Source organism: Aulonocara stuartgranti (assembly GCF_965226115.1).
Source record: "Aulonocara stuartgranti genome assembly, chromosome: 3".
NCBI lineage: Eukaryota > Metazoa > Chordata > Actinopteri > Cichliformes > Cichlidae > Aulonocara > Aulonocara stuartgranti.
The window spans coordinates 44,189,353-44,332,220 of NC_138941.1; the positions used below are offsets into that span (position 1 = coordinate 44,189,353).

At 40.1% G+C, this 142,868-nt stretch overlaps 9 protein-coding genes and 1 long non-coding RNA gene across 19 annotated transcripts in view; 7 read left to right on the top strand and 3 right to left on the bottom strand.

Annotated features, from left to right (window-relative positions):
* Nucleotides 1-11,312: 11,312 nt before the first annotated feature.
* LOC309702791 (uncharacterized protein) lies at nucleotides 11,313-20,606 on the top strand. Its single transcript, XM_082527419.1, has 7 exons — nucleotides 11,313-11,421; nucleotides 12,863-13,168; nucleotides 14,098-14,364; nucleotides 17,030-17,131; nucleotides 17,233-17,291; nucleotides 17,397-17,471; nucleotides 19,072-20,606. Exons 1-7 carry the CDS (start codon nucleotides 11,346-11,348, stop codon nucleotides 19,147-19,149), a joined length of 963 nt encoding a protein of 320 aa, XP_082383545.1. The 5' UTR covers nucleotides 11,313-11,345; the 3' UTR covers nucleotides 19,150-20,606.
* A 1,178-nt stretch (nucleotides 20,607-21,784) lies between these two features.
* Nucleotides 21,785-30,293, bottom strand: LOC309702780 (uncharacterized protein). 2 transcript variants are annotated; one of them, XM_082527405.1, is made up of 13 exons: nucleotides 29,946-30,293; nucleotides 29,070-29,300; nucleotides 28,860-28,985; nucleotides 27,388-27,618; nucleotides 27,193-27,303; nucleotides 26,631-26,921; nucleotides 26,294-26,422; nucleotides 25,980-26,057; nucleotides 25,760-25,813; nucleotides 24,460-24,525; nucleotides 24,281-24,367; nucleotides 24,107-24,157; nucleotides 21,785-22,974 (listed from the first exon to the last, which is right to left on the bottom strand). In XM_082527405.1, the coding sequence occupies exons 1-13, from the start codon at nucleotides 29,980-29,982 to the stop codon at nucleotides 22,880-22,882; spliced, it is 1,587 nt and encodes a 528-aa protein (XP_082383531.1). In that variant the 5' UTR covers nucleotides 29,983-30,293; the 3' UTR covers nucleotides 21,785-22,879. The 2 variants fall into 2 exon arrangements, with proteins under 2 accessions (XP_082383531.1, XP_082383532.1); XM_082527406.1 differs by lacking the exons at nucleotides 28,860-28,985; nucleotides 29,070-29,300; nucleotides 29,946-30,293 and adding an exon at nucleotides 28,667-28,745.
* A 761-nt stretch (nucleotides 30,294-31,054) lies between these two features.
* Nucleotides 31,055-43,514, bottom strand: LOC309701987 (vang-like protein 2). 2 transcript variants are annotated; one of them, XM_082526345.1, is made up of 8 exons: nucleotides 43,181-43,514; nucleotides 39,335-39,572; nucleotides 36,667-36,790; nucleotides 35,975-36,582; nucleotides 34,117-34,253; nucleotides 33,731-33,866; nucleotides 33,141-33,387; nucleotides 31,055-32,782 (listed from the first exon to the last, which is right to left on the bottom strand). In XM_082526345.1, exons 2-8 carry the CDS (start codon nucleotides 39,403-39,405, stop codon nucleotides 32,525-32,527), a joined length of 1,581 nt encoding a protein of 526 aa, XP_082382471.1. In that variant the 5' UTR covers nucleotides 39,406-39,572; nucleotides 43,181-43,514; the 3' UTR covers nucleotides 31,055-32,524. The 2 variants fall into 2 exon arrangements, with proteins under 2 accessions (XP_082382471.1, XP_082382472.1); XM_082526346.1 differs by having other exon boundaries at nucleotides 43,152-43,514.
* A 581-nt stretch (nucleotides 43,515-44,095) lies between these two features.
* On the bottom strand, nucleotides 44,096-68,853 carry arhgef11 (Rho guanine nucleotide exchange factor (GEF) 11). Of its 8 annotated transcripts, none has more exons than XM_082527669.1 (44): nucleotides 68,211-68,853; nucleotides 67,068-67,265; nucleotides 66,599-66,631; nucleotides 64,911-64,925; nucleotides 64,515-64,606; nucleotides 64,309-64,413; nucleotides 63,226-63,275; nucleotides 63,072-63,129; nucleotides 62,788-62,987; nucleotides 62,607-62,678; nucleotides 62,277-62,384; nucleotides 61,773-61,821; nucleotides 61,136-61,173; nucleotides 60,928-61,020; nucleotides 60,217-60,285; nucleotides 60,001-60,105; nucleotides 59,554-59,652; nucleotides 59,357-59,399; nucleotides 58,080-58,176; nucleotides 57,843-57,965; nucleotides 57,317-57,340; nucleotides 57,075-57,201; nucleotides 56,090-56,183; nucleotides 55,734-55,763; nucleotides 55,379-55,505; nucleotides 55,038-55,241; nucleotides 54,777-54,824; nucleotides 54,330-54,478; nucleotides 54,055-54,195; nucleotides 53,507-53,583; nucleotides 53,291-53,416; nucleotides 51,822-51,939; nucleotides 51,586-51,734; nucleotides 51,410-51,485; nucleotides 51,147-51,329; nucleotides 50,964-51,045; nucleotides 50,780-50,860; nucleotides 50,369-50,424; nucleotides 50,139-50,279; nucleotides 49,772-49,999; nucleotides 49,320-49,433; nucleotides 48,870-49,177; nucleotides 47,610-47,742; nucleotides 44,096-47,500 (listed from the first exon to the last, which is right to left on the bottom strand). In XM_082527669.1, the coding sequence occupies exons 2-44, from the start codon at nucleotides 67,100-67,102 to the stop codon at nucleotides 47,451-47,453; spliced, it is 4,350 nt and encodes a 1,449-aa protein (XP_082383795.1). In that variant the 5' UTR covers nucleotides 67,103-67,265; nucleotides 68,211-68,853; the 3' UTR covers nucleotides 44,096-47,450. The 8 variants fall into 8 exon arrangements, with proteins under 8 accessions (XP_082383795.1, XP_082383796.1, XP_082383798.1 ...); XM_082527670.1 differs by having other exon boundaries at nucleotides 68,140-68,853; XM_082527672.1 differs by lacking the exon at nucleotides 66,599-66,631 and having other exon boundaries at nucleotides 67,068-68,853.
* Nucleotides 68,854-71,043: 2,190 nt separating this feature from the next.
* LOC309696870 (myeloid-associated differentiation marker homolog) lies at nucleotides 71,044-77,646 on the top strand. The gene is made up of 2 exons (XM_082518350.1): nucleotides 71,044-71,160; nucleotides 76,571-77,646. The coding sequence occupies exon 2, from the start codon at nucleotides 76,696-76,698 to the stop codon at nucleotides 77,593-77,595; it is 900 nt and encodes a 299-aa protein (XP_082374476.1). The 5' UTR covers nucleotides 71,044-71,160; nucleotides 76,571-76,695; the 3' UTR covers nucleotides 77,596-77,646.
* On the top strand, nucleotides 73,771-76,593 carry LOC309703081 (uncharacterized protein; the record flags this gene model as incomplete). Its single annotated transcript, XM_082527785.1, has 4 exons — nucleotides 73,771-73,807; nucleotides 75,090-75,248; nucleotides 75,339-75,425; nucleotides 76,571-76,593. 4 exons carry the CDS (start codon nucleotides 73,771-73,773, stop codon nucleotides 76,591-76,593), a joined length of 306 nt encoding a protein of 101 aa, XP_082383911.1.
* Nucleotides 77,647-81,256: 3,610 nt separating the features above from the next.
* LOC309702016 (uncharacterized protein) lies at nucleotides 81,257-86,025 on the top strand. Its single transcript, XM_082526398.1, has 4 exons — nucleotides 81,257-81,350; nucleotides 82,962-83,150; nucleotides 83,356-83,415; nucleotides 83,810-86,025. Exons 1-4 carry the CDS (start codon nucleotides 81,344-81,346, stop codon nucleotides 85,768-85,770), a joined length of 2,217 nt encoding a protein of 738 aa, XP_082382524.1. The 5' UTR covers nucleotides 81,257-81,343; the 3' UTR covers nucleotides 85,771-86,025.
* Nucleotides 86,026-87,470: 1,445 nt separating this feature from the next.
* On the top strand, nucleotides 87,471-91,151 carry LOC309702017 (myeloid-associated differentiation marker homolog). Its single transcript, XM_082526399.1, has 2 exons — nucleotides 87,471-87,624; nucleotides 89,713-91,151. Exon 2 carries the CDS (start codon nucleotides 89,838-89,840, stop codon nucleotides 90,681-90,683), a length of 846 nt encoding a protein of 281 aa, XP_082382525.1. The 5' UTR covers nucleotides 87,471-87,624; nucleotides 89,713-89,837; the 3' UTR covers nucleotides 90,684-91,151.
* A 4,751-nt stretch (nucleotides 91,152-95,902) lies between these two features.
* On the top strand, nucleotides 95,903-100,380 carry LOC309701959 (uncharacterized protein). The gene is made up of 4 exons (XM_082526313.1): nucleotides 95,903-96,422; nucleotides 97,281-97,475; nucleotides 97,658-97,717; nucleotides 98,085-100,380. The coding sequence occupies exons 1-4, from the start codon at nucleotides 96,416-96,418 to the stop codon at nucleotides 99,488-99,490; spliced, it is 1,668 nt and encodes a 555-aa protein (XP_082382439.1). The 5' UTR covers nucleotides 95,903-96,415; the 3' UTR covers nucleotides 99,491-100,380.
* A 42,222-nt stretch (nucleotides 100,381-142,602) lies between these two features.
* The window catches only part of LOC309696897, a 1,361-nt gene continuing 1,095 nt past the window's right edge, over nucleotides 142,603-142,868 (top strand). The window contains exon 1 of the long non-coding RNA XR_014273693.1: nucleotides 142,603-142,681. This is a non-coding gene — a long non-coding RNA (uncharacterized lncRNA). The remainder of the gene's footprint in view (nucleotides 142,682-142,868) is intronic.

The following is a 142,868-nucleotide window of genomic DNA, read 5'->3' on the forward strand; positions in this document are numbered from 1 at the left end:
TAATTCAATATTTAATAATATATAGTTGCTAAAAGTGCATTAAACTGAACATTTATTTTGTCATTTCAGCTTCAACCTGAAATTGAAGTGAAATTGTTTTTTAGAATGAAACATGAAAGTAGGATGATGCTGCTCAAAACCATCAAACATGTGGTCCTCAAACAGAAAATCATTTCAGATAAAAATACATAGATCAGCACACTAAAAGAGTGAGACTGACATTTCTGAAAGTTGGCATTAAAACATAAAAACAGTCTGGAAGCGAGACATTCTTCAGCATATTTATGGTCACCACATAACTTTTAAACCTAAGATCTACACAGATTCTTGGAGATTAGGCAGTCCATTAAAGTAACAAATGAGCTCTGACAGTCTCGGTCATTGTGTCCTTGGGCAAGACACTTCACCCGTTGCCTACTGGTGGTGGTCAGAGGGCCCGGTGGCACCAGTGTCCGGCAGCCTCGCCTCTGTCAGTGCGCCCCAGGGTGGCTGTGGCTACAATATAGCTTGCCATCACCAGTGTGTTAATGTGTGCATTATACCCTCATCATACCCTGAGATTACATAGAATAAAAGTGATGAAGGACAACATGTGCTGGAAATGTAAATTAGAATTATGAACCTTCCTGCATTGTACATGGGTGTGAAAATGTGTTCATCGTAACTGAGTAATTTCTTAGACACAACAACCCCCCTGACTCCTGATGTATGTTTGTAGGAAAAGGGGGGACCCCAATACTGAATGTATCTAAAAGATGGTAAAAAATGATAGAATTTTAAAACCTCTGTTTTTGTCTTATATACACTATTACTTTGTATGTTTGAACATGTTTAAGTGAATCACTGCACCTATTTTCTTATCACGATATACACAAATGAGAGGTGGTTCAAGACTTTTACACTAAATAACTTATTTTCCCTCTACCAGTCTTAATGTAATTAACATTGTCAATCAAGCATGACACAAAGTGTGTACTGACATTTGTTGCTTTCAAACAGATGGGTTTTCTTTTTATGCATTCTTATGTGATCATTACTGACCCAGCAGAGGGCGCTGAAGACAATAACTACTGCATTTACAGCTCTTCTTCGCTTTCTTCTTTTTTTCTTCTTCTTCTGCAATTAAAGCTAAAATAAGTTGGTGTCACTGCCACTTACTGAGCTGAGTTGATGGTGCAAGACACCAGAATGCAATCTGCATGGTGAAGGATCATGATCATCAGGTTCAACTCTATTAACTTCCCAGCTGTAAATTACTGCTATGCTATGTTAAATCCAGAGTCTTTTCCTGAGTTAATATTGACCTGGGTCCGCTATCATCATTCAGGCTAACTGGGTTTTGTTTTTTTGATCTTTAGGAAAAAGTCTTGGATTTTCCAACATGTGATGGGGAACCATTTTTCAGATCACTATTTGAAGCAACAAAGTGTGCAGTTGTAACAATTTTATGTTATTATTCCAGTAGCACTTTTTTAAATAAATGCATTAATTAATTGATTAATCTATTTAATTTTCATATAAGCACAGTGATATAAATAATGTTGTTTTATTGAGTTTTACTTTGAAATATGTGATTTTGGTGTACACAGCAGTGTAGTATTACTGCACCTTTCCTTGAGACTTGATACTTCCACAACACTGAGTACTACTTATAATAATAATAATAATAATAATAATAATAATAATAATAATAATAATAATAATAATAATAAATTTTTATTTATGAGTGCCTTTCAGGTCACCCAAGGACACTTTACAATAGGATACTTGACTGTTGCTTGCCTGGGAATAAGGTGGACCAGGTATATACCAAGAATTTAGAAAAGTTTTTGCCACTTTGGAAAATATACTTTTTTTCCCATCATGTTCAAACTTTATTAGTTTTTTGAAATACCTACACATGTAACTGAATAAGTATAAATACAAATATTTACCACTTTTATTTCAATCTATTTGCGTAAATTGGTTTGGTTCTGATGGTTTCTTTGTTGTGTCGTTGTTGAAAGCTGAACAGCAGCTGAACCAAATTGAGTGGCAATAGCACAACTGTTCCAGGAGGGGGCAGAGTGACCCTGCCCTGCTCTGTGACTCCATCGTTGTTTGGGTACAACTGGTTACTGAGTACAATTTGTGACTTTGCTGGATTTAGTTTTCCAATTAAACAAATAAATCAGCATCAATGTCTGCATGTCACTAATCACATCTATTTAAAAAGTACTGATCTAGGACCACGTACAGTGGTTTTTACATGTAAGATCTTCATAATCTGTGTAATTTATTCTTATTAGCCTTGTGCTTTGCGCTGGGCAGAGGGGGAGGGGCGGTAGTTACACTCAGTAGCACAGGAACAGAGTGGGAGGGAGAGAGAGAGAGAGAGAGCCAGGGACAACAACGTCACATTAGAAAGGTATAGTAATCATCCACAACTATTTTCAGTTGCGGATGACAAAGGATTCAGAAAGTTTATTCATGCAGATCCATATGACAGAGAATGTGCATGTTCTTTTTTTATTTCAATTTATATTTAATTGTGTTGTGGTTTGCAGTGTTTTGTGTTGTTTCATTTTAAATTTGTTTAAAAGGTGAAAATTTAAATAGTTAAAAGTTGAAATGTAAATTTTTGGTTTTTGTATTATATGATTTATTTATTACATTTTATGTGGAGTGAATAAATAAAAGTATATTTACGGTGGCCCCTAGAGACAAAGCACGTACGAACTCCAAAACATGTACAAAAGACAACAGAAGTGCTCCAGGATGCTGAGCGCAGTGTTGAGCTTTTGTTACCAAGTGGCTACACAAGCCAGCAAGTACCAACGACCGGATTTGGTGTGTGGTAGTAACAGGTAAATGAACATTCTTTTAAATTATTTGAATATATATGAGTGCCTGTGTATAAATACACAAACAATACACACATGCTTTCAATTGTGTAATTTAAGTGATCTAGGTAGCTCTGTTTTGGAAGTTCAGTTAACACTAGAAATGTGTTTTGGAGTTTGTACATGCTTTGTCTCTAGGGGCCACCACATATATTTATAAAAAAAAATGGTAAATGGCCTGTATTTGTATAGCACTTTTCTAGTCCCTAAGGACCCCAAAGCACTTTACACAACCTGTCATCCACCCATTCACACACTGGTGATGGCAAGCTACATTGTAGCCACAGCCACCCTGGGGCACACTGACAGAGGTTTATATTTATATATAAACATATATAAATAAAACCACTTTTTTAACATTAGTAATTCCTTTTGTGCATAATTTTATATTATTGTTAATAATAAATTAATTAAAGCAACAAAACAACCAGAAGAGCCGGTTCTCTAAAAAGAGCCGGAAATCCCATCACTACTGTTTCAAGGGTAACTTGTCACAGGCTGCAGGTAGACTCCTGCCTCTGTGAATATGCTGCTTAGGGCCTTTTCCTTTAGTGGGATGATCAGAGCATCAGTGCCTCTGGTACACTTGTTGTCAGCCCCTTCCTCTAGCCAGTAGCGGTTTTTGATACAGGCGACATGGGCGGTTGCCCGGGGCAGCATCACGGGCATCGGGCATCACGGTACTCATGCTGCCCCGACATCAGCCAGCGTATATTGGGGATGTCATAGGCACCGATCGGTTTTCTATCGCCCATTTGCTGGGAGTAAGGGCGCCCTCCGTTTGCGAGGTGCGCCTGCTGCTTGCGGCACAGGAAGGAGAGGGCGGGCGGCGGGGGAGTCTCAGGGTGGCTGGAGCAGCATCTAATAACCAACTCGCAAAATAAAACAAAATAAAAACAAAACAACAAACACGAACAAACACGGGGGAGGGGGGGGGAGTATTCGCCCAGGGCGCCAAACAGGCTAGGACCGCCACTGGCTCTAGCTGTCAATGATGCATGCTATAGACGGATACCATCTTCTTCCTCCTGATCACCATTTGTTATCAGCAGCTTGCGTAGTATGCAAGGCAAGCTGTATGTGAGTAGAGTGATTTAAAAACAAAAAAAAAAACCAGAGTCTGAGAGGACAATTACAAAAACATTTTAGTAAGCATGAAAATGTAATAGGTTTTTGTGTTCGACAATATAATCACATATATTCAAATCTAACTGGGCAAATATAATTGCAATAATGTGGAAACACAAATGGCAGGAGAAAAGGTGTTGCTTTTTCTGTTATACTTTTGGTGTCACAGTATGTTTGTGAGAAACTGACATGAACAAAAGCCCCACGTCTAATTTTACATTGTTGGTGTGACCTCAAATATAGCTGGCACACAAAAATAACAGTTGCAAAGTGTTTGTCCAGTTTGCAGACTCAAAGTGTGTGTCTATCACAGCAGCACATCTCTTATAGAGGAACCATGAAAACAATCCTGTTCACACAATGTTGACCAGAAACACACCAATTTAGTGTTGGGAAGAAAAGAAGAAGAAGTGACTGCACTTTAGTGTCAGTGAAAATTCTGCAACCATGTGCACAAAGGCTAATTTGTACACCGGATAGGCTGTTGCAATGTCTAACACCACCACGTCTCGACCCTTTAATTAGACTCAGCGTTGGCATCGATGAAATCAATCAATAATAGATGCAGTAGAGGGGCAACAATGAGACAAGTCCCAAAACAGCTGGAAAGTGTAGTGGTAACATGACACATCTTTGGAGCAGGAGTCGCAAGTTCAGTCCCACCCAGTAAGGGTCCTGTCTAGACCCTTCATGCTTAAAAAAAGGCAGTGGAACGCCGCAGCTACATCTCCAGCATGGACACAAGAACATTTCACTACATATGATACTGTATGTAACAAAATAAAAGCTTGTTTGTTTGTTAAACAGGTATGGTTTTACAGTGGAGGCCATTTTTCCCTCCTCACCTTTTCTGGCTGTTTTTCACTATTTTTGAATTTGACTGTGGTCAGTCTCAGTACTGGTAGTATGTGGCAATATCTGGATACTACAGAGGCTGCACAAATAGTCCAACTCATCAAGGATAGCACATCAATATGTGCCATTGCTAGAAAGTTTGCTGTGTCTGCCAGCACAGTCTCAAGGGCCTGGAGGAGATTCCAGGAGACAGGGAGCTACTCTAGGAGAGCTGGACTGGGCTGTACGAGATCCTTAACCCATCAGCAGGACTATCTGCATCTTTGTGCAAGGAAGAACAGGATGAGCACCGTCAGATTCTTACAGAATGACATCCAGCAGCCCACTGTGTGGATTTGAAACAGACTTCACAACAGTGGCCTAATTATCATTAAACCATGTGGCCTTTCATTCCTAACACATTACCTTGTCCATGTCAATATAGATACTAAGCATGACTTATTCTCCCTATTGAGTTCTGAGTATAGAGTATAATAACAAAGAAATCATTATGCCAAAATCTTAATTTTGTATTAAATATTTCACAGACAAAAAGACTATTTTATATGATCCTTTTTAAAGAACAGTAGGTGACGGCTGTGGTGACAGTTCTGAACTAATGAGTGGCCCTGAAGATGCTGAATAATGTATGGCAAGAGATTGTAAGGGTTAATAACTCAGTATTCATTAGTGATTGAATGATGGATTTAAAGTAATTCAATTTGGATTAAAAACATTACTTTTTAAGGCAGACCTAAAGCCATGCTCATCTTATTCTTTTGTATTCTCTGGTGCACTTTCTGATATTGATAGTTTTTCCATCACACATATAGAAAGCAAGATTTCTGACATGCTAAATTATGGTGGCACAAATTTTTCCAGACAAAAATGTATTAACAGACTCTTTAAACAGTGTTGCTTAAAGTATGTAAGTGGTGCTGCTGTGGGAAGATGTCTCTGCAAGAGGAAATATTAGCATGAAATGCACCCGCTAACGCTGACCAACAGTGTCCTAGTTGGTTTCCTGTGTATCTGCAAACAGCTAGCGGCTATCTTAAGTAAACATAATTATGATTCAAACTTGATTTGAAAATATAAAACAGAAGAAGCTAAACATTAAAACTATCACACGATTTACCTGGTATCACAGAGACTTTGTTTCCCATGAGCTTGAGCTACCAATGACCTCATGTGTCTGTTAATGCAGGTAAGTATTTTTAACTGCGGTTGAAATGTCTGAAGGTTTGAATGAACTACAGTCAGCATCTGAGTTGATATGTGATAAACTTTGTTAGTTAACAGTTTGTAACAGGTCTATGTACACTAATCACAAACACACACACAGGCATGCTCAACTCAGCGTTTGTGTGTGTGTGTGTGTGTGTGTGTGTGTGTGTGTGTGTGTGTGTGTGTGTGTGTGTGTGTGTGAAGAAGAGTGTATTGCCAAAGGTTAAAGGCACTGGTATCACTTTTGCTGGTTACCATTTTTAGCCACGTGGTGGGGCTCTGTGGTTTTGCTTTCTGCTCCATTTTTATGGTGGTTTGCAAGAGTCAAGTGTACAACTTCACTGCGTTTAAATATGTAATATTAGAGGACAAATGTGCTTTGTATTGTAATATCTATGTCATTATTTGTAGCAGTGTTCATGCACCTCTGAATTCTAACTTGGTGGAAACTTTATTGTAACATTGTTACAAACTTTTGAACTCATCGGGTTTGTGCTGAAGATCTTTCCAGTAAATATTTCAGGGAGTGCCCTTAAGGGTGTCCTGTGTTGGTTCTGTTTCTTGAATGAGTCATTGTTCGGCCTCACTTTACCAGTACTGTATCACTTCTTGTTTCGAAATGTCACTAACCACACATCTGTTACACTTCAGGTTTTCACCAGTTATTTTCCTCAAAGGCTGACCAGCTCAGTTGATCCTATACACAAACTAGTGGGAAATGCTTGAAATAAATAGAAAATGACGTGATGGAGAAGGGAAAGGGAGTGTTTATGGTATGATCACTTCTTTAAAAAGCAACTGTGTCATCCAATTCCCCTCACCATATCTCAGAAAACAGGAAACTGTGTAATATCTCAAAGCGGCTAAGAGGCCTCAGTACATTTAGACGTGGTCAGACTCATCTGAGCGTACACAGTAACTGTCTTTGAACAAACATGTCTGAACTACTTGATGCTACAGTTGACATCAGAAGTTTCATCATAGTGAACAATGTCATGGTAATTTGGGGTTTTGAATAATTCCTTTGAATTGTCCTTTTTCCTGGGTAAAATGATTTTACAGCAGACATCTTCGACGATTTATAAAAAGCTCCTCTGTTTTTCATAAGGGGTCACAGCCCCGCGTAGCTCTACAACTCCAAAGGAAAACATGTCTTCTCCCAGGATCATTCCAAGTCAGTTCAGCCTATGAGGCTGTCAGCCATCTAAAGACATATTATTAAAAATTAAAATCTTAAACATAATGGTGGTAATGGTGATAAACTCCAGCCTAATCTTAACTGACTATGCAGTCAGTGCAGCTACAAAATTCTACTTGGTACAAAGTTATACCGGTAAACCACCAGTGAAATATCTGTCTGCGGATCTGTTAACATCATCAAACCAGACTATTTGTAGTTTCAAAAAAAATTAATGATGCTAGTTTTATTTTTTTCTGATTTTATTTTCTTACAAGAGAAAGATATGCGAGGTCTGACACAAGTAACCTAAACACTGGATTTATTTAAAAGTATGAAACTGAAGCTCAGATGTTTTTTTGTGATTACATGTGAAAACAATGTCGCTCACAACTCATAAAGATGTTGATCTACAGAGAAGTAACATCAGTGGCTGATCGTCAGTAGCATAGATGTGGGAGGTGTTACACACAGTTTGTGTTGCTACGCTTTAAACAGGAAACATCAAAACTTTTTTTGTTTCATCAGCAGTGTGTTTACAGAGAGATCATTTTCCTTGAAGTAAACAAGAAAAAATTTAAATTAAAAGACGTTCAACTTCATGGCGTGCACATACGTGAAGAGACCACTGTGAACACCGCACTGTGAGTTTCAGTCATTGTCGGTAAGCTCTCTCTGCTTCACATGAACACGTGACACCAGGAAAACCACAGTGGTGCTGGCCAAAGAGACACTGCAGCAGCTACACAGTTTCAGGTTCTTAATAAAGACCCCCCTCATGACAATATTAGTCCATCTTATTTCTGATTATAGTACAAAAATTGTAAAATGTCTTAAAACTATGTTTATTGTATTGATATATACATAAGGTTTAGCAAAAGCCTTCATACAGAATCATAAAGAGTAACTTTCTATACACGTATAATAATGTATGTGGCTTTCTGTTGGGTGTCGATTAATATTTGAGTTTCTCTCCAGGTCTGTTTCACTGATTTCCTCCCTTGTATTTATTTTGTTCCGTTCTTCTGTTTCCACAACTTTTTCTTTCCTTTTTCTGAGTTTTTGGCTTCTTGTTTTATTTTGGTAATTACCTTTCCTTGTGCATTTTCTGTCATTTAACTTCCTATCTTTGTCTTTACACTTACTTAACTAACGCCTTGCACAGAGGAGATTGGGCCTTTGCTGTAACTGCTCCTAAATTGTTCCACTTCACTTCAAATCAGGACCTCCCCAACATTGGACACTTTTAAAACCCGTCTGAAAACCCACTTTTACTCCATAACTTTTAAATCAGAATGAGTTTGTATTACTTTCATTTATCTTACTTCTTACTCAAATCTTCTAATTTTATTATTCTTTCTCCTAACTTGTATCATGTCTCCCTACGTTTGTATTTCTTTTATTGTACAACACCTTGGTCAACATGTGTTGTTTTAAATGTGCTATTTAAATCAAATTGACTTTGACTCTTGCTTCCACTTCTGTTTTGTTTTCACATTTCTTGCCCTTGCCCCTGTCTTTGTGTTTGGTTCTGCTGAAGTTTTCTCTCTTATATTGTTAAGGTTTTTGCTTTGCAGTTTAAAGCACATGGAGGTGACTGCTGTTATGCACTAACACTATATAAAAATAATCCAACTGATCCGAATCATAATACGAGAAAAGCACTGTAGCTGTCTGTGCAATCAGCCCTAAGTCATCACTGCTACATAGTTGCAATCTTACAGTTGCCAAGTATTTTAGCGTTTTCATAATTATACTCATTTAAAGACGCAATCTTATTAGCTCACTATTACTTTAAGTTTAGAGGACCCGAGTTCACAGATATGACTGAGCTGTGACATTTTTCTGTAGTTGTGTAACCACAGTTATGGTGGCAAGTTTCCACACATTAGTCAAATAACAACATAAACTAATGTCAGACTGAATCAAATATAGGGGGGATTTACTGAAAGGCTTCTGGAAACTTTTAAGGTGGATTGCTCTGTTTCATGAACGGCCATTATGTCAAACGGACAGCTAAATGACAGATTTTGTTGCAATCATTGCATTAGCTGTGATCGCTTCTGGGCTTTTTTATCACACTCACACAGGCTCTTTCTTTGAGTGCTTATGTTTTACCGCAAAGCTGACACTAAAGTAGAAAATTGTCCAAAGGCAGCAATTCTCCTTTATGGGTTGTGATACAACCCTAACTGCTTACCAGTGCTTTTGTTGCCTGTGGGAGATCAGGCTTTGGCTGCTTAGCTGCAGTTAAGATGCACTCACCTTTAACGTACACTCATCTGAAGCTAAAAATACAATAGATCAACCTTATTATGTAAAGTGCAAGTGTGATATTTGACTTTCTCTCATTAAGGCTTTGTGAAAAGCGCTATATAAATGCAATCCATTATTATTATTGTTGTTGTTGTTGTTGTTGTTGTTGTTATATAATGATATGTATTGGGTGTTAAAATTAAAAACCTTTATCATTGCAAGAGTGACATTAAAAGCAGCAACACTGACCAAGAGAGCTGTTCTCTATATTGTGAAAGTGTTGGCTATACTGGTTGTGGGGTTTGCACATATAGACGCGGATAAGAAAAAAACAGCCCAAGAGGAGATTTCTAGATAAAAAGTAACCAATGGGAGATTCTCCTGATAGAGACAGAGTTGGCCACTTGGCAACAGCATACAGACAGCAGTGATGTGCACAGTTTCCACAGGCAGTAATAAGACGTAAACCGCAATGATAGACAGTGTCGAACCTCTTTAGGCACTTGTCTGGGGAATTCATAAAGATGGTGTCCATACACCTACATCTTAGTCCATCGAGACACTTACTTCACTCCATCTGTCTCTGGGTGTGTTTAAAAATATATATGTGTCTGAAAAGTGTTTTGTTTTGTTGGCTGCAGCGAATCAGATCAGTCAGGACAGACCAGGCAGGTCAGCATGGTCATATATCCTCTTTACATGTAATTTCTCTGAGCAGGCTGCATAGAAATGAGCTTTATCTTGATGATGGGTAGTTCACTTCCTCCTGTGTTAAGTCCCCACAGAACCCTAACTTCTGCTTAAGGCATATACTATTATAGGCCTCATCGTGCAAGCACAGACTGAAGCCCTGCAGAGGAAATAAGAAAATAAGCATATTTTCATCTACACAGTGTGCAGAGGAAAACAGCACTTAGCAGCAGTGTTGAAATATTTCACAACTTATTGGACAAAGCTCCACCAGTGTTACTCCAGACCAAAATCATTTCCTTATTGTAAAGAAATCTCCAGCTCAGCAAGGATAAGACTTGTTCAGGAGAGGGGAACTCAAACACATTTGTCTTTAATTAATTGTTTATTCATTTTGTCCAATATAATTTTTGTATGTGTATGTATGTATGTCTACATACAGTATATACAGACAGGGTGCTGCAGTGGTAATAAGAAACTGAGTCATAACAGAGATGGTGGTTTATTTAAATGTTTAAACTGCAGTTCATTATCTGGATCCATGTTCTCCTCTATTCTGGGGTGAATAAAGTTTAGGACAACACTCTGTAAAGTGTAACATATCTGAGGCAGGATGTGGTTATGTTCTTCTTGCAGAAATCTTATTAGAAAAGGACTCTAATCTCTCATCTTATCTTCACATCTAGCTTAGATACAGTTGTTTGTAGCAGTAAATGCAGGGTTTGTACTGTTAATGCAAAGTAGGACTGACTACCAATAATAAGGGCCCAGGATTTTTAATGTTTAATGTAAGTAGGAATTTGTATTTATTTAGGCTGCTTTCTGTGACCTAAAAATGTTGTTATAGCAAAAATAGGCAATGCTGTTGTCCATCTTAACTGTTCCCAACAGTGTCTTAGAAAATCCTCTCAAATATCTTTTTTTTTAACTAAGTTTAATTTAGTTTTAATGTGTTTTAATGGATTTTAAATAGCGTGCCTACATTAATCTTGCTGCATATCATGCAAGTTTAAGACCGCTTGTTCTGCTTCTGTGTTGATTGAAACCTCCCCCCACTCTCCACCCTCTCAGTTTTTTCTCTGCACTTACTTGTGAAGCCACAGTTTGACAGACAAGAAGAGGAAACAGACGTTGTTCCTCTCCCCACAGCGATGTTTGGTGGTCGACTTTGTTATCGTAGCTACTTCGTTAAGAGCATTGTGCTACTTCTCTGGGTCTGCTTCTACTGTAAGTACACCTGTGCTTTCAGATCTTTCTCAGATGTGTGTCACAAATACAATACTAATGTGTTGTATTTGTTTGCTTCATAAACTCTGATACATGCTTAGTTAGTACATCAGAAGTGCTTCAACTCTTGAGAAGTGACATGTCTTCCTTGGAAGAGGCTTGCAGTGTATTTTTCTTGTGAGTTTCTAAACCTGGTGTTACAAAATGTAGCGGTGACTTTAAAGCTATAATATCATGCGAACTTGTGAACTTTATATAAAAAATAAATAACTAAAAATTTAAATGTTTTTCAACACCTAAATATTCTAAGAGCAGTAGTTTCTCCCGATTAAGTCTCATGTTCTTGTGTTATGTTAAAAATTTGTTCTCCCTACTTGAGGATTTATAACTTAATCAACATTGACCATGTTACATCTTGTATTTCTAAATTGGCAGTTTGGTTTGCATCTTTGCTACTTCAGATTTCCTCTTGCATCTGTTTAGAAATCTAAATGTAGAAACTCAAGGACTGATCATCATTTCTGTTTCTGTTGCTTCCTGATTTTTTTATTTTGTATTTTTTAGGTATTTTCAAGTATAAAATGCAAGTTTTATTTTTCTATTGTATACTTCTTATGCTTATGCATAACATCTCATACAGTACAGTTCTACGCAGTAATTGATCTGACTGAAATGGGGGTGTGGACACATTTCAGAAGTCTTTTGTACAGACATAAATTGATCTATGTGTTGATTCTCTTCTATTTAGAAACAAAAACAAAAGAAAAGAAAAATACATAAAAAACATGTAGTGACTAGAAAGGACAAATAAACTCAGTATAGCAAAATGGAAAAACCTGTGAGTCAGACATGACACTAGCAACAGCAGCATTTCCTGAGTGCTCTCCACCAGTTGCAGCACTGGCCGAAAGTGATGAGCTCACAACACAGAGGGCAGTTGTAACCTTTGCCCACAAATTTGCAGCATTTTCTTTTTTATCAAAATGCAGCATTTTTTGTAATCACACAGACTATTGTTGAGTTAAAGTATTGATTATTGCTATAAATAATAATAATAATAATACTAATGAACAACTGCCTTTAGATTCCTTCAGTTGGTTTTTTCGTTGAGTATTTATTTTTGTTTTTTATTCATTTTTTATTCATGCACTGCTCTAGTTATCCTAAAATTACAAAATAAATACTTTTTGTTTGTCCATAGAGAAAGTACAACCTAGAAACATCTATGTAATTATTTTTACCATATTTAAATTTTAGCTTTGCAAGGTCACTTATATCATAAATGTCAATTGTCTTCAGTCTTATATTTGCATTAGCAATCACAGTTTTCATACAAAAACTAGAGGATATGGTTGCAGGCAATTTGGTCTTTTTTTCTCACTAACTGAATGAACTTTGAACTTTCATGAAGATCATACTCAGTTGTTTGTATGTTTTTCAGATGTGGAGACTTCCAGTGGAAAACGCGTCATTCATAAAAACGTTGGCGATACTGTGGAGCTTTCGTCAGGCTTACCAACTGAAGGAGTGACTGCAGCAACATGGAGATATGGAGGAATACCAGTTGCAGACAAAGATGTGGGTGTTTCTAAAGACTCTCCATTTAAGGACAGATCAGAGCTGAACCTCACAGACTTTACTTTAACAGTGAGACAACTGACTCTTCAAGATTCTGGTGATTTCACTTTTGTCTCAGAGGTGAATGATAGGCAAAGGCCTTCAGTCACCATCACTCTGCAAGTTCATGGTAAGAGACATTTTTTTTTTTTTTTGCTTGTTTGTTTTAATTCTAAAAGCATCCTAATGAAAAGAAACCCCAGTAGCTCTTTTTTAAATTTTCTTTCCTCTTGATTACTTTATTGATTAACTTGGGTTTTCTGTGCTTTCACAGTCACCTTAATGTGTTAATGTTGAATACGTATTGTGTAAAATACTAATTAAATGATTTTATTTTATATTTTGAACTTTATATCTACATATCTGTTTATTGATACTAATCTGTGTGAAATACAATGCAACAGTTTGTAATGGTTAATCAACCTCAGTTTTTTGTTGTTGTTCTTTTTACTGCACATCTGTTATTGTGTCTTTCCCAGATTTTTTAGTAACTTGAAAATTAAGATGAAGATGAAATCATTTAGATATTTGCTCAAATAGCAAATCCTACTTGTTTTTGCTCATCATAACCCTCACCCATCATTGTTCTTGATTTGACTTTAATCTTGTCAATGTCCTTTATTGTGATGCTAGTGATGCGTCCATTAGGCATCTGAAGGTTGTGCAAAATGCTCCAGTGCGTCTTTTAACTGGAAGAAAAAAGTCTGAGCTTATTAATGCCATTTAATTTCACTCCACTGGCTACCTGTACATTTTAGGATCTTAATGTTAAAGTGCTTTATAAATAAAGCTGGTATGGTAATTAACTTGGAATAGAATATATCTTTAAAGCATTTAGTTTATACAATTTGGTTTGTTTTTGAGCTTTTTTTTTTTGCATTTTTTTAGACCAGATGTGACCAACTGGCAAAGCAGTACTTATCTGAATTTGTTGTTGTAATGTTAGTTATATATATTATTAGTTTTATATAATACATTTTCAGAACTCCACATATACTTTAAGCTCTGAAGCAAAAAGTGAACTGACACAGACTCTCTCTCCTTCTGTTTTCTCATTAGAGCCCATAGCTAAGCCTGACATAAAAATCAGTTCTACCTGGATTCCCTTAAATGAATCATGTAAAGTTCTGCTGGAGTGCAGCACAACTGGTGATGTCAGCTACAACTGGACTGTAGGAAAACAAACACTAACTGGTCCCAGGCAACAATACATCATCAGGGAGCAGGATGGAGAGACCAATGTCACCTGCACAGTTTCCAATCATGTCAGTGAGAAGTCTGCATTTAAAACAGTGAAGTGCAGCAAAGACACACAACAAGAACCAGGTAGTGTCCAACAGGTGTAGGACATATAACAAGTCGTTATAAAGTCTATCTACAATACAGGGAGTGCAGAATTATTAGGCAAGTTGTATTTTTGAGGAATAATTTTATTATTGAACAACAACCATGTTCTCAATGAACCCAAAAAACTCATTAATATCAAAGCTGAATGTTTGTGGAAGTAGTTTTTAGTTTGTTTTTAGTTTTAGCTATTTTAGGGGGATATCTGTGTGTGCAGGTGACTATTACTGTGCATAATTATTAGGCAACTTAACAAAAAACAAATATATACCCATTTCAATTATTTATTTTTACCAGTGAAACCAATATAACATCTCCACATTCACAAATATACATTTCTGACATTCAAAAACAAAACAAAAACAAATCAGCGACCAATATAGCCACCTTTCTCTGCAAGGACACTCAAAAGCCTGCCATCCATGGATTCTGTCAGTGTTTTGATCTGTTCACCATCAACATTGCGTGCAGCAGCAACCACAGCCTCCCAGACACTGTTCAGAGAGGTGTACTGTTTTCCCTCCTTGTAAATCTCACATTTGATGATGGACCACAGGTTCTCAATGGGATTCAGATCAGGTGAACAAGGAGGCCATGTCATTAGTTTTTCTTCTTTTATACCCTTTCTTGCCAGCCACGCTGTGGAGTACTTGGACGTGTGTGATGGAGCATTGTCCTGCATGGAAATCATGTTTTTCTTGAAGGATGCAGACTTCTTCCTGTACCACTGCTTGAAGAAGGTGTCTTCCAGAAACTGGCAGTAGGACTGGGAGTTGAGCTTGACTCCATCCTCAACCCGAAAAGGCCCCACAAGCTCACCTTTGATGATACCAGCCCAAACCAGTACTCCACCTCCACCTTGCTGGCGTCTGAGTCGGACTGGAGCTCTCTGCCCTTTACCAATCCAGCCACGGGCCCATCCATCTGGCCCATCAAGACTCACTCTCATTTCATCAGTCCATAAAACCTTAGAAAAACCAGTCTTGAGATATTTCTTGGCCCAGTCTTGGTTTCAGCTTGTGTGTCTTGTTCAGTGGTGGTCGTCTTTCAGCCTTTCTTACCTTGGCCATGTCTCTGAGTATTGCACACCTTGTGCTTTTGGGCACTCCAGTGATGTTGCAGCTCTGAAATATGGCCAAACTGGTGGCAAGTGGCATCTTGGCAGCTGCACGCTTGACTTTTCTCAGTTCATGGGCAGTTATTTTGCGCCTTGGTTTTTCCACACGCTTCGTGCGACCCTGTTGACTATTTTGAATGAGACGCTTGATTGTTCGATGATCACGCTTCAGAAGCTTTGCAATTTTGAGACTGCTGCATCCCTCTGCAAGATATCTCACTATTTTTGACTTTTCTGAGCCTGTCAAGTCCTTCTTTTGACCCATTTTGCCAAAGGAAAGAACGTTGCCTAATAATTATGCACACCTGATATAGGGTGTTGATGTCATTAGACCACACTCCTTCTCATTACAGAGATGTACATCACCTAATATGCTTAATTGGTAGTAGGCTTTCGAGCCTATACAGCTTGGAGTAAGACAACATGCATGAAGAGGATGATGTGGACAAAATACTCATTTGCCTAATAATTCTGCACTCCCTGTATATTGATGCAATCCTCAGATCAAACATGACCATGGATATTGTAAATCTGTGAAATGATATAGCAGGATAAATAGTTTACATACGATTGTGCAAATGTCTTGACTCACCCCTCATTTCTGTATATTTTGCAAAGAAAATAGGAAACGTGCAGTAACTTTTTGAAGCATTTCTAAACATAAATATTTAATACATAAATGCACTATATAAGGCAAAAACAGAGTTAACATCAACATTGGGTATCAGCACCTGTATTTTTCTACACAGCCTGATTTCTCCTAGGCAAGCTACCTTGTATTTCTTTAATTGGGCTTCATCACTAGTTCTCTAGACTTTTCTGTGTTCTTAATTCTATCAATTGCAGCTCCGAACCATGATAGAGACTAATCAGTCCTGTGTCCTCCACTTGTCCAGTTTCCTCAGTTTTTTAAGGACACATTGCACACCATGCTGAGATATAAACAACTGTTCAGCTAATAGCTCTTTGAAAATGACCTTGTTGGTGCAAAAATACTTTTTTGTTTGTCAAAACGTGTCATTCTTTGGATTTTTTTTTTTCATGTATTAAACCAAAGAAATGTGAACAAATAGTATATTTTTCAACAGGTTGCTGGCCCAAAGACTCTAAAGGTGCAATGTAAAATCGGCTGTTGTCGTTATGTATTTTTAGTTATGTGTTGACACAACACAGGGTTATCGCCTTGAGTTAGGTATCTTGGACTTAAAAACGCAGCCAGTGTCCAAAGTAAAACTTCAAAAGACCTTTTTGTCTTTACCAGAAACTCGTAGTAATTGTTGCTCAAGTCCAATTTAAAAAATGCTGGAAAGTCTGGTTCCTTGGAAGCAAAATATAAAGAAATGAGAGACGGTTCTGGACCTTTGCACATCGCTGTAGGTGTTGATGTTGCATATAGGGTTAAATTTTGAAGTTAAAATTTTCATTCAACTTGTAAAAACTACATATCTGCATATGTTTTCTTGGCATTATTTTGGTTATGTTCATTTAATCCTAGCATGTTCCTAATGTAAACAATGTCATAATTTGCAGGAAAATACATTTTCCTTTTCGTGGGCATAGCTGGTGGATGTTTGATTCTTGTCACTATAGCCATTATAGTGGGAGTTTGTTGCTGCAGAAAAAAACAAGTTGGTAAGAAACTCTTGATTGTGTCCATTTTTTAGCTAACATTAAAATAACATCAATAGTGCCATATTTTAATAGTTTATCTGAGGTTTTCCATTTGTAACCAGGAAGTGACACAAATGACCTCACTGTGTATGCTGATATTGGTGAGCTTACAAATGATGACGTAAGTATGCTCATACACTTTGCAGACATAAGTTTTGTTAGGAAAATTATGTGTTTCCTAAAAGTTTTACTTTCAATGATTTTACTTGTCTCTGTCCACTCTCAGGGGACTTCATCTACCATGCAGCCTTGCTCGGTGTACGAAACCATCGATAACAGAGTCCCAGCAGTTAAACCTGGGGTAAGAGCAAAACTTTGTTTGAGATTCTTGTAAGACTAAATTGATATCTTTTGGAGAAATAATGTCAGGTCGCTACTAGAGATGGACCGATCCGATATTACGTATCAGTATCGGTCCGATACTGACCTAAATTACTGGATCGGATATCGGAGAAAAATAAAAAATGTAATCCGATCCATTAAATATCACGAAAGCACCTCACAAAACTTGCAACACGCCGTAACTCACCTCAGAACGTTAGCACGTCGGAGCAGTATGCATCACGTGATAGAGCGGCTGTGGCATGCGGGACCTGTCGGTGGTCTGGATAGCATTTGGAGCTTCGCTAGCAACCCGGCATTTCATCTCCGACAAAGTTATCCCCGAGAGAAGTAAAGTAAAGTAAAGCAAGTGTGTAAGTCCAGCTCTGAATGTTTGTAAAGCATTCCCACGTTAAGCTTAACGAGTGACTGCCTCTCGCTCTCCGGCTGCTACTTCAATCGTGAAACTGATCAGCTGATCGGCTTTTCTGTCGTGAGTCCATCTCTCTTGTTTGTTTTTGGTCCACTTTGCACCAGAAAGAGGAAACCAGCGGCTGAACAACAGCAGCACGTTTAAGCTTGATAAGCTGTTGTTAGAATTTATTTAATATTACTTTCTACACCAGGATCTTTTTCTACGTAGCTGACGCTGGTAACTGTGCAGGGGCGGATCTAGCAAAGTTTAGCCAGGGGGGCCGATAGGGCATTAACAGGGAAAAGGGGGCACAAAGACATACTTTTCTTTCTTATTCTCATTTAAAATGTCGAGCTTTTAATAAATAATTATCTGACACCCAAAGTTTTAATTTGATGTAAAATGAATAGAAGTCAATTACTGTATATAGTGACTATTAAGTCTAATATATATACCCTAGTAAGCTATAGTACTTTTTCCTTTGGGAAGGTACCATCTGTGCAGTCTGCAATTTTGTTGAAGAAAGATGTTGAATCTATTTAATATTTCTTGAAAAATAATTGATTTCTGTGCATTTTTTTTCACACTGCATCAAATTAAGGTTGATTACGTCGATTAAGCATCATGAGGTGGAGCGTGAGGGGTGGTTCCCTATTTTTTATTTATTTATGTTGTTGCTGGGAGTTGGAACCCTATTAGTTAGGTTGCTTAATATTTACGCTAAGTACTCTTTAAAATACCAGAATAGGGAGGATGGTGTAGGTCTAAGTTTATTAGATTGATCAGTATTGCTGAACTATGAAATATTTTTTTTGTATACAGGTATAACAGAATAGCTTTAGTGTAGTTGTTGTTTTAAACTTGAGTATGAACTTGCAGACTTGCAAAATGCAGCAAGATATTTTAAAAAACAGTTTTGTTGATTAAAAAACACTATATCGGATTCATATCGGTATCGGCAGATATCCAAATTTATGATATCGGTATCGGTATCGGACATAAAAAAGTGGTATCGTGCCATCTCTAGTCGCTACAGTATACTTTTCCCTACCTTGTGCTCAATATTTAGTACTCCACTTTTTATACTTCACTTTTTGTAAATCCTGGTTAATGTTAAAACAGACCAAGTAACTGTGGATTTGATGTCTTTTTTTCACACTTACAGCCTCAGACCATCTACGACAAGATCCAGCTTAATCGTGTGAGGAAGGTTTCAGTGTCCCCCTACCAAGATGTTTCCTAGTTGGTGTACAGTTTCCTTTGTCCATTTTTTGTGTAAACATAAAAAAGGTGAAGTTTAACATTTTGCTTTTAACAACAATTTATAAAATGAGCAGAATGAGAAAATACAAGGTTAATATGAAAACAAAAGAGGAAACATTTGTTTACTACATTTAGTCTGTGACTTTTATAATATTATTATTATAATACTGGAGAAAGTGTCTCTTTTTTTTATTGACGTTGTAAGCTATATGAGGAAATTCATTAACGTGTAAATTATGTAAATTACAGAGTATATTATGATTTTTTTTCTTCTGATACACTTAATTGCATTAATGTGACTGTAAATTATTTTGTTAATAATTATTTTGTTGACAATAGTTCTACCAGTATTTTTTTTTTATTGTTATAAAAACTACCTGCACAGTCATAGTATGCAGTGCTCATTCTACTACAATTATTGTCAGTCCCAAACACTGAATCAACAGACAGCTTAACCAACAAAGTGATAGTTAACACAGAATTAGAGTTTTTGAACCATGACAATCCTCATTAACTCAGGGTTAAAGCCCCTTCATAGCATAGTCCTTAATTCTGCTGCCTGTCCCAGACTCTCCATCAGCCAATCACAACAAACTGTTATATTCTGTTTGTCAAAGCCGTTGGATGGAAGAGTCGCATCATCTCCAATCACTCCAATGGACCATTTATTTAGAACAGTGGTGGATGATGGAGCCTCACAATAGTTCCAAAAGTTAGCAATACATACTAGCCACACCGCAGAGATATAACAGCACAAAAGACTGAGATGCACTTTTTAAAGGGAAGATGTTTAAAAATAAAACTCCATGCTATCAGTACACCAAGAAAAAATTAAGTTGTGCCATACAATGCAAGCCTAATGTTTTGTTAGTGTCTACATTAGGAGATTTAGGTGCTGTAAAAAAAAAAAAAAAAAAAGCAAGTTAAAGACAATGTTAGCAGAGCAACATGGGCTCAAATTGTGGTCATAAATATTTTGTACTTGTAAATCAGTTTTGTACTTGTAAATCAGGATTTGTATGTATAAAAAGAATTTGTGTGTGGACTTAGCCAAAAAAAAAACATGTGAAACTCTTCAAGTTACAAGTACGGATTTTGACCCTATTTTTCTTCCTTTCATCTGATTGGCCAATGTCATGTCAATCACAAATTTAACTATCCAATCAGAGGACAGATGGGTTTGGCTGTCGAAGGGGCGCTTTTTTGAACTGCAGGTCCTTAGTTTAGGTGGAGTTTATTTTCGTTGTGCTGACTCGTACTGTGTACTAGCTAGCATGATGGAGTTTCTATACAGTTGGGTGGGTGATATGATGTTACTGGTGAACTTTATTTTATTCATATGGTTAGTTAGTAGAGTTGCCATCCGTCCAGTAAAAAACGGAATCCTCTGGTATTCAGAGTTAATATTACGTGTTTCGTATTGAGCTGAAAATAAACGGGATTTGTCCCGTACTTCAGAAACAATAAAAAAAAAAGACAAAAAGCTGGAGTTATTCTGTGTCTTTACGCTGTCAGCTGCCTCTTCTTCTCTCATTCTCCCCCCTCCCTCTCCTGCTGCTACTTCAATCATGAAACTGATCAATGATCAGCTGATCAGCATTTCTGCCGCAAGTCCCGTCTCTCTTGCTTGTTTATCTCCCGCTTTGCGCCAGAAAGAGGAAACTAGCGGAGGTCGCATTAAACAGCAGAAGCGCCTTTAAACTTGATAAGCTGTTGTTAGAATTTATTTAATATTGCTTTCTAGTATCAGCTGATGTTTGTTGGAGCCACAGCCATAAAAGCTGCTGGTCATGATATCGGTTTGGTTATCTGGTGAGAGGGAAACATGAAGATGAAACCAGGAGATGTTTTTACTGAATCATCAGAGCTGAACAGGTGATGGAGAAACAGGTTTGCCTTTTAGGTGACATGAATGAGTTGAAGGAAAGCTATGAACTGTTTCTGAGAGACAACTTACACCAGGATCCTTTTTTATGTAGCTGACAGCTGGTAACTGTGCAGGGGCGGGTCTAGCAAAGTTTTGCCATGGGGCCAGGTAGGACATTAACAGGGAAAGGGGGGCACAAAGAAATACTTTTCTTTCTTATTCTCATTTAAAATTTCTAGCTTTTAACAAATAATTATCCGAATCTTACAACCAAAGTTTTCATCTGATGTCAAATGTATAGAAATCCATTATTGTACATAGCAAGTTTTTTTCAGGGTCCTAACATAATTTCTTCAGAAGAAATTACTGTACATGATGCCAGTATTTTCCCACATTTTCTAGATACTGTACTAGTACTTTGTGTAAAATGCCATCAAAAAGTCAGTTAAGTTTTATTCTTGCTCACCTGTCTTTCTGTCTCCTTTCACTTTTAAAAGGTTGCCATGTTAGAAAAAATATTTTGCCCTGCCATGCTGTTTATTGATGTGGTAAATAAATAGTTTATGAAAATATCACTAAATCTGTCATTTATTATTTTTAATATTCAGTAATGGTCATGTCTCACCTCTAGTCCTCTCTGTCTTAATTTCAGGTTTCCACCATATGTTGTAGATAGTTCAGGAGGTTAACTCAACCAAGCAGTCTTTGGGTTTCGGCTAAGTACTGTTTAGAATACCAGAATAGGGAGGATGGTGTAGGTTTAAGTTTATTAGATTGATACATATGTACCAACAAGACAGTGTACATCACTGTCACAACAAAGTTTGTTTTCATTCAAAGGCTTTATGGTTTTTCCTATAATACCTGGTGGGCCGGTCTCTAGGCAAAATGCCCGGGCTGATTTTTTTGTCCCAGTCCAGCCCTGGTGACAACCTGAATTCTGAACACCCACTGACATGACTCTTGCTTACTCAAGGGCTCTGCTACTAGTCTTCCTCCCACTGTCACTTGGTGATCCAACTTAGTGTAAGAGTCAACATTGTAGTGCCATGGAGTGAAGCACACAATATACACACAACTCTATTTTGCAGAATTAAAGGATTAAAGTAATAAAACTGGAAGTAGTAAGGCATTGTGACCAATTTGCAACTGACTTTCGGGGATCGGTTACCATCATATGTACAACTTCAAAGTAAAGAAAATCCAACAGAATCAAATAGAAATTAATACATGATTTTGACCGTCCTGACACTGGTCCAACACGACAAACCTATAAATAGAGGGATGTTTCTCATTTACGGTATTTAAGGTTGTGCATTTATTTACAAATGTATTATATTATATGATCCAAAACAAATATACCTGAGTTTATGTGAACTCATTTAAAATTAACATATAAGAATGCAAATTTTCATGTGGTAAAATTATTTTGATTTGGAAAATAATTCAGAAAGAACATTCAATTTGATTTTGCACCAAGCACCAGTAAACACAACTGAACACAGCACAAAAAGAAAAACAAAAAAAAAAACATTGTAAGCTGAAATAATCTGGACAGTACTGGATTGCTGTAATTATAGCTTACATCTGTACATGTAATAGCAAAAAATAGAGAGGGAGAGATTTACATTTGAGATAATGAAATATTTTAAAAAGGCAGAAAAAACACATAATTACCTTCAAACCTATATTTGAGATAATTTAAGAATCCTGAACACCTATACAATAGTGAGTAACGATCAGCATGTCTAAGTTATGACACTTCATTTTTAACTTTATCAGTTAAATAACTGATGTATTCATTATACTGAGTCCATCACCTGAAGATTATGTCAGAATGCATTCAATCGAATACGATGGTTGTCTGCCGTTTGTCTTCAGTCATGTCTTCGCACTCATTCAGGAATTCTTGTTGAGGCTGTTGTGACATTCTTGAAACTATTATGACATATAATAAAGTAGAAAGGAACTTGGTTATTTGGGCAGTGTATAAAAAATGTGTAATGAATGCTAGCAACTACACAAAATTGAAATAGAAACTTACCTTTAAACTTTTATCACCTAAATATAATACAGGCCATCTAGACTTATTTTATCATCATTTATTTTATCATTTTCAATTCTGTGAAATTGCATCATAATTCTCGTCATTCACGAACTATTTGAATTTTATTTCTAGACCAAACTGGTTGAGGAGTTACTGTAATGCTAAGCGCACGTGGTAAAATCTTGGCAAAGCTGATTTTTCTGTCTGTGTTCAGGCACAAGTACCTTTTGAATGCTTCGTGCTATACATAAAATATCCCTCAAAGCTCATCTTCTTTTCTTTCCAGAACCTTTTGTCTGTAGCCCAAATGGTAACTGAGTCATTTAAAGAGTGCTTGAAATATGGGCCCACCCCTGGGCAAATTGTAAAAGGGTAATTCACGTATGAGGGACCATGTGACTGAGCATTGCTAAATTAGGTACATAATTTAATTTTTCACATCCAGATTTAATTTGTTCTATGCTAAACCGCAAACAATATTAGGATTTACCATTCACTGCTTCAATTATAGGAAAGTATTCTTGTATATATACATATTATTATTATTATGTACATATTCATAAGCTGCTTTTACTGTTTTTGAATTCAAGAAATAATTAAACCGGAAAAAAGTGCTGTGAATGGATATTTATTTTAACACAACGAGTGGAATTAACATGCATAATATGCTGCTTGCAAATGTAGTCAACTCTTTCCACATTTGTACATTTCTAACTTGTAAATTATTGATTTCAATAGCATGAGGCAGAGGCTTAATCATGTTGACCAACATTTTCCAAAGTAAGTTAAACAATTTGCAACAAAGCAGGTAAGAGGAGAAACTTGCACACATTATTGCAGTTTCTTAACGACAAAGAAGGAGTCAAGCAGTTAAAGTGGCACTATTCAATACAGACACTAAAACATCACCCTACGAATAGCATTTTGAGTAGAATGTCCACTAGTATTTTTAAGTCTTCATGTAATACTGGCATGGTACAAAGCATCCATGAATGCATGTTTTCCATCTGCCCATTTGCTCACCTTGTTCTTCATGCTCTTGTTCAAGCTCTCTGTTCTCCTCCTTGTGTTGAACTAGAACATGATGAACATATAATCTTATATAAATATTTATAACAGCAGGTTGGAGATCCATATTTATATATAGTATAACACTCTGCTTAATGATTTCGCATACTTGTGCATGTCAAATCTTACTTGTTTCTTTTTGCTCACTTGCTCTTTTGTTGCTGTCTTCATTCTGATTTCTTTTCTGCTCTTCCTCTGTCTGTCTTTGAACTGCCACTAAAAATGTAAATGTAACAGAAATAGAATTTACAACCTAATAAATTGTCTAAACTGATTCATATTAATTTATAGCAATTTCAGTTGAATACCAGCTGATGCTGGACATCGAGAGCTAACATCATTTTCACTTGTTGCCTCCTGGATCTGGAGGTGTACTGTAAACAAACAATGAAGCACAATTCGAACAGTATTGAAATAGAAATCTTTAACAAACTAAATTAATAAAGTACATCTGCTCCTTGACTGGGAACTAGCAATATACCAGCAAACTAGTGGTTCTGAAAATTAGCTAATAATCTCTATCTGGCCTATATGAGCTAACGTTTGCAATGCTGCTTGGGGAACAAGTAAGTAAAAGCTCACATTGTCAGAACAGTTTGCACTTTTGCTATATTTCAGGTAAAGTGTCTATAAAGTAAATTCGCTCTACGATTCGATTCAATTCGATTTGAATCAGGGAAATTTTGCCTCAGAAATATTATAATTCAGATCATGCATCAGTACATTTCCATATTTTTATATCTATAAAATGAAAGCTGACAGTTGCGAGACTTTATCAAAGGTGTGTAAGCATCACAGCAGATGCCTTTGTGTCAAAATAGCTGAGGATAAAACACAGAAAAACATGAAGGTCATTTTCCTGGCCTGGGATTTTATAAAAATAATCTGCAGTAGATCACAAACGAAAGAAAACCATTAATCAACATATGAACATTACCTGATGCTGCTAAAGTGAAGCAGAGCAAAGTTACAGAGGTTTTATTAGAGACATAGCCAAGCATTTTGCAATTTTGCATAATTTTAAAAAGTTTAAGTTTGTTCAGTATTGAACTGCAGAAATGAGGCTTTCTTTTTAGAAGTAACAGCCACCAACAGCGCTGTAAACAACGGTAGACTTGTGCATAACAAGCAAGCGAATAATTCACAAAACAGATTTTTAGACGGGAAACTGTTCTTGAAGTGTACTGTGAGAGAGAGAGAGAGAGAGGGAGAGAGAGAGAGAGAGCTGTGCATGAAGTGTGATTTTATCGTGGTGGAAGCAAAACAGCACAAGTAAGACGGAATTCATGAAGTTTGGATCTTCTTTTGCTGCTGGTTCAGTCAAATAGTTTGTAGAGAGATAAAACCTGCAGCTTCAGAATCAAGCGCAAAAAGGGCTTAATCACAAAGCGCGGACCCGCCGAAACATCAGAATCAGTGAGCTATTCAAGCTGTTTAGAGTGATATGAATCATGTAAACTGCTCCTCTTCATATCAAAATGTTTAGAGTTTCAAATGGCATTTTTAAGTGTGTTATTGGAAAGTATTGATGAAATGTATGTAAAATTATTTTATGAAAAAATAAGCATTGTTTTCCCACCTAACTTCACTATTTGCCCATTTGCTCACCTTGGTCTTCCTGGTTTTGTAAAGCCTCTCCAGGATTGTCAGTTCTTCTTTGCGCTGGAAAACACACACTCTCATTAAATTCAACTAAAAAATAACAAGAAATATAATCTACTATTGTATTAGTCAGCAATGATCTCACAGTATCAGAACAGTTTGCATTTTTGCCATATTTCTGGTAATGTGTGTTTTAAATCTGCTGTAAAGTGTATTATGAAATTACCTCCTTGTCTTCGTTGTACCAGAGTAACAACAGTCTGAGTTATACATGACAAGTCACCCTGCGGGCTGTATGATTGCACTGTAACATCAAGAAAGATGGACATTAAAACCTGTTTTCCTTCTACCCTGTCTCCAGTCTTCAGTTGGCAGAATATAACATTAAAAGACAATGTCAGAAAATTATACTAAAATACATGACAGTTGCCAAAAGAGGGTCTAACCTCATATTATCTTCAATGCTCTCTACTGCTCTGCACACAGAGGAGGAAACTGAATAAACATTTTCTTCTGGAGGTGATTTATTTTTCCACTTACCTCGATAACGATAAATCATATAAAATATGATGCCACATATTCCAAAAGTGGCAAAGACCCAAATAACAATTTTTCCAGCACAGTACTGTGTCTCTGTTGTGGGTGAAGGTGGAGTCGTACAATTTGAATCTATACAGAGGAAGCAAAAACATAATCATCAGATATGTGAATTATCTGTGTCAACTGGTTTGTCCGTTTTAGTTTCAGTTTAGAGTCCTTCCAGCAAAGGATGCATTGACACCACTACTAGTTACTGATACAGGATCTTTTGTTTAATCTTCATCTCAGCCTATGTTGTACTTATATGTTAAAGAATGTGTCCCATTCAACAACTTACCACAGATCTTACTCTCACACTTTGGTGTGACAGGTTTGGATGAAACACTCTCTGTGTCTCTGCTGGAGATGCAGGTAAAACTGGCAAAGTTCTCTTTGGTGTTGACAAATGCAAAAAGCTGTGCAGAGCTGTCACTGGGATGACTCTTGTTGATGGTGAGCACACTGACTGGTTCAACACTCCAGGAGAGGTTAACACCCTCATCCAGAGAAGAGCAGTTCACCACCATTAAACAGCCACTTTCTACAGATGTACTCGTGACTATCTGGATGGATGGCTGCTGGAGCTTTTCTGCAAGGATGGAGAGTAAAAATGAGAAATTCACAAAAAGTAAAAACAAGCCTGCATAGCTTAATTTAAACCAAGCAGTATATTTGATTGTAGACGGCTAAATTTTATATTTATGCAGCATGGGTGCATTCAAAATAGTCTGTAATAGTCCATAAATGCTGCAAATCTTTAAATAAGATAAATAAGAGATGGTTGATTGAGATGATACAACAAAAAGGTCAAAATATAAAGGATTTCATTATTAATACAGTTTTATTTATACATCACTTACGTTTTGCCGTAATTTTGATCTGATTCGTTTTGCGTTTACGCTCACTGTTGAGGACTTCTACAGTGTATTCAATGGCATCACGTTCCTTCAGTTTGTGAATTGTTAGGTCACCTATAGAATAAAATACATTGAAACCAAATCAAGAAAGAAATAAAACTGCAATTCCTTTGCAATAAAAAAGCTGATAAATGTCACCTGATGTTGTGTTAAGACTGAGTCTCCCTGTGTACTGAGGGACACGTTCAGTGTTTATTTTCCCGTTGCGATAAGTGGCAATCAAAGTGATGTTGGTGAATATTGACCACTCAATTCTGGTGAGATTCCACGATGAGTCGACTGCTGAGGGCAATGTGATGCTCTCTCCAAGGTACCCAGAGACTTTTGGAGGTGATTTATCTACTGCTTCTGTCTGTACAACTTGTAATGCTGTCAAATAAATACAAAAACACATTTAGCAACACTGTACATATTCTCTCAGATTTAAACACTCAAAGAAGGAAGGAAAAGAACTTCTATAAATACTCGTGACTTTAAGCTTCAAAAACTCCGCTACTCTGATATCTTTAGACATTTTTACATTTTATTTTGTTGGAATTTTTAAATACAGAAATTGTAAAATTTTGTTTGCTTTTCAAGCCTAAATATGACAGTTTCATAAAATGGCTAACGACAGCTATCTGTCACATAATTACACGATGATCAATCATTCAGGTAAGGAAATCCCAAAAGGTTGATTCAGTTCATCTAACGTTTTCTCCCACTGAAAACAATCAAATTCTTGGAATATTCTGGTGGTTTTTTGTGCAGCATTAGCAGTAGTTTCAACAATAAGTAGGCAATATCGAACACCTACTTCAAGATATTTTTCTTTTTGGTTCAAACGGATAATCCCAATGACTCTATCAGTCTAGAATGATAATTCCTTCTGACATTTTATATTAATTAATTATTTTTTAAAGTGTAAGCTAAGGTAGATATCAATACAGATTGAAAATATATAATCTTTCAGGATAAAGATCAAAGCATTTCCAAAATCACACAAAAATGGTCAAGCTAATAGATTGTACAATAGGAATGTATGTTAATGAACACTAAACACATGGATATATGGTCTCATTTTCAGAAGAGTTAACAACAAGTTGTATGAGAAACGGAAATGAAGCCATGTGACAGCAGCCAAGTTTATACACCAGCTAACCATCCTCCTTTTTTATAATACGTACAACAGTAAATCATTTCACTATACACACTTTTCTTGGAACAAATCTAAAATTTAAAGGGTAACATTTACATCATTTATGTCTAGCATGTGAGGCGATTAATTCAAAAGTTAAGTTTTGCACTACTACCTAAGAAACCAGGAAGTTACTCATTTTTAAAGCAAAATGTAAAAATATTTCAAAACGTATTTAATCTCCAGGTCTGGCAAATCTGTGTCTGATAAATAGCTTCAGATAATGTACACAGGACATACCTTTAAAGAAAAGAATAAATAGGGTCGGTAGTCTCATGGTGGTTGACGTGAAACACAGTCAAAGTGCTTTGACTTCCTGATTTTTTTTGTATTTGCTACATCACTTCTTCCTCTTTTTCTGCATCCGCATCTGCGCATCTCATATGTGTGTGTGTTGTTATTATTAATACATTTTTATTTATACATCACTTACGTTTTGCTGTGACTTGATGTACTTTGTCTTCACCCTCGCTGTAGAAGTCTTCACCCTCGCTGTTGAAGACTTCTACAGTGTATTCACTGGCATCGCTTTGCTTCAAGTTGTGAATTGTTAGGTCACCTATACAATAAAATGCATTGAAACCAAATCAAGAAAGAAATAAAACTGCAATTCCTTTGCAATAAAAAAGCTGATAAATGACACCTGATGTTGTGTTAAGAGTGAGTCTCCCTGTGTACTGAGGGACACGTTCAGTGTTTATTTTCCTGTTGCGATAAGTGGCAATCAAAGTGATGTTGGGGAATATTGACCACTCAATTTTGATGAGCCTCCATGATGGGTCGACTCCTGAGGGCAATGTGATGCTCTCTCCAAGGTACCCAGAGACTTCTCGATGTGATTTAGCTACTGCTGCTGGTTGAACACCTTGCACTGCTGTTAAATAAATATATAAACACATTTAGCAACAATGTACATTGTCTCTTAGGTCTAAACACTAAAAAAGAAAGGAAAAGCACTAGTCTACATACTTTTGACCTACAACTAAAAGTTTAAACATTTCAGCTCCACTGCATGAGTCAACAAATTTAGTTTGCTTTCATTTGACCCATCTCTAAATACGATATTGTCATAAAATGGCTAATGACAGCTATCTGTCACATAATTATGTGGTGATCTTGATTAGAAATAATTGGAAATTATCAACAATAAATGACGTTTAAGAGTGGTTTTAATAGTTAAATCAACACATGAAGACAGTGGATGTCCAAGTTGTTTTTTTAGCAGTATTTACAGTAGTTTCAACGATAAGCAGGCCATACTGAACATCTGTTGTCAATATATTTTTCTTTTTGGGTCAAACTGATAATCCCAATGACTCCATCTGTCTAGACATCCAACATTCTCCTTTTCAGTATAAGACAGGGTAGATATCAATACAAATTTTAAATATATAATCTTTGACCATAAACATCAATATATATAATATAATATGTTTTAAAAATATAAATATTTAAAACATTTTTTTATCTCCAGGTCTGACACATCTTTGGATGATACATAGCTTCAGATACGACGTACCTTTAGAGAAAAGAATAAAAAGGGTTGGTAGTCTCATGGTAGCTGGCGTCAACACAGTCAAAGTGCTTTGACTTTCTGTAATTTTTGTATTTCATACATCACTTCTTCCTCTTTCCGCATCTGCCTCCATCACACTAACCCTCTGGATGTCATCCTGCACTACAACCATGAATATTTTTCCTTTTCTCCTCCTTCCTGACAGCTCCACACTCAGCATCGTTTGTCTAATATATACACATTCCCTCCTTTGAACATGCACAAAGCATCTTTGTCTTGACTCTTTGTCAAAACGCTCCACCTGAGCTGTCCTCTGATCTACTCTTAATGCTGTCTATCCTAGTCATGAGTCACAACCAATGAAAACCTTAACATTTTCATCTCAATGACCTGTCTTCACATCACTCTTGTTCTTGAAAATCAGTCAAAGTACTCTTTGTGTCAATCACCAAACTGTGTTAATGAGTTTGGTTAAAAAGCCTACTGCCCTGCCAGGTGTGTCATCCAGATTAGCTATCCTCTGCACTTCCTGATTCCCTACCCGTCTTCCATCTGGAAAGTGTTCACCACACCCATTCCCACCCTTTTTGCAAATCTACTACTATCTGTCTTTCTGTGTTTCTCTCCATTAAAGCATACCTGCCCAACACCTCATCACCTACATGTCCATTAAAGTCAGCTCCAATCACCACTCTCTCTCTACTGAGGACACTCTTTACCACATCATACAATTTACTACAGAAATACTACCCTACTTTTTCCTTAAATAACATATTCTTCTTATAATATGTTCATCACTTATTTCAAAATATTGTCCGTTATCAAAGTTACCATCCTCTTTTATTTGGTACATTTTGAATTTCTTTCTTTCCGTTTTTTAAAATGTATTTTATGGTTTCATTTTCAATTATATAGCATTTGTATTTTGTATTATTGTAGGTTATTTTTTCTGTAGTGTGGAAAATTCCAGTCAACTTTAGCTACATGGAATATCATGACTGTGGAAATTTGTCACCTCGTGTTAGGGCGCACACACTCCTATGTATGTCAGCCTCACTTCCTTTTTTCAGACCAAAAAACGAATACACAACTCAACTATCTGGTGACACATATGAGGTTTGACTGACATCATTTAATACTTTTTGTTTTCCAAGAGTCTTTTCTTAAGAGACAGTGACCTGCAGAGACAAGTGGTAATTTCAGGACATTAAGACATTAGTTTCAGTACAACAAAGTGAGAGCAAAATACACCCAATAAAAAATACAATTACATTTTAAAAAAGGAAAACACTCCAAATGTACATATAAACTGGTCGTCAGTGATGTGACTATCTGTAATGTAAAAAAAAAGACATCTTTGAATGACAAAAGACACATAAATATATCCATCATTAAAATCAATACCTTTGTTATTACTCCAGACAACCAGCTCTAGCTAGTGTTATAGATTCATCTACTCATAATCGATGAAAGTTGACCCCCATACACAGACATAGCAGGGCTAGATAAGCTCCAGGTGCCCATGGTGTAATGTCTGCGCCAACTAAGCATAGGTGCATTTCTACTGCTTCAGTTTAAGTGTAACAATACAATCATCTTCCTTTTAACACTGTGTTTTATTGTCATCCTTTAATCTTGTCCAGCCGTTTGTACATATAGTATGTGTAAATGCTTGGACAGGTTTCATAATAAAAAAAACCCTGCAGTAATGAAGGCCACCTATGCACTGAAACTCTTTTAGGATCTTAATTTGAAATACGTTTTTAGGTTAAGAGTGGTGCTCACAGTGAGTGACCAAATCACATAAACAATACAAAACATGTTTTAGAAACAGTGAAATTGTCCTTCCAGACTCACTTAAAATTTCTTATTTACTACAAAGTTAGCATTTCACCTTCTTCATGTGGAATAAAAAATATAAGAAGAAATAGTTCAAAGATGGTTTCATGTCTCCGCATTTAGGCTATGAAAGCTGTCTATAAATGTCAGGCAAACTTTTAGTAAAGTTCTCTGTTCATTCTTTGCCTTTTAAGGTCAGTCTTGCAGGAACTAAAAAAGTAAAAAAAAGAAGATGCTAAAGATAGAAAAGAGAACTGAGATATAGTCTGAGAAAAATAAAGTGAAGCCTTTCAGGTCTGATTGCATATGAAAAAGTCATTGTGAACAATAAAAATGCTTGAATATTTCCCATAGATCTGTCATGGGTGGATCTTAGGTAAACAGTGCAGGAATATCATATTTATTAAGAATCTAATTTAAAGAGCAAACAAAATGCAACAATGGGAACTAGAACCACAGAGCAAAGTTAACAGTCAGCAGTTTTTCAAGCAAGTAAATGGAAGATCGTCAGTAACGTGCTATTTTTGTGGCCTTGGTGTTTTTCCTACAAGTTCTATATTTATGTCAGTAAAGACCTTTCTGTGCCACACGTTTCTCTAATAAACAGTCATAACAATCAGGTTTTTAATACCACAAAGTAAATAAAGAACAAACAAAAGATACATTAAAAATAGACCTCAGTTATTAGTACATATGATGCGACATCCTGCCCCTCCTCTGCCTTGCCCGGTGCCTCTCCCCTCCTACACAGATGTCTCTGACTGAAGCTTCATGACAAACTTGTGGCTTTTAGGGTCAATAAACTCTTCGGCTATGTGCAAGAAAGGAAGCGGCGTTACTGTCACAATCAGAGAAAGGTCGAGGCGCCTCAGGCTGAAGACGTGGCCTTGACGTAAAGAGGCGGTCACTGGCTCCTCGCTCACTAGTGTCCACTGGCGCCCCCTGTTGCTGTCCAGGTACTGCAGGGTGGGGCCTGGGACGAGGTAACGCTCTAGGAAAGCCTTTAATGACAGCAGAAAATGCGCAGAACGGTTTGTGAACAAACTCCATCACACTGTTTAATGTGGCTGGATGTGATGTCAAAATAAAATGCTGCCACTACTTTAATGCTGGACAATTTTGATCACAATTCATAATCAAATGCAAAACATTTATAAAAGAAATTCACACTGTTTTCATACTTTGTCTACTTACACAAGAGCAGAATTCATTTATTTGAACCTTTAGCTGGAAATAGTGCATTTCTGCTTATTGTATCATATTGTTATTTCTACGTTCCTGACACAACGCTGAAGGGATGTGTGTCTCCTCCCAGGACTGAACTGGGGAAAATCACGCACACAAACTGACCCTCCTTACCTTTGGTGTCATGTTGTGGGTAATGCAGAACTGCAGGTGGCTGATGATGCTCTCCATGCTGTGGTAAGTCTGCTGCCTGGTTGCACGAAGGTACTTCTGCATGGCCCGCGCCATGGGGGCAAATATGGCTTGAGCTGCCTCCCTGGGGTCCATCACCTCCCGCGGGTGTTTGGGAGACGAAGTGACTGCATCTTCCTGCTGATGACGTTTGATGTGGGTAAAAGCTTCTTCTACTGCCACCACCAGCCTGTGAGGATTAAGGAGACCATGACTCCACTAAACCGATGTCATGTACATTACAAACTACAAATTCTATACTTCTATGTTTATTACCCCAGGGGGGGAAAAAAGGGCATAATTTTAGGACTTTCAGGTAAAAACGTAATAATATGAATTCCACAAATTTAGTTACCGTAGTTCATGACAACAAACATCTTAACATCATTTATTGTGTTTGTGCTTCCTTCTTATCTTTGAGTATGTTTATATGATTATATTTTAGTAGGAAAACAACCTTTTAAGTTTAACCAAGTCTGCAACTTCTGCATCTTTGTCAGTGAATGCTTCTGTATTCACACACCCGTTAGTACCTGGCTTTGCGTTTGCGGACCTTTCGCTCCACCTCGGCCTCTTCATAGTAGTACTCGTTGTGGGAGTTGTCTCTTCTCCGAGCGGCCGCTGCAATCATGGCTCTGGACTGGCCTGTGGAGTTATTGGTGCTGTTGTCTGTGAACAGAAATGTGACATTTAATTTGTGAGCAGAGTAACACGGGTGGCTCTGATACTTCTGATGAGCTTATCAGCTATTATTCCATGTAGAATTTGGAAGAAATAAATTAATAGACTCGTGCTTGTGTGAAATTCACTATGCAATCTGAAGCTATGGCTTTACATGTGGAGGTGAAAACTGCTTTTTCATTCAGCGTCATTTATTTCACTCGGACTGATAAGGTTTTTTGCTCAGCTGAATTGTTACCTTCCCCCAGGTTGTAGACTTTGAAAGCAGACATTTTCTTGGTGAGGATGGACTTGGGGAGGTTAAGCAACGCAGGGTTATAAACCGGAAAGTCGCTGTAGTACTGATCGAGAACCCACGCTGCGGCCCTCTGAATGCTGCATTGCACAACAAAGAGGAAGAAAGTTTGTTAAAACGGACGCAGAGTTGTTATCAGCGTCGGCAACCTTAACATCCTCGCTGCTTTACTGCCCCTGAAACAGGAAGAAACAGCAACAGTCACTCAGATGGAGCGCCGCTCAAAAAACGGTTGCTGTGGACTAACAACGTACATCAATTATAACAGTGTGAAACAAGAAAAAGTGCACAGCACTGCAAGAATTATAAATCACATGCAGCAACAATCCTCTGCTATGAAGTACGCTGCATTGGCCACCTCTTTAGGAACACCTGTTCAACTCATATGAACACAAATATCTGATCAGCCAATCACAGGGCTCTGCATTTAGGCATGTAGACATGATTGAGACAACCTGCTGGTGCAGATGGTAAGTGTAGTGGCACAAAGAAGATGAAAGCATGGCTCCGTCGTGCCTTCATCAACAGTTCAGGCTGCTGCTGGTGGTTTGGTGGTGTGGGGGATGTTTCCTCTGCACAGATTGGGTCCCTTCATAGCAGCTGATCTTTATTTAAACACCACAGGCTGCATGAGTATCGTTGCTGATCATGTCCATCCCTTTATGACCACAGTGTTTACAGCTCCATGGCAACACGCAAAGTCACAATATTCTTGGTTTCTTTAGCGTGACAATGACTTCACTGCACTCAAATGACCTCCACAGTCACCAGGGCCGTATTACAGGAAGCAGGTTCAACAAACTCTGAGTTTCAAAAGAAACTGTGGCTTGAATAACTGTGAGATCGACAATTTTGGAGTCTCCTGTTCCAGAAAGGTTGATCAGAGTTCAGTCCACTCTGAGGATGTTCAACCTGAGTTAAGTGCAAAATGATCAGAGCTGAACAGGATCTGGGCCTGATCCCGTCTGAATCTGTGATCCTTATCAGCTCTCACCCATCCTGCTGTGCAATTGGACATTTGTAGCAGACGTCTGCCCTCCTGAGCTGTCTGGTCCATCCAGAGCTTATTTTTTTTCTCCCCTTCTCGAGTGTTGCTGGGCTGTTCCTTTTTCTATCTATAACGTCTTTAACTTGAAGATGGCTGTTATTGTGATTTGCAATCCTCTAAATAAAATCATCACCTAATTATGGCCACATATTTTGCAGTTGTGTTGAGTTTTTAGTCCGATCGCTCTGCTTGCACCACCAGCACATGCTTGCAGCTTCACAGCAGAGCCAAAGGTTAAGAGGGGTCTAACACACATAGCACAGGCGTGACTTCCTAACCACCCACAGAAAATGAAAGCAACACCATCCACACGATCTTTGCATATTTTAAAAACCACTCACTGCGGTTTGGTTGGTAACTGCAGGAAAACTAGAGCAATGACTAAAACTGAGAATTAGTGCAATGCATTGAGGTCAAGAGTCAAAGTTGTAGGACTGAACAGTTCCACCGACACTGTGGGGAAAACTTCGTAACAAAATCTGGACTTTTTTTTGTGGGTTGATCCACATGCGGTTTGGAGAAAATAATGCATGTGCGAAACAAAGTGGGCTTTTTTTGGACATCTTAGCAGTGGGTTGAAACGAACATGACCCAGACAGATCAAACAGTGATGAAATGCTGCCCCCTACTACAGCGTGGCCAAACTCTGCAGCAAGTGTCACTGAAATTTAAAAAGCATTATTTCAGAGAACTCGAGAAAAAAAAGAGACACAAAAAATAGACAAATACTCCTGATTTTCCACAGTTACTAACCTGAGATGTCCCACATTGTAGAAGCGGCTGACTCCATCTGTGCTCCTCACAACCTTCAGAGAGAAAGCCGGCTGCAGGTGTCTGACCTCCAGCAGCACGAGGGCTAGGTACTGAATGAACAACAACGCGTCCACCAGAGATGCCGCATAGCCCACAATCCCCCTGTAGTCTGTCTCTCTGGGCTCCAGCACCCGCACCCCATAGAAGAGCCAATAGGACGCCACGAAGAGAAAGACCAGCGCAAGCAGCAGACAGCGAAACACAAAGAAGCGTGGCAGAGCGGCTCTGGGCGGGCGGAGAAACAGCGCCCACGTGGAGATGAGGAGGATCAGGAGCTTGAAGGCGAGTGAAATGTAAAGGCCTTCGCACGGCGTGCCGCAAGGGTCCAGTGAGTCCCGCCACAAGAACTGTGGGAGGGCCAAGAAGGCCAGTGGAGTGATCAGAGAGACGAAGCCCAGAATGGCTCCCAGCGCTGGGCTGATGTAACGCCGGCACTCCAGCGCTGAAGAGTCGTCTGAGTCCTTAGATAGCTGCGTCAGGTCCTCGTTTGAGATGCTGTCCACGGAGGTGCCGGTGACCACCGTGGTCGTTTCACCCCAGTTGTCATCCTGAAGGAAGAGGTCAGTGTCAGAAATGCTGCGGCTATGAAGAACATTTGTTACAAGACTAAAAATGAAAAATGAATCTCTCACCCTGTCGTCCTCTCTGGGGGAATCTGCGTCCAGCAGCGACTCCCCCGGAGCCTGGATGACCACAGATTTCTCTCCACGGATGCTGCCATCGCGATTCTTAGAGCGATGCCTGTCCCTTCTCTCCCTGCACACCCACAAGAAAAAAGTAGTTATCGTCTACAAACGCACAACACTTAATTCATGTCAGCAGATTTTGATCTGATTCTTCAGAAGCGGTTGTGGTGAAACTCTGCTATTTAACAAAAAAACATCATTTTATATTTTTCCATAATCTACTGCACTGTTATTATGAACATATAATGTAATTATACACTACTGTTTCATGTAACCAGCGTGTTGACTTTATCTAGTGTCTTTAAAGACATGTGTTACTGTTTATTTACTAGTAAATGCCCGCGCTCTAGAGTTGTTTGTTTGATTTTAGTCAGATGATTTATATGTCAATTAACCGACTGTCCATTGATGACATAGCAATACAATGTGGTGAAAAAATAGTTGCTCCCCTCCAGATTTCTTAGTTTTTGGCATATTTGTCACACTTACATGTTCCAGAATATCAAACAAATTCTAATATTAGACAAAGATAACTAAAGTAAAGACAAAATGCAGTTTTTAGACAATGTCTTGATGCGTGCTCAGTCATCCAGGTAAGTAAATCTCCAAAAGTTGATTCTGTTCATCTGGACGTAGCGTTCTCAGTGGGAGAGTTTGTGCTCCAGTGGATGATGAGAGTCAAACCTTAAATACTGATCCGTATGTGTAGGTTTACAGTACACGTCAGCTTTTAGATGTCCCCCATTACTGATGGAACTCTCACAGTCTAAGAAGGCTAACCTGTCACTTTTCATATCCTCCCTGGTGAATTTGATGTGTCAGTCCACCGAGTTAATGTGATCCGTGAATTGTGGCACATCCTGAGATTTTATTTTCACCCAGGTGTCATCCACATATCTGAACCAATGGCTTGGTGGTGTTCCAGGGTAGGATAGCAAAGCCCTTTTTTCCACTTCTTCCATGTACAAATTAGCCACATTGAGTGAAACTGGGGAGCCCATGGCACACCCATGTTTCTGCCTGTAGAACTGACCCTTGTTTGTGAAGTAGGTGGAATGAAGACACAGTTCTAAAAGCAAACACACTTGGTCGATGCTGAGAGTGGTCCTGTTGCTGAGGTTGAGGTCATCCTGTAATCTCTTACAAACTACCTCCAACGCTTCCGTGACTGGGATGCAAGTGAACAGAGATGTAACATGGTACGAGACCACGGTTTCATCTGCCTCCATAATGACATCTCTCACCTTCTTAACAAAATCCAACGTGTTCTGGACGTGTTCTCCCACTGAAAACGCTACGTCCAGATGAACAGAATCAACTTTTGGAGTTTTTAGACAATGATTTCATTATTAAGGGGAAAACAGTTCTCCAAACCTACAGCCTGCATTAAAATGCAAGTGCCCCTAAAACTGGCAGTGCCAAAAAACTAAAAAACTGAGGCTTTCACATGTGGAAGACTTTTTGTTCCGCTCTTGAGCATGAGCTGATGGTTGGATATTCTCCTTCAGGATTATCTGGTAGGGATCAGAATTCATGTCCTGAAGCAACACCATCACACTAACACCACCATGTCTGACTGTTAGTATGATGGTGTTTTTCTGAAATGCTGTGCCAGTTTAATGCAGATCTAACAGGACTCAAATCTTCCAGAAAGTTCAGCTTTTTCCCCCCAAAAGTCTTGGGAGTCAAAGATGTTTTTTGGTAAATGTGAGACGAGCCTTTGTGTTCTTCTGGCTCAGCAGTGGTTTTCTCCTTGAACTCTCGCATGGATGGCATTTTTGCCGTCTCTTTCTTATTGTTGAATCATAACCTCTGACCTTATCTGAGACACGTGAGGCCTGCAGTTCTTTACATGTTGTTCTAGGTTCTTTTACGACTTCCTAGATGAGTCGTCAGTGTGCTCTTTGAGTCATTTTGGTAGGCAGGACACTCTTCGCCACTTTTCAAAGTTTTATCCATTTGTGGATAATGGCTCTCACTGCGGTTCATGGAATCACAAAGCCTTAGAAATGGCTTAGACATAACTGGATGTTTGTCAGCCGTTTCTTTAAGTCATGGCATGATGTGTTGCTTTTTGCGATCTTTTGTGATTTCTTGATTTGACAGGTCTAGCAGTAATAAAGCCCGAGTGCAATTAATCAAAGTTAATTCATGATTTAACAAACAGGGCAATTCTTTTTTCACAGAGGACCGGGGAGGTGTGGATAAATCACACCTGCATTTCGCATATTTGTCTAATATTAAAAGTTTTGTGGATACAAATTAGATGTTACTGTTGTGAAATTAAAATGATTCAGTGGGTTTCTAAGATGTCAGAAGTGTCATTTTCGCTTGTTGTCATGTGGTTGTTATGCACCGTGATGATATGTGATCACAGTACTTGATAGCGATAGTTTCGCTGCTCACGTCCTAATCACAGATTTGGTTTATTACTGTAAGAGTTGTGACATCCAGCTGTAATATGACTGAAAAGTTCATCGATCATTAGAATTTAGATTTAATGACCTCAGCTTGGCCTTTCAGAAATGCTCTGCTATTTTAAAACAGGATGAGGACAATGACAGACACGAACACAAACACTGGACAGCATTGCTGCTCAGCTTGCTTCTTCTACCTGTGTTTGCGGGAACTCCTCGAGTGGGATGACTTGTAAGAGTATCCCGAGTACGTTGACTCGTTGTCCATGTCAGTGATCGGCGGTGGGCGGAGTTTCCGGGCCACTCCTGTCCCCAAACCGCCCTTGTCCCAGACCACTCCCAACTGGCTCTTGCAGTTGCTGATGGACTTGGTAGAGAGGGCCAGAGGGAGGCGCAGCAGATCCACTTTACTCCTGAGGGAATCTATCTTGGAGCCTTGGGAGAAGACGGAAAGATGGGGGAGGAAGACAGAGTGAGAGATTAATTATAGATAGGGTGAGTGTTTGGAAAAGGCATGGAGACCATTTGGGAGAGAGCGAAAGCTGAGAGAGAAGAGAGAGGGGAGAGCGGGGAGAGGAGGCAGAGAGATGAATGAAGAGAAGGAGGGATAGGAAAAAGATAATTTGTCATGTGAGACAGAAGTAAAACAGTCTCAGAGGGACACATACCGAGGAATGGCAACAAGAAGAGAGACAGCTTTGTTGAAACGTTGGCACTCTAAAGTGTATGGAAGAACATAACTGAGCCCATTATTCTGCCTTTTTTTTTTTTTAAATGAGCAAACTGAGTGATTTGGCTCCAAGTGTGTTCTCAGCCAATGAAGGGCAACCACATCACCTTCTATTCTTAGGCTGCAAGTCTCCAGTGTGCAGGACACACAGGAACAGATGCCCAACATGGCAGCCGCTTGAAAATATTCCTGCTGTCTTATACGTGAAAAACTTGGAAACATGCAGTTTTAAAAAGAATAAAGAACCTGCACTTTGTTGCTTTTTAAAGTGAGCTTCATTTATTTCGGTATATTTAACCTTCCGCAGTGTTTTGTTGTGGGTCGGTCTGCGATCTGCATTCTCGCCCACATTCCCCAACTGTCCCCCGTGGTCTCCTGGGGCAACGGAGCTTAGCTACTACAATGGGGATGAATGGGAGGCTAGCGGTGAGAAAAGACAGGAGGGGGAGCAGTTGTCGTGGCGACCAAAACATCAACTCAGCAGCACCCCATCCTGTTCTCTTATCCCTCAACTGCACACCTCAAGACTTTTTTTAAACTAAGCAAATCTGGCATCATTGTAAGGACATTCCTCTGAATCCACAGACCTGTAATCTGTTTTTGTTTTCATGCAGATAGAGCCGGGTTGTTTTCTCATGGGTACTTTCCAAACTGCCTGCAGAAAAAGCGGACACTTAATCTAATAACAAGCCACCTCGTGCTCTCAGTTTGTGCCGTGACCTGAAGCATCACATCTCCACATTAGAGACTTCAGGTTTTACTTAACGGCTTTCATGTGATTCAAACATGGACTTCTCAAGACGGACATTTTCCAAGAAGGCGCATGAGTAGGTTTAAATTTTAGGAGATCGGACCTTCATGTGGAGTTGTCTGACATCCACAGAGGGTCACTGAAAATTTCTGACACTTAAATATCAATATTTCTCTGACACACTGATTTATTTACTTTGTAGAAGCTGTTATTATTTTAATAATGCAGAAATGAGGACCACCGCTTTAAAAGGGAACATGTTATATTCAACTTCCATATATTTATTAGACTTCACTCATGCAGTTTTGCATAACTCACAGTTAAATATAACCCTTATTCGTTTTATACTCGGGCTCTGTGCACCCCCTCTCTTCACTGTCAAAAACAAGCAGTTTTAGTTCCCTTCCCCCTCCTTGTTAGACAAGTTTATTCTGATTGGCTGCTCCTAGCAAACAAAATATTTAAACAGCAGATGGGTGGGGCTTCTTTGTTCTCAGCTGGAGATGTGTGCCTTATCAGGGAACATATTAGGATATCTGCTTGCACTGACATAATGAAGAAACACAGGTTGAAAGAAAACTGTGAATCCTGAGCTTCTGGTTCACAGCGGACAAACTGTTTCACACCTTCCTTTTTAAGACAGCTTTCTTCTGATTAACAGCCCCTTATAAACAGAAGACTTAAAAAGTAAGTTGGAGTTAGTTCTGTGTTTAAAGCTAGAGCTATGTGTGTGAGATGATGATATTAGTGATACTGGCCTCTTGATACTGATACTGAAAAAGATATCCATGTACGTGTGGATGTGGCCTAGAGCTTGTGGCTCACATATAATTGACTGTACATACACTGACCTGATTATTTAGAAATCTGGCCATGTTTTAGAACAAACAGTTAAACAGAGCCTTCAGCTTTCAGGCCCCTCCTCTGTGGAACCAGGTTTGGATTCATGAGAGAGACACTATCTCTACTTAAAAAGTGAGGACTTTTATCCCAATAAAAGTCAAATGTCTCCTCAGTTTTCATGTAAAACCTTCTTTGAATGTATATGAGCTAAAAGAGGGAACACATAAATGAAGTGAAGAGTTTAGCAATGAATTGCTAAGCATAGTTCTTGTCTGTTGTGTCCACAGGGCATAAAACGGCATTCTTGCCTCCTTAGAGAGAGACATGGCTGTATGGACTACCTGTCACAGCACCATGCTGGGCAGAGCGCTCTGCCAACTTTCTGGATAAAAATGTAAATCACTTTGACCTAAGAACTCATATTCCCTGTTGACACGATGAAAAATTATCTTCAGAGCTGCTGCAGTTTGAGCATGATTCCTCTCATCAAGACAAAGGGTTTTTTTTGGGGTTTTTTTCAAATACTGTCTCAAACAGAAAAAGGAGCATGAGAGAGTGGTGGTTACAAACCATCAGGACTGAGTGAAAAACAGCCCCACAGTTACCTCTGTGTGTCTAGAGAGTGCAAACCTCCATGGATGTCCTTGACTATGGGAGGCATACTGACACATGCTCAAGTAGAATATTTTATCTCTGCAGACAAACACAAACTTAATGCAAAATGTCAGAATTTACAGTAAATGTTTCTCACAGATTGGAAACTATTTTGTGCCATGAATGTGAACAAAACCAGCCCCTCATCTCTCTCTCTCACGCTGACAGGACACAGTTAATCACATCGATCACACTGATCAGATAAGGCTATCCCACTGTAATCGATTCACTAGTTGATTTACACTGCAGTCCACTGTCATGTGAGATTTTCCACGTGCAGTGTGGAAAGGGGACTGCCAGCACTTAAACTAAATTTGAATTTAAGAGGCCTGCCTCAAAGTCCTAAGTTGTTGTTGTCGTCAGTGTTTACTAGCGTCCACTTCTGCTGATGCTGAGAGATAACTATCTGTGGATTTGCATTTTTAAAAAGCTTTCATTGCCTTCATATCACTATGTGTCCTTCCACTCGTGTTTAAATAAAATGCATTTGTCAGCAGGTGAAACTTTGTATTTTTTAAATCAGTTTAGGATGTTTTTAACTCTCTGTCGCTGTTTAGCCTCATGTCTAATTCTGTGACTCACAGGGGTCTCCTGTCCTCCGGGTGGCAGTGAGCCAGCGAGGTGTGGGTTGCCTCCTGTCCTCACTCCAAGAGTCAACCCTAAACAGAGTAGTTGAATAATCCAGGACTCTACAAACACTCAAACAGCTGACATGATAGATGTGAAGGCGCTTCCAGGGAAGGTTTGCACGTAACGCGATTTTACTTTAAGCGTCAAAGAGAATCGGTGTTAAAACAAAGCAGAGCATGCAGGCTGAAGTGATGCTGCTGTGAGCAGCAGACTGGTGACCAACAGCAAATAAGTTGGTCACCAGTCTTTTATTTCACGATAGTGAAATAGTTTACCCACACGCGTGGCGCAAAGTGCGTCCTTAAGCACACTGTGCGTAAAAGTCCACGGATGAGAGGCTGAGCACCAGCTTCTATCAAGTGTTGTGGTGCTGGAGAAATTCATGTATAATAAACTACTGTAATACCTGCAGGAAGGTTTTTCCAGAGGTCCTACCTTTCTCCCTGAAGGAAAAAGCGGCAGCCTGCAGCACAAAGAGCCGCTGTTAGCAGCAGCAGCGGTGCCAGAGGGCAGAGTGTCCAACAAAAGCGACTCCAAACGCTTCCAATTCACTTTCTCTCATCTGTCCACAGTTTCCTCGCTCGTTAACAGCAGGAGTGAATGTTGAATCTCCGCTGTGCGCACACTTTGTTTTACTTTTCTCTTTAATAAAATCCTCCCAGCGAACATCAACAACAGGCTGCGGGTCAGACCTCATCCCCGATCTACTTCTGCGGTGTCCCGCTGTGAGGGGGGTCTCGTACGCACGTACTGAACCGGCACAGTTGGAGTGTATTCTCGGCTTCCGGTAGGGATTTTCATAATAAGACTGAACTTTCAAACTCAAAGACAATGCGAAAATATTCGCAAAAACCTTAAAAACTTCCCTGGATGTATTTCCACAGCCACCTGATTATTTATTTACAACCTCTTAACATGGAAACTGCATTTTTATATCGTTTCCATATAATACAGAAAAGCAGATTTACCAAGAAAGCCTTAGAAACTCTCATTCATGCTTTTATTTTGAAACTATGTTTCCTGTCTTGTCCATGAATCTTTTAATAATCTGGTTTCTAAGCCAAAAAAAACGCACTAATCAGACTTTTCTAACTTTTTCAGTTACAATCTATCACAATCAAAGGGGGGGGGGGGGGGGGGGGGGGGCAGGAAACGAGGGCTCTCCTACATCGTCTCTTCCTACTTTCTGTTCCATGAAAGATAGACAGAAATGCCAGGAAAATATTTATAACTGATGACTAAGGTGGCTGATGTGCAGATACAGGAGAGGTCGAAGTTTAGAGAGAAGAAAAACAAAACAAGGCGGCACAACAAAATATATTTGAATCAAAGAGTCACAATGCACGCCAGTCCTCTTTAACCAGTTTCTTTTTTTAATCTCACAAAACACATGAATCTGAGACATGAGCTCTTTTTTCCTTCTGTGCAGCTAACAATCTCACCAATTTTAAAAACAAAGGAGAAGAAAATAATTTATACATCATTTTTTTATATCTACAAAAATAAAATCAAATACAATGACTAACGCTTTACAGAAAAAAAAATTAACGTATATAAAACAAGTGGGTTGATCTCTATATTACATGTGAACAAGATTTCTTCTTTTTAAAAAAAGACACAAAAATAAAGAATGAGATGATAGTTATTGATGTGTTTATGCATACAGTAGTTTGCACTGTGCAGGGAAGTTTTGTCTGTGCAAGTTTTTTTTTTTTCTTCTTTTTAAACAATGGAATCAATTCTAGCTTCTTTCCAGCCATTAGGGCTGCGGCGCTGACGTAAAAATGATAAGGAAATCACTAAAAGGAAAGTGTAGAGGTAGGAATTAGAAAACGCTGTGGAGGAACAAAGAGGACAGTACACCGAAAGATGTGCAGAAAAGAAAAGATTAGCATTCAACCAGCTCAGACCATTTGGTGCTTTGTGTTTGTTTTTTAATTATAAATAAAATGTAGAGTGTGAAAACTGTGTGCTGACAGCTCGATGTGAAAAGGTGTTAAAAATAGTGATTTTAAAGTTTAATAGTAATAATGTCAGTCTCTTGGTCTGAAGTGCTTGAAACTCAGCTGCCAAAATGTGAATAAAGAAAACAAAAAAACGTGTTCCCTTAAACACCTCTGGAGTTAAAAAAAAAAAAATCACTTTGGTGAAACATTTTTACATTTTAGCACAAATTTCATACAGCTGTGAAAAGAAAAATCAGCCATCCTGGCATTAAGTAGCGCTGCTTTAATCATCTCTCTTCTTTTTTTTTAAATTTGCATTTAATGTTTTGTACACGTGTGATTTGACAGTCACACGTTCTCCTACACAGTGTTGGTGGCTGAAGAGCAAAAACCTTCCACTGGGCAGTGAAACATCCGTTCAAATGGCAGAATCTGACAGTGCGAACGACTGAATCTGCTCCTGGTTTTGATCAGTTTAGTGTTAGGATTAGTTATGGAGCTTGTAATCAGGGTTACTCACTCCTCAGTTAGTATTTGAAACCAGCTCAAATCAAATTCAGCGCAGTGTGTTTCTGCCCAGCGCGATGAGCATTAAAGAGGCAAAAAACAAAAAAACAAACAAACAAAAAAAAAAAACACTTAAACTGCTATTTAGTTGCAGTTTAAAATACACATTTTGTCCTGCCGTGTATTAGAATTAGTACCAGACAGATGTAGTTTGAGAGAAAAAGGACAGAATAGAGAAAAATCACTTGGCTTTAGTGTCAGTCATTGCTGGTTAGATGTGCCTCAAACAAGGCGTTCAACAAAAAATTTGAATGTCAGTAGCAATAAAACAATCCTAAATATGTTCCCAAAAATAGTTAAAGGAACGGCCTGACTTCTGGGAAACACACCTCGATGTGTAGACCATCACCAGTCTCACGTATGTGCTTTGAATACAGAACTTAAGCTAACAGCTAGCCAGCTTAGCTTAGCATGAGGACTTGAAAGAGCCAGTCTGGCTCCTCCCAGAAGCAACAAACCCACCTGCTAAGCTCAGTGAGAACAGAGTAGGTAATAATCCAAATAGTTCACAGTGTGCTAACTAGAGAGCACCACATATCCCATTTACTATATCTGCAAACCAGGTAGCGCCCACTAAGTCCAGACTGAGTGTTTCCAGTTGTGAAAATATCCCGTTGTGCGCTACATGTGAGAAAAGGCAAACTAATTTGGACAACGATCCTGACTTGATTCTCCCAATGCTGTGCTGAGTTCAGATGTGAAAATTGGCTCTTGGAGGTGCTAGCAGGTGGGTTTGCTTACTTTTGGTCAAGCCCAGCTTCCAGTTTTGATGCTAAGCTCCGCTAACCACCTGCTAAGGCAACGAAACTGAGTGTTTTCCCATAAAATGTCAGAAGGTTCTTACAAAGCTTTTAATCTTCCACAATTTCAAAGTGGATGTGTGCTTGGAGTGGGGGTGGAGCGCAGTCGTTTTCATGGCTTAGTGTAGGCCTGGGAGGATATAAACACTACTTATGGGTTTAATATTAAATGGGTAGAAGTTGCTGGTTCGCAGTATTCACCGTGGTGGGTCACTACACATATACACAAAACACTAGAGAGGGATGCACAGTTAAACCCTAAAGTGTAGACAGGCGACGCCAGTCTGGTTATTTGGCAACAGGTTCTTGGTGAAAATTCAAGTTTCTTAAGTTTGAATCATCCCAGGTTTGAGTCTCACCTCAACATACTGTAAATCTCCCCAAAACGTTCCAACAGCTGTACACGGTCGAGCAACTGCATGAATCCGCTGAGCACGTAAGAACCGCTGAGATCCCTGTGCGCCCCTGAAGCGGCGCTGAAAATAAATCCTGCCAGCATTTTCAGTAGTAAACAGCGTAGTACTGTTTCCAAAATACAAAAATGTGAAACATGTTGCACTGATGAAAGCCTTCCTGTTGCTTCAAAGAAGGCGTGTGAACGAAATGAATTAAGAGTTTCTTCCACAGTCGGTGTAGGAGATGAATGAGAGTTCGGCTATGCTCGTGTGTGTGTTTCCTTACCCAGTGCAAATAACCTGAATTATATAGACACAGTCCTTCGGCCGAGGTGGCAGGTGAAGTCGGTGTAAAGCAAACAGCGAAGGGGGAGGGGGAGGGAGACCCCATCAGGAGGCAGTCTCAGCCCTCCACCCCACCCTCCCTAAATGAAGCCTGAATCCTTCAGTCCCTGATCTGTCCGCTGTAGAGGACGTACATGACAGACAGGTGCGTTGTGGGTAAAGTGCTGGGGTGACGGGTCCCTCTGATTTTTTTTTTTCTTCTTCTTTAAATTAACATTTAAACATTTTTGCTGCTCTGTTCCTTCAACCAGTTCTCCAAAAGCATTACATGAACACTTCTTTCCTTCACAAATATCCAAACTTGCTCACATTTCCACTTTCAATTTTTCCAACTTCTCTCTTCCACAGTCAACTTGTCTTCTGCTTTTTTCTTCCTTTCCTTCGTATTTATTCCTCAACTTCCGTGGACTCCGTTCATTCTGCGCTTACTGAGCTCAGAAACCTCGATGAGTCAGTTCACCTTCCTGTTATATCAGGGCAACAGAAACAAAGAAATGGTGACGGGCTTTTTGATGTTCTGCGCCACAGGCTGGTGCACACGGGGCTGATGGGTGAGTGGAACCGGGTCTAAGGGGAAGCCCCAAAGTGGATAGCTACGTCAGACTGCCAATCAAGATTGAGCGACTGCAAATGGATTTACCATGCAGCCGCATCAGAATCCAGTCGACAGGATTTTGGGCTCCGCAGGTCTGCTCTCTTTGCCTGGTGTGATTGAAGGATGAAAGCATTAATTAGTAGCACAAGAGGAGAAGTTGCTATCATCGGCCAACAATATGTAAGAGTTCAAGCTGCAAATTCAGTGCGTGCTCACCATCTCCTGAGCTACGATCCAGAGACGGCGTCCTGGAGACGGTTGCCGAGCGACACTGCTGGTCCTCAGACTCCTGACTGATGGAGGACTCTCTGAGAGTTTCCAGAAGCTTATAGTGGGCCTTCTCTATCTCCTGCAAAGGAGTTAACAGTTTTAGGAAACACACTTATTTCTGGTATGTGAACGCTGGCTAGCAAGGGAAAGTCTGTGAGCATCCAAGGGTAGACCAAACTGTTCTCCACGGGGTCTCCTGACTCTTTCACGTCTGTCACGTGTTCAGGGTGAACCTGCTCTCATCTGTGAGGAGAACAGGCCACCAAATGCTAACTGGCACACGGCTGTGAGCACAGGTCCTACTAATGGTGCTTTTATGCTTTCTGTTCTCTCCCTATTGCATGGCTGTGTGTGACAAAACTGACACCAGTGTACGATCATGTCGGTTTTTAACCACCGTTTAAATGACGGCTCAGTAAAGCAGCTCAGAGATCGTCAGATTGCGCAGCGGGATATGCTGCAACAGTTTCAAAAATATGAGACTTCTCTTCCACTTTCAGTGCTTATGTGGTGATGCTGTGTGAGTGGCGACACCTATCTTTCAGGAGAATACTGCAGCTGCTTACTGCGCCTTAACGGTGAGCAAAAATAGAAGTAACTGTGTGATGACACCGTCTGTTTACAACAATCAAAGCGACAGACTCGGTGGGTATCCTGGGACGTTGAAGGACGTTGGGCCCTTGAGTCTCTGCAATACAGTCTGACTAAAGTTTGGTCACAAACCTCCACCTGAGTGACCTACTAGAGGTCATTATGCAGGAGTCCTTTCACCCTAACCAGCCGTCCTCATGTAACAGCGTACCTCCTGCCATCTCCTCCACACCTTCAGACTGTGCTGGGAGACACAGTTAACGATCTTTGAGGAGCTACACTATCTGTGCACCGGACACAATCTAAGGCTATAACAGGTGTCCTGTCATCACCTTCATTCGCACCAAAGCTAATGAAACCTATTCACAATGATGTATGTTTCTTTACTGGACAGACTGAAGATTAACTGTGATGATTATGCACATTTTTCCCTCTCTTCAGATTCTTGTTTCTCAAAAGTTTCTTAAAGCATTTAATATCTAATCTTCTGCTGTTACTCAGGTCTAATAACCACACACTGAACATGGTCGGGGGTGTGGAGTTGCCAGTTGGCACAGACAGAAAACCAGCTTGCGCCGGCGGCTCTTTTGTTGCCATCTTTTCCACAAAACTCACCTTCAGGTGGCGCAACTTGGTCATCAGCTCCTCAATCGTGTGAAAAATCTCATCCACGTTTCTGATTACGTGAGTGTGTTGCGCAGCCTGCAAATGGCCTGTTTCTTTTTCCTGTTCTAGTTGCATAGTCTCTGATTGGTTGGCCTCCGGGCAGCGGGCTGCCGGCTCTTCTTCCATCTGCGTCTGTGGCAACGTCATTTCCTCTACAGGTGGAGGGAAGTGGCTGGCGGTGGGTGTAGGGGGGTCGTTGAGATCTTCAGTCACGCTCTCGCCCTGTTCTATGGGCATGACCAGGTAGAAGGTATTTCCTGAATCGCAGAGGTGTAACAAAACAAGAAGTGTTTTAGTGAATGAACAGAGAGTAAAATCAACACCGCTAACATCAGATGTTATATTCTTTATTACACCTATAAAAAAACTAGAGCTGTGGACCAGGTCGGTCAGCATTACCCTGCTTTTTGGCCTCGCTTCTTGACTTGGATGACTGATTGGAGGGGAGGGTGACATCATCAGTGATGTCTTCAGCGACAGAAGAAGAAGAAGGAGGAGGACCCGCAACCACAGCTACGCACACAGAGGATAGACTTGTGACAAAAGAGGAGTGCACTGAAAGGTGTAAAGGAGTGAAGAGTTGAACTAAAGCAACCAGTGTGCCGTCACGTTCTCAACAGCGAGAAGATAAAGTGCGTGAGAGAGAAGACATGCAAAGGACGGCGGCCATTATTCACACCCAGATGTCATATAAGCAGATGACAGTGACCACGTGTCACCTCATTGGGGGAAAAAGGTGCAAATTATAGCTTAAGATGTTTAATTATCTGAGAATTTAGTGCAATCGTGAGTGAGCGGCTGCTGAAAAAAATCATGAAAAAACGGGTGCTCGGCAGCCAGGCTGTGTTTACCTTTCCTCACAACCTGAGGTTTGGGTGCTTTTGCAAGCAGCAGCTCTTCTGGCTCCGCCTCCCATTCATCGGTGCAGCAGCTGAGGACCGTCTCCAGAGACTCCGGTCGCTGCCTCTCTGTGAATGAGTTGCTTTCAGCGGCCGTCTCATTGGTGGGTGTATCATCTGAATCGTGGCTCCAACAGTCCTCTCCGAAATCTTGTAATATGAGCTGCCGCAGGGTTTCAACTGTAAATTTTTTTTAAAAGGGATGAATTTTGGATTAGCGATGATTCAGGTTTAAAGGTTTGATTTCTTTCTTTTCTACTTTTTATGTTCCACAATCAGAAGAAACAGAATCCAACGTAAAATACTCGGAGGCTCTCACCATCTTGCAGAGCGGCCTCCGCCACGCCTTGTCCTTTGAGCAAAGCTTCCGATTGGTCCACAGGCGTACTGTGGGAGATCGCGGGCTCGTCGCTGTTGGAATGAGTCTCCGTGGAGTCTGACTGCTCCGTCATCGAGTTATCTGGGAGAAAGCGAAGTTGGAGAAAGCTTTTTAAAACATCTGCAGAATGTTTACAGATCTGAGGCCGACGATCGCGGCGTGGTCATTACCTCCGTAGGCATTGCTGCCAGTTGAGACGGGGGAAGAACTGCGTAGACTCGGGGACCTGGAGGAAGAATAAAGAGTATGACGCATATTTTTGGATTAAAAATAAACAGATCAAAAGAACATACAGATCATCATATTGTGTTTAAAACAAGGATGTCAAACATAAGGCTTGCGGGCCAGAATCAGCCCACCAAAGACTCCAATCCTGCCAGTCGGACTGTTTTGGAACATGTGAACTCTGCACTTTTAAGTTTGGTAAAGTTTGACAGCTTTTCCTGCTTAAACATGACCACTCATGCGACAATAACATAAATAAGTGATAGTTACATAATTAAATGACAGAAAAGTTCAATTTTTTCACTGTCTAATCAGGACATTTCATCAAAGAAATGATTCAAATCAAATCTACTCACGACATGGGTATCGAGCTGTGATTCATCAGAGGTGACGATCCGCCGGCGGCAGAGATGGCCTTTTCCAGTAAATCTTTCCAGCTGTTTAACAAGAAGAAGTTAAGACATTTTAAATTAAGTGAAGAGTGCAGCACAGCACAGGTTTCCTCAGGTAAATGTGAATGAATCAAAGAAAAGAGCTTACGTCTCCTTCTTGGATGTTGTTGCAGCCACCAGCTCATAGATCTGCATATCTGTGGTGCTGATGATGTAAAGAGCTTTCTTGTCTAAAGAAAACAGAAATAAAAAATAAAATTAGTAAAAAAAAAGGTAATTAAATATTATTTTAAAATTACAAAAACAGAGAAACAAAAGGCTGCGAGCGTACCTGTAGCTACCGGGCGAACAAGCAGCGACGCCAGGTTCACTAGAGGGCTGAAAGAGGTCTTGCTGTCACCGCTGCCTCCCCCGCCTCCACCCAATCTGCTGGAATGATTTCGCAGCTGTAGGCGGTCGTCTGGGCCCTTCTGAAGGAGGACGAGGCAGTCTGACAGCAGCAGCGCTTGGATCTCTGACAGAGGAATGCAGATATTTGTGGTTAGAAGGCCTGAAACTAAACTGATGAGACATAATGACCACAGCGATGCTCACCTATCAGCTTTTCTTTGTTAACTTTCCAGGTGAGAGGACCTTCATGGATCATTCTCTTCGTGGTGAGGTCCACATTCTGCGTGAAACAAGAACGAAGCGAAACATTTACAGATCAAAAATGAATCGTTGTCATTTAAAAATCAGAAGAAAAATAAAGTTTTAAACTTGTACGCCACCTTGAACTGAGGAGCAGCATCCAGCCTGCACTGGTACTCGCTGAGGCGCTGCCGGTGCTCCGATTCCCTAACGTCCTCATTGACGCTCTGCAGTATCCCTCGGCAACACGCGTGCGCTCGCTGGAGCAAGGGCAAATCTGATGAGCCCGCTAAAATCAACAAAAACAAATAAGATCATGGTTCCTAGCAACAGCTCAGTTTGTGGTCAGGGTTATGTTGGATCTGCTTTTCCTCACCTTCTGTGTATTTAACGATTTTGTCCAGCAGCAGCGGGTACTTGGTGAGTCTCTGCATCTCTGACACCAGCAGGTCTTTGAGCTGTAACCTGCGGCAGTGAGGACTCGCCTCACACTCCTGAACAAATAAAACAACGCGGTCATGTTTAAACACAACTATACGCTTTATTACACCTATGACACATATACACGGTATAATAACTATCCTGTACACAGAACTATTTAGTGCACCCTCGAATATCACAGATATAAAGCGATTAATAACAACTGTTCCTCAACACAAATCAGTCACCAATCATCCAATCACACGGAAGCAACTCAGTCAGGATGACCTACTGAAGCTCAAACTGATTTAAGGGACTGTGAACATCTGGTTCCTTTGGACCCTCAGTACAAACTGATCATTTAAACACCACAGGCTGCCTCGTCCACGTCCATCCCTTTATGACCACGGTGTACCTATTTTCTGATGGATGCTTCCAGCAGGACAACAAGTCATGTCACAAAGCTTGAATCATCTCAAACTGGCTTCTTGAACATGAGTTTACTGCACTCAAATGACATCCAGTCACCACATCACAGTTCAACAGAGCAGCTTTAAGTGGAAGAACAAACTGCAGCAACTACGTCATGCTGTCATGTCAATACAGATCAAAATCTCGGAGAAATGTTTCCAGCACCTTATTGAATCTGTGGCACGACGAATTAAAGCAGCTCTGAAGGCCAACCTGAAACTAGCAAGGTATACCTAATAAAGTGGCCGCTGTGTTTTTGATGATAATGACAGAGCATGTTTGCTTCCTGAAAAATTAACTGGAAAATGCAAAGATTTCACACAAAGACATAAAAAGAAAGCAGAAAGATCAGCAGCCAGATAAAAACCTGCATGTGCACCACTGCAGCTGCGGCCACAGACACGACCTCCTGCTCGCTGCTTTCTCACTGTGGTAAAACAACGAAGGCTTGCTTCAGACTAAGACGGCGTCCTGTACGTTCGGTGTGAACTTGCTCAGGATTAGCACAGTGAATGTATAATCCCGGCAGGAAAGCACAGATGTGGGAGTGTGAAGATGCAGGGCTTCACGAGAGCAAAGGATGTTGGGAAAAACTACATTTAAATCATAAGAGCCTAACGGCGGCTACAGAACTTCTAAGATTCCTCTGTAAGGAGTGTTATAACATAACAATACCCAACAGGAAAGCTTGAATTCATGTCCTCTCACGAAGCAAAAAATAGAGAGACTATGAGCTGAGACAGTGAAAAAGAAAACGCAGCTGGGAGGAAGCAAAACTCTAGAAATGATGCAACACTGACCTCCTGTGTGCCAAAAGAGACCATGTCATTAAAATGATGTGTTCACTGCATAAAGCTTTAATAAGCACAAGGAGCATCAAAGTGTGTGTTGCATGAATATTTTACATGTTTTGTCAGAGGCTGTGTGTGTGTGTGTGTGTGTGTGTGTGTGTACCTGGATAATGTGAGCGAAGCGAGGGTCTTTACGCTGTTTGCTCTTAATGAGCTCGAGAGCCTGAGACTGCTGGCAGCACAGCTGGGACGCTTGTTCCTGAAACTCGTCTCCGGCTGCCCCTTCAAACTACAAACACACACAAACTGTAAACACACTGAATATGGAGCACGAAAACATGTTTCTACTTGCCATCGAGACGGGAGGAGCAAAACAAACCCTGGTCAGCATCACATCCCCGATGTCCTGAACAATCGGCGATTCTCTTCGCTTCTTCATCGCCTCACACAGACTCGCTGCAAACGAGAGACACAAAAGCAACAAAGAACATCAAAGCCTGGAAATGTTTAAATTAATCATGAAAACAACACACGGGGTATTTTTAAGAATCAGGACAAAGCTTCCCCTTAGTGAGGGAGTACAGTGGTCTAACACCGAGTGTCTACATGGCTCGAAATAAAGGCTCAGCAAACATAAAGAAAAGCTGCTGTTTACCTAGCAACACAGAGCAGTGAACACAAAGCAACTCAAAGTACAACACATCGGGTGTGCAAACAGACACAGCAGGACAGCAAAGGGCTCTTAAAAAGGGAGGATTTCCATTTACACAGGATACGTTTCATATTTAACTCATCTAACTAATATGAAGACATCCAAACATCAATCTTTATTCCATTTTCTTGCTTGTATTGATTAAAATGTCACAACCAGGCCTGTGTATAAACACTTTCACAGGCCTTTAGCAGCTATGGTGGACAAACACTGACCGTGGAGCTCGTAGACTTGAGGCAAGTTGGGGAAGATGCAGGCCAGCTCGTCAGAGTTCAGGACAGTCCTCATCTTCTGATAGAAAACCTGGTCCAGGACCCGTAAGGTTCGCAGGTGGGACACCTCAGTGGTGAACAGCTCTGAACAGGATGAGGCCACATGAGGAAAGAGGAAAGGGTCATACTACCTCGCATATGTGAGAGATGTGTATTAGGAAATAAAAGCAAATTAAAACCTGCTGATTGTACTGAGAATTAAATGCTGTAGCTCTTACCGTATATGACAGCCTGTCTATCCACCTCACTGGGGCTGAGTGTTGCAAGGAGCTGAGGGGTAACAGTCTCCTGCCAGGTCTTACTATCCATCACGTCATCCTCCAGCGCTGCAGCATCGGGTAGCAGGGCCAGCGGCGACTCCACGCTCCTACACGGGGATCCAGAAACACGGGTGGATGAGGCGGACCGACGTGTACCCGCAGAGAGATGGAGCGATGGGTAGACAGCAGTGGCGGACGACACACGAAGAGACAAACAGAAAATAATCAGCCGTGAATCCACGATCATCTCTGTAACTCCATGTCTAAATAGTTCTTTTAACATGTACAGGACTGTAAGATGATCAAAGTAAAAATTTTCCTGCTTGTGAACCCAACTTCATCTTCAAATGTCCATATCTTTATTCCTTTGCCCTGTCCATCTACTGTGACAACAGCTTAACTCACCTGCGTCTAGACCGAGGGGTGTATGGGGGTGTAGGGTTCTCTAGAGACCTGAGTTTGAGAGAGTGGAGAGAAAGACGGCACTAGGTGAAAACCTATAATTCTCAGGGTCAAATCAGGGGCAAAAAACTTTATTTACATGTGCTTCAGGGGATCAAAAGTCTCTCCTTCAAATAAAGTGACCTCAGCTCCTGCCTTAAGGCTGCTAAGGTGCGTGTGTTGGTGTTTGAGCACCCCGACAGGTCTGGCTTGGTCAATCTTTACCGTGCAGAGTTGCTGGATGCAGAGGACGAGGCGCTGTGCTGCAGAGGCCTCAGGCCTGGCCCGTCCCTCTCATCCGCGCAGTCCTCCATGTCCACATCGCTACGAGAGCGGGGCACAGACTCGGCTCCTGAGGTGCCGCCCCGCCGTCGCCCTTCTCCCTGAGCCTTTAGTGACTCGCTGCGAGCCAGGCGAACTGGTAGAGGGCTGGTGGGGACAGAGCGCACAAAGCAAACCCAAAAGGCTAAATCAGTTTAACCACTTCCAACAAAAACAATAAAGCAAAGTCTGCTTCACTCAGTTGCTGCCAGCTGGCTGTGAACTTATACTGCAGGCGCAGCTACCTGTCCATTTCATCCCCGAGGCTGCTGGAGGAGAGTCTTTGCGGGTCAGCGCCGTCGCTGACTTCCTCGCCGGTCTCGGTGCTATTCTCAAACTGCTGAATGATGTTCCGCACGCTGCCAGGCCGGACTGCCAATACAAACGTTACTCATTACTTTAATGGTATAATAAAATAACATTCCTTTCTTTTGCCCACACACACACACACACACACACACACACACACACACACACACTACAAGGAGAAACGGTTGATGAAAAAACAAAAACAAAATTCAAATCCATGACCAGGTATGATTCTTAAAATTAAATTTGCACAAAAGGGTAAAATTAAAAGTGAAATTATAAGTGAAGTACCTTCGGTGGGTGACAGCGGGACATGGAATGCTACAAAATCAAAGCGAGCCAAACAGAAACAACAATAAAAATCAGAATAATGACACAATGAAAATCCCATAAATCAACGCATGAAACCAGGAAAAATCAATTAAAAGGCGAACAAAGGACAAAAAGGAATCAATAGAAGCAGAATGAGTGAGAGGGTCACGTGTGTCAGCATGCTGCTGTTTGTTGTGTGTCAGCGAACCATCAGCTGACACTGACAGGAGCCGTTATTAGACAATGTCGAGAGACCGCAGGAAGCATGACCATGAGCCGGGCCTGGATGATGATTTAAAAAGCTTCTTCTAAAGTGTTTGTGCTGTTTCATTTACTGGACTGGGATGTGGTCCGGGGTTTGCCGATGTACTTCAGGATGGGATTTCTCTTTTTATCCTCTCCATCTTTTTCCTTCTTGGTACCGCTCAGCTGTGGAGAGGAGGTCTGAGTTCAGTCACTGAGATCGAGTGCAACAAACAACACAACTTTTAAGAGAGAAAATTGGAAAACACACAGTCACATCAAAATGAATATCATGCAATCAATGCAGAGAAACTGGCCACTTTGTTAGGTACACCTGTTCAACAGCTCGATAACACAAATTAGCCAATCATACGTCAGCAACTCAGTACATTTAGGCAGGTAAACATAGTCGGGACCTGCTGAAGTTTGAGCTGAGCTTCAGAATGAGAAAGAAAGGCTGCTCTTTGTTTTGACTACCAGTGAGCTGCAGTTCATCGGGCAAAAGTCCCTCAGTGATGGGTCAGAGGTCAGAGGAGAATGAGTGAGCTGATAGGAAGGCCAGAGTAATTTAGATAACGACTCATTATAACTAAGATATGAAGAAGAACATATCTAAATGCACAACTCTTTCAAAGCTTGAAGCAGATGGGCTACAGCAGCAGAAGACCACACCTGGTGTCACTCCTGTCTGCTGCAACATCTGGATGATCTCAATTTGGCATAAACAAAAGCATGGATCCATCCTGCCTTGTATTAACTGTTCAGCTGGTGGTGTAATGGTGTGGGGGGATATTGTCGTGACAATGACTTGAATGTCAATGAATGTCAACATGGACCAAAATCTTTGAGGAATGTTTCCAGCACCTTATTGAATCTGTGCCATGATGAATTAAAGCAGCTCTGAAGGCAAAAGGGAGTCCAACATGGTAGCAGTAGGGTGTACCTAATACTGTGGTAGAAAATCACAGGCCGGGTCCTTTTCACTTTCTCCAAGTTTGTTTGTTCTTTAAGACGCCGTCACATTAATGATTACAGCTGCAGAAGGTGACAAGATAAAAGGCAAGTTTCCATTCTTACCTTCTTGGACTTTAAGAAAGTGATCCACTTGTCCTTCTCTGTGGTCAGGCCGGGGAAGACCTTGGAGTCTCTAGGCTTGATCCCAGAATGACGCAGGTAGAGGATCACAGCTGAAGCCAGAGGAGAACTGAAGGAGAGGAGTGAAGAGCAGAGACCAGAAAAGAAGGTTTGAAGAATTAGGAAATTTCTAATGCAGGTGTAGCTGTTATATTTCACTCCAACAGGCGAGCCTCTTCTTTTACCTTCTGTCCTCCTCGTGCTTTGATCTGCAGCAGGAAGACAAAGAGACATAAAAAGGTTGTTAACTCCCTCCACGACAAAAATCCCTTTTCCAAAGAACTCCTCAAACTTAAATCCACTTTATTCAGGTGCAAATAAGAACGCAAGAAACCGCACCGAGCCACAGTCATGTGACGGGAAGCAGCTTCTGTGTGTGTATAACGTGAGAGGAGGAAATGTCATGTGGTTTTTCCAGAGTTTGTGGCCGGGATGAATGACCTTTGTCATGATAGCTTTACTGATATGTAATAACAGTTTTATTGGACGCCGAACAACTGACGGCGTCGCTAGGGAAACCTGGCTCAGTCTGTGTGTGCGCGTGTGGTGAGAGCACGAGTAAATAAACTTAATTGGACACAGCAACACAGACACAGAAAGCTGAATCAGCCGATCAAACAAAAACAAACCGCTGCCTTCACTTTGAACTCGATGTGGTTTAAACTTTACAGTTTAGGGCTAAAATACCACGATAAATGCAGACAGACTCACAGTATTTCCCACAGGGCGGTGACTTGTTTGTCCACCACCTGTTTCTCTTTCACAGTGTCTCCATCAAGGTGCTGCAGGTCTCCTTCTCCAAACAGAGAACCGAGACCCATCATCTGCTTGTTCCTGTTGAAACACACGGACACGAGGTTAATGTAACCCTCTGAGAAACTCTTCTTCGGATTTAAAAAAATTTTTTTCCACTGAATAAACAAACAAAATGAATCCTCTGTGATGTACCTGTAGTCTTGCAGCTGGTCCTGGATTTCTGGCAGCACAAGCTGCTGCAGCTCAGACAGAGGTCCCCGGATGTCCTCCTGAGCATGAAGTCGATTTTCTTATGAGACAATGGACATAATAGCAAAGGGTACAGTTAGTCAGCAGGAAAAATAAAACTAATATTTTTAATAATAATAATAATGATATTGATAATAATAATAAATAACATGTTTGCTTTGACAGAATAACATGAACCTTTAAATTTGATGACTACTATCCATTTACTCTAGCTACTCTCAAACTGTTTGGCAGGCTCCACCTTGTGGGCAAAAGATGCACTGCATTGGTGGATCACTGGGGGAAGAGAGACACACTGGCCACTTTATTAGGTACATGTTGCTGCTACCATGTTGGACCCCTTTTTTCCATTAAAAACTGCTTTAATTCTTCATGGCACAGATTTATCAAAGAGCTGGAAACATTCCTCTGAGATTTTGGTCCACAGTGAAATGATGTCCACAGAGACTCATCAGACCAGGCCACATCCAGTCCAGTCTTCTCAAGTCCAATTTTGTTGAGTTTGCATGAATTACAGTCAGAGTTTGCTGTTCTCCCATTGCAATCTTCTGCTGATGCGCTGTGTGTTCAGAGATGCTCTTCTGCAAACCCTGATTATAATGAGTGGTTATTTGCATTACTGTTGCTTTCCCATTACCTCAAAACCGCCCGGCTGCTCTCCTCTGTCATCATGCATCAAAAAGGCATTTTCACTCTCTTTTTCAGACCAGTGTCTGTGAACCCTAAAGATGGCTGTGTGGGAAAATCCCAGCAGATCAGCATTTTTAGAACAGCCCATCTGGCTCCGACAACCACACCACACTCAAAGTCACTTAAACCTTCCTGTGCTGCTCAGTTTGAACTTCAGCAGGTCATCTTAACCATGTCTACATGCCTAAATGTGTTCACTTCCTGGCATGCGAATGGCTAATTTGATATTTGCATTAATAACAGTTGAGCAGGCATTCCTAATAACATTTCCCACATCTGGCACTGAGCAGGAAGTGGGTAGGCGACATGAGGCAGGAATGGCGCTCACTGAGTTGCTGTGAATTCACTGCCTGCACAATTCTTACATCACACAAACATGATGCTACAGTTTGAAGACCTTCATTTCGCCAATTTACCTTAATGAAATGTGGTAAAGGTTGACTTTTGGAGGCTTTTTCACAAAACAAAAAATTCTGTATATGACTGGATACATCAACACAAACATGAACACGCGCTTTTAGTTCACTTACCGATATCAGCAAGATACTCCTCTCGTACTTTAATCTTCAGGGGCTGTAACCAAAAACACACATGTTTTCTTTCTTACAGTTACTCTATGGTAAAAATATAGAGTCAGTCCTTTTTAACCGAAGCACACACGATAATTGTGGTACCATCATCACCAGTCAGTTAATACAGGGATAACAGGATTAGACTCATTACATACAGCATCTGGTTCCAGGAACAGGGAGCAGATCTGAGGTGCAAGAGTGCGGGCATCTTTAGGAAGGGAGCCGAGGTAAGCCTCCACAGACAGGTAGAACAGCTGATGCAGAAACACAGAAAACAACCATGAAAGTAAGAAATCAAACACAGACATGCACGTGCGTTTGTGTAACTTAGTGCTGACATGCACCAATTTAATTGAAATATACATAAGATTCTGGATTGTCAGAAACATTTTGAACTACTAAAATTGGAGGCCTTGAATAAAAAGCTAAACTGTATTGCCACAAATATTTGCTTATCTGCCTTCACACGCATATGAACTCGAGTGTCGTCCCACACTTAACCTCCTCTTAAAGTCTGAAACATGACATAACTGCAATAAAATTCAAATTTTGGGAAAATGGGGAGTTTACTGAACCTTGTGCAAAAGATAATATAAACTGACCAGAGGGTTGGGATCCAGAAGCTGGGTAAAGACATATCTCATGAACACTGCCATGTGTGCTGGTCGTGCCTTTAACAGCTCAATATCTTGGTATGGACCGTCCATCTGAGAGAAAGACGGGAAAAATATGAAGGGATGCTCAACTGGTGGAAAATGTACAAAAAAAGAAGAGACATCTTCCAAAAAAAAAAAATTATATCCATCTATCTATGTCACCTCATTAAATGCATAGCCGTCATATTCTTCATCTTCCTCCTCGGGCCCGATGATCTGAGCCTTTCCACCCTTAAACAGACACACACAGATTTCAGAAAACGGAAAATACTTTGGAAAACACACATGTGCATTTTAATTCACATAATTCATGTGCAGGGATCGATATAAATAATGAATATATTCATGCTGAAAAATGATCTCAGCGACTGTCTGGTGCATTTGAAAGGAAAGGGCAAATCAAAGTGCCACACGGCAGAAACAGGCAGGAAGCGACAGCCTGAATGTCTGAGAAGGAAAGCAGCCGTTGCCTTGAAGGGTCGGCGTGTCACAGTGAACCATGCAGAACATGCAGGTACGAACGCAGACTCCCAGTACAGACTGGAAATGTTGTGTAATACAGCATCGTCTCCTCAGTTACTGACTCTGCTCTATAAAAGTGATTAATAACATTCAGCCTGGTTTGGTAACAATCACATGACACCACTAAATCGGAAATTTCCAAAGTGATACATTAACGTGGTGCCCTTTCTCCGTCTCCCTCTCTCACTTTCTTTTTTTCTTTTCGACCTGCATGCCCTCCTACCACTCCAGTACACATTTATCTTAATCGTGTGATGATGATCCTCTGATTCTTTCAGTCATTAGTCCTGTGTGCCTCCAGCAGCAGAAAGAGGAAAAAGTCTTTGCAGTGAATATGTGCATCAATCTCACCAAATCAGATAAGGTGGATATGTCGGACGTCTGGCGCCGGTGCAGGGGGGTCCTGAAGGAAAATGAGGGGGAGGAGTGGGGACTCTCAAAGGCCTGGGGAGGAGGACGAGGAGAAGGAGGGAATGAAGAAGGACGAGCGGGACGGGATGAGTGCACATGCACAAGCACACACAAACAAGCTTATTAAAAGAGAGATTGTGGCGCCTACCTCCATGTCTCCTTCACTGGAGTCTATTGATTGTCGCCCTGTGAAAGCAAAGAATCAATTGAAACCGATTATGAAGCAACCAAATCTATCATTAAAGTTTTTAGTGAATAAAGCTTAAAAGACACAAAGTGCTGTGCAAAAGACCAGCTTCACACCATGACAGAGCCTCCACTGTGTTTTATAGATGACTAAGGACCCTCACCTCACTGGATTCTTAATGGCACGACTTTAAGACACCGCTCATCTACTCTAGAAACGTTTTTTAATGACTCACTGCACACAACGCGAAGAATCGCCAAGTTTCCGGCTAATATCTTTATGGGACTCAAACTGTGTTATCTTTGTCACTTTTAGTTAGGTTCAGTTTACAGTTAGTTTCCTTTTTCATTCTTAACACAGCTTATTTGTTAAGTAGCTTAAAAAAAATAAACATTCCTCTGAAAATGGTCAGGTACAAGGACTGGACTGAAGATGAGTGAAAAAGCAGACAAGTCCAAATAGAAGCTCTGAAAGACTTTCAGAAAGCCTGTTGCTCAACTCCTCTTTAAAAAAAGAAAGAAGAAAGATGACGCGTGGCTCGAGACTTTTAAACAGCAGTGTATATTGTGAAGCTTTACAAAGACCCACAGATACAAACCTTCTCCTGCTATGAAGTAGCCTGTGACAGATTCTGACCTCGTTCCCTCCTACGAACCAAAAATAAAGCGAGTTAAATGGATTTGAAGCACAAGCTTTAAACAGAAGTTACGCTTGTTTATTACCTTTATGATAGAATTAATTCATTTTTGGGGATCAATCAGGGTTTGCAGGATAGGAATTAAAGTCTTTCATGAGAGCAATACTGCACAGTTAGAGCAGCAAATCAATTTAAAAGAATGACATTGTTTTATGTCCCTGATGCAAATGGAAAAAAGCACCAAGCATGTTAGTCAGATCGTTCTGTTTGATGTTTCCCCTGAAAACATTTTTTTTTAACTTAACTGAATTTATCTGGTCATGTTGCCTTTCTAGTAATATGGTTTGTTCTTTTTATTGTGTCTTAGTGTATGCTCTGTCCTAGTAAGATCATTAAGTGAATGTTACAGGAGCTTTTCAGCGATTACAGAAACTGTAATAGAGTAAAACAGCCGGGTTGCCTCACCACATCTTGCTGAATCTTGACTCTGACTTGGTGAGCTCTCCTCTTGGCGCTTTCAATTCGCTCCTCCAGCAATGGCGACGGGTTCCTCAGCTGCTCATCCATCAAGTCCTGCAAATCAAGTCAGTCTCCGTCTGGTTATAAACAGCAGATTTTATCCACACAACTTTATCTTAACTAGTATTCCAAAAGCAAAACAGGCCAAAGGAGCTTAAAAAAATATTTATTCAAGTACACGGTGATAACGGGAGACAGCATGCACTAGATTTTTCTGCAACACGGGCAGCTCACTGATATGTATCGATAAACAAATAGCACAGGTGGCATGGATACCTGCAGCTCGGCCTCTTCCTGCTCCAGCATTTTCCTGAGTATCTGAGTCGCATGTTTTTGTACTTGTGGGTCCTAAAAAATGAGTGTGACACACAAAAAAAACCCCTGTAAATCACTGACGTTTACTCTGCTGGTAAGTAAGCTTTACCGACTAGATATCAGTCCTGAAAGTTTCATGTACTTGTAGTGGTTTGGGTCCTGTGATCCTTTGGGAGGGGGTGCTGCTCAGTCCAGAGGGCAAGGGTGGAGGTGGAGGAGGTGCAGCCTCCCCAGCCAGAGATGATCTTTGATTAAGAGTGTGATCAGTGGCGAGGGGCTCTAAGGGCAAGGAGGTGGTTGATGGAGACGGCCCTTGTAGTGTAAGTGCGACGTAAGATCCAGCTTTGAAATGATAAATGATAAAAGAATGAGGTTAAAACAAGAAAAGCAAAAACATGTAACCACTAAAGCCAAACATATACTCACATTTTATGAGCTTTACCACCTCTTGATGGGACATGGAGGCAACCAACGAGCCGTTCACCTGAGCAGAAAGAGAGACAGAATCAGTAATGTTACTATTGAATAGGAACAAAAAGCACAGATTCCCACATTCAGTGACATGGAAAGCAGTACAAACCTTTATGATTCTGTCCCCTTCTTGGACACCAGCCTTCACTGCTGCTCCACCTGAAGAGCATCCATACAAACATACATTCAAACTCATGCAAAGGATAAAGGACGATTTAACTCACACATAGTCAGCACGGCTGTAATCCGTCACCAACCAGAGCACGTGGGTCAGACTGCATTTGAACAAGCGTTCTTTACAGTGATGACTCGTAGAAATCCACGGTGACATGCCTCACTCACACAAAGTCATACAAACACTGTTCTTCCATCTATCAAAAATTCAATCACATTCACTCTGATAAGCGAATCAGAGAGCACCTCGTGGTTCCAAGGATACTTTGCCGTCCTTGGAGCTGAGCTACTGCCGCCGTTAAGCCCGAAGTGGTGTTACAACAATAGAACTACTGATTGCTGCTGGCATATTAGCAAATGAGATGGTGTTATTTGTTGTATCGCATTCATTTAATGCTAGTTAATGTTCACAGATGGGAAACTGGATTCTGTAAACACAATCCTGGCGAGTTTACGGTCTCAGTCACTCGTTTTGGGTCATCATAACAGGATGGCTGTAGCTCAGGTCATGTACTAATCATAAAGGCTGGTGGTTTGATCCCTGCTCCAGTCTGCATGCCAAACATCCTTGGGCAAGATACTAACCCCAAGTTGCTCTTGGGCGTGAATGTGAGTAAATATTAGCCTGAAAACACTTAAGCATAGAAAAAAGCCCACTTATGAATGGGTGGGGCTGTGGCATGTTGCATAACGTGTTTGAGTGTGTGAGAAGGACTCAGTTTACCATACTGAACAACAAATCTTCACTAAATTACGTTTAAAAAGGGCAATTATCTGCAGTATTATCTGCTCACTCATTGGCTAACAACATGTCAATCACAAGCTGTTAGCCAGTGAGGGTGCTGTTTCACAGTCAGACCCGCCTCTACTCCTCTCTGGGTTTTGCAACTAAGGTGAGGTTGGCAACGATGCTCAATGAGCCTTTTAAAACCCAAAAGGTGATGTAATTGCACCTGCGTTCACCTTTTAACACTGTCTACGTTTCTATGACAACGCAGGCGCAGCATCTCTGTCTCACCTGGTCGGACATTCTGTACCAGCTTCACTCTCTCTCCACACACGGTGAAGCCGAAGCCCAGCTGGTCCTTTTGCACGACCACACATCTGTGCACAAGTCCAGTGCCTGGGGAGAAGAAGAAGAAGCCGTAATGAGCGGCGGGGTGACATTAAATGAAACAAGAATATAACGGCAACTAAAAATAACCCATCATAAGTCGCAGTTACCTGTACTGTCAGAAATGATTTCTGCCGTTGGCTCTCTCTGCTGAGGGCCAGAGGATTTACGCTCCGAGTCCCCAATTGTCAAACTGTTGATCCTGGATTTGGAAGACGAGAAACAGAAAGAGACTTTAGTATGGCATGATACTGAACAGGCCAATTTAGGAAACGCTCTGGGAGGGACAAGGAAGCTCTGAAGGGAATAAATGAAAAACATGAGGGTCAGTGGAGGAGAAATCAAAAGTCAGAGAACAGGCCAAAAAGCTTAGCCAGGAATGCAGAAAATGAAGGGAGAAAAGGCGATTCAATGGAGGCACACGGTTATATTTGCTGTGGTATTAACAGTAATAAGTGTATGAATAGCAGAGAAGAGACAAGATAGCAGTTGACAGGAAAACTCACCAAGCGGCAAAAGGGCTGAAAGCGAAGCATGACAGGAAAGAAGGAAGAAACAGAGAAGGGGGGAAGAAGCAGAAAGTCAGAATAAAGAATAAGACGGAGAAAACAACAGAGAGAAACAGACTGAGGGAGAGGGCAGGCTGCTTAAACCATCACTATGCCCTTCAGACTATTACAGACTGTAAACACTGAAAGCAGCCATGACTTCAAGGAATATATTTATATGAAGGGGTGTGATGGAAGGTTGAAGGGAATAATTCAAACAAAGGTCATTTTAAATCCAAAGAAATGTGCTGTGATCAGGACAGATAGAGCTCCTCACATAGGCAAGTAGCACTGAAACGATCAGTTACTTAAGGGTTAGGTGATCAGAAAACAGAAACAAAAGAAATCTGAACGAAAAACTTATCTTGAGAATCTCTCTAATTCTCAAATCAAAGTGGTTTTGGCTACTCAAATGTGGAACAGCTTTGTTTTAAACTGCGACAGTCTGCAGCAGACGGCAAAAATCACCAACATCTCGGCTGCTACACTGCAGTTCATGTCCTTCCAGAAGCCTTTTGCTTTGTTTTCCTACTCTGAGTAGTTTCACTTGAACACTTTAATTTCACTCAGTGGTTTACATCCTTCCAACCATGCTCTTCTGTTTATCCAATTCAGGGGGGCTGGAGCCTATCCCAGGTATTACAGGGCTCTGGTACATCTATCCTGGGCAAAGTAGCTCACCCCGGACCAACGTGCCTTAGGAGACACTATCAGCATAACCTTGACAAACAAAGGAGTTGCTGAGATGATTCGGGTACCTGAACAGGATCCTTCCTGTTAAGGTGTTCCAGGAGTGCTCTACCAGGAGGATGTCCCTGGGTAGTCCCATGGACAGATTACATCTCTTGGCTGGTGTGGAAACACCTCAGTGTTCACTCAGATGAGCTACAGGAGGTGGTTGGGCTTCTCTGCTTAGGCTGCTGCCTTGTGATATGGCCCCAGATAAGCGGTAGAAAATGGATGGATGGATATTTAAATGCACCAACTATGCACATGCACCACATGGTGGACTTCAAATAAGGATAGCATAAATGATATTCGGCTGTGGTGTCTCCAGCTGTCTGTGTACGTGTCCATGACCACGAGTATAATCGAGGCTTAAGCTACCCAGTAATGCAAGTTCACTCCATACCTGACAAATTAAGAGTAGGAACCCTCTCAATTTCTGGTGTTTGATTTGAGACTTCTGCAATTAATCTACGTAGCACCTACACAGGTGGTGAACACCATTGCCATCATTTAAACCTGCATGCGTTGGTCAATGGTCACATGTAGTTATATCTCCAGGGTCATGAACATTGGGGCTGTAGGTTAGATTGAGGGGTATCAGAAGGGTTAGCTCTTATGACATAGGCATAGCACAGAGCTATACTTGCAGCAGCGGCTTTGACAAAACGGCAGTATTTAGATAAAGATGTCAAAGTGTTTCTTTATCACTTAAAATTAAGTGTTCATGTAAGGATCGTGCACGTAACGAGGTCATAAAATGTTTTTTTTCTTGTATTTTGGGTTCCTAATGTCTCCAAAGCACTGTGAAAAAAAACAAGCAGCCAACCGCTGAGAAATCTGCTGCCACAGCTGTACAATCTGTAGGCTTCACTAACCCCCAAACCCTGACATGAGCGACCACCGGGCAGCTGTCCTACCTGAACAGTTGGTTGTCTGTCTTATTGGCTGCCCTGCCGTCACATGACACACACAAAGACACAGCAGTGGGAGGTAATGGGCACGTGCAAATCGGGGAAAACAGTATACAGCAGGAGAAAGAGGAAAGACACATGATAAACAACAAAGATGCATCACAAAGACGATCACACAGTGCAGGGATATATGGTGAAAGTGGTGACATTAACAAACAAGACGGGGTGCACTACATCCAGTGTTTTATTAGAGGAGATGCAGATTGAATGACATAAATGAACATTATTGTGCAATCTTTTGCTTTTTTTCCTGAAGTCAACAAGCCGTCTGAGCTGTTCTTCCGGTGGCCTCACTGCACATCCATCAGATAAAAACAATGCTCACCTGGGAATACCACATTTTTTTAGCGAGGCGTAAAGAGGCATACCTTTACCCACATAAACTGTCTGGGTGTAGCGGATGTGAGGCTCCTACCTGTCCAGCGTGGAGGTGGGTTGGCGGAGACTCATATCTGCAGCCTTTATAGACACTCCTCTGCTTCCTGGTGTGGGATTCAAAGCTGTCACTGGGCTGCTTTTGTTATCACCACCATGATCTCCGTTTCCTCTTCAACTATCAGTCCGTACAATGAGCCTTTCTGTTGCGCTTTGATCAGATCTCCACGCTACAGGGCTGCGGGTTTAGATCAGACACAGTGCTCTTCATGTTTCACACCAGTGGTTCCAGTTTTAGGCTCAGTAGGATTTAAAGGAAAGTGCTGCTAAAACTATAAACGCTCAAATCTCCCCAGGGTTTGTCTTCACCCCTTTACATTAGTGGTTAAAATTAAATACAGATCGTTGGTGGCTTGGTGCTGAGGTCTCACATTAGTGGCAAATGGATAGAGGACAACCTACTTCCACAAAGATCATCAATCATGAATGAATGGGCTGATATGTCTGGCTATGCTCCAGGAGGTCAACAACATCCCATTTTTGGGTTTTTTGTTGCTGTTTTTTGTTTTTGTCTGTGTCAGGTTTAAAGTAACTGCTTCAACATGGATAAATAACGTTCAGAGGATTAACTGGATATTCGGTGATTACGTGCAGTTAAAAGAAATACTAATGCGAACCTGACACTCACTTGACTCAGACTTGTTTACATGTGGAGGCTTCAGCAGAGATCCCAGACTAAATAACCCCATTCAAATGAGTACTGCTCATTCACTTTGCTTTCACTGATAATGCTTAAAAATAATAAAGCCACCACAAAGTGAATATGATATGATCTGTAGTGATGTACATGTGGCTATCTAGTGCAAATTACTCAATACACAAGTATCAAACTGCGTGTATTAGTGAAACAAAAAAAAAAATATATATATATATATACACGTTTACAAACAGCCTTATCACTCACCCGAGCTAGCTGTAAGCTACAGAAAACAGTCTGTTTTTCTTAACAATGTAAACAACAGCAAAACCAAAACGCTACAAATGGCTTTGCATTAACGCTACTGTCTAACTAAAGGGCTAGCCGATTAGCAGATTACTGGGTATTGGCTCACCCCGCAGATGGAGCTTATATACAAGTAAGCACAGCAAAGAAAGAAAGCGAAAGGTGATCTCCACCGTTCACCTGTGGCTTTGTGTAATTAGCTGACTTGAAGATGATTGCAGCGGCCTGCTAATTGCAGCTAGCGTTAGCTCGGTGAAGTCAGCTCTACGAATCGGCCTCTTTCAACCAGCGGCATGGCGTTGTGTCTCACGCAGAACCGAAGCGCTGCGTGCCCGGCTTTCACCTGCCGAGCCTCCGAGCTAGTTTGCTAACCGGCTATATCTGCAAGACGAAAGACCGGCATGACTTTAGCTGCATGTGAGCAGGTGGATATCACAATGAGAAAGGAAAGGGGAGGGGAGTCAATGCAAGCCCCGGCTTGTTATATCCAGCAGTCTTGTTTTCGTGCAAATTCACACGCAGAGTTGCATATTAGCTAGTTAGCGAGAAGGCAAAGCGATTCCAGTAAGAGCTCCTCCTCAGGTCTTCTTTCCAAATACACAGCGGTTACAGCAGAATCTGCTTCCCTCTCGTGGTCTGCCACAAAAACCCGGATTTAATTAATAATCGTCGTAGCATATGTTTATCTCCTCTCCAAAGTCCTTGACATTAAGCTGTATGCTGTGCTGTTATCTTGCTGTCTTGTCTGGCTGCTGATCCACCACCATATCCTCAAGGATCACACGACGTACACACAGAGCGTAAACAGCGCCCTCGTTTGGTCAGGGTTGTGTACTACAACCGGACAGTAACCAGACAGGATAAGTTTGAATTGCATCCGTTTATGGAAAGATTTTTATTTTTTTTTAAATAAAAATATATTTTTAAATAATTGACATAAATATTTATTTTTTCCGTCGCTATCACTCTAGCTTGTTTGTGCCACAGATTTTATGAAACATATTTTCATAAAAAATAAATATCATCATATTTAACAAATTATGGAAAATATATTTTTTCATGTTTCGTTATATTTCTTTCAATGATTTTTCTTTCCCGTGAGCAAGTCAAGGTATTGGAATCATATCACAAAATTTTGAGTTATGCATGCTTTGGTTCAGTAGCAGGTACGGTGGGTTTTTTAGTAGTAGACAATATGTGAGTGACCTATGGACAGAAACTGTACAGATGTCTGGTTGTTTTGGCCTGATGTGCTCTGTAGCGCCTAGAGGGGAGCAGTTGGAACAGCTTGTGTCCAGCGTGTCATTGGTTTGCAATGTAGTCCCGCATGAAGTGCAAGTTGGCACCAATGAATTTTTGACTTTCCGTTGTAGACCATTGTAGTCCTGTGGCTGATCCAAACCAGTAATGGATGAGCAGAGATCAAACTGGATTATTGCAGAGTAGAACTGGATCAACAGCTCCTGAGCCAGGCTGACCTTTAAGCTGGTGCAGGAAGTCTATCCTCTGCTCTGTCCTCACTTAAGATCCTGGGAGACTGTGGATCCCAGAAATCTGAAGAATTTTACAGCACACACAGTACCGTTCAACCCCACATCTTTATGCACGCTCATCACCATCCTCGATGAGTCTAATGACATGTCATCTGTGAACTTCACGATTTTACCAGACGGGTCTTCTGAGGTTTGCTTATTGGGAGGAGAGGAGAGAGGAGGACACAACCCTGGGAGGCCCCTGGTGATTTTCTGGATGCTTGATGTGATTCTTTCCAGCCTCACTTACTGCTTCCTCTCTGTGAAATTCCACTCAGGAGTCTTGACATTTCTACTCAGAAGTAACTAGAAAATTCGAGATAGTAATACTGTGGGGTTATTGTGTCAGAATTTTGACACAAAATGACATAACTCACACTTTTGACCTATCGCTGCCGGTTGATTTAATTATTCATTTAGTTATTTATTTATTTACTGGCAGTAAGCTTCCACGCCCATCCAGCAGCGCTACACAACTAAGCATCTCTAGTGAGGAGCACGACATGCCAGTAATGACCTTCTTATTTGTTCCTTTATTGAGTTATAAGCCATCCCCGAGAAGAGGTTTTAGCACTTTACCAAATACGGCAGTGTGGGGCGTGGGCAGCAGCGGTTTTTGACACGGGCGACACGGGCGGTTGCCCGGGGCGGCATCACGGGCATCGGCAAAAAAAAAAAAAAATGCTCGTACTCACATCGGGAATGGCATAGGCACCGATCGGTTTTCTATCGCCCATTTGCTGGGAGTAAGGGCGTCCTCCGTTTGCGAGGTGCGCCTGCTGCTTGCGGCACAGGGAGGAGAGGGCGGGGCGGCGGGGGATTCTCTGGCTGGCTGGAGCAGCATCTAATAAACAACTCGCAAAATAAAACAAAATAAAAACAACAAACACTAAAACAGCGGACATTATGATACAGACTTATAATTTGCACCGACGTTTTTTCGAAATTCTACACGCGAAAAGTGAGCGTGAGAGCCCTCGGTGCGCCTGCTCGCTGCTGAAGTCAAAGTAAACTTTATTGTCATCTCCACTACATACAGTCCAGTATATAGAGAGACGAGACCACGAGGCTCCAGTTACAGCAGTGCAAGTAAACAAACAATAAATATAAGAAGCGTAAGAAAATAAATCTACACTGCAGTTTGGTGATTTAAAGTCTCCCACACAACCTGTTGACAGGGGAGAGGGGCCGGCTGCTTCATAATGTTGTAAATCCAAGCCCATTATGTATTCATGATTTGAATCCTGGGTTGTGCGAAATCACAGAAATAAACCCTATAAAGTGAATAATATGTGAACTGAAGTGTAGGTCTATTAGGTTATGTTGTGGCGATCCTCAGGTTGGGGGATTTGTCTTCATACTGGAGTGCAAAATTAACACCAATGGAAGATGGACAAGAAAAGTTCAAAGCCATCAGGTCCTCAGTTTAGAAAAAACAGAAAACAAGAGGAGGAGAAACGAGCAAGGGAGTGTTCGCCCGGGGTGCCAAACAGGCTAGGACCAGGAGACAGATATCGCTGGATAACAGAGGGGATGCGCCGAGGAACTTAAAGCTTTAACATTATTGTGAAATAAAACTCCTGGTGGCTCAGAAATCGGTAAGATCCCGCCTCAGAATGATATGTTGCTCTGAAAGATTTTAAGTAAAACTTAGCAGCTCGTGTTTATCGCGGTCTATTCTTGGAGTAGAGCTGAAAGGCATAGCACCGAGGCGCGTTATGTCCGCTATCTGACATGGAAAACCTCTTAACTACTCAGTTAAACGGTTGTTAAACGCCTCTGTTATACTCTTAGAAATGAACACGCCTCCTCTGGCATGAAAACGAGCATAGATTTCTTTCATAGCTTTGTTATTTTAAGAGAGGTAAGAAATCCTGCAATAGCCTATTTGATTTAACATAACCTGTTATTTGTGAGAAACTTTCTTTGCCCCCATTTTACAACAGTGTGGGTGGTTCCCTTTAACTTTTAAGCTTTATATGGCACGACCCCCTCGACTGGGTTTTGTTAAGAACCTATAAGCATGGTATGCGCGCTACCAAACCAAAAGCGTAAACCCAAACCTGGTTTCCTGTCAGCAGAAGAGGCCACATAACCTACACCGCACAACCGCACCTTTTTTCTGATGTATCAGGACCATGCTGCTGCTGCAATTTAACAGTCATCTCTCTCAGTTTAGATCACCATGCATGGAGTGTGTTTAAACCGTGATAATTCAACAGGAAGTTTAAAAAAGTGTTTCTGGATGTTGATCCCTGTTAAAAAAAAATACACCTGAAAATAGTCCTAATATTCTGGCCTGATTACCATTCAGTCTGAAAAACTGCTTCGATGTTGCTACTGTTGCTTCCTGGATACTCGCTGTTAGCTCTTCAGAGCTGCTTCTTGAGTCACTTTATGTGCAACAGGATATGTGACACCGGAGTTAATGGCAATTACGGTGATCTATGGGGTCGGGGTGAGCTAGAGTTGATCTTCTAGTGAAATTCGCCACACCCTAGAAATAAGAAATGTACGTAAAAATTACCCTAAATAACTGTAAAATGGCAACGGTTAATTGCCTAAAATCAAAAAGGGGAAATGCTTGTAATATCTATGTTAAATTACTTTATATTGACAAACGGTTATTTGCTTTTTTTGTCTTTGAAAACAACAGGAAAAATCTGTAACATTATCTACAATTAATCACCCTACAATTTACATAATAATTCTGTATGAATGACAATCTTTCCTGCTTTTTTCATTTGAATTTACAGTTTACAACTGTATGTTAATTACTCAAAACATACCGTGCTTTTCATTTTAACAAAATGTCAAAACACTGGTAGAATTATTGTGAAAATTACGGTGAATTTTGTTTTAATATTAACAAGCTCAGACTGTTTGATAAAACAGTATATCTTAACAGTAAATACGAGCAATTACTAAAAATAAAAAATGTTTATTTCTTTAAGTTCTACAGTCTCACCAAGTAACTTGTGAAGCTCTTTGATCAAAACTGCTGTTTTTAAATGTGCTATATAAATAAATTTTGATTTGATTGTGATTTGATATAAGACAGCTATTTATAATGAAACTAAATTTTGTGGGATAATAATGGCAAAAGGCTATTTTCTATTGTAGAACCAATAACACCGTCTGTGTGCTTTTACAGTGATTTTTAACCCTTTAATGCACATCATGAGTCACAAGTGATTGTGTTTTAATCTTCCTTATCATTGAAAAAAAAAACACATTCAAATTCAGAATCTCAGGGATTCATCAGTTAACTTGGTTTGATCATTAAACATAATTTTTCTTATTAGTTAATTGCTTACTCCTCTCCTCGAACTTCGACCATTCATTTCTATCCGTTTATGACCACTGTGTACCCAGGGCTTGACTGGGACAAAAAATCAGCCCCGGCATTTTGACTAGAGACCAGCCCACCAGGTATTACAGGAAAAACCATAAAGCCTTTGAATGAAAACAAACGCTTTTGTGACAGTGATGTACACTGTCCTGTTGGTACACAGCAAAATCTCCAGTGTTAAATTAACACTGGAGATTGTCTATATGGGTCCACACCTCTGAGTGTTAAATACAACACTGTTGAGTGTTAAATTAACACCTTTGACAGTGTTGTATGTTTAAAAGTAACCTAGTCAGTTTTGAAGATTAACAATGGCTAACACTGAGCAGTGCTGATTTTCTAACACTGGAAAATAACTCAAAATGTTAGAAATATTCCAGTGTTAGAAAATCAGCACTGCTCAGTGTTAGTCTTTGTTAATCTTCAAAACATGTTGTTAGCATGTTAGCAGCGTGATGCTACTCTGAACCGGGGAGCTATTTTCTTGATGTGAGCTTCTACTCAGGGGTTTTTCCTTCCAGTTCAGAGCAGAAATGCTTTTGTTACGAAACTGGCTGTTGTTTTTTCCCCCCACAATTTTAATTATAAGCTAGATATATTTCTACTAATGGAATTAGTTTGCTAACAGCAACAGGGATGAGTCAATGAGTCAGTTGGGCTTGTGAATCATGATTCTCGAGTCAGTAAAGTGATTCTCAAGTATTGAACGATTCGTTCACGAATCGAACATCACTAGTCCAGACTGAATCAGCTCAGCAAGGGAGGCCAGCAGCACCCTGCACTGAACCAACAACCTTCAATTTCATTGTAAGTGTCATTAGAGTGTCATTAGTGTGGTGCAGAATGCACCATAGAGATGTACAACTCTCCTGTTGAACACCTCAAGACTGAAGGTACACCAGATATAGGAGGAATAAAATTTGAGTCAGTTTTCAACTGTTTAAAAGATTTTCAAATCTGACAGCCAGGTTTGCCATTTTGATCAGGACACAACATTTTAAGGGCATTTTGTCATATGATGTTGTGCTGTTTTTTAAATTTTTTGTAAAAAAAAAAAAAAGAATGGTTGACCCACTCCATTCCAAATCAGAGCATTAAACAGTTTAAATACTCTGACTTTGATACCTCTTCAAAGCCGTGTGAGGTCACTCCTCAAACAAACTCTCAGGACAGTTAATACAAAACTGGAAATTTTTAAGGCTGTTGCCTCTGATAATTGGTGACAGAGTGGAATATGGAACAGATGATTTTTAACCCACTGCATCCAGACTGCAAATGAATCGCGCATTTGCGAAGCCACTGCTGGCATGTGATCCGCAGCAGCAGAAGAAAAGGACTTGTGAGGCTCAGTAACAGAGATTTAATTAGAAAAGTACAGAAATTTTGTGCCAAAAATATTATTTTTTCTGTATCGATACCTACTGAATCAGTCAGTACTAAAAAGGTATCGTGTTTTGGTACCCAGCCCTACTCGCATATCAGTTCAATTGCAATTATGTCAACGATACAATTCAGTATCCCAATGCATGACGCTAACTTCATTTCAGTTTGTTTTCATCAACAAATAAAGGAGGTCACATATAAGCTAGAGCAGGGCGATATGACCAAAATTATTTATCACGATATACATTTGAAAATTTGCGATAATGATATAACTGACGATATAATTGACACTAGACAAAATACTTTACAACTCCACAACGTTATTAGTGCAAAAAACCCCATCAATGTATTTTCACTTAAACAAGCAGCTGTTTTTTATGTGCATTAAAGTTATATAAAAATGTAACAGTGCAAATTCCTTGCTGACAGTTGAACCAAAAGGCATTTCCAGTGGAAACTGGCCGACATATCCTCAGCATAACCATGTATAATATCCACAAAACTTAAAAAGAGGTTATACACACACAATACCCTAATATTATGTTGAAGCACAGTACGTATCACTCCGCGAGGCGCCTGACTACGATAGCCGTAATGCTCCGACAATCCATCAAGCGGTGCGGGTTCGTAGCTCAGCAAAGTCGTACTAAAACATTTGACAGATTTTCGAGCGCCGTGTACGACATAAAATCGCTTCGAGGTCAGTAAACACAACCAGAGTTCATACATAAGGCACACGGGATTATAAGGGGCACTGTCGATTTTCAGAAAAATCAAAGGATTGATTTTAAGTGTGCATACCTTCACTGTCCTCTGATGGGTCTTTTGATGAGAGTTCTGACTCCTCCATAAGCACAACTTCATCAGATAAAGACAGGAAGAAGAGGATGAAGGGCAAAGCAAAAAAACACAAGAAGTCAAAGAAACATGACCAAAAACCAAGAACAAGAAGTCAAGTGATTAACTTAACAGTTTGATTTTGCATGTGGTGTGTTTCATTACCACACTATTACATTAATGATTATGCTCTCTCAAATGCAGTCCAGAATCCGAAGCAAGTGGTCAACCGGTATAACAAGATTTTGAGGCTGTTCAAAAGAGGAGGCACCATGTCTGCTGCTGATTTTGGTTTGAATGTTACTTCATTATTTTATAAATTTTGTAGTTTAATTTTAATGATCATACATGTGATACACTTTATGTAAAGAGCTACAAGTCATATAGTTTGCATCCAGCCATGTTCTGTATTACCTCAAACATTGGCTGATAGTTTATGACACTTTTTATTTTTGTATCAAAATTTGTGTGTCCAATCTGTAAGCGTTGTTCTCATGTTTTTGTGATTGGCATCTTAAAAATACATTGCGTTCTGGATCTACCCTGTGTGTTGTCATTTATTTTTTGTTACAATGTACTTTAAAAACTTTCACATCTATAAATAGGTTGTACGGTATATATGGTCCCCACTTTAGATGGGCTCACTCAAGATACTTTACTAACAAGTAGTAAATGGTTTGTAACTTCCTAAATAAGTTTATTAAGGTATTTATGAGCATTTTAGATAATCTATCAAAAAAGAAGTTGGTCGATAGTGAGTTACAGCTTTGGCAGCCTTTAAGTGACAGTTATAAATATATTGTAAGACATCTGTTAAGCTATATATGAGTGATGAAACCCTGATATTCAGTGTTTATAAAACATCTAGTATGAAACTACTATGTGTAGTACATGTAGAGTTTATAGTATTATATAGGACTACTAACCATCTACTTACCTTTTACCAGTTATTTTGTATAGCATTGAGCATCCTGAAATGACTGGTTTGTAACTGATGCAGAGTAGCGTTTATAAATGATTAATCAATGAGTTGTAGAACATGAAAACATAATTAATAAAAAGTGTTGTACATTAGCTTATTCATCATGAATAAAGTGTTTAAAGCAGTGCTTGAAAACTATTAACTGATTATGAGAAATACTAAGCATGGCATGTGATTTTAACAAGAAATAAGACTAAACTTAAAGGTTAGACTTTGGAAAACTCAGCTACTGTTTTTATGGACTGTACATAATAAAAAGGATAATGAAATAAAAATACAAATAAATAAATAATACTAAAATAATTTTAAATATAATTTTTTAAAAATTAAATTTTTTTTAAAATGTCTAAAATAATTTTGTTTTCCACAGACGTACTGTACAGTTATTCCTTAACTGCATATTAAAACATATTTGCTTCATTTTATTCTGATTATCTTTGTCTTCTTCCTGCAGATTATGAGACAAATGCCCACTAAGTAGAGGAGAAGCAGGATCCGACATTCAGTACAAGACTCGTCTTGAAACTTGCAGGACTATTAAAGTCACTTTCACCTCCTGACAGACTGTAACATCCCATCATGCCATTGATTGTGGTCCCTACTTCCCAGTTGTTCAGGATGCGAGTAGCTGCCCTGTTATTCACCTGTGTGGCATTCAGCGCCGCTGCACATGGAGCTCATCTGCCCATCACAGTCATGGCTGACTGGTGCATCTTCTGCTGGGCGTTCAGCTTCGCTTGCACTCTGCTGGTCCTGCTGGTAGAGTTGTTCGGCCTCCAGGCCCGGGTGCCAGTGTCCTGGTCCAACTTCCCCATCACTGTCGCCTGCTATGCTACACTCCTCTGCCTTTCAGCATCCATCATCTTCCCAGTCTTCTTCCTTAGACACCAACAGGCCAGTGAAATCCGTGACCATCGCATAGTTTCCACAGTCTTCTTCCTTAGACACCAGTTGTTCTATCGTGTAGCTCATGACCATCGCATAGTTTCCACAGTCTTCTCCTGCCTGGCAGCGGTTGCCTACATGGGGGAGGTGAGCCTGTCTAAAGCAAGGCCAGGAGAGGTGGCAGGTTACATGGCTACAGCTCCAGGCTTACTGAAAGTGTGCCAGACCTTTTTGGCCTGTATTATCTTCATCCTGATCAGCAGCCCAGTGACATACGACCATCATCCAGCTTTGACGTGGTGCATGGCAGTGTACTGCATCTGCTTCATCGTCTCCATGGCTGTGGTGGTGCTGTGTGTGGGAGAGTGGACCGGCTGTCTCCCCATCCCATTCTCCAAGTTCCTTTTGGCATATGGGCTCCTGGCAGTTATCATGTATTTGTCCGCCACCATCCTCTGGCCTGTGTTCCAGTTTAACTACAGGAGAAACGATGACCCAGATACAATCGCTGCATCTGTAATCACTGCCATCAATTTCCTGCTTTATTTTGCTGACCTAGTGTACAGTGCCAGATTAGTGTTTGTCAGTGGCTGAGAAGAGGAGAGATGTAGCGCTAATTTTGACCCCCCCCCCCCCCCCTCCTAATTTAAAAATCCTGAAACGTTTTTAAAATCTTTAAAATCCTACAAAGGGATCCCATATTTGCAAAGCCTGTGAGTATGTATTTATTTGAATGTGATCAAATAGTTGCCATACAGTATTTAACCTCTACTGTGAAATGATGGGCGAAGGACACTGTCTCAGCTGAACTCTGGACACACACACATACACATACACTGATACGCACTCCTCCCTCCTCCCTTTCCAAACGCCTTCGATGCTTGTCTCCTCCTGGAGAACACGGTGGGTCTGGGCCCAGCGCTGGAAAAAATTCTGGAAAAAATGTTTCGGATTACTCCTCACCCTCTACCCACCCCTGTTGCTTGTCACGTGCTCCATAATGTTGTGCTGTGGACATTTATGTGCTTTCTGTGTAGAGGAGTTTTTTTGTTTTCTGATCTCATGCTGTCCTCCCATAGAAGCACAGCATGAGTAGAGGTCTCTTTTTTCCCCTCTTGGACTTTCCCATTGTATTGTACATTTCAGTGTTTTCCGTAATACTACCGGTTTCCGACCTGTCTCCCCATGTGATGTCTGTGTTGTGTATGTAAGGTCGGGGGGTCCCATTTCACTGCAGGGCAACTTGCATGTGACAAATAAAGTTTTCTTGAATCTTGATGTGTGCAACACAACTCTTACATCAGCTATCAAAGTGTGAGATTTCTCACAATGAAATACATTATGTATCATGATAAAGTGCATTATATACTATTAAAGCCAATAAAGTCAGCACACTGGAACACAGGGGGTGGCAAACTTGGGCATTTGCATTTCAACACGCTCTAACTGAAAGATCATCATCCTGTAATCTTTTGTTAATAGTGCTTTATAGTCATATCAGTATCAATATCATTATAATACCAACAAAGTGCTCTGATATTTGTATTAGTTAAAGAAATTAAGCTTTTATCATAAAACAAATATCTTAGACTTTTTACTCACTTGGAAATGGAATGAATAAGTGAGATGAGCTGTCAAAGATGACAGGAAGTATCGATAATTAGTTATACTTAGTCATAAAACGTACTTTTAATTCAAATAAGGATATACATTCTGAGTCATGTGTTTTCATCCTTTGAATAATTGCTACAATGAATACAAGAACTTTCATTTCATTGGAAATCTATACGTCTTTTTAAATACCCAACACTGATACATGAATCACTTGAGAGGAGACCCTGCAGAGTGGAAGGCACTATTCAGAACTTTATGCAAAGTTTTGATTTTTTTTAAGTAGTGAAATTTGTTAATATTTATTGTTTACACTGTTGGTCTCTGCAATATTGCCGTGTTAAAGCAATTACAGCAGTTTCCAGAAGAGGTTAATCAGTGTTTTGGTGAATAAGTGTGGCAGCTATTTTCATGCCTGTAAAACAAAATCTTGAAAGAAACTTTAAAGGATCCAGGTCCAGGTGGCGGAGCAACCTGAATAAACGGGAAGTACATTGCAAGCAAATAAAGAAGCAGGTATGGCAATGTGATACAGAAAGGAGGGCTGACAGAAATACAACAAAAAATTATTGAATTATGCAGAAGCAGGGATCAGACGATTTAGGTTTTTGTGCCTTTGGGGACATTTTGATAGGCACTACAAAAACGTGCCACTATTGTGACACTGGGAGAGAACTATTAAAAATGTAAATTATTTTAATAAAAGGAAGATCAGAAAAGGTTAACACTTCAAGGTGGCTTTACAGGATGTAATGCAGCAGAAACATCACAGAAAAAAGTGCAAAGAATAAAGTCCAAACTGGTGTAAATGTGATTAAGCCTTTAGGGATACAGACACTTAGAATAGAGGAATTTACCCATTTTAACATTTGTATGTTTGTGTTTATTCATAGTTGATTATAGTTTCTTTTTTTGGTTTTCTGAAATTAATGATGTAGTAGCAAGGTGAATAAAACTAATATTAACATGAAAACGTAAAATCTGACTTAATATTAGACACATGCTTCTTCTATCCTTTAATATTCAGCATGTTTCTGCACAAAACATGTGTCTTACCTGCAACCAGTCATGTGTAGCTATATACTGTACTTTCTACCTAAATTACACATTACGTGGCAAGGGCACAAAAAGAAAAGAATGCAACATTATACATTTACATCATCCACTTCATGTCATAGCAACATCCCACGTAGCAAAATTGGTATTGTCACAATCTGGTTGTAGGAACTCAGGCGCAGAGCGGTTAGACGTCTCCAAAAAACAAACAAATCACAAATTACTAAGCACGAGTTCACAGGAGCTGCGAGAAACACTAACGTCAGTAGTACAATCATCCAGCGATGAGAGGATCTGTGTTCCAGCCTCAAATAGTGCTCCCGGTGATGACAGGTGATTGTTGTCAGGTGTGTGGGCCAAGGGTGGGAGCCCACAGTGAGCTCCGCCCAGGCAGAGAGAGAGAGAGAGAGAGAGAGAGAGAGAGAGAGAACCAAAACAGCACATGTAGCCTTGTGGTGCCGGCCGGGCAGGCATGGAGACCATGACAGGTATGGCCCAGATCTGGCCCACATAATGTGCTTACACATGGCCCACATACCGCAAAGAATGATGGCCCTTTGGCGGCCCAGATCAGGTTTGCCAGAGGTAGACATGAGCCAGCACAGGGCCAGTTGCAGACATACAGCTGGCTCTGTGCTGGCCCAGATGTCAGCCAAATGTGTACCTTAATCAAGCCATGTAATAACAACATGTGCAGGAAGATAAATAGTGCAAAAGTAACATGACAAACCTCTGTTCAGACAGTGAATTAACTGATTCTTTTCCTTTCCCCCTTATTACTCAAAACACTCTGCATAACATGCCATATTCACCCAATCACACACTTTATGTGTTTCCTAATTACATTCATACACATTCACACTCTTGACATGCAGATTGGAGGAGCCAGGAGTCAAACCACTCACCTTCCGATCAGTAGGTGACCAGCTCTGCCACTTGAGCTACAGCCACCCGGTGGTAAACATGTGTAAACCCTCACTAGGTTTTGGATAAAGTGTACACTCACAAACCTGTCATAACTGAATTTGTAACGTTGGCTACCATAGCAGTATAGTATATTAACATTGCACTTTGGGGTTCCAACTAAAATATGAACATAAATAGTGCCACCATTGCCAGACCTGGCCCACATCTGGTTGACATACACCCTGCCATGACACCAGTCAGTCAGAAGTGCCAGCTTGATGCCAGATCCTGGCCAGACCTGTTTCCTATGAGCCTGGCCCACATAAACCGAACCACAATCGGGCCAGATGTGGCATGCCATCACACAGACAGTGCAGTCTATACCAGGTCTGGCCCATATCTGGATGGCATGCGTCTTACCATGCCAGAAGTCAGCCAGCAGTGGCGGCTTGATACCAGATCTGGGCCAGACCTGCTTGCTATGTGGGATGCTATAATAACATAATAACATATAGGGGCTCATAGCAGGACCAATGGAACATTTATCTTATCTGTTCTATAGAAGGGTAAACCTCACATCTGTGTTAAGATATTCTGCAAATGCAGAATTCAGCAAATGAAAACAAACATTCAGCTGCACTTTTTATTTCCACTCAAACCGAAACCCTCAGCTCTCTCCATGCCAACGTTTCAAACAGCAAGTGAAAGTAAACCCAGAGGAGACAAGCAACGGACGTCAAGTTCTGCTCTTCGCTGATATTCTGCAAGCATGCCTGGTAAGTTATTTTAATTGTAATATTCTGCAGTCATAACGACCATGTGCATTTTGAGAAGCCTAATAATCGAAGGAAACGACAATGCTTTGAGACTATTGTGATGAAATCACAATCACAGAAATGTCGGACCAAACCAAGCACGTAGCCTGCTGGCACTTTTGATTTTTTATGATACATGACTCATTATGTTAGTCTGTCAGCCAAATTGCATTAAATACCTTTGATTTGAATGGCATTTTCTAGCTTTTTATAATTGAATAAAAAACAAACAAACAAATCAAATTAGCTCGTTTTTTGTCAGTTCACCTAAAAGGCCGCGCAGTGAATGCAGGATCAAAGAGACCAAGAAATCAAAAGTGAAACCAACAAGAACGAAGCTTGATGACATAACATTGCATTATATTTCAGGAACCTCTAGATGGAGCCAAAACCAAACATTGGTAGAGCAGAGCTGTTGCTTACGGTCTTCCCATTTTCACCTGAAGGTCCCGGTGTTCTGGGAATCCATCCTACCTGTTGTTTCTGCACATGCGCACAACACGAAATTAAGTGGCGAGCCGTCATACCCTTGTGAATATTAGCTAGAAGAATACTCTGACTGGTAAAATTAAGTGCCTGCCTTTGTGAGTGTGACCTACAAGCATACTTTAACAGCTAAATTAAGTGGCAAATCGTCCTACCTTCTGAGCTAAAGCATACTTCAATAGCTAAAATTCAATGGCGAACCATCCTACCTTTGTGAATATGAGCTTGAAGCATACTCTGACGGGTAAAATTAAGTGGCAAATAATCCTACCTTTGTGAATGTTACCTACAAGCACACTTTAACAGGTAAAATGAAGTGGCAAACCATCCTGGCTTTATGAATATGAGCTAAAAGCATATTCTGATGGGCAAAGTTATGTGGCAAACCGTCACACCTACTTAAAGCTGTGCTGGAATTACTCTGTGACAGCAGAAATGTGCATAAACTACTTACAGTAGGACGTTTTGCCAAAGTAGGAAGGTTTGTCAGAACACTGGAAGACCTTTTGATCTTTTTGAAAATTCAAGAGAGTTTAGTAATGCATGACAATGACACTTACACATATTTGGAGCTGAAAATAAATGTACAGAACACATACATAGCCCATCTCATGCATGCATTTAAAATGTACATTTTCAGCCAAAACACATTCCTCACAGTGAGTTACAGTTTGGATTAAAGTTATAGGTTGTATAACTCAAATAAATGCAACTCTAGAATGTCTAAAGAGGTAGTTTAAAAATGTTCTTGTAAAGTTAGTGTTAAAAAGATGACATCATATGAACATGAACCTTTTAAAAAGTATCCTTGATTCTGGAGCTTGTGATCATGCTTTGCCAAACAAACTCGACATGCTGCATGAAGGCAGATATGTTACTTTGATTCTTATTGCGGCTGCACAGAATGCAATGTCACGGTTCTCCTATGCCGTCATTATTTTGTGGATGTTTTTAACCTCTTCTGGTGATTTAAAAATTTTACAAATATGTGCAATTGTTTCAGCAAAAGCATAAATGAGTGATAATGGATTTTCCAGCTACATAAATGTACACGATTAATTAAACACTGCAATTGATCTCTTCTAGAACACTCTGGAATGCTCCATCCCTCTGCTAAAATCAGGGAAAGCATCTCTAAGCACGTATGGATCAAATTAACAGGCCCTGCAGCTGGATCTCTCACAGAAGCTTTCTGTCAAAATGTAGCAGGTTTGCAGGAAAACGTGAGCGCTAAAGTGTTAACACTACGAGAAGCACAGAAAGATGACATGACAGGTATCTTGAATAACTAAACAAATAAATCCAGTATTTCTGTGTCATTTCATTTAATATCATTTTTCCAAAGCATGACCTTACTTCTCTCTATGCAATGTAGCAAATGACCTGAGCTGATAAGTACTTTTTTAACAGAAATATAATAAACAACTCTACAAAAACAGAATTGTCTAATGTGTTATTTTCCCTCGTTTTGCCTTTTTAGTGCCACCAACAATGATTGTCATGGAAGGAAAAGCAGCTGGGGCTCAAAAGTACATCAAAGGTAACAACATGCTTGAGGAGACATGAGTTTGACTCAGTTGTGTCTCTGAGGAAATCATCATCACTGACTGCTCTCCTGGCCCGATGTTTTTTTCTTTTTTGGAAATAAAATGGAGGAGTCTGGGAGAGTGTGTTAAAATGTCTATTTCATTTCATCCTTGATTGCTTCCTATTTTCTTCCTCTTTCCTTTGTCAGTGTACACAGTCACATCTTTTTTCCTTTTTTATTTTTTTTTAGCACAAACCTCTAGTTAACAAACAATCATTCTCTTATGAGTGATGGCTTAACAACAGACACATTTATGTATATTTTTGATGTTTAATCTTTGAGCTTAATATTACAACATATGAGTACTCAAATGCTCTATTAATTTTCTGTCTTCACTTGTTTCCAGTGGAAAAATTGTACAGGGTTGTCCTGCTGGGAAACACTGAAGCTGAGAAAAGCAGCCTAGCAAACGCCATGTTTGGAGAAGACGTGTTCCAGGTTAACAACACTGAATGTCAAACTGAGTCCAAATCTCTCCATGGAAGAAGGATTACCCTGATCAACACTCCTGATTTCTCTGGCCCAGGTAGATCAGAGGAGGAGCTGAAGCCTGAAATACTGAGGTGTGTCACTGAGTGCACTCCAGGGCCTCATGCTTTTCTCATTGTGCTCAAAGCGGAGAAATCCACAGAGCAGCAGCAGCAGGCTGTCATTGAGAAAATAAACCAGTATTTTTCAGAGGAGGTTTTCAAATATGCCGCAGTTGTCTTTACTCAGGATGGACCAGACTCAGATGAAATGAAGATCAAACAGTTCATAGATCAGAATAAATATCTGAGTGATCTGGTGAAGAAGTGCAAGGGCCGATTCCACATCATTAATAAATACAACGGACAGGGTGACAGTAGCCAGTTTAAAGTGGTAGACCTGCTAAACACAGTAGGCCAGGTAGTTATAGAAAACAAGGGAGTGTGCTACACCAGCAAGATGTTGCCACAAGCAGACACCCATAATAAGGCTAACAGCAGTGTCTCTAAGAATGAAATGATCAAACTTGCAGGTGCTGCAGCAGAATCCATGGCAAAGGCTTTCTCTGGGTCAACTGTTGTAGTTTTAACTCCAGGATCAACAAATGCAATAAAGAAAGATGGCACTGCAACGGATGAAAAAGAAGGAGAAAATGTAGAAGGAAAAGCTACATCAAAAAGAACTAACAATGGGCAGAAAGAAATGTCAAAAGAAGAAGGAGGAGGAAGAAAAAATGAAAAGCATGCCACATCAGAAAAAACGAATGATGAACAAACAGAAGTGACAAAAGACGAGGAAGCGGCAGCAGGAGGGGGAAAAAATGAAGAGGATTCTACAATGAATGATGAACATACAGAAATGACAAAAGAAGGAGAAGAAGAGGAAGAGGAAGGAGGAGGAGGAAGAAAAAATGAAGAGCATGTCACATTAGAAAAAATGAATGATGAACAGACAGAAATGACAAAAGAAGAAAATGGAGAAATAGCAAAAGAAAAAGAAGAAAGAAAAAATGAAGGGGAAGTAGCAAAAGAAACAAAAGAAGCACAAGAAAGAAAAACAACTGGAAAATCAAATGAACTAGAACAAGATGAAGGACCAAATAAAACACAAGAAGAAATAGAAGAAGCAGGAGAAAAACTGCAAGAGGACACTCAAGAAAAGACCGAAGGAAAAAGGGAAGACAAGCCACACAAAAAAGTACAAGAGAGTGCAGGGGAAAACAAACTAGGGGGTGGGGCATCTGCAGGTGGTGGAACAGCTGCAAGAGGTGTTGTGACTGCTAGAGTATTATTAACAGCTGCAAGTGGTGCAGCTGCTGGAGCATTATCAACAGCTATAGGAGGTGGTGTAGCTGCTGGAGCAGGAACAGGTGCAAGTGCTGGTACAGCAGGGGCTGGAGGTGCAGCAGGAGCAGTAGAAGCAACAGGAGCAGGTGCAAGTGCTGGTACAGCAGGGGCTGGAGGTGCAGCAGGAGCAGTAGAAGCAACAGGAGCAGGTGCAAGTGCTGGTACAGCAGGGGCTGGAGGTGCAGCAGGAGCAGCAGAAGCAACAGGAGCAGGTGCAAGTGCTGGTACAGCAGGGGCTGGAGGCACAGCAGCAGGATATGTGGCAGCAGCAGCAGCAGCAGCAGCTGTAGTCACTGGAGGAGCAGTAGGCGTAGCACGGCTAATAATAAGAGATGTGATACAGTTGATAAAACAACATCTTGGAGTGGTATTACTGGTGCTTGTTTTCTACTCGTTGCTTCTGTCATGGTTTTTTCTCAAAGCACCATTTGCTTGGACCCTCCTCTTATCATTTTTGTTCCTGTTGCTTGTTATTATTCTTGTTATCATATAATCACACCATAGACAAGGGCTATGTCCAATATGGCACATGAATCAGAAACACAGAATCTGTGATACAACATCACAGGTTTTAAAATTCCTTGTTTCAAAAATGAGATTTTATAAAACTACCCAAAATATCCGTTATTTTCATGCTGCTCTGTAATCAGAATCATTTTTTTCTGTTTTGTCTTTTTTGTAAACTCAAGAAATTATTTCTGTATTTAAACAATTATGTTTAATAAAGTAATAATTCATTTAAAATCAACTCTGTACTCTAGTATTTCTACCAAATCACAAAACCTGTTTTTCCAGAGTAATTAAGCTACGTTCTACTTTTAAATAATTATATTTTTCAATAAGAAAATCAACTATGTTCTGTCACACATATTTCTTTGTGTTATGCAAAAATAAATGAATGAATTGTCACTGATATTTTTGGATGCATTTTTCCCCTTACTGACTTGCAAGGTTGTGTTGAGTGCTTAAAAAGAAGGCTCAAGAGGCTTCTTGAGTTCCAAAACAACTGACAGAGTTGTAGGTATTTAAGCCTTAGAGTGGGTGTCTCTTTAGAGATGGTCCTAGTGTTATTGACACATTATTAATCATATGAGTCATCACATAGGCCAGAGTGTCGAACCGCTGTAAGACATTGCCCTAAATACACAATAAATACATAATACATAAAAAATTTAGAGTAATTGCCAAGGAAAATGATGGAATGTGCTACACTAACAAGATGTTGTGGTTGATTTGGTTGTGGGTGCTACTACCACATAGCAAAATGGTATGGCCCGGACCTGGCCCACACAATGTGCTTACACATGGCTCACATGCCGCAAAGAATGACAGCCCTTTGCTGGCCCAGATCTGGTTTGCCAGATGTGGCCCACACATGGGTCAGCACCAGTGTTGGGTAAGTTACTTTAAAAAAGTAATTAATTACTAATTACTTAGTCAATATTGTATTTAAAATACTTATCTAATTGCTGTGTCAGAAAAGTAACTTAATTTAACTAAATACTTCTTAAAATCCCTATAAACCTTGAGTGGGCAAACAATAGAAATTAATCATTTTTTTTAAAGACAGTAAGCAGCGGTAGCACCTCTTCCATAATGTAGCCTGCAATCATTTTTTAAGCTCACCTTCAGACGCTTTCTGTGCTGCTGACGTAAAATCAAGTTTTGCCCCACATCTTTATGCACGCTCATCACCATCCTCGATGAGTCTATGACATGTCATCTGTGAACTTCACGATTGTACCAGACGGGTGCAGCGGTTTGCTTAGAGGGAAGAGAGGAGAGAGGAGGGCACAACCCTGGGAGGATTTTCTGGATGCTTGATGTGATTCTTTCCAGCCTCACTTACTGCTTCCCCTCTGTAAAATTCCACTCAGGAGTCTTGACATTTCTACTCAGAAGTAACTTGAAATTTCAAGATAGTCATAATGTGGGGTTATTGTGTCAGAATTTTGACACAATAACCCCAAATTATGACATAACTTACACTTTTGACCTATCGCTGCCTGTTAATTTATTTATTCATTTATTTGTTTACTGGCAGTACCAAGCGTCCACGCCCATGCAGCAGCGCTACTCGACACAACTGCGTAAGCATCTGTGAGGACATGCCAGAAATGACCTTTTTATTTGTTCCTTTATTATGTGAGTAAGCCATCTCCGAGAAGAGGAACTGTGACAATTTTGCTGGACGTGGAGGAGGTTTTAGACTTTACCAAATATGGCAGTGTGGGGCGTGGGACCCACAGTCCGCAGACAGATATCGCTGGATAACAGAGGGGATGCGCCGAGGAACTTAAAGCTTTAACATTATTGTGAAATAAAACTCCTGGTGGCTCAGAAATCGGTAAGATCCCGCCTCAGAATGATATGTTGCTCTGAAAGATTTTAAGTAAAACGTAGCAGTTCGTGTTTATCGCGGTCTATTCTTGGAGTAGAGCTGATTACAAAGGCATAGCACCGAGGCGCGGTATGTCCGCTATCTGACATGGAAAACTTCTTAATTACTCAGTTAAACGGTTGATAAACGCCTCTGTTATACAGAACATACTCTTAGAAATAAACACGCCTCCTCTGGTAGGGTATCTGCATGAAAACGAGCATAGATTTCTTTCATAGCTTTATTATTTTAAGAGAGGTAAGAAATCCTGCAATAGCCTATTTGATTTAACATAACCTGTTATTTGTGAGAAACTTTCTTTGCCCCCATTTTACAACAGTGTGGGTGGTTCCCTTTAACTTTTAAGCTTTATATGGCACTACCCTCTCGACTGGGTTTTGTTAAGAACCGAGGTATGCATGGTATGCGCGCTACCAAACCAAAAGCGTAAACCCAAACCTGGTTTCCTGTCAGCAGAAGAGGCCACATAACCTACACCGCACAACCGCACCTTTTCCTGATGTCTCGGTACCATGCTGCTGTTGAAATATTAACAGTCATCTCTCTCAGTTTAGATCACCATGCATGGAGTGTGTTTAAACTGAGAGACTCCAACAGGAACTTAAAAAAAACTTTTCTGGATGTTGATCCCTGTTAAAAAATATACCCGAAATAGTCCTAATATTCTGGCATGATTGCCATTTAGTCTGAAAAACTGCTTCGATGTTGCTACTGTTGCTTCCTGGATACTCGCTGTTAGCCCTTCAGAGCTGCTTCCTGTTTTGTGTGAGTTTATTGAACGTGACCTATGGGGGCGGGGGTGAGCTAGAGTTTATCTTCTAGTGAAATTCGCCACACCCTAGAAATACAACAGATGTTTCACTCTTTTGCATTAAAAATGATGTAGGTAAAAGGGTATTTCCTTACTCACTCAATCTGCCAAAACACCTACTTTTACCTATCTCATAAGTATATGGGGATTTGGCTAAAATGCAGAATGCAGAATTTGGAGACACCGGCATCATGAAGCTTTATAGATTAGCTTCAAGATGCCAGATCCATGTGGACTTCAGAGGGAGTCCACATGAGTAATGCACATGAGAAGTTATGAGCAGCGCGGAAACTCTTAATCTTAAAACTGTTTACTCAGTCCTCACGGTGAGTGTTTAGAGGCAAGCCCCACTTAATGCTCCTCAATAATAATGGGAATTTCAAGCAGAAATGAACTGAACTGGGGGTTTTCTCAGCAGTGCGTGCACAGTGAGGGACTCACCTGCTAAATCTGAAATGAGTAAAATAAATGTCAGTGAAAATGCAGGTGTTAGATTAATGCACAAATGTTGCATTTGTTATTATTAGAATGTGATTTTAAAGTGATTTGCAGATACGGTGCAGTAAAATAGTAACTGGGACAGCTTGTGGTCTGATGCTCAATAATATTTGGTATTTTTCATCAGCAGTTCCACACAGATTTCTGTTTGTAATAATGCAGCTTTCCTCTGGATAAATACTGGACTCCACCTGTACTAATCCTCAGAACCTTTTACATAGTGCCCAGTGATTTCTATCAGTACAGTTATTTCTCATGTCAAAAGCATACAGATTTTCCTTTATCCCCCTCTCATTCACCTGAACTGCCTTGCTGTTTCCAGAGAGAAGCATATGTGAAACCTGAGCTTACACCTGATTATTTTTGTTAAAAGTCACTCATCAATCGCTGTCTAATGCTCCCTCCTTGGGATTTTCTGTTAGCTTATTTATGAACAGTCCAGTGGTAAAATGTTGCTAGTATAGTACTAGTATAGCATCAGGATGGCATGTGATTTTAACAAGAAATAAGATTAAACTTAAATGTTAAACTCTGGAAAACTCAGCTACTCTTTTTATGGACTGTGAATAATTCAAGAAATAAATAAATTTAAAACAATTTCAACATTTTTAAAATGTCAAAAATAATTTTGTTTTCCACAGACGTACTGTACAGTTATTCCTTAACTGCATATTAAAACATATTTGCTTCATTTTATTCTGATTATCTTTGTCTTCTTCCTGCAGATTATGAGACAAATGCCCACTAAGTAGAGGAGAAGCAGGATCCGACATTCAGTACAAGACTCGTCTTGAAACTTGCAGGACTATTAAAGTCACTTTCACCTCCTGACAGACTGTAACATCCCATCATGCCATTGATTGTGGTCCCTACTTCCCAGTTGCTCTGGATGCGAGTAGCTGCCCTGTTATTCACCTGTGTGGCATTCAGCGTCGCTGCACATGGAGCTCATCTGCCCCACCAAGGCATGGCTGACTGGTGCATCTTCTGCTGGGCGTTCAGCTTCGCTTGCACTCTGCTGGTCCTGCTGGTAGAGTTGTTCGGCCTCCAGGCCCGGGTGCCAGTGTCCTGGTCCAACTTCCCCATCACTGTCGCCTGCTACGCTGCCCTACTCTGCCTTTCAGCATCCATCATCTTCCCAGTCTTCTTCCTTAAAAAACAGTTGCCCTCTGGTGAAACTCGTGACCATCGCATAGTTTCCACAGTCTTCTCCTGCCTGGCAGCGGTTGCCTACATGGGGGAGGTGAGCCTGTCTAAAGCAAGGCCAGGAGAGGTGGCAGGTTACATGGCTACAGCTCCGGGCTTACTGAAAGTGTGCCAGACCTTTTTGGCCTGTATTATCTTCATCCTCATCAGCAGCCCAGTGACATACGACCATCATCCAGCACTGAAGTGGTGCATGGCAGTGTACTGCATCTGCTTCATCCTCTCCATGGCTGTGGTGGTGCTGTGTGTGGGAGAGTGGACCGGCTGTCTCCCCATCCCATTCTCCAAGTTCCTTTCGGCATACGGGCTCCTGGCAGTTATCATGTATTTGACTGCCACCATCCTCTGGCCTGTGTTCCAGTTTAACAAGAGTTACGGGAGAAACGATAACTCAGAAACAATCGCTGCAGCTGTACTCACTGCCATCAATTTCCTGCTTTATGTTGCTGACCTAGTCTACAGTGCCAGATTAGTGTTTGTCAGTGGCTGAGAAGAGGAGAGATGTAGCGCTAATGTTGCCCCCTCCATTTCAAAATCCTGAAACTTTCTTAAAATCTTGAAATCCTCCGAAGGACTCCCAAATTTGAAAAGCCTGTTTTGCCTGTGAGTATGTATTTATTTGAATGTGATCAAATAATTGCCATACAGCATTTAACCTCTAATGTGAAATGATGTGTGCAACACAACTCAGCTATCAAAGTGTGAGATTTCATATAATCGTGTGGGAAAAAAGTAAATTATGTACTATTAAAGCCAATAAAGTCAGCACACTGGAGCACAGGGGGGTGGCAAAATTGGGCACTTGCATTTCAACACGCTCTAACTGAAATATCATCATCTTGTAATCTTTTGTTAACAGTGCTTTAAAGTCATATCAGTATCAATATCATTATAATACCAACAAAGTATTATGATATTTGTATTAGTTAAAGAAATAAAGCTTTTATCATAAAACAAATATCTCAGACTTTTTACTCACTTGGAAAGGAAATGGAATAAGTGAGATGAGCTGTCAAAGATGACAGGAAGTATCGATAATTAGTTACACTTAGTCATAAAAAGTAATTTTAATTCAAATAAGAATATACATTCTGAGTCATGTGTTTTCACCCTTTAAATAATTGCTACAATGAATACAAGAACTTTCATTTTGTTGGAAATCTATACGTCTTTTTAAATACCCAACACTGATACATGAATCACTTGAGAGGAGACCCTGCAGGGCAGAAAGCACTATTAAGTATTTTATGCAAAGTTTGGCATGTGTGCCACACTGCTGTGGTGAAAGTAATATTTATTGTTTACACTGTTGGTCTGTGCCATATTGTAGTGTTAAAGCTATTGCAGTATTTCCAGAAGAAGTTAATCAGTGTTTTGGTGAATAAGATTGGCAGCCATCTTCATGTCCTTAAAACAAACTCTTGACAGTAACTTTAAAGGATGAAAACCAGGTCCAGGTGGAGGATCTGCCTGAAGAAACGGGAAGTACATTGTAAGCAAACAAAGAAGCAGTTATACAGAAAGCAGGGCTGACAGAAATATAACAAGCAAATGGCTGAATTACACAGAAGCAGAGATCATACAGTTTAGTTTTTAGTGCCTTTGGGGAAATTTTGACAGGCACTACAAAAAAGTGACTCTATTGTGACACTGGGAGAGAACTATTAAAAATGGAAATTATTTTAATAAAAGGAAGATCAGAAAAGCTTAACACCTAAAGGTGGCTGTACAGGATGTAATGCAGCAGAAACATCACAGAAAAAGGTAAAAATAAAGCACATGCTGCAATGAATAAAGTCCAAACTGGTGTAAATGTGATTAAACCTTAGAAAACACACTTAGAAAAGAGGAATTTACCCATTTTAACATTTATATGTTTGTGTTTATTCATAATAGATTATACTTGCTTGTTTTGGCTTTCTCAAATTAATGATGTAGTAGCAAGGTGAATAAAATCAATATTAACAAGAAAACTTAAAATCTGGCTTAATATTAGACATGAACGTCTTCTATCCTTTAATGCTTACCATGTTTCTGCACAAAACATGTGTCTTACCTGTAACCAGTCATGTGTAGTTATATACTGTACTTTCTACTGTACTTTCACCTGTGGAAACACACGAAAAAGAAAAGAATGCAACATTATATGTTTGCATCATCCACTTCATGCCAGAGCAACATGCTATAATAACATATAGGGGCTCATAGCAAGACCACTGGAACATTTATCTTTTCTGTTCTAGTGTAGAAGGGTAAACCTCACATATGTGTTAAGATATTCATGCTAACGCAGAATTCAGCAACTGAAAATAGTAGTGAAGGGTCCTGAAATACTGACGCACCGACGCATGTATCAAGCTCACAGAGCGATGCCTGTATCGGTGCGTGCGTCGCTTTAAGAAAAAGTCACGTGATCGATACAGCCGCTCTATCAATCATTGCCAACGCGCCAAACTGTGTTTAAAAGGTACCGCATAGTGATGGGATTTCCGGCTCGTTTTAGAGAACTGACTCTTTCGGCTCGGCTCACTAAAAAGAGCCGGCTCTTTCGGCTCCGAACCGGCTCTTCAGGTTGTTTTGTTGCTTTAGTTAATTAATTATCAACAACAATATAAAATTATGCACAAAAGGAAATAGTAATGTAAAAAAACTTGGTTTTCTTTATGTATGTTTATATATAAATACTTATGGGGACCCCTAGAGACGAAACATGTACAAACTCCAAAGCACTTAGAAATTCCAAAGCACATATAGCGTTAACTGAACTTCCAAAACAGAGCTACCTAGATCACTTAAATTACACTAATCGAATGCATATGTCTATTGTTTTTGTATTAAAATATGTGTGTGTATATATATATATATATATATATATATGTATATATATATATATTTATTTATATATATATATATATTTATTTATTTATTTATTTTTTATTTATTTATTATATATATTTTTTTTATTTCAAATAATTAGAAGAAAAAAAACTTCATTTACCTGTTGCTACCACACACCCAATCTGATTGTTGGTACTTGCTGGCTTGTGTAGCCACTAGGTAACAAAAGCTCAACACGGCCCTTAGCATCCTGGAGCACTTCTGTTGTGTTTTGGAGTTTGTACGTGCTTTGACGTTTGTACGTGCTTTGTCTCTAGGGGCCACTGCATCACTCCACGTAAAATGTAATAAATAAATTATAAAATACAAAAACCAACTATTTACATTTAATACATTTCAACTTTTAACTACTTAAATTTTCAGGTTTTTCCTTTTAAACAAATTTAAAGTGAAACAACACAAAACACTGCAAACCACAACACAGTAAAATATAAACTAAAATATGGAAAAAAGGGTGAAAAAAAGAACACCCAGATCTTTAATTAAGGGAAAGGTTGGCATTTAGAAATATTAATATCACACTCAACTGACTGCGTTTTATCTTCCCATTGCACTGATGGGTGGACAGTTCTTAGGTGCCTGTGCATGTTGTTTGTGGAGCCAGCTCTATATGATATCCTTTTCTTGTAGACACCCCCCCCCCCCCCACGGCTCGCATCGTTCACTTCAAAGATCCGGCTCTAAGAGCCATTTCGTTCGCGACCGACCCATCACTAGCACCGCATCCGCATCTGCCAACGGAATGAGTCGCGACCAAAAAAACCCACAAAATTACTCTGGTAAAGATAAAAAAAAAATTAAAAATACACATCTCTCCATAACAAAATGGAGCCCGAAAGAAAAAGAAATGTTTCTGCTGTGTGGGTTCATTTTGATCTTTTAACTGCAAATAAGGTAATAGTTTGTCTGTCTTTGTTTCAGTGTAATCTATCAGAATAGGAAAAACAGCAATGTGACTTGAAGTGTAAATTATTTATTTCATTTTATGCAGGTTAAATGTCACATCTGTTCTGCGGAGCTTTCTTACACAAACAAAAGCACATCTTCAGTGTTTAGGCATTACAGAGCCAAACATGAAAATAAGACAAACACACCGAGAATGAACACAGGTCGGCCTATATAGACACTGAACAGCTTTATCATCATTTTTTTTATTAATATGTGTTTTATTATTTTTAAATCAAGCATCTAGGAAGACTGCTCTGGACCAGGCAGTCCTGAATTTTATTATAAAGGACTGCCAACCCCTTAGTAATGTGGAGAGTGTTGGAGAGAAAAATTCCAAGATCAGAGGATGCTTTAACGTACTGAGGGAATAGAAAGACATCTTATCCGAACCTTTTCCACCTGGCTTTACAGCTTTTGTGTACCCCAGCTTCATCTGTGCCTGTGAGTTTTCCAAAGCTGGGGAAATGGTGTAAAAAAATAAATGCAATAGACTGAATGCAAAAACATTGGATAAACCTATTTTTCTGAATAGAAATTTATAATAAACTGAGTCAAATGGGTAATATTACATTCACAATACTTTCATTTTAATGTTCACTTAATGTCATTCACAATATAAATTAAAGATGTCTACAATATTTGCAATATAAAAGATATAAAATGATTCCATGGAAAGTACAATACCTTAAAGTGTACAAGTATGACTAGGTTATTGAATCAGTGTCTGTTGTGAGTCTCAAGTAAGTGGCCTGCAATGATATTTAAGGTCCAGCAGGTGTCAGTATGGAGCAAAACAGCAACACTGTGTCGTCAAAGGAAGTCACTGTGCATTGGCCGGGAAACTGTCGACACAGTATCGATACAGTTCGGGAAATGTGCTGAAATGCTTCACGAGGCCTCATCTACCCATCACAAGAAAACAGACATTCAGCTGCACTTTTTATTTCCACTCAAACCGAAAACCGCAGCTCTCTCCACCCCAACTTTTCAAACAGCAAGTGAAAGTAAACTCTAGTGATGGGCAGATGAAGCTTCATGAAGCACTGAAGCTTTTCATCCAATTGGTTCATCCCAGCGCAAAGCGTCTTGAAGCTTCATTTGCTCTAGTAGGACATCTACTGGACGTAAAAATATTAGTTGGCATGAATTTGAAGAGTGTGGCCTTTTTGCACACAGCCTGTAAATGTCAACAACAAAAGGAGTGTGTAAAACATGTATACTGTAGTGATGCAGTATACTGTGTATATTTATACTGGCAGTATGGAAAATGATTATTTGGAAATGCTTAAAATGGAAATGATCATTTACTGTGAGGTGAGGTGTGGTTGGGGTGTGGACAGTAGTTGTGCTTTTGTAACGCTGAGGTATGGACAGCTACACACTGAGGCTTTGAGCCTCAGTCCTGCCTGTTCACATTTTATTCTGTAAAAACTAAATTTTCACTGCTTTTATGGCCTTTTTAGTGGGGAGAACATAGCTAGGATTTAATGATTTAACAAATCTTTTAAATCCTTTGTCCTCCACAATGCTAAATGGCTGTGAGTCCTCAATCACCATGCTGACCAGGTCTTCATCTATTTGAGATTGTTCTCCTGAGGAAAGACAATAAAGACAAAGCACAGATATAAATAACCACACACGTAACTTATTACAGTTGTATAATATTGTTATATCATTTAGTAACATTACTGCATGCTATATTATCATGGCATTTGATGGCTCACCTGGTCTTGCTCCACAATCGGTGTTCCCCTTATTCTCATGCAAAGCTCTGCCTAAGCATGGATGAGGTGTTGTTGTTATATCCCAGCTCCCTGGCACATAGCAAACACTTCACCTTGTGCAAAAGTACAGACAGCTCAACATAAATTGTATTGCACCATCAGTATTATGAAAATACATCTTCTGTAGAAATTTACATACCTTGTTGGGAGGAATAAGATCAAAATGTTCCCACACAGGGGAGGACATCCTCCTCTTCTTAGCTGGCTCCATTCTCTCCTGACTTTCTGTCCTCACTCTCATAAACCTCCAAACTGTCTCCAAACTCTCACTAACCGCAGCTCTCCATCAAACACCCACATTTTGAATGAAGTCTGAGGGGTTTATATCGCTGTCATAGCTCGCGGCAAAGTTCGAACCACTTCATGAACCAGTCACGTGGTACAGCCGGGCAGCGAGGCTTCGGACGTCATCATTTTCATCTTCTCCCATAAATGAGGCAAGCCTCGATACGCGCATCGCGGAAACGCCCCCTCAATTACTCGACACAAGCTTTGAAGCCTCGATACAGAACGTCACATCACTAGTAAACTCAGAGAATAAACGAAGAAAAGCAACGATCTTCAAGCTCTGGTCTTCTAATTTTCTGCAAGCATGCCTGGTAAGTTATTTTAGCACTAATATCCTGCAGTCAAAACAACCATGTGCATTTTGATAAGTCTAATAAATAATCAAAGGAAACGAAACTTGGTTGGTGCTTTAAGGCTATTGCGATGAAATCATAATCACAGAAATGTTGGACCAGACCAAGCAAGTAACCTGCTGGCGCTTTTGATTTTGATACATGACTCATCATTTTAACATGTCAGCCAGACTGCGTTAAATACATTTGATTTTAATGACCTTTTGTAGCTTTTTATAACTAAACGAAAACAAAACCAAATTAGCTCTGTTTTTGTCATTTCATCTACAAGGCCGCAGTGAACGCAGGAAAAAAGAAATCAAAAGTGAAACCAAAGATAACAAAGCTTCATGACACAACATTATTTCAGGAACATTTCAGGACAGAACAGGAATATTTCAGGAACCTCTAGATGGAGCCAAAACCAAACATTAGTAGAGCAGACATGTTTCTCACTGTCTTCAAGACCCATTTTCACCTGCTTTTTACCTCTGTGGAAATTGAAGAGAGTTTATAAATATTAGAGTAATGCATGACATTGAAACGTACAGATATTTAGTCCTGAAAATAAATGTACACATACATAGGCCATCTCATGCATACATTTTCCATGAGTTACAGTCTGGAATAAATTCATAGCCAATTGCACAACTGACATAAATGTAGCTCTAGAATGTCTAAAGAGGTAGTTTTCTTGTGAAGTTAGTGTGATAAACATGAGATCATATGAACATGAATGATGGTCAGGTTTTTTTTTATGTATCTAACAAAATACAGTTTTGATTTTGGAGCTTGTGATCATGGTTTGACAAACAAACTGCAATTTATCTCTTCTAGAACACCCAGGAATCCCGCAGCTCCCCACTGAAGTCAGGGAAAGCTTCTCCAAGGATGCATGGATCAAATTAACAGGCCCTGCAGCTGGACCACTGATGGAAGCTTTATGTCAAAGTGTAGCAGGTTTGCAGGAAAATATGAGCATTAAAGTGGTAACACCACTGGAAGAAGATGCAGCACAGAAAGATGTGACAGGTATCCTGAACGAAACAGATAAACCCAGCATATCTGTGTCATTTTGTCAAATTTATTCTTTGCAAAGCATGACTTTATTCCTCGTATAACTTTAAAAAAAATTGATTTAAGAAATATGAATAAACCGCTCTATCAAAACAGAATTATCTAATGTGTTATTTTCACTCGTTTTACTTTTTTAGTGCCACCAACAATAATGGTCATGGAAGGAAAAGCAGCTGGGGCTCAAAAGTACATCAAAGGTAACAACTTATTTGAGAACACTTTAGTTTGAATCAGTTGCGTTCTCTGAGGAAAACATTATCACAGACTGCTCTCCTGGTCCTGTTTTTTTCTTTTTGGTAAATACATTTGAAGAGAGAGCGTGTGGAAATGTCTATTTCATTCAATCCTTGATTTCTTCCTGTTTTCTTCTTTCCTTTGTCGGTTTACACTGGACACAGTCACATCTTTTCTAGCACAAACCTTTAAACAGTTATTATCTAATGAATGATGGCTGAACAACAGACACACTTATGCGTATTTTTCTTATTTAATCTTTGAGCTTAATATTACAACATATGAGTACTCAAATGCTCCTATTAATTTTCTGTTTTCACTTCTTTCCAGTGGAAAAATTGTACAGGATTGTCCTACTGGGAAACACTGAAGCTGTAAAAAGTAGCCTAGCAAACGCCATATTTGGAGAAGACGTGTTCCAGGTTAACAACACTGAATGTCAAACTGAGTCCAAATCTGTCCATGGAAGAAGGATTACCCTGATCAACACTCCTGATTTACTTTGCACAAATAGATCAGAGGAGGAGCTGAAGCCTGAAATACTGAGGTGTATCACTGAGTGCACTCCAGGGCCTCATGCTTTTCTCATCATGCTCAAAGTGGAGAAATCCACAGAGCAGCAGCAGCAGAAGGCTGTTATTGAGAAAATAAGCCAGTACTTCTCAGAGGAAGTTTTCAAATATGCTGCAGTTGTCTTTACTCAGGATGGCCCAGACTCAGATGAAATGAAGATCAAAGAGTTTATAGATCAGAATAAATATCTGAGTGATCTGATGAGGAAGTGCAAGAGCCGATACCACATCATTAATAAATACAACGGACAGGGTGACAGCAGCCAGTCCCAGGTTACAGAGCTGCTCAACACAATAGACCAGATAGTTAAACAAAACAAAGGAGTGTGCTACACTAACAACATATTGCACCAAGGAGGCACCTGCAGTAACAACAGTGTCTCTAAGAATGACATGATCAAACTTACAGGCCCTGCATCAGAATCAGTGGCAAAGGCTTTCTCTGGGTCAACTGTTGTAGTTTTAACTCCCGGATCAGATGTAGAAGAGGAAATAGAAGAAGACAATAAAGAAGAAGATAAAGAAAAAGAAGAATTAGATGAAGTAGAAGAAGAAGTAGAAGAAGATAATGAGGATGAAGAAACAGAAAAGCAACCTGAAGAAGACAAATATAAAAAAGTTAAAAAAACAAACAAGCCCCACAGTAAAGAAAGAGGACAATCATCCGGGAGCGGCGGATTTTGGAACACTCTGTGTGCTGTGTTTGGGTTCTGTTTAGGGTTGGGAACAACCGCATTAGGGTTTATACTAGCCACATTAGGGTCTATACCAGCCACATTAGGGTCTATACTAGCCACATTAGGGTCTATACTAGCCACATTAGGGTCTATACCAGCCACATTAGGGTCTATACCAGCCACATTAGGGTTTATATCAAGAGCAGTGATAAAAGGAGTTGCAGCAATATTAGGAACATGGGCAATGCTAAAAGTAAGAAAATTTGTAAATTGGGCATATGATATTATATGCAGAGTTTTAGCATGGATTAAAAAAATGAATCAACTTTTGCAAGACCTGTGTCAAAATCGAGGAGTGATACTACTGGTGTTTGTGTTCTACTCCTTGCTTCTTTCATGGCTTTTTCTTAAAGGGCCCTTTGCTGGGACACTCATCTTAACACAGTTTCTGTTTCTTGTCACCATTCTTGCCATCATAGAATTTTAGCACAGTTTATGTGTGTGCCCTTTTTAATTTAGAGAACAGCATCACACACGGCTTAAGAAGAAGCACTTGTTTGCCAAAGCAGTTCACTCTGTGGTGCAGTATTTACTTTTAAGTAAATGGTATTGGATTTAGTATATATATATTCATTTGGTTTTCTTTTTCCTTTTAAATATACTGTTGGGATTCAGAGATTCTTTTATTGCTACCATATAATTTGCCTTATGAAGAATGTATTAATAACATGTTTCACAGTATCATTTATCAGTAATATTTCCTACAGGGTTTATATTGCATTGAATATGTCTGTCATCACATTGACCTTTCTATTTTTATAGGTTGAGTTCATTTTATACACAATGCATAAATGTGCTTGGTTAGAGTTGATGTTCCATTCTAGAAGGTTTTAAGCTTCACTGGTGAGAGTGTCCAGATGATACATGCTGAGGGGAGATGAGAACATAGCAGGTTAATTGCATGCACGCTTACAATACACATATTAATCTAGTAGCAGGTCTGAGCAAAGGCCTGAGCATCTTCTGCTTCAGTTTGAGACTGGCTGCAAAGTACTCTACTTAGTGATTAATGACGAGGGTCCATTATTAGCTCTCAGAGATGCTAAGACCTGAAGTTATTACCATAAAAGGCAAGTAATGTAGAAAGGAGAAGTTATATGTCGGTGAAGGGTTATTAGAAGTGTACGTGATGTACCCTTGTCTGCACGGGTTGAACTTTTGCCCGTCTGTCACCATGTATTTTTGAACTGTATTGACGTAGGTGTGATATTTTGTCCTATAAAACCAGAACCCAGTGTATTCTTGTCAGAGCAACCCATTCCGTATGCTGACGGTTGGTTGTTTTCCTGTGATAATAAAACTCATCGTTTGATTGCACTTTTCCGGAGCCTCCGTCGTTTGTTGTCTGGTCTAAAGTTGATCGATCTCGCAGCAATACATTAAGAAATTTGCACAGCAATAAGAATCAGATAGGCATAGCATAGCAGAAGTTTGCTTTGATACACAAAGATTACATCAGAGTAATCAATAATAGCTTTTAATTTGTAAATAACATTACACAAATAACTTGAGCTTATTAATATCATACTATAATGCATTTCCTGTGTACATACGTGTTTATTTACCAGATCTAAGTGTATCTAACAGAAGCAAAATATAGTCTATCTGCATTACAAAAGTAAATTATGTACTATTAAAGCCAATAAAGTCAGCACACTGGAGCACAGGGGGGTGGCAAAATTGGGCACTTGCATTTCAACACGCTCTAACTGAAAGATCATCATCCTGTAATCTTTTGTTAATAGTTCTTTAAAGTCACATCTGTATCAATATCATAATAATAACAACAAAGTATTATGATATTTGTATCAGTTAAAGAAATAAAGCTTTTACAATAAAACAAATAGACTTTTTACTCACTTGGAAATGAAATGGAATAAGTGAGATGAGCTGTCAAAGATGACAGGAAGTATTGATAATTAGTTATACTTAGTGATAAAAAGTAATTTTAATTCAAATAAGAATATACATTATGAGTCATGTGATTTCACCCTTTAAATAATTCCTACAATGAATACAAGAACTTATAAGAAAATTTTCTTTGGAAAGCTATACGTAGTTTTAAATACCCAACACTGACATATGAATCACTTGAGAGGAGACCAGATTTAAAAACACAGACTGGAATATGTTCACCCACACAGACCTGGACCAGTACGCCTCATCTGTACTGGATTACATCTCCGAAACCACAGACAGTGTCACCACCCAGAAACGGATCACCATGTACCCCAACCAGAAGCCTTGGATGAACCGGGATGTTCGTCTCCTCCTGAAGGCCCGCAACACCGCCTTTAGGTCAGGAGATGCACACGCCTACAGCACAGCCAGGGCTAATCTAAAGAAGGGCATCAAAAAAGCCAAACACCATTACAAAAAGAAGGTAGAAGAACACTTCTCCAACTCCAACCCCCGACGCATGTGGCAAGGACTCCAGACCATCACAGACTACAGGACCACCAAACCCTCCCCCGCATCCTCTGATGTCTCCTTCCTCAACTAGCTCAACAACTTTTATGCTCGTTTTGAGCGAGGGAACCCCACAACCACAACCAAAGCAGACATGACGCCAGACCACCAACCTCTGACTCTCTCCCCCACCGATGTAGGAGCGGTGCTGAGCAGGATCAATGTCCACAAGGCTGCAGGTCCTGATGGCATCCCCGGGCGTGTTCTCAGAGCGTGTTCTGGGGAGCTTGCAGGAGTGCTCACAGACATATTCAATCTGTCCTTGGCCCACGCTGTGGTACCGGCCTGCTTCAAATCCACCTCCATCGTCCCAATACCCAAAAACTCCAACCCATCTTGCCTCAATGACTACCGCCCAGTAGCACTCACCCCCATCATCACTAAGTGCTTAGAGCAGCTGGTCCTAGCACACTTCAAATCCTGTCTCCCCCTCACCCTGGACCCCCACCAATTCGCATACTGCCAGAACAGGAGCACAGAGGATGCAGTCTCCATCGCACTGCACTCTGTCCTCTCACACCTGGACAACAACAACACCTACGCCAGAATGCTGTTTATAGACTTCAGTTCAGCATTCAATACAATCCACCCCTCACAACTCATCAGGAAACTGACAGACCTGGGCATCAGCTCCCTCATCTGCAAATGGTTACTGGACTTCCTGACCAACCGCCCCCAACATGTCCGGCTGGATAACCGCTGCTCATCTACCATCACAATGAACACCGGTGTACCACAAGGCTGTGTGATGAGCCCTTTCCTCTACTCCCTCTTCACCCACGACTGCAGACCTGCTGATGGTTCCAACACCATCATTAAGTTTGCAGATGACACCACGGTGATTGGCCTCATCAGTGACAACGATGAGGCCGCCTAGAGGGAGGAGGTGGATCGTCTGGCTGAGTGGTGCGACACAAACAACCTGCTGCTTAACACCGAGAAGACCAAGGAGCTCATCGTGGACTACAGGAGCAATGCTGACCCACATCCACCCATCCACATTAAGGGGACGGCTGTGGAGCGTGTGAGCAGCTTCAAGTTCCTGGGAGTCCACATCTCCGAGGATCTCACCTGGACGACCAACTGCTCCAAGCTGGTCAAGAAGGCTCACCAGCGCCTCTTCTTCTTGAGGACTCTGAGGAAGAACCACCTGTCCTCAGACATCCTGGTGAACTTCCATCGTTGCACCATCAAGAGCATCCTGACCAACTGTATAACAGTCTGGTACGGGAACTGCTCTGCCTCGGACCGGAAGGCGTTGCAGAGGGTCGTGAAAACTGCCCAGCACATCGCCGGAGCACCACTTCCTGCCATAAAAGACATCTACAGGAAGTGGTGTCTGAAAAGGGCTGGGAAAATCATCAGAGACCCCAGTCACCCATCACATGGACTCTTCACCCTCCTGCCCTCTGGGAGGCGCCACAGGAGCCTCCGGACTAAGACCACCAGGTACCGGAACAGCTTCTTCCCCACAGCCGTCAGACTCCTGAACTCTGCCTCCTGTTATACTTACATATCTATACTATTGCTAATATATATTGTAATATACCTATATCACTAAAGCACTTCTGGATGGATGCAAACTGCATTTCGTTGCCCTGTACCTGTGCATGTGCAATGACAATAAAGTTGAATTCTATTCTATTCTATACAGGGCAGAAGGCACTATTCAGTATTTTATGCAAAGTTCGGCATGTGTGCCACACTGCTGTGGTGAAAGTAGTGAAATGTGTTAATGTTTATTGTTTACACTGTTGATCTCTGCAGTAACTTTAAAGGATGAAAACCAGGTCCAGGTGGAGGTGCTGCCTGAAGAAACAGGAAGTACATTGCAAGCAAACAAAGAAGCGGCAATGTGATACAGAAAGCAGGGCTGACAGAAATACAACAAGAAAATGGCTGAATTACACAGACAATTTAGTTTTTAGTGCCTTTGGGGGGAATTTTGACAGGCACTACAAAAAAGTGACTCTATTGTGACACTGGGAGAGAACTATTAAAAATGTACATTATTTTAATAAAAGGAAGATCAGAAAAGCTTAACACCTAGAGGTGGCTGTACAGGATGTAATGCAGCAGAAACATCACAGAAAAAGGTAAAAATGAAACAGATGGCGCAAAGAATAAAGTCCAAACTGGTGTAAATGTGATTAAACCTTTAGGGATACAGACACTTAGAAAAGAGGAATTTGCCCATTTTAACATTTGTATGTTTGTGTTTATTCACAATTGGTTATAGTTTCTAGTTTTGGCTTTCTCAAATTAATGATGTAGTAGCAAGGTGAATAAAACCAACATTAACAAGAAAACTTAAAATCTGACTTAATATTAGACATGAACGTCTTCTATCCTTTAATGCTTACCATGTTTCTGCACAAAACATGTGTCTTACCTGCAACAAGTCATGTGCAGCTATACACTATACTTTCTACTGAATTTACACCATGTGGCAAGGGCACAAAAAGAAAAGAACGCAACATTATACATTTGCATCATCCACTTCATGGCGTAGCAACATGCTATAATAACATATAGGGGCTCATAGCAGGACCAATGGAACATTTATCTTATCTGTTCTATAGAAGGGTAAACCTCACATCTGTGTTAAGATATTCTGCAAATGCAGAATTCAGCAACTGAAAACAACCATTCAACTGCACTTTTTATTTCCACTCAAACCGAAACCCTCAGCTCTCTCCATGCCAACGTTTCAAACAGCAAGTGAAAGTAAACCCAGAGGAGAAAAGTAACGGTCGTCAAGCTCTGCTCTTCGCTGATTTTCTGCAAGCATGCCTGGTAAGTTATTTTAACTCTAATATTCTGCAGTCACAACAACAACGTGCATTTTGATAAGCCTAATAAATAATCGAAGGAAACGACACTTGGTTGGTGCTTTGAGACTATTGTGATGAAATCACAATCACAGAAATGTCGAACCAAACCAAGCACGTAGCCTGCTGGCACTTTTGATTTTTTATGATACACGACTCATCATGTTAATCCGTCAGCCAAATTGCATTAAATACCTTTGATTTGAATGGCATTTTCTAGCTTTTTAAATTAAGTGAAAACAAACAAACAAACAAACACATCAAATCTTTTTTTGTCATTTCACCTAAAAGGCCGCGCAGTGAATGCAGGAAAAAAGAGACCCAAGAAATCAAAAGTGAAACCAACAAGAACAACCACTAGATGGAGCCAAATCCAAACATTGGTAGAGCAGAGCTGTTGCTTACTGTCTTCAATACCCATTTTCATCTGAAAGTGCCTGAAGACTTATTGACCTGTGTGAAAATTCAAGAGAGTTTATAAATATTAGAGTAATGCATGACATTGACACTTACAGATATTTAGTGCTAAAAATAAATGTACAGAACACATACATAGCCCATCTCATGCATGCATTTAAAATGTACATTTTCAGCCAAAACACATTCCTTCACAGTGAGTTACAGTTTGGATTAAAGTTATAGATTGTACAACTGAAATAAATGCAGCTCTAGAGTGTCTAAAGAGGTAGTTTAAAAATGTTCTTGTAAATGCTCCATCCCTCTGCTAAAATCAGGGAAAGCATCTCTATGCATGTATGGATCAAATTAACAGGCCCTGCAGCTGGATCTCTGACAGAAGCTTTCTGTCAAAATGTAGCAGGTTTGCAGGAAAACGTGAGCGCTAAAGTGGTAACACTACGAGAAGCACAGAAAGATGACATGACAGGTATCCTGAATAACTAAACAAATAAATGCTACATTTGTGTCATTTCATCTAATGTGATTTTTGCAAAGCATGACTTTAGTTCTCTCTATGTAATGTAGCAAATGAACTGAGCTGATATTATTATTCTTTTTTTTTTTTTTACAGAAATATGAATAAACAACTCTACAAGAACAGAATTGTCTAATGTGTTATTTTCCCTCGTTTTGCCTTTTTAGTTCCACCAACTATGATTGTCATGGAAAGAAAAGCAGCTGGGGCTCAAAAGTACATCAAAGGTAACAACATCCTTGAGGAGACATGAGTTTGACTCAGTTGTGTCTCTGAGGAAAGCATCATCACTGACTGCTCTCCTGGCCCTATGTTTTTTTTCTTTTTTGTAAATAAAATGGAGGAGTCTGGGAGGGAGTGTTTGTCAGTGTACACAGTCACATCTTCTCTTTTTTAGCACAAACCTCTGGCTTAACAACAGACACATTTATGTATATTTTTAATGTTTAATCTTCGAGTTCAAAATGACAACATATGAGTACTCAAATGCTCCATTAATTTTCTGTCTTCACTTCTTTCCAGTGGAAAAATTATACAGGATTGTCATGCTTTTCTCATTGTGCTCAAAGTGGAGACATCCACAGAGAAGCAGCAGCAGGCTGTCATAGAGAAAATAAACCAGTATTTCTCAGAGGAGGTTTTCAAATATGCCGCAGTTGTCTTTACTCAAGATGGCCCAGACTCAGATGAAATGAAGATCAAACAGTTCATAGATCAGAATAAATATCTGAGTGATCTGGTGAAGAAGATGAAAAAGAAGAAATGGAGATGGAAAATCTACATCAGAAACAACTAACAATGGACAGATAGAAATAACAAAAGAAAAAAAAAGAAAGAAACAGTGAAAGGGAGGTAGCAAAAGAAACAAAAGAAGCACAAGAAGAAAAAACAACTGGAAAATCAAATGAACTAGAACAAGACGAAGGACCAAATGAAACACTAGAAGAAAGAGCAGAAGAAGAAGGAGAACAACTGCAAAAGGAAACTCAAGAAAAGACGGAAGGAAAAGTGGAAGATAAACCACAAAACAGTACAAGAGAGTGCAAGAGAAAACAAACTATTAGGAGGTGGAGTATCTGCAGGAGGTGGTGTAGCTGATGGAGCATTATCAACAGCTATAGGAGGTGGTGTAGCTGCTGGAGCATCATCAACAGCTATAGGAGGTGGTGTAGCTGCTGGAGCATTGTTAACAGCTATAGGAGTACCAGCAGCCGTAGAAGGTTTGGCAGCAGCAACAGGAGCAGGTGCAAGTGCTGGCACAGCAGGGTCTGGAGGCACAGCAGCAGGATATGTGGCAGCAGCAGCTGTAGTCACTGGAGGAGCAGTAGGCGTAGCATGGCTAATACAAAAAATAAGAAAGTTAATAGAGTTGATAAAACAACATCTTGGAGTGGTATTACTGGTGCTCGTTTTCTACTCGTTGCTTCTGTCATGGTTTTTTCTCAAAGCACCATTTGCTGGGACCCTCCTCTTATCATTTTTGTTCCTGTTGCTTGTTATTCTTGTTATCATAAAATCACACCATTAAAAAGGGCTATGTCCAATATTGCACATGAATCAGAAACACAGAATCTGTGATACAACATCACAGGTTTTATAATTCATTTTTGAAAAATGAGATTTCATAAAATTACCCAAATAATCCGTTATTTTCATGCTGCTCAGTAAGAGAATTATTTCTTTTTTTTTCTTTTTTGTAAGCTAAAGAAATTAATTCTTTGTTTAACAAATAACTTTTAATAAAGTGAAAATCTTTTTAAAGTCGACTCGGTTTGTACTCTTGTATTTCCACCAAATCACAAAACCTGTTCCTCTAGATAAATTAAGCTACTTTCTACTTTTAAATAACTATATTTCTTCAATAAGAACATCAAGTAGAATATTTCTATATTATGTGTTATCCAAAAATAAATGAATAAATTGTCTTTGATGGGGTGCATTTTCCCCCTTGCTGACATGCTTACTGAAAGGTTGTGTTGAGTGCTTAAAGAAGGCAACTGGACCACTGTAGGTTCACGAAGATGCTTTTCCTCTCGTCCAAGAGGCTAAAACAACTGACAGTGTCACAGGTATTTAACTCTTACAGTGGGTGTCTCTTTAGAGGTGGTCCTAGTGTCACTGACACATTATTAATCATATGGAAGGGAAAGGTGTAGATATTCAAAGACAATGAGAGAAGTAGTTGACAGGGATGAGGGTAAACACAAGACACTATAAAACAACTGTCAAAATAAAAAAGGAAATGAGCACCATAACTAAAAAGAAAAACACAAACATAAGAATTAACCTAGCCTCAGTGAGTCGACACAAGATGATGACAGAACAAGTTGATCTCTAAAACTAAATAAAAAAATGAAAACTCCAAAATGCCCCAACAAAAAAAATAGACCCTGGATAAGTATAAGATAATTCCTTTATTCCACTGCCACATAAACATAACACTGATTTCACTTTTTTTTTCAAGGTTTCTACAAATCTTTGGATAAGGATAAAATGAGTCATCCTAATTCATCAAAATTCTGTGTATCTCTTAGAAAACAAGACAAAAAGTAAATGAAAAGGGTAATGCCTTCACTTTGACATTGTGCTGCATTCCTGTGTATGTTACTGTTTATTCACCAGATCTAAGTGTGTCTAACAGAAGAAAATATAGTCTCTCTCGATTAATTGTACCTGTATGATGAACAAAATGTTTTTGTGTATCAGGAAATGATAAAGAAAAATCATCTTGTCATTAGCAAATTCTAAATATATTCAATAAATCCTCAGATGAACAACATTCAGTTTAGATTTTAAATGTCGATTTAACTGTTCACCTATTAGATTTTTACACCCATTTTCAGATGTTCAAAAGTGTTTCCTTGTTTTCAGTAATTCCCCCAGTTATAGATGCAATAACTAAGCAAAACAAGGAAGAGGGAAAAAAACAGGGTGTGTGAACTAGAAACTCATAAGGAAATATGTCGGACAGAAGTCAGAATGCTTGAAATACCTGTGAGCAAGTTTGCATGCTTGCCAACAGGTGTGTTTTTCTTGTCTAACAAGTCTAATAAGTATAATTAGACATAGACATTTTTGTCTATGTGGACCACCACCATTTTCCCCCCAATACTCAGTTGAAGTGCAGACTTTCCAATGTAATTCAATTCAATGGGTTTTCATTTTTTAAATTATTATTATTAACAGTTTAATTACAGTGATTCTTAAACACAATGGCCCTTCACATGGCAACAGTGAAGCACTGAAACATTCTTTCCTCTGGGTTGAGCTGTGTAATTATGGTTTCCTACTGTATCGAACAAAGTACAGCACAGCAAAAGCACATTTGCTGGAAAGCAATGTAATTCTCTATGATGTGATATAAATTTGAAATACAGGCAGTGGGTACATATAGTACACATGTGCAGTGCAGGCAGGGAGCAGCAACCTTCCGATTACAAGATGAACTGGCAACTCTTGAGCCACGATCGCCACGATCAATGATGCTGCTTACTCTGTGAAAGAGTAAACAGTCCAGCATGAAAACTAAAAATTTTTTAGATAGAATCTTGTGATGCTTTACTGCAAACACCTGCAATTGTTGCTTGTTCTGCCCTGTATTTGATAACTGAACATCAACCACTCTACAGGAGCATACAGGGGCAACCCGTTCCAGGTTGAGGAACTACTCAAAACAAGGAGGGAGGAAAAGAAACTTGGTGTGAATTAGATAGTCATCAGAAAATATGTTAGAGACAGAAGTTGGTCATCAGTTTAGAATAATTAAAATATTTGTGAGCAAGTTTGCATGTTTGCTGTGGCTGTTCTAATAATTATACAGCTGCAGCAGAAAAAGCAAAAACAATAACAACAAGTATAAAGGTGTTTGACAAGGCAAGAGCTCAGCTTGGCTCTAAAATACATTATTTTCTATTTCTTGGCCCTTTTTATTTCATGCCATCCACTCAACCTAGTCATCAGCGTAGCACATACTGCTTGTTCTATGGAAGGGCAAAAAGTCTCATATTTTCACATGTTGTTTTAGTGTAATACTGAGGACTGCAATTTTTAAAATCCTGTTTATGATCTGTACATATGACTTTTGACAATAAAGCTGACTTTGAACTTTGAAAAATACTCAAACTAGCATAATTTTAGGTGTAAGGACTGTTAAGAAGTCCAGAAACCACAGGCATCACCAAATGCTGCATTTGTTGTCTTGAAATACATTTACTGTCTTTACTGCAAATACTTTCAGTTTCTGCTTGTTCTGGATTGTCTTTAATACCCGAACAACAATCCCTCTCCAGGAGTAGACAGGAGCAACTACTCAAAACAAGGAAGAAGGAAAAAGCAAAATGCAAATGAAGTATTGCACTGTGGTCAGGGAAAATACCAGAGACATAACTCAGATATCATGTTTGGTGACTTCTAGTAGCACCCGTTGCAATACAGTTTAAAAGTCTATTAGGAACTTCACAACTTGTTTAAGTATGTGTTCTGTTTCTCATCTTCCTCATGCTTTTCTGTCCCCATCATTCTGCTGCAGGTTATTATTGGTCTTGTGTATCCAAAGAATCGGGCCAGTTCCCATTCCTGACGCGTAACATACTGACGATTTGTCGCATGGGAACACGAAAGGTAACCTTCTACTCCCCTATAATACGAACCGGATCGTGAATGAAATCCAATAGAATGATGCTCCTGGCAGTAACACACATTCCAGCCTAACCATAATCCTAACTCTAACCATAACTTTATCCCTAAACTTAACCACAACCCGAATCGCGTTTGAATTTGCGCTTGTTTTTTTGCTTTCACTTTGCAATCCTGCGAACTGTGTATAGAGAGCGACAGCACTGATATGTGAGTGATGATAATTTGTGCACCAATTCCTCTGACATTGTCTTATTAATCGTTAGCTTAGTATGCAAACATGACAAGTGAAATCTCCCGCAGCTTAAACATGTGAGAGGTTGATCGCGCAGAGAATCGCTGAGCTTATGTGAGTGCATGTGTAAAAGCAGCAGGATATATATTTCAGTTCTGCTGAGCCAAATAAGACAGGTCAGGGTGAAGAAGTGACAGCCAAAGAAAAGCTTACCACAAAACGGAGAAGTTATGACAAATCAGACTATAAGGTAAAAAGAAAGTGCAGCTTTATGGTTTCATGGACAAAAGAATTTCTGTGGCTGCAATATGACGAGCTAAATAACCAGGGGTGCACATAAGTGGTCCGCAGGTGCGCATTCGCTGTCAAAATAAAAAAACACGCACAAGGGTTAGGGTTAAATTTAAAAACTGTACTTTTGAGTTAAAATATATATTTATAATTTTAATAAATGACAAATTAAAAAGGCATGAACATTTTTTTGTATCGAAAAAATATCGAACCGTGACACCAAAGTATCGAACCGAACCGATCCGTGAATTTTGTGTATCGTTGCACCCCTTATATATATATATATATATATATATATATATATATATATATATATATATATATATATATATATATATATATATGTATATTAGGGGTGCAACGATATTCGTATCGATATTGAACCGTTCGATACAGTGCTTTCGGTTCGGTACGCATATGTATCGAACAATACAATTTTTTAAAAAAATTTAAATTTTTTTTTTTTTTTTTTTTTTTTTTTTTTGTGTCCCGTTTGGATCTATAGCCATCAGAATTGTTGTCTTGAGGCCAAGAAAGATGCCAAGCGGATTTATTTTACCAAGTGGATCATCATATTGGTCCATTTGATTGACCTTTATTATAATTATGAATTTATTTTATTTTCAGTTGCAAACGGGACAGACATGACTGTGGGATAGGACAGGGGGAAAGAATGAAAGAAAGAGAGGGAGAGAAAGAAAGAAAACCAAAGGGGAGAAAAAAAAAAGAACAATACAAAATTTGTAATTTATTTTATCAACTTTCCTTCTGACGATGCTGTCTGTGTTGAGTGCTCAGTGAATCTGCGTTCGACTACTCCGCCTAGGCTGCACTGTCCAGCGCAGATCCACTGAGCGCTCAACACAGACAGCATCGTCAGAAGGAAGAGCGCAGGGCAAGCTAGCGAGACAGAAAGTTAAGCTCTCCTCGCAACATGGACCTCCCCCACCCTCATTCAGATCTGGCGTTTGGAATTATTTTGGTTTTCATGTGACGTATGACCCTGAAGGTAAGCGAGTCATGGACTAAAGTAAAACAGTATGTTGGATGTGCCATGCAATGCTCAATTACATGGGTGGGAACTAGTGTGTTAGCGCAGTTAGCTCGTTAACATGTTGGCCATCTAGCCCCATGCACGGGGCGATCGGTGGTAGCTCGTTAACGGAGATTTGCCGTGTTGTGGCGTTAAGGTCATTTCAACGAGATTAACCTGAAAGCACTAGTGGGAACACAACGAATATGACTGCACATTTACGCCGACATCATCCTAGTGCAAAGACAAAGATGAGTGATTCCTCAATCAGATACAGGGCTCGCAATATCGCTAGCCCGACGTCCCGGGGCTAGCGATTTTTTCAGTCGGGGTACCAAAATCTATCTCTGCCCTGTCCGTCGGGCTATTGTAGGAAGGAAAAATATATGTCAATGCTTTTGCATTCTTTCAGAAATGTAGCTGGGTAATTATGTCATTGGCATCGGTGAGCCACTGTCAATATGTGACATATTGAAATCGCGTTTGAATTTGCGCTTGTTTTTTTGCTTTCACTTTGCAATCGTGCGAACTGTGTATAGAGAGCGACAGCACTGATCTGTGAGTGATGATAATTTGTGCACCAATTCCTCTGACATCGTCTTATCAATCGTTAGCTTACTACGCAAACATGACAAGTGAAATCTCCCGCAGCAAGCTTAAACATGTGAGAGGTTGATCGCACAGATAATCGCTGACCGTTATGTGTGTCTGTGTAAAAGCAGCAGGATATATGATATATATTTTATATTATTTTAGTTCTGCTGAGCCAAATAAGACAGGTCAGGGTGAAGAAGTGACAGCCAAAGAAAAGCTTACCACAAAACAGAGAAGTTATGACAAATCAGACTATAAGGCAAAAAGAAAGTGCAGCTTTATGGTTTCATGGACAAAAGAATTTCTGTGGCTGCAATATGACGAGCTAAATAACCAGGGGTGCACATAAGTGGTGCGCATTCGCTGTCAAAATAAAAAACACGTACAAGGGTTAGGGTTAAATTTAAAAACTGTACTTTTGAGTTAAAATATATATTTATAATTTTAATAAATGACAAATTAAAAAGGCATGAACATTTTTTTTGTATCGAAAAAATATCGAACCGTGACACCAAAGTATCGAACCGAACCGATCCGTGAATTTTGTGTATCGTTGCACCCCTAATATATATATATATATATATATATATATATATATATATATATATATATATATATATATATAGATATAGATATAGATATATAGACCACCTCTGGACACACCCATGCCTCAGCAGGTGATCCCTATCAGCTAATTTGTCCCATGTGCAGCCAGTCCACAATGGATTTAAACCATGCCAAATAAAACACTAAAAGCCATGCAATAAAAACAGAATAAAACCATGCAAATAAAACTACCCTCATAAATAAACACTAAAAACCAGAATAAAACCAATACACAAGATAAATACAAATTTCCACTGTGTGACATTAACAAAGTATTTAAAAGCAAATTTATATATTTAATGATCAAGATTGTAGCTATCTTTACAATGAAAACTGATACCGAAAAAGCACAGGGAGATACAGAACATATAAATATGTTTTTTTATTATGCAAACATAATAATATAAGAATAAACGTTTATATTGGTATATATAAGTTACATACTACCCTTCAGTTATCCTTCAATACTACCTTACTAATGCTTAATACATTCGTCAGACTCGGTAATGGAACAGCATTAAACAAACATTAATTTTCTGTCTTAATTTCCTTCCAGTGCAAAAATTGTACAGGATTGTGCTTCTGGGAGCCACTAAAGCTGGGAAAAACAGTCTAGCAAACACTATATTTGGAGAAGAACTGTTCAAGGTTGACAATACGGAATGTCAAACTGAGTCCAAATCTCTCCATGGAAGACGGATAACCTTGGTCAACACTCCTGATTTACATGCCCCATGTGGTTCAGAGGAGAAGCGTAAGCTTGAAATATTGAAGTCTGTCAGTGAATGCATTCCAGGGCCTCATGCTTTTCTCATTGTGCTCAATGTGGAGAAATCCACAGAGCAGCAGCAGGCTGTCATTGAGAAAATAAGCCAATATTTCTCAGAGGAACTTTTTAAATATGCTACAGTTGTTTTTACTCAGGAAGACACTCTCCCAGAAGGAATGAAGACTCAGAAGTTGATGGCTCAGAATAAATGTTTGAGTGATTTGGTCATGAAAATCAAGGGTCGATACCATTTCATTGATAACAAGTATAGCAAATTGGGAAAATCTTTTAGAGACCAGTCCCAGGTGGAGGCACTCCTAAACACAGTGGATCAGATAGTTAAAGAAAATAAAGGAAAGTGTTACACCAGTAAGATGTTACCACAAGAAAATTCCTGCAAAAAGTCTAGCCACAGTGTCTATAATAATGGATTAATCAAATTTAAAGGTCATGCCGCAGAATCAGTGGCAAATGCCTTCTTCGGGCCAATTGTCGTGGTTTTAACCCCGGGAACAACAAATGAAGCGCAAGAAGGAAGCACTGCAAAAGATAAAGACGAAGGAGAAAATGAAGAAAACAAAAGTAAACCGGAAGAAATAACAAAAGAGCTAGATGAACACAAACCATCAACGGAAAAGGAAAGGATGAAAGAAGTTGCAAGAAAAGGAGAAGGACAAATAGAAATTACAGAGACAAAAACAAAAACTAAACCAGGGATAAGCGGTGGATTAGGGAGTATGATGTGTGCTCTATTTGCAATCTTTTTTTGGCTAACAAGAACAGGATTTATGAGTGTAGTGGCATTCAAAATAAGATTAATAACAGCCTTTAAAGCAGCATTAGCCATAGAAGCAATAGGGGCAGGGACATTGATAATGCAAGAAATAAACAAGTGGGTAATGCAAATAATAAGCAAGGTAGTACAACAGGTTTTGCAAAAGTTAAGCAAAGGAGGAGAAAGTGCTGGTGGTGGACTAGTCAAGATGATGAATGCAAATTTTGGCTTCCTTATAGGAACATTATTAGGTGGTGGAGCAACACTCACAGTAGGACTGAAAAGAGCAATGAAAACAGCATTACATGTTGGAAGAGAAGGGCCAGGAGCGTGGGTAATGCAAAAAGTAACCGAAGAAACAGAATGGGTAGGTGGTAGATTGGGAAGCATGGTGGGCGCTCTAATTTGCTTGTTTTTAGAGTTAGTAGGAACAATAGTATGGGCAGGCGCAATACTCGCAATCGAACTCTTAAAAGAACTGAAAACAGCATTAAACATTGGAGCAGCAGAGGCAGAACCAGGAGTAATGGAAAAACTAAGGACAGGAACAGAATGGGCAGGTCGTAAATTAGGGAGACTGGTGGGTGCTCTAATTGGCTTGGTTTTAGCATTAGCAGTAACAATATTAAAGAGTGTAGCAGCATTCATAAAAAGTCTAACAACAAAACTCAAAAACACATTTGACATTAGAGTGCCAGAGGAAAAAGCATGGGTAATAAAAAAAGCAATAAAAGTAGCAGAATGTGTAGGTGGTGGTTTCCGGAGAATGGTGGGTGATGCATTTTGCTTCTTCACATTGTTAGGATGTAAGATATTAGGGGGTGGAGAACCAAACACAGTTGGACTGATAACATCAACGATAAAAGAATTAGTCACAAGAGCAGAAGGGGCAATCAAAAAGGTTAGCAGAGGAACAGAATGGGCAATACAAAAATTAAGGAAAAAGACTGAAGTAGTAGGTGGTGGATTAAGGAGCATTGTGCATGTTCCATTTGTGTTGGTTTTAAGATTAGGAGTAAAAATATTAGAGGGTAAAGGAGCAATTACTGTATTACTGATAAAAGCGATAAAAATCATATTAGACATTGGAGTAGCAGCTGCAGGAGTATGTGTAATCCTGAAACCATGGAAAGTAGCTAAAAGAACAATGCAAAAATTAGTCAAAGGGTTAGCATGGATAGGTGGTGGTTTAGAAACCATGATGGGTGCTCAATTTGACCTCTGTTCATGGTTAGCAGGAATAGTGTTAAGTGCACTCACAGTTGGACTGATAGTGTTATTTACAATGGACTTAGACAATGGAGAAGCAGAAGTAGTGACAGTGGTAATGCAAGAAGTAAGCTATGGAGCAGAAGTAGCAACAGTGGTAATGCAAGAAGGAAGCTATGAAGCAGAAGTAGCAACAGTGGTAATGCAAGAAGGAAGCTATGAAGCAGAAGTAGCAACAGTGGTAATGCAAGAAGTAAGCTATGAAGCAGAAGTAGCAGCAGTGGTAATGCAAGAAGTAAGCTATGAAGCAGAAGGGGCAGCTACTGGATTAGAAAGAAACATGGTTGCTTTGTTTGGGTTAATGTTAGGGTTAGGAGGAACAATATTAATGGTTAGAGCAATACTCAGAGATAAACAGATAACATCATTAAATGTAGGACTGGAACTGGCAACAGCATGGGTAATAAAAAAAGCAAGAATAGTAGCAGAATGGGTAATTAAAGAAGGAAGCAAAGAAGCAGAATGGCTACTTGGTGGTTTTAGGAGAATGTTGGATAAGCCATTTGGCTTATTGTTCGGGAAAACAAAAATAGTTTTAAGGTGTGGTGGAGGACATATATTAAAATTAATAAGAGCACTGAAAGAAGCATTAAACATTGGAGCACTAGTGCCAGGAAAGAAGGTAAAGAAAGAAAAAAGCAAGGGTAAAGAATTTGTAGATGGTAAACGAAGTAGCACAAAAGGTGCTCTATTGGGCTCAGTTTCAGGGTTAAACGGTGCAACATTTTTTACTGATGCCACTGGGGCAGGAGCAGGGGTAATTCAAAAGTTAAAAGACTTACTGGAATGGGTCACTGAAAAAGCAAGCAAAGGAGCACAATTGTTAAGAGCTGGATTTGGAAGCATGGTGAGTGGTTTGTTTGGCTCCATTTTGCAGTTACAAGGAAGAATATTAGGGCTTGGAGCAAGACTCAAAGATGGACTGATAAGAGCAGCGAAGACAGCATACGGCATTGGAATAAGAGGGGCAGCAGCATGGGCAATCCAAAAGGCAAGCAACATAAAACATTTGGTTGCTGCTGGATTAGGGAGTATGGTGGCTAATCCATTTGGCTTCTTTTTGCAGTTAGGAATGACCATTTTACAGGGTGGTGCAACTCTCACAGCTGAACTGATGTTAACACTTCAAAGAAAATTACAGATTGGAGCCACTCAGGCAGGGCCATGGGTAAAGCAAAAAGCAATAACAGTAGGAAAGTGTGTGTCGCAAAGAGCATGCATTGTAATTCAACAAACAGTAGCATTGATAACACAACTGAAAGTAATGTTAGACATTGGAGCAGCATCGGCAAGAGCATTTGTGATCCAAAAAGTACACAACCTGAAACAATGGGCAGGAGCTAGATTGGAGAGCATGGCGGGAGCTCTATTTGGCTCAGTTTCAGGGTTAACCAGCGCAACATTTGGACGTGTAGTAGCTTTCACATTTAGACTGATATCAGCAGTTAAAGCGTCATTAAACTTTGGAGCAACAGGGCCAGGAGCACGGGTAATCCAAAGAGTAAGCGAAATCGCAGAATGGGTACGTAATTGTGTCGAGAGCATGAGGGGTGGTCCATTTGGCTTGTTCCTCGGGTTAATTGGACAAGTATTTGGGATTGGAGCAGCACTTGCAGTAGCCTTAATGACATCATTTAAAACAACATTATTTACTGATGCCACTGGGGCAGGAGCAGGGGTAATTCAAAAGTTAAAAGACTTACTGGAATGGGTCACTGAAAAAGCAAGCAAAGGAGCACAATTGTTAAGAGCTGGATTTGGAAGCATGGTGAGTGGTTTGTTTGGCTCCATTTTGCAGTTACAAGGAAGAATATTAGGGCTTGGAGCAAGACTCAAAGATGGACTGATAAGAGCAGCGAAGACAGCATACGGCATTGGAATAAGAGGGGCAGCAGCATGGGCAATCCAAAAGGCAAGCAACATAAAACATTTGGTTGCTGCTGGATTAGGGAGTATGGTGGCTAATCCATTTGGCTTCTTTTTGCAGTTAGGAATGACCATTTTACAGGGTGGTGCAACTCTCACAGCTGAACTGATGTTAACACTTCAAAGAAAATTACAGATTGGAGCCACTCAGGCAGGGCCATGGGTAAAGCAAAAAGCAATAACAGTAGGAAAGTGTGTGTCGCAAAGAGCATGCATTGTAATTCAACAAACAGTAGCATTGATAACACAACTGAAAGTAATGTTAGACATTGGAGCAGCATCGGCAAGAGCATTTGTGATCCAAAAAGTACACAACCTGAAACAATGGGCAGGAGCTAGATTGGAGAGCATGGCGGGAGCTCTATTTGGCTCAGTTTCAGGGTTAACCAGCGCAACATTTGGACGTGTAGTAGCTTTCACATTTAGACTGATATCAGCAGTTAAAGCGTCATTAAACTTTGGAGCAACAGGGCCAGGAGCACGGGTAATCCAAAGAGTAAGCGAAATCGCAGAATGGGTACGTAATTGTGTCGAGAGCATGAGGGGTGGTCCATTTGGCTTGTTCCTCGGGTTAATTGGACAAGTATTTGGGATTGGAGCAGCACTTGCAGTAGCCTTAATGACATCATTTAAAACAACATTATTTACTGATGCCACTGGGGCAGGAGCATGGGTAATTCAAAAGTTAAAAGACTTACTGGAATGGGTCACTGAAAAAGCAAGCAAAGGAGCACAATTGTTAAGAGCTGGATTTGGAAGCATGGTGAGTGGTTTGTTTGGCTCCATTTTGCAGTTACAAGGAAGAATATTAGGGCTTGGAGCAAGACTCAAAGATGGACTGATGAGAGCAGCGAAGACAGCATACGGCATTGGAATAAGAGGGGCAGCAGCATGGGCAATCCAAAAGGCAAGCAACATAAAACATTTGGTTGCTGCTGGATTAGGGAGTATGGTGGCTAATCCATTTGGCTTCTTTTTGCAGTTAGGAATGACCATTTTACAGGGTGGTGCAACTCTCACAGCTGAACTGATGTTAACACTTCAAAGAAAATTACAGATTGGAGCCACTCAGGCAGGGCCATGGGTAAAGCAAAAAGCAATAACAGTAGGAAAGTGTGTGTCGCAAAGAGCATGCATTGTAATTCAACAAACAGTAGCATTGATAACACAACTGAAAGTAATGTTAGACATTGGAGCAGCATCGGCAAGAGCATTTGTGATCCAAAAAGTACACAACCTGAAACAATGGGCAGGAGCTAGATTGGAGAGCATGGCGGGAGCTCTATTTGGCTCAGTTTCAGGGTTAACCAGCGCAACATTTGGACGTGTAGTAGCTTTCACATTTAGACTGATATCAGCAGTTAAAGCGTCATCAAACTTTGGAGCAACAGGGCCAGGAGCACGGGTAATCCAAAGAGTAAGCCAAGTCACAGAATGGGTACGTAATGGTGTCGAGAGCATGAGGGGTGGTCCATTTGGCTTGTTCCTCGGGTTAATTGGACAAGTATTTGGGATTGGAGCAGCACTTGCAGTAGCCTTAATAACAGCATTTAAAACGACATTATTTACTGATGCCACTGGGGCAGGAGCATGGGTAATTCAAAAGTTAAAAGACTTACTGGAATGGGTCACTGAAAAAGCAAGCAAAGGAGCACAATTGTTAAGAGCTGGATTTGGAAGCATGGTGAGTGGTTTGTTTGGCTCCATTTTGCAGTTACAAGGAAGAATATTAGGGCTTGGAGCAAGACTCAAAGATGGACTGATAAGAGCAGCGAAGACAGCATACGGCATTGGAATAAGAGGGGCAGCAGCATGGGCAATCCAAAAGGCAAGCAACATAAAACATTTGGTTGCTGCTGGATTAGGGAGTATGGTGGCTAATCCATTTGGCTTCTTTTTGCAGTTAGGAATGACCATTTTACAGGGTGGTGCAACTCTCACAGCTGAACTGATGTTAACACTTCAAAGAAAATTACAGATTGGAGCCACTCAGGCAGGGCCATGGGTAAAGCAAAAAGCAATAACAGTAGGAAAGTGTGTGTCGCAAAGAGCATGCATTGTAATTCAACAAACAGTAGCATTGATAACACAACTGAAAGTAATGTTAGACATTGGAGCAGCATCGGCAAGAGCATTTGTGATCCAAAAAGTACACAACCTGAAACAATGGGCAGGAGCTAGATTGGAGAGCATGGCGGGTGCTCTATTGGGCTCAGTTTCAGGGTTATCCGGCGCAACATTTGGACGTGTAGTAGCATTCACATTTAGACTGATATCAGCAGTTAAAGCGTCATTAAACTTTGGAGCAACAGGGCCAGGAGCACGGGTAATCCAAAGAGTAAGCCAAGTCACAGAATGGGTACGTAATGGTGTAGAGAGCATGAGGGGTGGTCCATTTGGCTTGTTCCTCGGGTTAATTGGACAAGTATTTGGGATTGGAGCAGCACTTGCAGTAGCCTTAATAACAGCATTTAAAACGACATTATTTACTGATGCCACTGGGGCAGGAGCATGGGTAATTCAAAAGTTAAAAGACTTACTGGAATGGGTCACTGAAAAAGCAAGCAAAGGAGCACAATTGTTAAGAGCTGGATTTGGAAGCATGGTGAGTGGTTTGTTTGGCTCCATTTTGCAGTTACAAGGAAGAATATTAGGGCTTGGAGCAAGACTCAAAGATGGACTGATAAGAGCAGCGAAGACAGCATACGGCATTGGAATAAGAGGGGCAGCAGCATGGGCAATCCAAAAGGCAAGCAACATAAAACATTTGGTTGCTGCTGGATTAGGGAGTATGGTGGCTAATCCATTTGGCTTCTTTTTGCAGTTAGGAATGACCATTTTACAGGGTGGTGCAACTCTCACAGCTGAACTGATGTTAACACTTCAAAGAAAATTACAGATTGGAGCCACTCAGGCAGGGCCATGGGTAAAGCAAAAAGCAATAACAGTAGGAAAGTGTGTGTCGCAAAGAGCATGCATTGTAATTCAACAAACAGTAGCATTGATAACACAACTGAAAGTAATGTTAGACATTGGAGCAGCATCGGCAAGAGCATTTGTGATCCAAAAAGTACACAACCTGAAACAATGGGCAGGAGCTAGATTGGAGAGCATGGCGGGTGCTCTATTGGGCTCAGTTTCAGGGTTATCCGGCGCAACATTTAGACGTGTAGTAGCATTCACATTTAGACTGATATCAGCAGTTAAAGCGTCATTAAACTTTGGAGCAACAGGGCCAGGAGCACGGGTAATCCAAAGAGTAAGCCAAGTCACAGAATGGGTACGTAATGGTGTAGAGAGCATGAGGGGTGGTCCATTTGGCTTGTTCCTCGGGTTAATTGGACAAGTATTTGGGATTGGAGCAGCACTTGCAGTAGCCTTAATAACAGCATTTAAAACGACATTATTTACTGATGCCACTGGGGCAGGAGCATGGGTAATTCAAAAGTTAAAAGACTTACTGGAATGGGTCACTGAAAAAGCAAGCAAAGGAGCACAATTGTTAAGAGCTGGATTTGGAAGCATGGTGAGTGGTTTGTTTGGCTCCATTTTGCAGTTACAAGGAAGAATATTAGGGCTTGGAGCAAGACTCAAAGATGGACTGATAAGAGCAGCGAAGACAGCATACGGCATTGGAATAAGAGGGGCAGCAGCATGGGCAATCCAAAAGGCAAGCAACATAAAACATTTGGTTGCTGCTGGATTAGGGAGTATGGTGGCTAATCCATTTGGCTTCTTTTTGCAGTTAGGAATGACCATTTTACAGGGTGGTGCAACTCTCACAGCTGAACTGATGTTAACACTTCAAAGAAAATTACAGATTGGAGCCACTCAGGCAGGGCCATGGGTAAAGCAAAAAGCAATAACAGTAGGAAAGTGTGTGTCGCAAAGAGCATGCATTGTAATTCAACAAACAGTAGCATTGATAACACAACTGAAAGTAATGTTAGACATTGGAGCAGCATCGGCAAGAGCATTTGTGATCCAAAAAGTACACAACCTGAAACAATGGGCAGGAGCTAGATTGGAGAGCATGGCGGGTGCTCTATTGGGCTCAGTTTCAGGGTTATCCGGCGCAACATTTAGACGTGTAGTAGCATTCACATTTAGACTGATATCAGCAGTTAAAGCGTCATTAAACTTTGGAGCAACAGGGCCAGGAGCACGGGTAATCCAAAGAGTAAGCCAAGTCACAGAATGGGTACGTAATGGTGTAGAGAGCATGAGGGGTGGTCCATTTGGCTTGTTCCTCGGGTTAATTGGACAAGTATTTGGGATTGGAGCAGCACTTGCAGTAGCCTTAATAACAGCATTTAAAACGACATTATTTACTGATGCCACTGGGGCAGGAGCATGGGTAATTCAAAAGTTAAAAGACTTACTGGAATGGGTCACTGAAAAAGCAAGCAAAGGAGCACAATTGTTAAGAGCTGGATTTGGAAGCATGGTGAGTGGTTTGTTTGGCTCCATTTTGCAGTTACAAGGAAGAATATTAGGGCTTGGAGCAAGACTCAAAGATGGACTGATGAGAGCAGCGAAGACAGCATACGGCATTGGAATAAGAGGGGCAGCAGCATGGGCAATCCAAAAGGCAAGCAACATAAAACATTTGGTTGCTGCTGGATTAGGGAGTATGGTGGCTAATCCATTTGGCTTCTTTTTGCAGTTAGGAATGACCATTTTACAGGGTGGTGCAACTCTCACAGCTGAACTGATGTTAACACTTCAAAGAAAATTACAGATTGGAGCCACTCAGGCAGGGCCATGGGTAAAGCAAAAAGCAATAACAGTAGGAAAGTGTGTGTCGCAAAGAGCATGCATTGTAATTCAACAAACAGTAGCATTGATAACACAACTGAAAGTAATGTTAGACATTGGAGCAGCATCGGCAAGAGCATTTGTGATCCAAAAAGTACACAACCTGAAACAATGGGCAGGAGCTAGATTGGAGAGCATGGCGGGAGCTCTATTTGGCTCAGTTTCAGGGTTAACCAGCGCAACATTTGGACGTGTAGTAGCTTTCACATTTAGACTGATATCAGCAGTTAAAGCGTCATCAAACTTTGGAGCAACAGGGCCAGGAGCACGGGTAATCCAAAGAGTAAGCCAAGTCACAGAATGGGTACGTAATGGTGTAGAGAGCATGAGGGGTGGTCCATTTGGCTTGTTCCTCGGGTTAATTGGACAAGTATTTGGGATTGGAGCAGCACTTGCAGTAGCCTTAATAACAGCATTTAAAACGACATTATTTACTGATGCCACTGGGGCAGGAGCATGGGTAATTCAAAAGTTAAAAGACTTACTGGAATGGGTCACTGAAAAAGCAAGCAAAGGAGCACAATTGTTAAGAGCTGGATTTGGAAGCATGGTGAGTGGTTTGTTTGGCTCCATTTTGCAGTTACAAGGAAGAATATTAGGGCTTGGAGCAAGACTCAAAGATGGACTGATAAGAGCAGCGAAGACAGCATACGGCATTGGAATAAGAGGGGCAGCAGCATGGGCAATCCAAAAGGCAAGCAACATAAAACATTTGGTTGCTGCTGGATTAGGGAGTATGGTGGCTAATCCATTTGGCTTCTTTTTGCAGTTAGGAATGACCATTTTACAGGGTGGTGCAACTCTCACAGCTGAACTGATGTTAACACTTCAAAGAAAATTACAGATTGGAGCCACTCAGGCAGGGCCATGGGTAAAGCAAAAAGCAATAACAGTAGGAGAGTGTGTGTCGCAAAGAGCATGCATGGTAATTCAACACACAGTAGCATTGATAACACAACTGAAAGTAATGTTAGACATTGGAGCAGCATCGGCAAGAGCATTTGTGATCCAAAAAGTACACAACCTGAAACAATGGGCAGGAGCTAGATTGGAGAGCATGGCGGGTGCTCTATTGGGCTCAGTTTCAGGGTTATCCGGCGCAACATTTAGACGTGTAGTAGCATTCACATTTAGACTGATATCAGCAGTTAAAGCGTCATTAAACTTTGGAGCAACAGGGCCAGGAGCACGGGTAATCCAAAGAGTAAGCCAAGTCACAGAATGGGTACGTAATGGTGTAGAGAGCATGAGGGGTGGTCCATTTGGCTTGTTCCTCGGGTTAATTGGACAAGTATTTGGGATTGGAGCAGCACTTGCAGTAGCCTTAATAACAGCATTTAAAACGACATTATTTACTGATGCCACTGGGGCAGGAGCATGGGTAATTCAAAAGTTAAAAGACTTACTGGAATGGGTCACTGAAAAAGCAAGCAAAGGAGCACAATTGTTAAGAGCTGGATTTGGAAGCATGGTGAGTGGTTTGTTTGGCTCCATTTTGCAGTTACAAGGAAGAATATTAGGGCTTGGAGCAAGACTCAAAGATGGACTGATGAGAGCAGCGAAGACAGCATACGGCATTGGAATAAGAGGGGCAGCAGCATGGGCAATCCAAAAGGCAAGCAACATAAAACATTTGGTTGCTGCTGGATTAGGGAGTATGGTGGCTAATCCATTTGGCTTCTTTTTGCAGTTAGGAATGACCATTTTACAGGGTGGTGCAACTCTCACAGCTGAACTGATGTTAACACTTCAAAGAAAATTACAGATTGGAGCCACTCAGGCAGGGCCATGGGTAAAGCAAAAAGCAATAACAGTAGGAAAGTGTGTGTCGCAAAGAGCATGCATTGTAATTCAACAAACAGTAGCATTGATAACACAACTGAAAGTAATGTTAGACATTGGAGCAGCATCGGCAAGAGCATTTGTGATCCAAAAAGTACACAACCTGAAACAATGGGCAGGAGCTAGATTGGAGAGCATGGCGGGAGCTCTATTTGGCTCAGTTTCAGGGTTAACCAGCGCAACATTTGGACGTGTAGTAGCTTTCACATTTAGACTGATATCAGCAGTTAAAGCGTCATCAAACTTTGGAGCAACAGGGCCAGGAGCACGGGTAATCCAAAGAGTAAGCCAAGTCACAGAATGGGTACGTAATGGTGTAGAGAGCATGAGGGGTGGTCCATTTGGCTTGTTCCTCGGGTTAATTGGACAAGTATTTGGGATTGGAGCAGCACTTGCAGTAGCCTTAATAACAGCATTTAAAACGACATTATTTACTGATGCCACTGGGGCAGGAGCATGGGTAATTCAAAAGTTAAAAGACTTACTGGAATGGGTCACTGAAAAAGCAAGCAAAGGAGCACAATTGTTAAGAGCTGGATTTGGAAGCATGGTGAGTGGTTTGTTTGGCTCCATTTTGCAGTTACAAGGAAGAATATTAGGGCTTGGAGCAAGACTCAAAGATGGACTGATAAGAGCAGCGAAGACAGCATACGGCATTGGAATAAGAGGGGCAGCAGCATGGGCAATCCAAAAGGCAAGCAACATAAAACATTTGGTTGCTGCTGGATTAGGGAGTATGGTGGCTAATCCATTTGGCTTCTTTTTGCAGTTAGGAATGACCATTTTACAGGGTGGTGCAACTCTCACAGCTGAACTGATGTTAACACTTCAAAGAAAATTACAGATTGGAGCCACTCAGGCAGGGCCATGGGTAAAGCAAAAAGCAATAACAGTAGGAGAGTGTGTGTCGCAAAGAGCATGCATGGTAATTCAACACACAGTAGCATTGATAACACAACTGAAAGTAATGTTAGACATTGGAGCAGCATCGGCAAGAGCATTTGTGATCCAAAAAGTATACAACCTGACACAATGGGCAGGAGCTAGATTGGAGAGCATGGCGGGAGCTCTATTTGGCTCAGTTTCAGGGTTAACCGGCGCAACATTTAGACGTGTAGTAGCATTCACATTTAGACTGATATCAGCAGTTAAAGCGTCATTAAACTTTGGAGCAAAAGGGCCAGGAGCACGGGTAATCCAAAGAGTAAGCGAAATCGCAGAATGGGTACGTAATTGTGCCGAGAGCATGAGGGGTGGTCCATTTGGCTTGTTCCTCGGGTTAATTGGACAAGTATTTGGGATTGGAGCAGCACTTGCAGTAGCCTTAATGACATCATTTAAAACAACATTATTTACTGATGCCACTGGGGCAGGAGCAGGGGTAATTCAAAAGTTAAAAGACTTACTGGAATGGGTCACTGAAAAAGCAAGCAAAGGAGCACAATTGTTAAGAGCTGGATTTGGAAGCATGGTGAGTGGTTTGTTTGGCTCCATTTTGCAGTTACAAGGAAGAATATTAGGGCTTGGAGCAAGACTCAAAGATGGACTGATAAGAGCAGCGAAGACAGCATACGGCATTGGAATAAGAGGGGCAGCAGCATGGGCAATCCAAAAGGCAAGCAACATAAAACATTTGGTTGCTGCTGGATTAGGGAGTATGGTGGCTAATCCATTTGGCTTCTTTTTGCAGTTAGGAATGACCATTTTACAGGGTGGTGCAACTCTCACAGCTGAACTGATGTTAACACTTCAAAGAAAATTACAGATTGGAGCCACTCAGGCAGGGCCATGGGTAAAGCAAAAAGCAATAACAGTAGGAAAGTGTGTGTCGCAAAGAGCATGCATTGTAATTCAACAAACAGTAGCATTGATAACACAACTGAAAGTAATGTTAGACATTGGAGCAGCATCGGCAAGAGCATTTGTGATCCAAAAAGTACACAACCTGAAACAATGGGCAGGAGCTAGATTGGAGAGCATGGCGGGAGCTCTATTTGGCTCAGTTTCAGGGTTAACCAGCGCAACATTTAGACGTGTAGTAGCTTTCACATTTAGACTGATATCAGCAGTTAAAGCGTCATCAAACTTTGGAGCAACAGGGCCAGGAGCACGGGTAATCCAAAGAGTAAGCGAAGTCACAGAATGGGTACGTAATTGTGTCGAGAGCATGAGGGGTGGTCCATTTGGCTTGTTCCTCGGGTTAATTGGACAAGTATTTGGGATTGGAGCAGCACTTGCAGTAGCCTTAATGACATCATTTAAAACAACATTATTTACTGATGCCACTGGGGCAGGAGCAGGGGTAATTCAAAAGTTAAAAGACTTACTGGAATGGGTCACTGAAAAAGCAAGCAAAGGAGCACAATTGTTAAGAGCTGGATTTGGAAGCATGGTGAGTGGTTTGTTTGGCTCCATTTTGCAGTTACAAGGAAGAATATTAGGGCTTGGAGCAAGACTCAAAGATGGACTGATAAGAGCAGCGAAGACAGCATACGGCATTGGAATAAGAGGGGCAGCAGCATGGGCAATCCAAAAGGCAAGCAACATAAAACATTTGGTTGCTGCTGGATTAGGGAGTATGGTGGCTAATCCATTTGGCTTCTTTTTGCAGTTAGGAATGACCATTTTACAGGGTGGTGCAACTCTCACAGCTGAACTGATGTTAACACTTCAAAGAAAATTACAGATTGGAGCCACTCAGGCAGGGCCATGGGTAAAGCAAAAAGCAATAACAGTAGGAAAGTGTGTGTCGCAAAGAGCATGCATTGTAATTCAACAAACAGTAGCATTGATAACACAACTGAAAGTAATGTTAGACATTGGAGCAGCATCGGCAAGAGCATTTGTGATCCAAAAAGTACACAACCTGAAACAATGGGCAGGAGCTAGATTGGAGAGCATGGCGGGAGCTCTATTTGGCTCAGTTTCAGGGTTAACCAGCGCAACATTTAGACGTGTAGTAGCTTTCACATTTAGACTGATATCAGCAGTTAAAGCGTCATCAAACTTTGGAGCAACAGGGCCAGGAGCACGGGTAATCCAAAGAGTAAGCGAAGTCACAGAATGGGTACGTAATTGTGTCGAGAGCATGAGGGGTGGTCCATTTGGCTTGTTCCTCGGGTTAATTGGACAAGTATTTGGGATTGGAGCAGCACTTGCAGTAGCCTTAATGACATCATTTAAAACAACATTATTTACTGATGCCACTGGGGCAGGAGCAGGGGTAATTCAAAAGTTAAAAGACTTACTGGAATGGGTCACTGAAAAAGCAAGCAAAGGAGCACAATTGTTAAGAGCTGGATTTGGAAGCATGGTGAGTGGTTTGTTTGGCTCCATTTTGCAGTTACAAGGAAGAATATTAGGGCTTGGAGCAAGACTCAAAGATGGACTGATAAGAGCAGCGAAGACAGCATACGGCATTGGAATAAGAGGGGCAGCAGCATGGGCAATCCAAAAGGCAAGCAACATAAAACATTTGGTTGCTGCTGGATTAGGGAGTATGGTGGCTAATCCATTTGGCTTCTTTTTGCAGTTAGGAATGACCATTTTACAGGGTGGTGCAACTCTCACAGCTGAACTGATGTTAACACTTCAAAGAAAATTACAGATTGGAGCCACTCAGGCAGGGCCATGGGTAAAGCAAAAAGCAATAACAGTAGGAGAGTGTGTGTCGCAAAGAGCATGCATGGTAATTCAACACACAGTAGCATTGATAACACAACTGAAAGTAATGTTAGACATTGGAGCAGCATCAGCAAGAGCATTTGTGATCCAAAAAGTATACAACCTGACACAATGGGCAGGAGCTAGATTGGTGAGCATGGCGGGTGCTCTATTTGGCTCAGTTTCAGGGTTAACCGGGGCAACATTTAGACGTGTAGTAGCATTCACATTTAGACTGATAAGAAGATTTCACAGTCCCTCAATTTTTGGAGCAACAGGGCCAGGAGCACGGGTAATAAAGAAGTCAAGGAAAGTAAGAGAATTGTTGCTGAATATTTTAAGGGGTATCATGAGTGCCCTTTTAGGCTTGGTTTCCACCTCTATAGCAACTATGTTATGGGATCGACTAGCATTAACAATAAAACAGATAAGAACACTTAAAAACATTTTAGGTAGTACTCATATGCGTAATTCAGCAAATAAGCCAATTTGTAGAATGCGTAGTCATAGAAAGCGTGGGCGGCACTCTCTTTGGCTTGTTGTAAGAGTTCGTGGGAAGAACATCAAAGTGTGGAGTAATAGTAGCAGTAGAACTGATAGTATCACTAATAACAGTCGTAGTCATTGGAGTATAACAAAAAAGAATCTTGATATTCCAAAAAGTAAGATAAGTACCACACTAGGTCCATGGCGAACTACGCAGAAAGGTGGGGTCTCCACTTGTGTTTCTTTCAGGGTCAGAAGGAGGCTTAGGGGTTTGAGCAGCATTTATTGCAGGAACGCTAACACTGATCAATTGCCTTATTCATCATAGTAGCAGTGGCTGAGCATTTTTAAAGCACATAACAACCACATTACAATAGATAAGGCAACAACAAAAAAAAACAAATAAGCAGAATGGGCAGCTTCAGGTTCGGAGGTTGCATAGCAGCATGGGCATTTAAAAAAATTATCAATAATATTTAACTGGGTAATTACAATTGAACCAAAGTATCATAATGTTTATCCAGAAATAAGCAACGTAATAGAAAGAATAGGTGGTGGATTATGCAGCATGGTGGGTGCTTTTCTGTGATTCCTTTTAGGGTTCAGAGGAACAATATTATCAGGTAGGGCAGCATTTCAGTTAGTTCTTAAAAAAACATTAGGCAGGAACATGGTTAATTCAAACAGTGAGCAAAGTCTGCAAACTGGTAACACAAAATATATGCAAAGTAATTTAGTGGGGACCGAAAGTATGTCAACTTTTGCAAGACCTGTGTCACAGTCATCAAATAATACTTTTGACTTACTGACTTTACGCATTGCTTCTATCAAGGCTTTTGCTCAAAGTGCCAATTACAGTGACTCTTTTCTTATTACAGTTAGGGATTTGTGTTATTATTATTTTTATTATAAATTTTTTTTATTATTATTATCTTGTAATGAAATTCTGACACTAGTTAGTGTGTGTGTGTGTGAGTGTATGCGTGTGTGTGGAGGGGGGGTCCTGTTCCCAGTTTACCAGTGGTATTATAAATGATTTAATAATACAGAACATGCAATATAGCAATGATAGATCTTAAAGGTTTTTATGATTTGAATGCTTCTCTTCTTACTTTCTCTCCTCCTTGTCTTGAAAAACTAACATTTTTGACTCATAAAAAGATTCTTGTAGGATTGTTTGCATTTTAATTGTTTTAACGCAGTTAAGTGCAGTTCACTGTATATGTGTCCTATGTTCCCTTAACATTCACAAATGTAATAGTGCATTCAATTTGGGATCTTCATCCGTTTTGTACTTACATTACTATTCTTTTATTTATTTTCTACTTTATGTATTTACATTTTTCAATATAATGAAGTAATTTGGAATTTGTGGACACCTTATAATGTAAGCTATTTTGCAATATAATGTTTGATTTTTTACTTAAGCTGAAACATTCTATGATGCATTACTCAACAATAAAAGAATGAAACATATTTCTCTTTTCAAATTGTTTTTCTTTCTTTTAGTAACACCTTAGCCTTATATTCACTTACTTGTCATATATGGGTAAATAGAGCAAATACATCTTTTAAACATTGGTATTGGATACTGCAAATGCAGTTTCGGAAACAAGGGTGCAGTAATAGTGGTAAATTATTTTTAGAGCCCCAACAGGTACAATTATATTAACAAATATTAAAAAGTATATATTTACATTTGTTAGACTGTTAGATTTTAAACTGAACTCTAAAATGCAATGTCTAACTTAAAGCAACTGTTGTTGTGATTTGGTACTATAGAAATAAACTTGAATTGAATTGGGGGGAAAAAAGCATCACAGGACAGTCTGAGTTTGGGCAAATAGAAAAAGAAATTTGCCAAAATGTTTATTTCAGATTTGAAAGCTTTATTGTATTTGCACAAAGCCCTGTCTGGAATCCCTTTGATTTTGTGGGGTGACCTGAAGACTAAGGTTTATCCCAAAAGAACATCAAATGTGGAGGAGTTTGATTCATCATAGAAGAATCGGCTGGGTTTATTCAGGAGACGTGTTTGAGAGTTGTTGAATAAAAAGGATACCTGATTGTGTCACGATCTGAGAGGCAGATTGTCAGGAGATGTAGGATGTGGATCCAAACGGAAACGCTGATGACAGCTCTGACGAAAGTTTATTAATAAAGGAAAACAAAATACAAACCAAAGCAGAGCATGGCAGTGAATTACACTAACAAAACCTAAACTGGGAACAGCTACAAAATAATAATATAAGGTACAAAAATCCTGTGACTAGAAACCTGAAAACCTGAGAAGTTGAAGCTGAAAACATGGAGAGACACACGGCAGAAATACAGGGGATGACATGCAGATGAACCAGCAAATAACAGAGGCAAACGCAAGGCTTAAATACACAGAGGGAGAGCACAGCTAGGAGTAACTGGGCATGACAAGACAAGGACGTAAAACAGAATACACTAACATGAGACAAGACCATTCAAAGTAAAACAGGAAACATACATTGACAGAACTCAGACCGGATACTGACACATAACTGTGGGAACATAGAACCAAAACCTAAGAACTAACAAAGACATTAAGAAAGTTTATTTTTTACCTCTTGGTAAAAAATAAACTTTATAGGCTCAAATCATTCTGGCCTACACCATATTTGGAAATCAGTCAGAGACCCATGTTTTCAATTATAAAACAACAGAATGTCAAATATCAAGCCGTTCTTTTCTCATTGTTCTTAAATAAGTCATTCCACTGCTTACTTATGTTGAAAAGAGAATAAATGCAGGACCAACTAGCAGGTGTTGGAGCTACTGAAGACATGGAAGGGATATGTGAGACACAGTTAAGTCTATAATATATTGGCCAAAGACACATTTTTTGCCCTTTAACCTCTATATATCACACAGTTGATTCCAAATCAAATAAGAAAAATGCGAGTTTTAATTTAAGGGTTTTAAAATAAACCCTTTCTGCACTCACCGTTGTAACTGAAAGATATGCTCTCTTCTGAAGCATACTGGAGCAGCCAGTTCCATGCGGAGGAAGTACTCAAAACAAGAAAGAAGGAACACTTAAAAAAACCCAAGCAAACAAACAACACAGAGAAGAATTACACAGGAACAGGTCATCAGGAAATTAGTTACAGACATAAGTCAGTTATCAGATTATAGAGTTTGAGATACTTGCAGCTGAAAGTCTGCACTTCAATAGGTTATTGATCGACTTGATTGACTGGCCATATCTCCATCAACTACAACTTTTGCCTCCTGTATTCAAACACAGCTCTAAATACATACAAATAAACCAAGTCTAAACAGTAAATAGTTTTAATAACACTTACAAATTGTAAATCACTCAAAAAAGTAAAGGAAAAACACGAGCTAGCACACGGAAATAATACATTCTAAACAATTTAAAGTATTGATATCCACAATTTTTTAATGCGGCCTCCAATTATATGTTGGTTTTCAATCACTGAAAATGAAACGCCTAAAATTTAAAAGTTTAAATAATTACAACCTTGGAAGTGGAAGATTACCAGCAATGTTCCAGTAACTAGAAAGGAAAAAAGTAAAGCTTCAATCTGAACAAAAAAACAGACTGGGTTATAATTATTTAATTTAATTTAATGTATTCTGTGTAAAAGACGAAACAAAATGCATGGAACAATTTGTTTCCAAATAATGGGAAACCCCCAGCTATCCCCACCTCCAATATGAACATATTTCCAATAGCAAGTGAAAGTAACCTGGGAATGTCTACTGGGTTTAAATGCAACAAGACACACAATGTTTGTCAAGCTCCGCTTCTTGCTCATTCACTGCAAAAATGCTCGGTAAGTTAACCCTAGAACCCAACAGAAATATTTACACCTGCATTTTGAAAATGTATATTTTAAATAACTGAAAAAGACAATTGGATGAAGTTTTAAGATTATTATCTATAAATCTGTAAGTTGCAGCAACCCAAGCTGGATGCTTGTCTTGAGAAAGGACAAATTATTATTTTATTAATTATCCTGTACCATGCTATCATATATTTTACCAAGCAATTCTTCTCACACAGTCAGGGATATGTTTCTCTCAGTGCAAGCTTCACTCATACATTCAAACAGGAACTCGGTTTTTTTTGTTTGTTTGTTTGTTTTGTTTTGTCTCCACTCATTCAACTAATTTGCATATTAAGTCATATCTCAACAACAACAGAAATGCATATTCAAAACATTACCAAAAAAATAATTATTATTATTTTTCTTCTTACAGTAATAACTTCTTTTGCTCAATCAGCACACGACCACTTCCAATTTACAACTTTGAATTAAATTTATTATCTGATCATCGTTTGGTAACACCCCTATATTTTCCTTTTCACAAAAGCCCCCAGTTGTCGTGCAGATTCTCGAGTTATTCCTCAGCAATGGATAACCTCAGCATCTGATAGCAAATGTCTATTAAAACTACACCATTTAGCATTTATGTAATATATTAACATTCATGAGTGTAAGCTGGTCTTCATTGCATGTATGGGTTTGTATTCAGATTAATTTATGCATATTTGTGCTGAGCTGTGGATTCAAACTGTCTCGCTCCTCATTCTCTCCAAAAATAATTTCACGTATTTCTACTTGTGTATGTATATTTTCTATTCATTTATGTAATTTAGTCTATTTATTTCTTAATTTCTTTATTTATTTTATTTACCTTTCTATTGCGATGCTCTGGACATTTCTAAACCTCCACAAGTTCAGCCTCAATTTTAAACCCAATTTTCATATGCTCTCACCTTAACACGTCCAGCCTTCACCTCTCCCCTGTCCTCATCTACTCTTCTCACAGTTGCCTGTGTGTGCTCCCGAATCTCCTGCAAGCACAGGCCCAAATCAGCTGTTTCTTCTTCTCTGTTCATTCTCTTCTTATTTTCAGTCTCTTATTTTGCTGTTTGACTTTGCATGGCAAATCTGAAACTCAGACAGTCCCATCAAGTCCATCCACACAATGATGTCACTGGTACACTTCCCAGCTGGTGATCAGAGCGCATGTTTCCCACCATGGTATTTATACATGCTCCTGGAACCTTCAGAGTTTTAGGTCAGTCCTGCTGTCTTTTGCCTGCTGTTAATTCTTGAAGTCCACAGTGTTGCTCTGCCTGTCTTCTGTCTTCAGGAAGAGATTGACCGTCCTCACAGCTTCTTCTCAGGATAAAGACAGGATGAAAGGTGAAGCTGTGAAATTTTCAGCCAAAACATGGCCTGTTTGTCGTCCCAATTAAGTTAATCTAACATTTTGCCACTGTACTCATCCAGGAGGTTGAGCCAAGTCCATGGGCACCTATATCAACGCACTAAGGCATTTATTTAATCTCATTTCCTTTCATTTCTCTAATTCTTATACCTAGATTTTAAGGCGTCTTTCTCAATCTCACGTTGCACACACACCAGGCAATTTCCATCAAACTGCCTGCAAACATTTCACTTCCTGTCACAGACACACACACTCACCGAGTGCTTCTTACACACACACACACGCACACACACACACACACACGCACACACACACACACACACACACACACACACACACACACTATATATATATACTGTACCCTCTGTAATTTTACTTACTTTTAACGTAAAAACATGCACCCTCGGACACGCACACAAACTGAACAGGTTCGCACAGGTAGATACTAAGGTTTTTAAACTTGCAAGCATTACCAAAAAAGAAATCCTTCACATCGAAGTCCTCAGCATGATTAGCAGAATTCCTTTGGCACACATCCTCAGCACAATTAACAGTTTTTCAACACACGTCACAATTCTCTTAGCTCAGCTCTGCAGCACAATTCACACAATACTTTGAGCACCAATTTAGCACAATTCACTCAGGTGTTTAGTAGCTCTTCTCACACACATCACACCATTCTCTGTCACACTTTCAAAACAATATCTACTTCTGACTGTACACCCCAAAGAGAATTTTACACTTCACTATATATTCGCACATTTATACATATAACAAAAGACACCAAATGTGAAGACATACTTTTACACAAACATCTGCTGGTACCAGACTTTTCGACTTTTCCTACACAATTTTGACAACTTTAAAAGCGTCCAATGCCAAGGTCTAACCTTTTTCTGACCAATTAACCCGTATCAGTTCCAAACTGTGACTGGCCCGATTTCTACACAACCTATTTTATTGTTAGAAGCGTCCAACGCCCAAGCCTAGCTTTGCTGGCCAAAAAAGTGCATATACCGTCCTAGACGGCAAAGTGATTCTTCGATCACTGGTTATTAAGAAGGGTCCCAAGTCCTTCCAGTCACCACCTGGGATAAATCTTCTCATGTGTCCGTGAGAAGGAGGAAGTTCCCACCTGTGAACTTGTGCACTTCTTAGAAGTCTAACTTCTGTTCTAAAGTAATTTAAATTCATTTAAAAAACAATCAAAACTCTGACAGAAGGTTTTAATCGATGTAGGTCCAACCTTATAACCAATAGGGACTTAAATCCCTCAAAGAAATAACCAATTACCTATTCTACGGTCTTTTCTTAACACACACATTAACTTCTTTTTTCTCTTTCACCATTAAATACCATATTACCTTTAACTCACTACTGTCATTCTCAAAGTTTCATTATTGTTACCCCAAAGCTTTACTTTTATTCTCAGAAATTAACCAAAATCAACACAAACATTCACCAGTAATCTACTGAACAGACTTTAGTTTTACCACTACTGAGCCAATTTAATAGTGAAGATCATTAACTCGGCGAACAGATAATTTAGAATTCATCCAATTTGCACACTTTGCTTTAACAGGCTGTGTATTGTATTTGTATTTGTATTGTCGAGCCAGCTCTCCATTCGCTTCATTTTACGATTTCACCTTAAGCCGAATTTGTCCTCTCAGCCGTAAAAGAATCCTGGGTTTTCGGCACTAAATAATAAATCTGGTTCTTGTCATTCTTTTACTGAATAAAGAGAACACGACTCAGTTATTTAAAATATTTATAATTATTTATTCAATCATCTTCCGGAAGATAGAGACATGCACAGCCCAAAGCCAGTTGCAAATCTCTAGCATTAGAAGCCAAAAATGTGTATCATATAGGTGTTATTTTGGTCCTTTACACGTCACACATAGTTTCGATCAAAACAACTTTTTCTGGGCTGACCTGATGTGTGTGTGTGTGTGTTACATAGTTCTGCTTTTTCTCCCTGTACTGGTTTCCTGTATTTTATTAACATGCCTGTGTAGCTCTGCACTAAACTTCCTGTTCTTCAGTCTGACTGAGCACTTGGTTTATGAGTCAAAGCTGGCCTTGCTTTACACTTTACACTTATTTATAATCCAAACCACTGGGTTTTTTATATATTTGTACTGTTTTACAGAAACAAACAAGTAGCACCCGGTGATTCAGAACCCACTAAAACTATGACGTTTTTATTACAACATGCTGATGTCTGACCTTTGAACTATTACCTTAAAGCATGAAATCTTTGGCCTCTATGAGCTGTAAAAGCTTCAGATTTTAAGATATATTCATGCAGTGTGAAATTTTGCGAAGAGTTATGGTGTCATTGTGATGTCACAGGGTGTTGTTTTGAAACAAAGTATGTTGCACAGCTCTCTCTCTATGTCCTTTCATATGCGTAATTATTTATTTAATAAAAACTAAGTGAAAATGCAGAAAACTATATCCTTACTGCTTCCATATGAATTACAGTTAGGATTTTTTTTCTTTTCTTAATGTTGCTTTGTATTCCCACTATAGTACATTTTAAATGATGTGAAATTGAAGTGCGTAGTTCCGACTTTAATTCAAGGACTTTTGGATAAACTGTTTAGTAATTAAAGTGATATTTCTATACAAAAGGTCGTGTCACATACAATACAACTACGGCACTGCTGAGCACTGAAAGACAATCATTTCTTGGTCGAACAAAGTGTAGGACAGCACAATCACACCAACCAGGGAGCACTCACACATGGCATGGTTTGATACATTTGAACTGTACACAAAATATGTGTATGGTATTAGTAAGGTATGGTATTAGCAGGACACACACAGTAAAGACCATGAGAGGCCACAAAAATGATGTGCAGTGCATTTTGGGCCTAATAGTCGGGGCAGTACACACATCTTTTTTCTTTCTATGTGAAAGGGTAGAAACAGTAACCTATTTTAAGATACTCAAAATTAAATACACAAACTAAAATAATTTTAATACAATGATTTACCATCACAGCCACCTTCAGTTTACTTAATGATGGCAGCTTCAGTTCCTCCTTTGTTATTTGTTGTTGGGTTTTTTGTATTAAAAAAGTGAAAGCATCCTCTTTCTGAGCATTCGGCACAAACCAGTTCTGGGTAGAGGAAGTACTCAGAACAAGGAAGGAGGAAGAAAAAGAAAGAATGAAAAAGATGCTTAAGGTTTTAGAGTTTGTTGATCTGTGGAATTCAAGAATGTGTCAGCACAATGTCAATGACGAAAGCCATCAGTTTCAGAAACTCTTATTATTCACAAGTGCAAAACTAAATATAAAAAAGATAAATAAAACAAAGCTCTAAATCTTAGACTCCACAGGAGTCATTTACCATTTATGAGTTTAATTACAAAAAAGGTATGGCTTGTTTGTTCTCTAAAAAGAACATGGAAGCTAAAAAAAAAACCCACAAGACCTCTGGAATAATGTTCTTTGGACATAAAAAAAGAATGAGGTGGAGGTGTTAGGTGTGCAATGTTTGACAAAATCCAAACCCAGCAGAACAACTTAAACACCTCACAGCACGACACAGTGTTGGATTGGTGAAGAGTTGGGCTTATTTTTGCAAGCACGAGAAATTTTAACTTAGCAGTTATTGAGTTGACTGTAAACTCCTCTGTATGTCAAAGCACTCGAGAGTAAAGTTTGTGATACCATCTGTCCAACAGTTAAAATTTGATAGAAACAGAGTCATGCAACAGGAAGATGAAGCACAAATGAATAGCTGGAAAAGAAAAAAAAATCAAGGTTCTGTCATAGTCAAAGTCGAGGCCTCAGCTGGACTTAAATGATCTATCAGGACTTCAACCCTGTGCATAAACCATTCATGACAAAATCTGTAATTTCAATTAGTAGATTACATGTACATTTTCCAAATAATTTTATTACATAAGTGAATGTAAAACATTACTGTAAACAACCACAGCAGACCTAACGACATTTTACTGCTTTCAGCATACTTTTATTTACACTTTGCTCACGGTTGGTATACACACACACACAGCTGCAGCTCTCCCGCTGCCAGCTCAACATACCAACAACAACACCCACCACAGGCAAGAACAGCTTTTTATGCCGGCGAGGCATGATAGCAGATGCCAAGCAGGTGCGTCCATCTCACTTGAAGTTTGCGTTTTAGTAGGTAAAGGTGAATGCTTGGACATGAATTGAGCTGTGGTTTGGGGAAGGCCTCGCAGGGGACTGGCGACAGCTCCTGGCCCTGACAGATCCCCATGCACTAAATAGAAGTGAAGACATTAAAGAATTGAAAACAAGGAGGGAGGGAGGGTGGGGCATGAAATGAGAACAGCTTGCAGAACTGGTGGAACCTATATAGATGACAACCGGAAGGAGCGTCTTTAGAGGCGTGGTCCCGCTCCTGAAATTCCGATAGATAATCTCCAATTATTTTCTGTCTTCACTTCCTTTCAGTGGAAAAAATGTACAGGATTGTCCTGCTGGGAGACAGTGAAGCTGGGAAAAGGAGCCTAGCAAACACCATGTTTGGAGAAGATGCATTTATAGTTAACACTGAATGCCAAACAGAGTCCAAATCTCTCCATGGAAGAAGGATTACCCTGATTAACACTCAATTCAATTCAATTCAGTTTTATTTATATGGCACCAAATCACAACAACAGTCACTTCAAGGTGCTTTATATTGTACAGTAGACCCTACAATAATAGATACAGAGAAAAACCCAACAATCATATGACCCCTACGAGCAAGGAAAACCTCCCTTTTAACTGGAAGAAACCTTTGGCCCAGGTAGATCAGAGGACGAGCTGAAGGCTGAAATAATGAGGTGGATCACTAAGTGCACACCAGGGTCTCATGCTTTTCTCACTGTGCTCAAAGTGGAGAACAGCAGCAGCAGGCTGTCACTGAGAAAATAAACCAGTATTTCTCAGAGAAAGTGTTTAAATATGCAGCTCGGACACAAAGCATTTCAATACATGTTGTACCCTGTATAATTGTGTATGTGACAAATAAAGGTTGTTTGTTTTTTGTTTTTTTGTTGTTACAGTTGTCTTAATTCAAGATTCCCCAGACTCAGAGGAAATGAAGATCAAAGAGTTTATAGATCAGAATAAATATCTTATGAGGAAGTGCAAAAGCCGATACCAAATCTTTAATAAATACACTCGACAAGGTGACAACATCAGTAGCCAGTCCCAGGTTGCACAGCTAACACAATCCGGTTGTTAAGTCTGATGTCAGTAGCTGTGTCTGGGCCTAAACTCCGCTGCAGGTCCATATATCAAACGATCACTATGGCATTACTGAGAGTTGAAAAACTGTCTAAAGTCTTTCATCTTTAATAAAATGATCAGCGTTCTGCTCTACCAGGTGTAACAATTGAGTTTAACATCCAGGCATCCATGAAAACGGTACCTACCACGGGTCACATGTATATTGTAAAAAGTGATCAGGTGTTACGAAAGCTGAGATTTCTGATGCTCTTTTTGTAAAAGGAACTTGCCAATAAACTTTAAGAAGGTCAAGCTTACTCACATAAGCAGCAGATCTGACGCTGTCAATACAGTCCTCAATACGGGGCAGTGGGAAAGAATCAGGTACTGTTACTGCATTTAACTTGCGGAAATCTGTGCAAAAGGGAGGTGTTCCATCTGATTTTGGCGTAACCAGGCACAGAGAGCTCCATGGACTATAGCTTGGGATAGCCAATCCATGCTTCAGAAGGTAGTCTGCTTCTTTGTTTATCATTTCCCTTTTTGCCATATTCACACGGTAAGCATGCTGCTTAATAGGCACTGCATTCCCAACATCAATGTTGTGCTCTATTACAGTAGTACGTGAAGGCTAGTCCCCAAAGAGTTTTAAATGAATGTTGACAAGGCTTTCAATATCTAACTGTTGCTCATGGGTCAAGTGAGAAAGATATGTAGACAACTGGGACAGTACCTCAGAATTAAGCATTCTGGCATTCTGGTAGCTGGCATCACAAAGTTTGAGCCCATCTTCATCTAAACTCGACCTCAGTCCTGAGGAAGAGTTCAACAAGAGAGTGTTAGGATGCCTGGGTCGTTGACCCAGGGTTTTTGAGTTTATTATATTATTTATCATTTCTAGTCTTTGGTTTCTTTGTTAGAGTTCTGTCTTATGGTTTATGTCTCTGTGTAATCCTTAGTTGCTGTCTCCCCTGTCTGCTATATCCCCGTGTCCAGTCAGTGTCTGTGTCTGCCCTGGTCCCACGTCTATGTTCCCTCTGTTGTATTGCCTGCCCGTGAGTCTGTGTCTGTAAGTTCAGTCTGTGTTATGTTTCCTGTTTTACTTTGAAAGTCCGTGTCTCATGTAAATGCGTCTGGTATTGCTTCCTTTGTCTCGTTAGGCCTGATTTGCCCCAGCTGTGTCTTCCTCCTGTTGCCCATTCCCTGATTGCTCCTCTATGTATTTAAGCCCTGTGTTTCAGTTTGTTGGTGTTGTGTAGTGATGGGCAGATGAAGCTTCATGAAGCATTTCATCCAATTGGTTCACCCCAGCGCAAAGCTTCATTTGCTCTAGTAGGACATCTACTGGATGTAAAAATATTAGTTGCCATGAATTTGAAGAGTGTGGCCTTTTGCACACAGCCTGTAAATGTCAACAACAAAAGGAGTGTGTAAAGCATATATATTGTAGTGATGGCAGTATACTGTGTATATTTTTACTGGCAGTATGGAAAATGATTATTTGGAAATGCTTAAAATGGAAATGATCATTTACTGTGAGGTGAGGTGTGGCTGGGGTGTGGACAGTGGTTGTGCTTTTGTAACGTTGAGGTATGGACAGCTACACACTGAGGCTTTGAGCCTCAGTCCTGCCTGTTCACATTTTATTCTGTAAAAACTAAATTTTCACTACTTGTATGACCTTTTTAGTGGGGAGAACATAGCTAGGATTTAATGATTTAACAAATCTTTTAAATCCTTTGTCCTCCACAATGCTAAATGGCTGGGAGTCCTCAATCACCATGCTAACCAGGTCTTCATCTATTGGAGATTGTTTTCCTGAGGAAAGACAACAACAACAAAGCACAAATATAAATATCACACACGTCACTTATTGCATTATATAATATTATATAATTTAGTAACATTACAGCATGCTATATTATCATTGCATTTGATGGCTCACCTGGTCTTGCTCCACAATCAGTGTTCCCCCTATTCTCATGCAAAGCTCTGTAGTGCCTAAGCATGGATGAGGTGTTGTTGTTATATCCCAGCTCCCTGGCACATAGCAAACACTTCACCTTGTACAAAAGTACAGACAGCTTAACATAAGTTTTATTGTACCATCAGTATTATGAAAATACATCTTCTGCAGAAATTTACATACCTTGTTGGGAGGAATAAGATCAAAATGTTCCCACACAGGGGAGGACATCCTCCTCTTCTTAGCTGGCTCCATTCTCTCCTGACTTTCTCTCCTCACTCTCATAAACCTCCAAACTGTCTCCAAACTCTCACTAACAACTCTCCATCAAACACCCACATTTTGAATGAAGTCTGAGGGGTTTATATCGCTGTCATATCTTGCGGCAAAGTTCGAACCACTTCATGAACCAGTCACGTGGTACAGCCGGGAAGCGAGGCTTCGGACGTCATCATTTTCAGCTCGTCCCATAAATGAAGCAAGCCTCGATACGTGCATCACGGAAACGCCCCCTCCATTACTCGACACAAGCTTCGAAGCCTCGATACAGAACGTCAGATCACTAGTGTCGTGATCTACTCTTATCTACTCTCACTTACAGTATGCTGTGTGTTTTGGTTTTCCTGCCTGCGTTAATGTTTGTTACTTTGAGTTCAGCATTAAAGCTATTTTTTGAGTTCACGTCTGTCTCCGGAGTCTGCACTTTGGGTCCTTTTCCTGCCTGCACACAGCTGTCACATGACAGAGAGTTTCTGGAGATGAGATTTGCTCTGATGGAGATGGCACAGACTTATCTGCGGGACCACAGAGAGGATCAGCTCTAGAATGATAAGATTTGAGCATATTGAGATGGCGCAAGCGTGTTTTACGCTTCCTGTCTGGTGTTTTAATCACATAGTCAGTGTCATTTACTTTCTTATCCACCTGGTATGGTCCACAGAAACGGGCAGATAGTGCAGAGCTAGCAGTTGGTAGAAAAACCAAAACCTTGTCACCTGGATTGAAAGATCGAGGAACAGCTTTCTTATCATACCAACTCTTCATCTTCCCCTGAGCAGAGGAGAGGGTTTCTGCAGCTGCCAACCTGGACTTAGGGAGGCGCTCTCTGAATTGTGAAACATAATCCAGAACATTAGTTTTCATCACATGGTCTGTTGACAAGAACTGTTCTTTCAACAACTTCAAAGGTCCCCGAACAGAATCACCAAACACTAGTTCATTTGGGCTAAACCCAAGGGATTCTTGCTTAGCTTCGCGTATGGCAAACACCATCAGGGGTACTCCCTCATCCCACTCTTTTCCAGTATCCAAGCAGTATTTCTGCAACGTTGCCTTGAGTGTCTGATGCCAGTGATCTAATGCTCCTTGAGACTCAAGATGGTATGCACTTGACACAACATGCTTAATCCCAAGAGTCTGCATGACGTGCTTGAAAAGTTTAGACAGAAAGTTAGTTCCTTGGTCTGTCTGGACTACTTTCGGTGCACCAAAAGTAGTGAAAAACTTTGTCAAAACTTTAATCACCAAAGGTGCAGTTATTCTTCTGAGTGGGACAGCTTCTGGAAAACGAGTCGAAGTGCACATTGCAGTCAGTAAAAACTGATTACCATTCTTTGTCTTGGGCAATGGACCAACACAGTCCACAATGACACGTTCAAAAGGTTCACCAAGTACTGGTATAGGATGAAGAGGAGCTATAGGAACTGTCTGGTTTGGCTATCCTGCAATCTGATATACAACCAGGGGCGGAGCGTGGGTTGTTTTGTCAGAAGCCCGGGGTCTTTTGGAGTGTAAATTTTTCATAGTTAGATGCCTGGCTGACAACTGTATAAAACAAAAAGTACACACAATATTCGAAGCACATAGTGCACACGGTGCGTGAATCCCCCCTGATATTGGTATGATCCGAGCTCAGGCACTAAGCGACTGAGCGAGAGGGCGGGGCAGCTGCTGCTTGTGAGTGTGCTGTTGGAGAAACGGAGCCAGCCATACTAAGGAGAGCTTAAGTTTGACCAGGTACCAAAGCAAATCATTCGTACCGTACAAATAATGTAAATATGACGGTGCATCACGAAAGATTGATATCAAACTGATCACTTGACCAATATTACGTTACTCGCTCTTCAAGTGAATCAACAAATGGCGAAATGAAAAGCCGAACAACAACAATGCTATTTTTTTAGAGAGTCTTAGCTTACGTGTG

What these genes read in the sequence shown, in the direction of transcription:
- LOC309696870 (XM_082518350.1), top strand. Translation starts at nt 76,696, where the DNA reads ATGCCATTGATTGTGGTCCCTACTTCCCAGTTGTTCAGGATGCGAGTA.
- LOC309702017 (XM_082526399.1), top strand. Translation starts at nt 89,838, where the DNA reads ATGCCATTGATTGTGGTCCCTACTTCCCAGTTGCTCTGGATGCGAGTA.
- LOC309701959 (XM_082526313.1), top strand. An exon ending in AGCACAGAAAGATGTGACAG is followed by an intron (nt 97,476 to 97,657) that starts GTATCCTGAACG and finishes TTACTTTTTTAG; the next exon opens with TGCCACCAACAATAATGGTC. An exon ending in GGCTCAAAAGTACATCAAAG is followed by an intron (nt 97,718 to 98,084) that starts GTAACAACTTAT and finishes ACTTCTTTCCAG; the next exon opens with TGGAAAAATTGTACAGGATT.
- arhgef11 (XM_082527669.1), bottom strand. Translation starts at nt 67,102, where the DNA reads ATGAGTCTCCGCCAACCCACCTCCACGCTGGACAG. An exon ending in AGGAAGAGGCCGAGCTGCAG is followed by an intron (nt 62,385 to 62,606) that starts GTATCCATGCCA and finishes CTTGATTTGCAG; the next exon opens with GACTTGATGGATGAGCAGCT. An exon ending in CTACTTCATAGCAGGAGAAG is followed by an intron (nt 61,174 to 61,772) that starts GTTTGTATCTGT and finishes TTGCTTTCACAG; the next exon opens with GGCGACAATCAATAGACTCC.
- LOC309702016 (XM_082526398.1), top strand. An exon ending in ACAGAAAGATGACATGACAG is followed by an intron (nt 83,151 to 83,355) that starts GTATCTTGAATA and finishes TTGCCTTTTTAG; the next exon opens with TGCCACCAACAATGATTGTC. An exon ending in GGCTCAAAAGTACATCAAAG is followed by an intron (nt 83,416 to 83,809) that starts GTAACAACATGC and finishes ACTTGTTTCCAG; the next exon opens with TGGAAAAATTGTACAGGGTT.
- LOC309702780 (XM_082527405.1), bottom strand. Translation starts at nt 29,982, where the DNA reads ATGAGACTACCAACCCTTTTTATTCTTTTCTCTAAAG. An exon ending in GATCAAAATTACGGCAAAAC is followed by an intron (nt 26,922 to 27,192) that starts GTAAGTGATGTA and finishes CCATCCTTGCAG; the next exon opens with AAAAGCTCCAGCAGCCATCC. An exon ending in AAGTGAGCAAAAAGAAACAA is followed by an intron (nt 24,158 to 24,280) that starts GTAAGATTTGAC and finishes ATCATGTTCTAG; the next exon opens with TTCAACACAAGGAGGAGAAC.
- LOC309701987 (XM_082526345.1), bottom strand. Translation starts at nt 39,405, where the DNA reads ATGGACAACGAGTCAACGTACTCGGGATACTCTTACAAGTCATCCCAC. An exon ending in CCCCCAGAGAGGACGACAGG is followed by an intron (nt 36,583 to 36,666) that starts GTGAGAGATTCA and finishes CTCTTCCTTCAG; the next exon opens with GATGACAACTGGGGTGAAAC. An exon ending in TACAATGTGGGACATCTCAG is followed by an intron (nt 34,254 to 35,974) that starts GTTAGTAACTGT and finishes TGTGCAATGCAG; the next exon opens with CATTCAGAGGGCCGCAGCGT.
- LOC309702791 (XM_082527419.1), top strand. Translation starts at nt 11,346, where the DNA reads ATGTTTGGTGGTCGACTTTGTTATCGTAGCTACTTCGTTAAGAGCATT. An exon ending in AGACACACAACAAGAACCAG is followed by an intron (nt 14,365 to 17,029) that starts GTAGTGTCCAAC and finishes CATAATTTGCAG; the next exon opens with GAAAATACATTTTCCTTTTC. An exon ending in CTGCAGAAAAAAACAAGTTG is followed by an intron (nt 17,132 to 17,232) that starts GTAAGAAACTCT and finishes ATTTGTAACCAG; the next exon opens with GAAGTGACACAAATGACCTC.